This window comes from Nymphaea colorata, chromosome 8 (assembly GCF_008831285.2).
Source record: "Nymphaea colorata isolate Beijing-Zhang1983 chromosome 8, ASM883128v2, whole genome shotgun sequence".
NCBI lineage: Eukaryota > Viridiplantae > Streptophyta > Magnoliopsida > Nymphaeales > Nymphaeaceae > Nymphaea > Nymphaea colorata.
Window position 1 is genome coordinate 16,969,067 of NC_045145.1, and position 112,284 is coordinate 17,081,350.

The 112,284-nt window shown below is 39.9% G+C and overlaps 15 protein-coding genes and 1 pseudogene across 22 annotated transcripts; 9 read left to right on the forward strand and 7 right to left on the reverse strand.

Annotated features, from left to right (window-relative positions):
* The first annotated feature begins 7,873 nt into the window (after window positions 1-7,873).
* On the forward strand, window positions 7,874-9,614 carry LOC116259162 (uncharacterized). Its single transcript, XM_031636832.2, has one exon. The coding sequence runs from the start codon at window positions 8,597-8,599 to the stop codon at window positions 9,461-9,463; it is 867 nt and encodes a 288-aa protein (XP_031492692.1). The 5' UTR covers window positions 7,874-8,596; the 3' UTR covers window positions 9,464-9,614.
* A 3,044-nt stretch (window positions 9,615-12,658) lies between these two features.
* LOC116259725 (fructose-bisphosphate aldolase, cytoplasmic isozyme 1) lies at window positions 12,659-15,239 on the reverse strand. The gene is made up of 2 exons (XM_031637635.2): window positions 15,132-15,239; window positions 12,659-13,860 (listed from the first exon to the last, which is right to left on the reverse strand). The coding sequence occupies exons 1-2, from the start codon at window positions 15,157-15,159 to the stop codon at window positions 12,815-12,817; spliced, it is 1,074 nt and encodes a 357-aa protein (XP_031493495.1). The 5' UTR covers window positions 15,160-15,239; the 3' UTR covers window positions 12,659-12,814.
* A 2,816-nt stretch (window positions 15,240-18,055) lies between these two features.
* LOC116258449 (sufE-like protein 1, chloroplastic/mitochondrial) lies at window positions 18,056-19,605 on the forward strand. The gene has a single exon (XM_031635610.2). It carries the CDS (start codon window positions 18,343-18,345, stop codon window positions 19,372-19,374), a length of 1,032 nt encoding a protein of 343 aa, XP_031491470.1. The 5' UTR covers window positions 18,056-18,342; the 3' UTR covers window positions 19,375-19,605.
* An 884-nt stretch (window positions 19,606-20,489) lies between these two features.
* Window positions 20,490-24,479, reverse strand: LOC116259293 (uncharacterized membrane protein At3g27390). Its single transcript, XM_031637032.2, has 10 exons — window positions 24,279-24,479; window positions 23,951-24,059; window positions 23,667-23,856; window positions 23,125-23,261; window positions 22,418-22,706; window positions 22,130-22,236; window positions 21,803-21,959; window positions 21,530-21,725; window positions 21,165-21,408; window positions 20,490-20,743 (listed from the first exon to the last, which is right to left on the reverse strand). Exons 1-10 carry the CDS (start codon window positions 24,448-24,450, stop codon window positions 20,557-20,559), a joined length of 1,788 nt encoding a protein of 595 aa, XP_031492892.1. The 5' UTR covers window positions 24,451-24,479; the 3' UTR covers window positions 20,490-20,556.
* Window positions 24,480-25,596: 1,117 nt separating this feature from the next.
* LOC116258891 (protein-tyrosine-phosphatase MKP1) lies at window positions 25,597-30,481 on the reverse strand. The gene is made up of 3 exons (XM_031636335.2): window positions 30,324-30,481; window positions 27,405-29,979; window positions 25,597-26,309 (listed from the first exon to the last, which is right to left on the reverse strand). Exons 2-3 carry the CDS (start codon window positions 29,823-29,825, stop codon window positions 26,226-26,228), a joined length of 2,505 nt encoding a protein of 834 aa, XP_031492195.1. The 5' UTR covers window positions 29,826-29,979; window positions 30,324-30,481; the 3' UTR covers window positions 25,597-26,225.
* A 2,474-nt stretch (window positions 30,482-32,955) lies between these two features.
* Window positions 32,956-40,056, reverse strand: LOC116258719 (beta-hexosaminidase 1). The gene is made up of 15 exons (XM_031636052.2): window positions 39,580-40,056; window positions 38,956-39,039; window positions 38,563-38,598; window positions 38,281-38,392; window positions 38,111-38,181; window positions 37,718-37,848; window positions 37,028-37,044; window positions 36,485-36,533; window positions 36,277-36,377; window positions 34,962-35,021; window positions 34,536-34,569; window positions 33,967-34,065; window positions 33,766-33,825; window positions 33,409-33,659; window positions 32,956-33,268 (listed from the first exon to the last, which is right to left on the reverse strand). Exons 1-15 carry the CDS (start codon window positions 39,964-39,966, stop codon window positions 33,099-33,101), a joined length of 1,662 nt encoding a protein of 553 aa, XP_031491912.1. The 5' UTR covers window positions 39,967-40,056; the 3' UTR covers window positions 32,956-33,098.
* A 2,185-nt stretch (window positions 40,057-42,241) lies between these two features.
* LOC116258720 (metal tolerance protein 11-like) lies at window positions 42,242-46,615 on the forward strand. Of its 5 annotated transcripts, XM_031636054.2 has the most exons (7): window positions 42,242-42,728; window positions 42,816-42,891; window positions 43,690-43,782; window positions 43,890-44,135; window positions 44,383-44,469; window positions 44,810-45,043; window positions 45,898-46,614. In XM_031636054.2, the coding sequence occupies exons 3-7, from the start codon at window positions 43,708-43,710 to the stop codon at window positions 46,246-46,248; spliced, it is 993 nt and encodes a 330-aa protein (XP_031491914.1). In that variant the 5' UTR covers window positions 42,242-42,728; window positions 42,816-42,891; window positions 43,690-43,707; the 3' UTR covers window positions 46,249-46,614. The 5 variants fall into 5 exon arrangements, with proteins under 5 accessions (XP_031491914.1, XP_031491913.1, XP_031491918.1 ...); XM_031636053.2 differs by having other exon boundaries at window positions 42,242-42,891; XM_031636058.2 differs by having other exon boundaries at window positions 42,242-42,891; window positions 44,383-44,463.
* Window positions 46,616-48,307: 1,692 nt separating this feature from the next.
* LOC116259257 (eukaryotic translation initiation factor 5A) lies at window positions 48,308-52,256 on the forward strand. The gene is made up of 5 exons (XM_031636981.2): window positions 48,308-48,522; window positions 50,222-50,344; window positions 50,464-50,520; window positions 50,606-50,680; window positions 51,826-52,256. The coding sequence occupies exons 1-5, from the start codon at window positions 48,400-48,402 to the stop codon at window positions 51,925-51,927; spliced, it is 480 nt and encodes a 159-aa protein (XP_031492841.1). The 5' UTR covers window positions 48,308-48,399; the 3' UTR covers window positions 51,928-52,256.
* A 3,463-nt stretch (window positions 52,257-55,719) lies between these two features.
* LOC116258558 (heavy metal-associated isoprenylated plant protein 41-like) lies at window positions 55,720-75,710 on the forward strand. The gene is made up of 5 exons (XM_050079355.1): window positions 55,720-55,860; window positions 55,987-56,035; window positions 56,836-56,985; window positions 74,969-75,167; window positions 75,428-75,710. The coding sequence occupies exons 3-5, from the start codon at window positions 56,862-56,864 to the stop codon at window positions 75,708-75,710; spliced, it is 606 nt and encodes a 201-aa protein (XP_049935312.1). The 5' UTR covers window positions 55,720-55,860; window positions 55,987-56,035; window positions 56,836-56,861.
* On the forward strand, window positions 61,781-66,689 carry LOC116258350 (heavy metal-associated isoprenylated plant protein 41-like; annotated as a pseudogene).
* Window positions 75,711-78,364: 2,654 nt separating the features above from the next.
* LOC126410336 (uncharacterized mitochondrial protein AtMg00810-like) lies at window positions 78,365-79,651 on the reverse strand. The gene has a single exon (XM_050079356.1). It carries the CDS (start codon window positions 79,649-79,651, stop codon window positions 78,365-78,367), a length of 1,287 nt encoding a protein of 428 aa, XP_049935313.1.
* Window positions 79,652-83,304: 3,653 nt separating this feature from the next.
* On the forward strand, window positions 83,305-85,381 carry LOC116259126 (uncharacterized protein At4g26485-like). The gene is made up of 3 exons (XM_031636771.2): window positions 83,305-83,709; window positions 84,361-84,559; window positions 84,655-85,381. Exons 1-3 carry the CDS (start codon window positions 83,430-83,432, stop codon window positions 85,019-85,021), a joined length of 846 nt encoding a protein of 281 aa, XP_031492631.1. The 5' UTR covers window positions 83,305-83,429; the 3' UTR covers window positions 85,022-85,381.
* Window positions 85,382-86,738: 1,357 nt separating this feature from the next.
* On the forward strand, window positions 86,739-89,900 carry LOC116258467 (uncharacterized protein At4g26485-like). Of its 2 annotated transcripts, none has more exons than XM_031635634.2 (5): window positions 86,739-86,849; window positions 86,955-87,172; window positions 88,021-88,203; window positions 88,415-88,619; window positions 89,391-89,900. In XM_031635634.2, exons 2-5 carry the CDS (start codon window positions 87,007-87,009, stop codon window positions 89,665-89,667), a joined length of 831 nt encoding a protein of 276 aa, XP_031491494.1. In that variant the 5' UTR covers window positions 86,739-86,849; window positions 86,955-87,006; the 3' UTR covers window positions 89,668-89,900. The 2 variants fall into 2 exon arrangements, with proteins under 2 accessions (XP_031491494.1, XP_031491495.1); XM_031635635.2 differs by having other exon boundaries at window positions 86,740-86,849; window positions 88,039-88,203.
* Window positions 89,901-94,342: 4,442 nt separating this feature from the next.
* LOC116258745 (E3 ubiquitin-protein ligase RGLG2-like) lies at window positions 94,343-104,418 on the forward strand. The gene is made up of 12 exons (XM_031636111.2): window positions 94,343-95,086; window positions 96,277-96,547; window positions 101,074-101,158; window positions 101,685-101,825; window positions 101,944-102,057; window positions 102,137-102,234; window positions 102,553-102,632; window positions 102,709-102,814; window positions 102,890-103,017; window positions 103,113-103,281; window positions 104,005-104,061; window positions 104,143-104,418. Exons 2-12 carry the CDS (start codon window positions 96,329-96,331, stop codon window positions 104,221-104,223), a joined length of 1,278 nt encoding a protein of 425 aa, XP_031491971.1. The 5' UTR covers window positions 94,343-95,086; window positions 96,277-96,328; the 3' UTR covers window positions 104,224-104,418.
* Window positions 96,555-101,064, reverse strand: LOC126410293 (uncharacterized). Of its 3 annotated transcripts, XR_007574062.1 has the most exons (4): window positions 100,450-101,064; window positions 98,488-100,363; window positions 98,182-98,386; window positions 96,556-98,095 (listed from the first exon to the last, which is right to left on the reverse strand). XR_007574062.1 is itself a non-coding variant. In XM_050079050.1 (3 exons), exons 1-3 carry the CDS (start codon window positions 99,122-99,124, stop codon window positions 97,822-97,824), a joined length of 1,116 nt encoding a protein of 371 aa, XP_049935007.1. In that variant the 5' UTR covers window positions 99,125-101,062; the 3' UTR covers window positions 96,557-97,821. The 3 variants fall into 3 exon arrangements, 1 of the variants encoding a protein (XP_049935007.1); XM_050079050.1 differs by having other exon boundaries at window positions 96,557-98,095; window positions 98,488-101,062; XR_007574061.1 differs by having other exon boundaries at window positions 96,555-98,386; window positions 98,488-101,064.
* A 2,080-nt stretch (window positions 104,419-106,498) lies between the features above and the next one.
* Window positions 106,499-109,931, reverse strand: LOC116258431 (glucan endo-1,3-beta-glucosidase 5). Its single transcript, XM_031635582.2, has 2 exons — window positions 108,971-109,931; window positions 106,499-107,781 (listed from the first exon to the last, which is right to left on the reverse strand). Exons 1-2 carry the CDS (start codon window positions 109,318-109,320, stop codon window positions 106,677-106,679), a joined length of 1,455 nt encoding a protein of 484 aa, XP_031491442.1. The 5' UTR covers window positions 109,321-109,931; the 3' UTR covers window positions 106,499-106,676.
* Between the last annotated feature and the right edge of the window lie 2,353 nt (window positions 109,932-112,284).

Below are 112,284 nucleotides of genomic sequence, written 5' to 3' on the forward strand. Positions count from 1 at the left end.
GCACCAGGCTGTCCCAAGCGAGATGCGGTATCTATTCACGTCTAATTACGATAATACCCTTATTCTCGAAGGACGTTGATCGGTTAGCTCGCGAAATATCGTTCTCAATGTTCTAAATTACAAAACTGCCCCCAACCGAGCCAACCGCAAATTACCTTCAAACGAGGATGTCTAATCCATCACTCGCGTCCAAAAACAGTGCGCAATATGCAAAATGCAACATCCCAAGCATTTTTCCATTTTTAATAAAGTTTTTATATGTAAATAAAGTAAATTTTGTGAATTGAAAGGCCACTTTTTTTTTTATATAAAAAAAGGCCACTTTTTTTTATGCGATCCGATACGAGCTTATGGGTACTTTGGTAATTGTTGATGGAAAGACAGTGGGCTAGGGCTGACGTGGCGCCGAGTCAGCAGTTGCTGGCGGAAAAGCGCCGGGAGGGAGGGCGTCCGACGTGGCAGATCAGGCCGACCGCATTAAAGCGATGATGACGTCGCCAATGGGAAAAGTGCACAAACGAAAAAGCGGATAGGCACGCCCTAACGTGCCTACGTGGAAGGACGCCATTGGGTGGAGTTTTTAATGAGGCGCACTTTTGGGTAAGACCAGGGCATAAAGGCGACCGAATCTCTATCTGAAAGTTGTCGAAGGCCAAATTACCTTATGAGGCCGCTCTTCTTTTCTCTAAGACGAAAATGTCCATTCCCTTTAATTGACCGGACGGTGCGAAATGGGTCGGACACATTGGAATTCCGGATCCAAACCCGACATTTCCATCGGAAAAGCGAGCGAATGTGCAGATAAATATCTAACCCAACCGCTTCCTTTTTTTCCTGTTCTTCCCAATTCTTTAATGCAAATCACAGGGACGTGCTTTGTTCTTTTCGTGGCGGGTCCAGTGGTGCCGATTTTATTTGTGCCGACCCGTCGAATTTTATAAGACTTAGCATCTTGTATGAATATACTTTTCATATAGCTCGCCAACAGCTACTGCCTAGTCCCAGTGGCCGGCGCCGGAATTTTAATTCTAGCCGTGGGAGACTAATGAAATTTCAATTAATTTTTAGGTTCTTCAAAAAAAAAAAAAAAAATCATAGACCATTCAAACATGTAATAAAGTGATGGAGAGGCACCAATATATATTGGTAGCGCGAGCTATAAACGACTTAGTATAATAATCAAAACTACCCAAAATTCACTTTATAATATCCATTTGGATCTTATTGGGAACTTACATTGAAAAGTGCATCATGAACCCCTACTAGAGACTCACAAATTTCAGAAGGACATACTCCAGCTATGAAAAGGCGCCAATGTCTGCCACTGGTTTTCTAGGATCCGACCTCCAATCGTTCTATTCCAGTTGCGCAATCCAGTAGAGCCTGTAGTGTGGGAAAAGAAAGGCCTTTTGTTTCTTTAGATAGTTGAGAACGACCTTTCGTGAGAAAGGTTACATAACAAGATATGCTTGGCTGTGGGAGGAGAGGGAAATCTCAAGTATGGATGGTCCTGTGCAGGAGGTACAAATACAGATTTTAACGCAAGCGGCAAAAGTGGTGCTGCTTTTTCATGTTTTGCATGAAAGGAAGTCGCACTTTCAAATAAAGAGACCTCAAGCTTTTAGTACTAAGATTCATTCTGATCTTTGTTTTTTTTCCGTATGGATGGCACATGTATCTAGGGACTTTTTCCAATATAAATTTACAAGGTCCTACTAAGAGGAACACACTGTGAAAAGCTGAAGAAGGTCAAGCATGTTATCCAATTTGTTGTCCTACTCGAGACGTCCGTCCTTGATGAAGGTGCAATCCTACAGAAGTTCACCATGGAACCCCCAGTTGCTGCACCAGAGAAGCCATTGAATGTTGATGGAACCATTTAAACAATCTCTATCAACACTGTCCAGGCTATTGGTAGAATTCAAGCATTTAGATCCCTTAGTGAACTAACAAATTTTGTTGCCGAAGCTGCAAGTTCAGGCACAAAAGACATGGACATCTGGTTTCCATTCAGAAAATGAAGTCCACCAATTAACTCATGAATGTGCTGATTCAAACTTCATCTTTGCTTCATCTCCTGCAGCTTTGGATTCCACGGCAGTAGAGATATGGACACGATTGTGCCTTCTGGGGCCCTGAAGCTTTTGTTTTACATGTAGCACCAAGCTCATGCCTTGAATCGTGGTGTGACAAGATAAAGGATTTGATGGTACATTCATTTTATGATAAAAATATGAGGGAGATGCCCAATGAGCGAAGGAAGAAGGAGCTCTAAACCCTGTGACCAAGAAAGATGGTTCTGATGAGGGAATGACAGTGAATGCAATTGAAGGAGAAGACCCATCCAAAAGAATTTATACCAACAGTGGAGACGCATCAAGGCATAGCGCTTTTGCTTTCTAGACGATGGTTTTCTCCTTCAATTACATACACCTTCACTCTCGTCAGAACTATCATTATTGGCCACGAGATCTAAAACTTCTTCCTTCTTTGCGCATTGGGCATCTCTCTCATAATTTTATCATGAGAAGAACGTACCAACACTCCAATGTTGCCTGAGATGAAGCAAACATGAAGTTTGAATCAACAGAACGAAGCTAAACATTGCTCTGAGAAGCAAGTGAGCATCTTCTTTCTCTTTCCAAGAAAGGGGGATAAACGTTGCCTTAACCAAAAGAGTTTAAAAGTCCGAATAGAATTAAATAAATTAAAAATTATCTGAATAATTGTTATCTTAATGAAGGCGAGGTGTAAATATGAAAGTGAAAAAAAAAAAAAAACAGACGAGAGCACATGTGAGTCCATAATTGAGTTCAGTTTCATATTTATACCACGCCTTCATTAAAGTAGCAACTATTCAGATAAATTTAAATTTATTTAACTCTTACCCATCACTTTTTAAACTTTCTTTTTTTCCAGCACAACGTTTATCCCCCTTTCTTAGAGAGATAAAGGGAGAGGAAGAAGGAGAAAGAAGAAGCTCACTTGCTTCTCATTACAGTAAGGTTTAGCCTCATTCTGTTGAGGTACAAAGTCGAAAGAAGGAGAAAACGGCCATGCAGCTTATTGATTTGAGTTCAAATGCACGCTGTTAAACATGATTTCAAAAATAATATAAGTTGGCATAATGATATTTGAGTAGTTGTAAGCATGAGATGTACCGTCCTCTTTGTTGAGACTTCACTCTTTATATTGTGGTTCTTTTGCAGGAACCGACGGTCGTAGCTACTTTCAAACCACTGTTGTTGTAATACCACTTCTACGCAGCAGCAATGTTCAACCACAAAGAAGGCCAGCAAACAAGAAAAGGGTGGAAGGGGAGAGAGAGAGAGAAAGAGAGCCGATAAAATGAGAAAGTACATCAAATTTTGAGGACAAAAAGTTCTCTAGATACAAAAATTAGGGACAAGAGGTTCCCTAGATACAGTAACAAACCGCAAGACAAAAGCAAAAGAGAAAATATACAAAACAACGTATAGAAAAAAACAAAATAAGAGAGGTGGAAAGAGAGTAGAAAGACAGAACGACAACATCACCTACCCGTAGAAAGAGGACGACGCCGCAGCTGAATGGCAAAATGAACATCCCCCTGCACAAGACGAGCTACAGACTCCGGCGAAGAGAAGGTGTCCCTGAAGACCCTGTTGTTGCGCTTCTTCCAAATGCGCCACCAAGCTCAAATGAGCCGCAACCTCCAAACACGACCCCATGAAACAGCCAAGTTGGGGGAATGACAAAAGAGGAAAAAAAGACGAATGGAAGGTGAGTTTGTAAGGCTACTAACAAGGGAAGCCCAGGCAAAAGGACACTAAAGAAGAAAGGAGAAAGAGAGAGAGAAAGAGAGAGAGAGAGAAGTGGTGGATGTAATAGCCAAAGAAGAAGCAAGAGAACAAGAAGTAACGGTGTTATGTTAATTGATCATCCCCATCTGCTTTCTACAAGTAACAATCTCCTTTCTTATGTAGCCGTAGGTATTTCCTTCACCAAATCAAAGGTAGGAAATACTTCTAATATTTTTTGCATCTTAGTTTGGAATAAAAATATGGCTATAGTGGTCAGCAGTAATTGTAGGCAATCCTGGTTTCCCTTTTCACAAGATTTGAGTTAATGAAATGAACTAACTGATTTTATCCTACATTTACACAGCGCAGCGCATTTTGCTTCTCTCGTCTCACCTCAGGGGTGAGTTGCAATTGGTTGTGTATATTTGTGTCGGTCAAAGCTTCTCAGCTTGATCCATAGATTTTTCCTTTCCATGTAACAAAATAAATTATTGTCGCGCTTTTAAAAAGGAAATGCAAGTATAGGGAAGAATGGAAAAAATCCTTGTTCCTGAGCTCTTCAGTTTATTTAAATTGAAGACATTTCAAAATACACCTTTTTATACGGCCTTAAATCTAAAATTTGAAGTTATCAAACGCGTTGCCTTTTGCCCATAATTGTAAAGATGAGCCTCAAATTTCTAGTTACATGTTCCGTCGTTCTACCTGTGACGGTGGATGAGCTTTACACCAAAGTTTCCTCCTCCCTTTTGCCTAATATTGCCAAAACAGCGACTCCAACATTGTGCTCTCAAGTCTAAGCAACTATCTTCTTGAAAGAAGAAAAAAGTCGGTATCGTTGTTTCCATGATCTCAGCCAAGATCGTAAAAGTAAACCTTTATTAGTGTTTTCAGGAAAACTCGATCCCATTTGAAGTAGGGTCAGAAAAGTGAGATTCATAACTTCAGATATATTTGAAACTTGATATGGTATAAAAGTGGTCTTCTTCCAAAATAAAATGCTCCGGTATGGCCAAACCACCAACTCGCCGAACCACCGGTTTATCGAAAGACATTTTAGAAAAAAAAAATTCTAAAAAATTGGAATGGCCAAATAAAAAAAAAAAAAACAGCAATGCCGGATTTACTTCTACATGCCGCTCCGTTAGAGTTGAATGAAATGGCCAAATATTTTTAGACTTAAAACATCCAAATCTATGAAAAAGCCATGCCTGATGCAGTTCTTGACTCAAACATCCGTCACACTATCCAAATGGAGTGACAGAGAAATACTAATCCATGTCCAACAACTTATTCCAAATTCAATTCGTATATCCATCTGGATCTTATTGTAAATCAACACTGGAAAGTGTATCATACATATACAGATTAGTATCCAGCCAAGTTGACCCACTTGAACCCCGGAGGCCATACCTCCTCTTAAGGAAAGGCGCCATGCCTGTCATTGGTTTTCTTGGATCCTATCTCCAATTGATTTGTAATGGCTGTTCCAGCTGCAGTTTGCACAATCTAGTAGAGCCTGCAGCGTGGGAAAAACAAAGAACTTAGAAAGGCCTTTCATGAGAAAGGCAACATAACTAGATATGCTGGGCGGTGGTGGTGGATGGTCATGTGTAGGAGATACAGATCTTTTCCTGTGGTAATGGAGGTGAACGTGTGCCTGCTTCGCCCTTTATGAGAAAATACAGATTTTACTGCAAAAGCGGGACTGCTTTTTCATGTTTTGCATGGAAGCAAGTCAGACTTTCAAATAAAGAAACCTCATGCTTTAGTTCTAAGATTCGTTCTGATCTTCCTTTTTTCCCGTATGGAGTAGTGGCACACATGTATCTAGGGGCTTTTTCCAATGTATATTCAGAAGGTCCTACTAAGATGGACACTCTCTATCAACACTGTCCGGGCTATTGATAGAATTCAAGCACTAGATCACTCGGTGGACATCAGGTTTCAGTTCAGAAAATGAAGTCCTGCAGTTAACTGATCATGAATGTGCTGATTCAAACTTCATTTTTTTGCTTCTTCTCCTGCAGCTTTCGATTGCACGACGGTAGAATCGTAGAGACATGGAAATGTTTGTGCCTTATAGGACTCAGAGGCTTTTCTTTTACTTGTAACACCAATCTCCTAACTTCATTCTCTCTCCATAACTATCATTCTTGGTCGCAAGGTCTAGAGCTCCTTCCTCCATTGCTTTTTGGGCATCTCAGCCATAATTTTATCATGACAGGAATGCACCAACAAATCCTTTACCTTCTCGCACTTCCTCATGGCATGACTGCATGAGGTTGGTGTTACATGTAAAATAAAAGCCGCAGGGCCCCTAAGAGGTAGAATCACATCCATATCTCTACGGTCATGGAATACAAATTTGCATGAGATGAAGCAAACATGAAGTTAATTTGAATCAACAGAACGAGGCTAAACTTTTCTCTTAGAAGCAAGTGTGCATCTTCTTTCTTCCTTCCATTCTTTCTCTCTCTAAGAAGGGGGGGTAAACGTTGCCTTAACCAAAAAAGTTTTAAGAGTGGGAATAGAATTACATAAATTAAAAATTATCTGGATAGTTGTTATTTTAGTGAAGGCGAGGCATAAATATGAAAATGAAGACAATGAGTTGACATGCAGAAACCGGACGAGCCCACATATAATCCCACAAAATGAGTTCACTTTCATATTTATGCCTCGCCTTCATTAAAGCAGCAACTGTTCAGAAAGCAGAAAAAGCTCACTTGCTTCTAATTCCAGTAAGGTTTAGCCTCATTCTATTGAGGCACAAAATCTTTATCATAGTCAACTTAGAAGAAAAAACTTCTCGAAGTGTTTTGATGAGCACACTGAAAGAAGGAGAAACGGCTATGTAGCTTACTGATCTGAGTTCTTAAAAATAATATAAGTTTCCATAACGATTGATGATATTTTGAGGAGTTCTAAGCATGAGGTGAACTGTCCTCTTTGTCGAGACGTTCACTTTTTATTTTGTGGTTCTTCTGCAGAACCAAGGTCGTTGCTACTCTGATACCACTGTTGTTGTAATACTTCCACGCAGCAGCAATGGGCGTCCATCTGCAACCCAAAAAAAGGCCGTAAACCAAGAAAAATGTGATAGAGGTCCGTAACTTGTATGAATTGCCAACCAATAAAATCAAATTTATTCAAAATTTGCAACTTTACTTTGGAATTTGGTGCTCGACGGTGGGTGCCATCCATGTGCCGATAAAGGTCCATATGTTGGTGGATTCTTTTTATTATAGTTGGTGATTCCCATTATAGATGATCATCGACAAAGTCGTCGGCTAGCGTGACCACAATGATCATTATGTATGCATTGAATATCTCATTCACCTTCTCGCCTGCTGTCCATCATTAATACGCAGTAACATGTAAAGAGGCATCATCACAATACGACTACCGCCGACTCACAATCAACAAAATGCGTCTCTGCAATTTCATTTTATTCAATGACTTTAGGTTGAACTGATCAACTTTTTGCATCTTTTTGACCTATACCCAATTAAGTTATTAACATATTCCTTGGTTCTGGGTGAGCAGAAAGTCGAATCTCTCATCCATTCTCTCATCTCACATTATATAGTGCCTGCTTTTGGTGCATCAAGACACTTATGTACAATGCTTTTTTAATAAGAACGGCAAGAAAGAGTTGTTTTTATTAGCAGTCTAACTTGCAGTATGTATGATTGTCTACCCAACCGTGCAAAAACATCAATAAGACGCTTGAACTTCATGGCTTAGGCAACCCTCTGTTACTCCTTCTGCCCTTTCTCCCTCTTCATAATTAGGGTCTCCTCATTGCAAAACATATTTAAATCAACTCTGCAGCATGGTCTGGGGGTTAGCTTAGTCTGCAATTTTTAGTATGTAATTTATAGCAATCCAATTGCTTGGTCACCAGGATATTGGGTAGCATTATTTTGCTTCTCTTGTTTCATCTCAGGGGTGGGTTGTAATCGGATGTGTATATTGTGTCGGTCAAGCTTCTCAGGGTTGGCCCCAGATTTTTTTTTTCCTATGTAACCAAATAAACTGCGATAGTTCTTTCGAAAAGGATATGCAAGTATGGAAACTTTCATCTAAGAAGCCTGTTTTGTGGTTCTGTGTGGGCAACTGCCCACACAAGCCCACACCCGAATCCGCCAATGAGCTGCCTTTCAAATTCTCTCTCTATGCTCACTGCTTTTTCTATTCAGTAGAAGAATTACAGAGATATTTAACTGGCCATTCATCAGTTAGGAGGTGAACACTTTCATGTTTTTATGAGTTGGACACCTTTATTTGTCCTTAAGCCAACCTCGCTTCCAGGAGGTTAGAGAACGATTTTCACCCTTTCTCCTATTACACCACCACCTGTCGGCGACGTCGTCCTTGCTGGTTCTGTTGTGGACAGCAAATAGATCCACCCACCCTTCTCTTCATTGACAGACCATCTCTCTCCCTCTCTCCCTCTTGCAGCCCAATCTTCATATTGGTTGCTATTGCTTTGGTCTTTCAAAGTCCCAAAATTTAGCAATTTATCATTTCTGAACAGAAGATTGGAAGTCCTCAAGAGGGTTGGAGGATCAATGTTTTTGGGCAGATAAAGCAATTGCTGAGGAAATCATTGTTGCTTATCTTAATTTCTGTTTGGAGATATCGACGCAGAACAGGCTTCTGATTGGTTTGAGTTCGTATGTCCTGTTCACTTACCACTCGAATAGCATCCATTTAGTGAAACGGACGAGATGGGTAGTTCCCTTTGATTGTCCTTCTACATTGGTTCTGAATCGAGATCAGACATCATTGCTTTCGAGGTCGCGGCAATGGCGGAGGAATCGGCCCCTGTTACTGAAAGTTCTTCAGTGAAGAAGTCGGTTGATGATCCATCGGGAGGACTAAAATCGAGCCAATTTTCCATAATGTCTGTCTACCAGGCCGCCATTGCCGGGGCCTGCCGCTACATCACAGTGACATGGAGCAAAAATATCATGGCACATACTCTCTGCTTCTTGGTGGATGGGTACGGTGATGGGAACCAGTATACCTGCAAGATCGACCTCAAGCCCTGGCATTTCTGGAACAGGAAGGGATTCAAGCAATTCGACGTCGCCGGGGACCAGATCGACGTGTTTTGGGACCTTCGAACTGCGAAATTCTCCGGCGGCCCGGAGCCACAGGGCGAATTCTATGTCGCCGTCGTCTGCCAGGATGAGGTGGTGCTGCTGCTGGGTGAATTGAAGAAGGAAGCTTACAGAAAGACTAGATCAAGGCCTTCACTGTTCGACGCAGTACTGTTGTCAAAGAAAGAGAATGTGTTCGGGAAGAAGTGCTTCGTGACACGAGCAAAGTTCGATGGTACAGGCAAAGAGCACGACATTGTCGTGGAGAACTCGATCTCTACGTCCAAAGAAGATCCAGAGATGTGGATCAGCATAGATGGGAATGTCGTCGTTCATGTGAAGGGTCTCTTTTGGAAATTCAGAGGGAATGACACAGTCTCTGTTGATAACATGTCATTGCAAGTCTTCTGGGACGTGCATGACTGGCTATTTGGCGGGGGCTCTGGCCATGCTCTGTTTATCTTCAAGCCTGGGCTGCCGGAAATTTCACAAAGTGATGAGGAAAGCTCATTTTCCGGTTGCTCGGTGACAGGATTTTCCTTAATTTTATATGCATGGAAATTGGAATAAATGGCTTTTCTACGCATATTGTTTATGCTTCATGAGTTGATAGTCGCTGCATTAATGTATGCAGACATTAATATACTTCGAGTAAAATGCATGTGTAGTTAGTATTTCTTTGGTCGATTAACTCTGCAGAAACTACCTGTTCATGGGACTATCATTTTGGCAAATTACATTAAACTGCAGACAATTCAAATGATTAAAAAACGAAACAGTGGATAACTATTAGATGAATTATTGGAAACTTTTTCTCCTACCGGCAGGTCGGTGCATTTTCTACTCAGCCGATGCGTTGATTAATTTGCTAAGAAAACAACAGCTATGTCTTGCTTCCTTCCCTGCTTCCAATCGTTATAAAATTGAGCATGTGCCATAGCCCTACCAATTCTAAATAGAAGCCACGTACATGCACAGCAAGCTGTTCTGTCGCCATTTACCCAATTGAGTGTCGGTCTCACCTAAATTATGGCTGATTATGTTGTCCTTCCTCATGGTCACTTTTAAGATCTGGTTTTTTTTTTTTTCTTTGGGTAAAATTGGCTGCGTTTATGCAGATTGAAGTGGGGATTCAAATGGGATGCACTATTTACTATACCCACTTTGTTATATATTTGAATATCTGGATTTTGAATTCACGATCTGATGAAAAATCCAATACCAATATACCATGTATGAATCCGAATTCACGATCTGAATATGTTCTCTAAATTCACAACCAAATCCAGATCCAACTTTTAAACTGAATCTGAGCCTCAGTGTAATATGTTAAGACCGACGTTTTAGATGCATGGATATTAAATATATGATATTTGTTTACAACTAGATCTGAATCTGAAATTTTCAAATCTGACATGAGTTTGAAATTGGATGTCAAAATTTTTCAATATCCAAATGGTTTTGAAGAAATTTGGTCGGATATCGTATTCCAATAGGAATATGTCAATAGGATATTTATTGACATCCCAAGATTGAAGTGATGGTGTATATGCGTATACGATAAGGTTGGATTATATTTACCACGTTGTTCTTGCTCTACAGTCCAAGATTCACGTATTCCATGCCTTAGAGGTGCTTCTATAAGTTCTTTACTCTTTAATAAGTCAGATCAGGCTACTTCCGCTTCCAATACTTCCTGCTAGCACAAATTCAATTGAAAACTCAATGTCACAAAATACATGGCCTTTTACATTAGGTTTGCATGCGAACCTGGTTAAGTCCCTCCAACTCTATCTTCGATTTGAGTTCATTTTCAATTTGGAAGGAAGCGTTCTTTTTCCGAATCTTCTTTGTTGTGAAAGTCAAACGTGATTGTGACCAAGGAAGTGTATATTTTTTACACTCTGAACTAGAATTAGACTCTTTGGGGAGAAACTTTCTTGTGTGAGGTTCCTTGTGCATACTCGTACTGATTTTCACAGAGTGAATTTGTTATGGTGATCTCATGGTTTTTTTTTTCGTCAAGAAAATCTTCCACTTAAATTGAAATGTTTTTTTTTTTTCCTTTGCTTAATTTCTTTTATGTTTTTCTACGTTCATTCCATTGTACCTTACGTGATTGTGGTAGCTGGATAAGATTTGATGCTGTGAGGGTGTCCTTATCTGCGCATATCAAGTGTTCGTTGAAATTCTCAAGTCACTTACATTGAGGATAAGAGGCAGACCTTTAAGAGCAAAATTCCGAAATTGCTATGACAACTAGAGTACTTTTTTAGTGGAAGGAACTATTAGAATCTTACAAAAGGGCAAAAGGAGTCCCTTGAGAGACCATTTTCATCTTTCCATCGTTGGACAGGACTGGGAGGAGCCAAAGTTATGATCTTCTAGACACGCAGTAAGCATTCATCTGAATCTCCTCATAAATACTTCAGGTTAGTATTGAATCTTGATCTGCAAACCAGCGATCTCAGTTTTGAAGATATCTAGACCAAATCAACCTACCATTGGACTTCGAAATAAGGCTGTTGCTAGAACCTGGTGATACTCTCTCTGGCATGGAGGTCGGACAATGTACAGGTGAATCTGTTGACATCAATCTTGACAGAGTTGATAATGACACTGGGGTTCGTCTGTGGACAATAAAATAAGTGTAAGACGTTCACTGCATTTAGTTTGCCCTCTTTTGTGTTAATGGGCATAAACTTGGGCATATGCTCAACTGTTCTCATCTTTGGATTTTTGTTCATCTGGTCCACTTTTGGCCTATGTTCTCTTTTTTAAATTATATAAAGCATGTTCCAGTGGCTACTTATGGATTCTTGTTCTTGGCCAACTATTGCGTGCCCTGCTCTCTGGCAGTATGCCCACTGCAGCAACTTGCGCTCATGGGTTGTTGGTTTCTTCCTTTTCAAGATCTTTTTAGTGGATGATATTATTCTCTCTTGCTCATAACGCCTTCAAGTTGAAGATATCAAGATTTTGATGCGGTTCACTAGGTAGCATCGGGCCAATAAAAAATAGCCACTTGGAAAGCAGAGTATTCATAGAATTTGATTTGGAAACGGTCTGTTCTTTATATTGCCTTCAGAAGAATGACACTACAGTAGTTTATGCTTAGTACATAAGTGGATGACCTGCTGATCATACCATTGGAGGAATTTACAGTTCAGATTCGAGTCCCTAGCAATGGTATCGATCGAAGAAATTTGTGGCTTAAAACTTAGATTTCGATACTAGAGTTAAAACCTCACCGAATTTCATCAAGCCTATATGGGTCTCTGTGCAACTGAAGAACCTCGGTCTCCGACTGCACAAATCAACTGCTGGTAGTACCTTTTTGTGTCCAATTGAATCCACTTTAGTTTTCTTCTCGAACGGTTCAGTCGACTTTCAGGAAGTCATGAAAACAGAAGTTACATGCCGTAACAGCAGCTGTAACCTGCACAACAGAGCGTAATTGGAACATCCATTTTCTCTCGCAGGAACCTTGACCACCTGTAAACAAACCTCAGCTGTTACAGGTGATCAAGCAGTGGCTCATTGTAAGGCCATCAGTTCCGTCTCTTGTATCCCTCTTAAGTCTTCAGCGTATTAATTGGTGAGTCAAGTACTCGTAAGCAAAAGAATAATGCATATTAACCAGATACTGTAAGCAGACTGGGTGTAGTTTGGGAGATTTTTTTTTTTTCTTTCCGGCATTGTCCCTTCTAAGGAAGTAAGCACGCACACAGAGAGAGAGAGAGAGAAGGTAGCAAGTAGCAACCGTAGCAGTCACTCACATCAGAGTTAGCAATATTATAAGGACGAAATGTCTGCTTAACAAGAAGAAAAAGCACTCCCAATTTCGAATGTAAGAAAACGTTTGTAACAAAGACATCATAGAGGCCAAGTGAGCAACCGAACAATCGACAAGGAGACGACTTAATATTTGTATCCCTTCACATGAAGGCTCTGTGATGCCAATTCACCGGCGTTTCCACCTTCATACGTGCCAAGTGTGGCCTCGGAGTTGGCCTTGCACCTGACCAAGAAAGCCTCCTGCGCAGCCTTGACATTCTCCTCCTTCCCCTTCCATGTCTTGAGGGTACTCTGCTGCAGGGCACGGCCGAAGGAGAAGGACAGAGTCCACGGCTTCAACACATCTAACTTGTTCATGGCATTCAGGTTCAGTGTTGCCTCCTCCTCACTCTGGCCTCCTGACAGAAACACGATGCCGGGAACAGCGGCGGGAACGGTACGACGGAGCGCCCTCACCGTCAACTCAGCGATCAACTCGGGTGCTACCTTGGGACTGTCTGATCCAGGAGTCACCATGTTGGGCTTGAGAAGGGTACCCTCAAGAAGAACATGGTGATCATTGAGGGCCTTGTACACAGCAGCTAGCACCTTCTCAGTTACCTCTGCACATTTGTCGATATCATGGCCGCCGTCAGTGAGAATCTCTGGCTCAACAATGGGGACAAGGCCATTCTCTTGGCAGATGATGGCGTAACGAGCCAAGCCCTGAGCATTCTGCTGGATGGAGAGCTCAGATGGTTCGGATGGTCCGATCTTAAGGACTGCACGCCACTTCGCGAACCGAGCACCCGCCTTGTAATACTGCTGGCACCGGGCTCCGAGGCCATCGAACCCCTGGGTGGTGGTCTCTCCATTGGTGCCGGCGAGGTCCACCGTGCCCTTGTCCACCTTGATGCCGGGGAGAACGCCGGCCTCAAGCAGCACATCAACGAAGGGCTTTCCGCAACAGGTCTTCTGATATAGTGTCTCCTCGAAGAGAATGACACCTGAGAGATACTGGAGAGCACCAGGGGCGGTGAAGAGGAGTTGGCGGAGGGCTTGGCGATTTGACTCGACATTCTCCACATTGATGCTGGCGAGACGCTTGCCTATGGTGCCAGTGCTCTCATCAGCGGCAAGAATTCCCTTGCCAGGGGTGGCGATGTACTTGGCATTCTTGATGAGTTCATCTGCACATTTAGAGCAGGAACAAGAAAGCAGTGAGCAGAGAAGATATCAAAAACTGTTTCATGAGTTCATCACCAACAAATGATGCAGCAAATGTAAAAATGGAAAGGATGTTGGTTAAGCTTAGAAAAAAATGAACTAAATCAAGAAACAGCTTAAACATTATGTAAGTTTTCCATGAAAACGCTACGAGATACATGAGAATCGTGAAGCTTCAACAGGAAAGTTCATATACATTCTTTGCTCAGAAAGCATCGTCAACTGGAACAATGCACTTAAAGCATGAATTACAATAAACGAAAAAACATTATCTTCACAAGTCGAAGAAAATGCTTAAGAATAAGGACAAAGCTCCTCAGTTAAAACACTTTCTAATACTCTGCAGAGACAAAATATGAAGGGAAAGATCAGGGCCTGCAGGTCCCGCAAATCAAAGCATAGATGGGTAAGAAATCATGCCAGGGGACGAGGAAAAACAACCATTTTTAAAGTTGTCAGACAATAAAATATAACAGATGAACAATGATACTGTGAACAGCAGTCAATCAGAGATTGTTTAGTCGCCTCCATAAACAATAGAAAGGAACGAGTTATCGTACGTTAAACCAGAGCAAATGCATCTCTCTCCCACAAGCAGCAAATGGGGCCAGTCTTCTCCACAAGAACATATATTAAGTTTATCCCGTAGACAATCAAACAAGAAAAAAAAAATACCATGCATATAAGAAGCGAGAAAAAAAAAACAAACAAACTGACTACTCAGACTAGAGAAATCTGAAGATATTTTGAACTCCCAAATTCAGACTAGGTCTTTTTCTTGGAAAAAAGAAATAAAAGAGAGAGAACATATTCAAAACACCGGACGACTTGTACTGAAATCTCAACTTCATGCCTTTAGAATATACATAACTCAGTCTAAACTAAATCCATTCACTGTAAAAAGAAAACTGGAGTTATTGCGGAAAAAGATGTATCCACAGTTCCGAGAAAAAGAAATACCATACTAGAGAAGAGGATGAACCCAGAAGTTGATACACACTCTCAAATGAAGCTTTAAAAGCAGAAAAGAAACGGGAAAAAAAGCAACATGACACGTTAAAAAATCAAAGAGAAATGGAGATTTCGCTCCATAAACACAGCATGCTTCAGACTCGTTGTGTGTATGCGCGTATGTGAGAAAGAGTAGAGAGTAACTCCCTCACAGCAGAGTAGAGAAGAGAAGTGTGACTCTGCAAACTATGAACAAAGAGTGACGAAGAAGAAGAGCGCTCACCAGTGTACTTGCCGATGAAGGCCGACATCTTGGAAGGAAGGAAGGAAGGGGTGCAGAGGAGAGGAGGAAGGAAGGGGACGGAGAGGGAGCACGAAGGCGGAGTTTGGATCGTCGGACCCGATTATATTGGTTGGGTAGAAGGGGACGGATAGGCATATTCCATTGGGATCTCCGGCTCTTGCGACCGCCCACGTGTCGATGTCGGAGCCCATGGAGCGTTATCCGTCGTCGGATAACCAACGTGGATTTTCCGCCCTTTGGATTTTGGTTGGCTCTCGGTTTTTCCGACCCACCCAATATCTTTCCCTTTTTCTAAACAACACCCCACTTTTCCAACTACTACCAGCCTGCCACCCAGGCCATCCCCGCGTATCTGGATCTCCTACCACAGTCTCAGATCAGATCCCCGGGTCCGCTCTCATATCCATGAACTCGAGGGAAAGTTTTCCATGAAGAAGTGGTGCCTTCGATACTTGAACCCGAGGTTTTAGAACTGTTTAGATTCCTAGACGCTATAATTCTTCATCTTTTTCTTTGTGTTAAGCAGACCTATTATCTTATTATTTTGGTTGGATAGTAAAAATGGTGAAAATTTTAGTTTTTAGTCGGATGATATGATGAAATATTCCTCGTGCTCACCACCTGAACATAAGCGAGTCTAATAAATCCATTAAAAGTTCAACCAAGACTTTCTAAACCAAACCATCTCGAGGAATTGTAGAATCTTGAGGAATTGTAGAATGAGGAGCAAAGTAAGCTTTCATGGATACTCCATTTTTATTAACAACTAGCAGGAATTCTAAAAATATTATTCACAGATCTTTGCTTAGTTGTGACGACGCCATCATGTTCACATAAAGTGCATCTCCTGGCATAAAGTGAGAAAAGCTTGCCTAATCCCCAGATCTCTAATTAAAAACAAAATGAACTCATCATACTTTTTGTTTGTTTCAAATAGATGGTTGAAGTGGTGGTTTAAAAAGAAAAAAAATTAGAAAATGAAAACGAAAGCCTGAGCTCAATGCCCTAAGAGTGATATAAATAAGATTGGTGGAAACTAATCTTTAAAAGCTGGAAATCCAGATGTTTGGGGAACGGGCTTTTCCATTGTTTTTTTAAAATATCCGATTCCTTGACTTAGTAGCTATTTTGATAATCTCTTATTAAGGTCAACTACCAGCTCCCTCATGTTTTGCTTATATCATGTTTGTTTAACAAGATGTACATAATATACAGCTTTGGCTTTCTCTGGAAAAAGCGGAAGCCATTTTTATGGTTTTAGAGAACAGCATGAGACGATACACCTCTGCAGATAGACCTCCATTGGAAGTCCTTTCATTCAGCCCTTGGTTGAACGCTGATACTACTGCTCCCAACCAAGTGGATTGATCTTCCACATGTATTGTCTTAAAACTTGTTGGGACTTGTGACAGATTGAGAGAGAACGTCTCACAGTTTTTTCTTTCTCTCCTTTTTTAAGCACAGAACAAGTTGCAGGAGCGACATTAATTTTCCGGCGTAATGTCGATTGGCTTTTTCGACATAATGTCGAGTGGCTTCGATTGGTTTGGTGGATCTTTTGAAAGGGTGTCGAACCTGGACAGCCGGGAGCAGAACAGTGCCTGCTACTGGGTCGGGGAGTTGGCGAGCCAGTCAGGAGCTTCAGCCTCGAAACTACTTGCTCTGCTGCTCCCTGTTTTGCAGGTCGGAAAAGAAAATATCTTTCGGTATCGCGTCACATCATCCTATGGGCGCATCTCTTTTTGATGAGGAGGTTTGGCCCCAGACTTCTAGAGCATCCCCAGTTTATCCGGGGTTTTCCGGATAAGTGCCAAATGAGGATTCCAAGCTCCATCAGCCTATAGTTTGATACGCACTTTTTTCTGAGGCCAGTAAGAAGGCGGCCGAGAAAGAGTGGGCCGGAGATTTGGGCAGCGCCGCTTGGTTCAATTTGTCCGGCACACGGAAGAATTCAGAAATATTGTCCTTCTGCTCAACCCTTTAATTTCATGTCCTCCAAGATTTCGATAGTCAGGTCTTTTAGCCGGCTGATATGCGGCACTTTCTTTTTCTTAATAGTCAATTTTCAGCTTCTTGTATACTCAATTTCCAGCTTTTTCTTGTATACTCAATTTCCAGCTTTTTCTTGTATACTCCTTAGGTATAAAAGTAGTTTTATGATGCACTTTTCAACTTGAGTATCAAGTGCACCAGCGTTTGCAATCTTACTTGCAATTCTTTTCATCTTTTAAAAGTTTTTAAACTCATTAGAGGATGAGGTCCCATTTTATATATATATATATATATATATATATATAAAGGACGCATCCATATTCATTACAAAATTTCAAGAAGGGCCTGATAGAAAAGGCATACAGTTTTTCTTTCCTAAAAAATGTCAATGAATGTTTTAACATTTTTAAAAAAACTAAGGGGCCCCTTTGGCTCTACCCTGACACTGAAAGCCGTTGAACATTTTTTTTGTGAAATCATTGGAGAATTGTAGAACCTTTTTATTTTATTTTCCTCATTGTGAATCAGAAAAAAGCTTCCCACAAGTTAAACCGACCATCTAAGCGTGTGGAGCTCCCACGGATTCGTGAGCCGCATCAGAGAGCCAGTTCCAGTTTTCAAGTCTAAATTTGATTGCTCCTTTGACTAAAAAACTTGATCTCTAGCCTGGATTTGATTATGACCCTTACACCGAACCAAGAGACCATAGCAGGGAAGCCGAAGTATGATACTAGACCGGTTCAATCCACTACACTAGAACACTTCCATCACTACTTCCCGGTCATGAATCCTATATCCAGATCTGATTGGACCAAGATTTAAATCCCACATCAACGAGTTCTGACACAAACACGATTCATCCACAAAAGTGAGCCCAGACTTGGCTTATCAGGTCACACTTGTTTGGGAACGGGGTGGACTGAAGTGGCAAGAAACCTGTTGCTGGCAACTAGGATCCGCAGCCGGTCTACACGGGTTTTCATCTCCCTTCTTGAAGAACAAAGGTGGCCCCGCCGGGAGGGATCATCCGTCCCTCGTTCCGTCCCACTCTGCCCCTTTCTTCTTCATCCAAATCCGCTCCCTCGAGCCCCTTGAATCTTGAAACCATCTATCTATATATGTGAAATACCCATCACCTCACGTATCCTGAATCAATCTCCACAAGGGAAAACGCCGCGAGGAAGAAGAAGCAGAAAGCATGTCGATTTGCTCTTCTTTCCGAGCATTCCACCCAAGCATCACCCGTAAACTCTACCTCAAAAAACCCATCAGATTCACCGCCAGATTCATCTCCATAACTCCATACTACTCCCCATCATCATCGAAGAAGAAGTCCCCAAAACCCATCTCCCCTTTGACTCCCGTCTGCGTCCAATCGGTGGAACAGCTGCCGCCCAAGCTCCAGAACATCATCCGTCTCTTCGACACGGTGAAAGACCCCCGGGCGAAGTACGAGCAATTGCTCTACTACGGCAAGCAGCTGAGCCCAATGGCCGAGGAGTACAAAACCCCGGAGAACAAGGTGCTGGGATGCGTCTCCCAGGTTTGGGTTAGGGCCTTCCTCGACGACGAGAAACGAAACGTCTTCTTCGAGGCTGATTCGGATTCCGGACTCACCAAGGGTCTGGCCGCACTTCTCGTGGAGGCGTTCTCCGGCCACCCACCGTCCGATATAGTCGGGGTGTCACCGGAATTCATCCAGATGCTCGGGCTGAAGCAGAGCCTCACCCCTTCGAGGAATAACGGATTCCTGAACATGCTGAAGCTGATGCAGAGGAAGGCCCTGGAGCTCTTCATGGACTCTCAGGGGATGTCCACTCGAGAAGGCGGCGCTAGTCCAGCGGAGAATCCGGGGATCGATGGAGGTTTGATGGCGGATGATGAAGGAGAAGAGATGAACTTGGAGTCGGATGAAGATGAGGATGATGGGGAAGCCTGCCCTCTCCTAGGTAGAGCAGATAGGATAAGAGAGAAGTTGATGAGAGGGCTTGATCCTGTTGATTTAGATATTGAGGATTACTCTCATGCTCATGCTGGCCACGTGGGGAGTCGAGTTTCGCGTGGTGGGGAGACCCATTTCAATCTAAAAATCGTGTCCAAGAAGTTCGAGGGGAAAAGCCTGATCAAGCGACACCGTCTTGTTTATGATCTTCTGCAGGACGAAATGGAGGCTGGGCTGCACGCGATCTCTATTGAGGCAAAGACCCCGTCTGAGGTTGATGGGAGATGAGGATTGCAGCTTTGTTTTTCTGCAACATTAGTAGGCAAAATTTTTAATCCTTTCGTCCTCCTGTTTCCGTTATTCTGCAGTTATTTTTATTCATTATGAAGAGTTGTATAGTAATTAACGGTTAACGGAGACGATACATGACAAGAATTTTCCTTGGAAATCATGAAACGATTGCATTTGTTAACTTAGAACAAGAACATATAAAGAATCAATATGTGGAACTTTTTTTCCTCTGTGCTTGTATCCTGTCTATTCTTCTAGGTCACATCGACTTGTTGCTGCTGATAAATCAGCATATTGTTCGACCGATCGGTCGATGACAAGATTCTCGCCTCTTGCATAATCCTGCTGTTTGGAACACATTCTCTTTGCTTCGGTGTCATATGAACACTATTACATCAGTTTATTGCCATAGTTGCTTTTAGTTATTAGTTTTCCCAAAAGTAGCGTTTTCCTCCATTGAATGGGCATAGTCTCTTTTCAATACTTGTTTTTGCATCCTTCTTTTGTTACCAGTAAAGCTATGAAGTGTGTTTCGCTGACATATTTGTAAAAACAGCTCAATTGATTCCCGAGACTAGGGTGGAGAGGTAGTTGCAGGTGTTTAAGCAATCTGAATTTTGTATTTTCGAGAATCCAAGTAAATCCCATCCTCTCCAAATATAGTGCACACTTCGATGAAGCAACCTATTTAACACATGCTTGCTTTGGATGTGAATATAGGTGAACTCGCGCAACCCAAACATTTTGTATAGAATGTTGAGGAATATCTGTATCACCTTTTCCCTCACATCTGGTCGATTCAGGTCAAGTTAAGGCCAATTGTGAGAGGCACTTCTTCCAAAAGTAATGGTAAGAAGCTGGTAATTTCTTCTGAAAAAGCAATCTCGAGTCCTGCAAGAACTGTAAAAACATCCTTTATGATTTATAGTTTACACAAAGCCAGAAGGATATAGTTATTATTTCACGAACTTTCGGTTAACGCACGGCACCACGTCTTCCATTAACGTACCTAACAAATGCGGACAACTCCAAGACGGTTTCTGCAAAATCAAAATCTTGAGTGGGAACTCACCAAGTATTTACGACGCAGAAAAGAGGTGTAGACCTTGGAGTGCGCTAAGTTTTCAAGATATTACACAAAATAAATAGTGTTGTTCATGTACAGGAAGGATAAACAATTTACACAATTGCATCAACTTCCTTCGTCCTGCTGCTGCTCTCAGGGTCGGCCCCTTCATTAAGGTCATGTTTGGATGAGGCCATCCCGGTCTTCTCCTTGGATTCAAGGTATAGTGTCCTAATTAAATCGTGAAAACGGCGCCTGAAGGTTGGCATTCTCGACAAAGAAGTTACAATCCCCTGTGTCCTGCAGAAAAAAACGTCACTTCAAGTGAGACTGCATCTGGAAATATCAACTTATAAGAAAAGCAAGCGTAGAAAGTTAAAACCATGCCTTCCAAGTTCCAGAAATATTGGAGGGCCAACTGACTGTATGTTTGTAGAGGAAATGCACAGAAACGGAAATGAAAGGTGTTACCAATGCTGACCCAGACAATTACTTTTGTGGAGAGACATTACAAACTAAAGTGTTTTTCTGCATTAACGCAGTAAGATCAGTGCAATGGAATGTTAATGTTCTTAAAGCACCCAATCACACAACATAGGTGCAATCCATTCCTTCTCACGGCAGAATTTTGTTAAAAAATGGGAGAATTCGGAATGTTCATAAGATGTTTCGTCTTCGGCAAAGAAAACGTTTAAAACCGACACCTGCTTGACCTGCTCACCTTCTCACTATTGCTTGCAGTTGAGCCTTCCTGATATTGTCATCAGAAGGAAAACACCCGTAACTCCAATCCTCGAGCTTCTCGCTGTCACAGGTCATGATCAACTTATTGAAGAAGTGCATCTCATTGTCATCAAGATGGAGCCCTTTAATCTGCTCCCTCATAATAAGTAGCGGCCTCAGAAACCAATCTTTCAAGAATCTATCCTTCGAAGAGTTAAATAGAGTTAGTTCCATGTCATCAGCTGCAACAATCGATTTCATTGTTTTAGTGTTTGTTATAAATGAACCTCTGTAACAATAAACTGGAAAAAAATGATAAGTCAATTCAAACTCTTCCGCCATTGAAAGGATGTCATATCGTACTGAGCAGCAAACCAGAGGTATCAGACTTGGCAGATCGAAGAAGGCACTGCAGAATGCAATAACCGGGAAGCCTAATTGTTACTTTCTTGCACCTTCCTCTGTGAAGACACTCCTCTATATCTTGCAGAGTGAGTAGACCATCCTGTATGAGCATTCTACCATTCGTCTCACAAGATTGAAAAAGCCAATCCCACAACTGAGAATTCAAAATTATGCAAATTTATTAAACAGCATTAATAGGTGCGAAGGGCTAATTTTTGTACTTGTAGTCACCTGAACAACGGTAACCTCAACATCCTTAAATCTTCTTGACCTTACTGAAGCCAGCTTTTCTCCAAATGAACCACTGTGTTCACGCCCATGCTTATCTAAAGATATACCTCTCTCGAGTTGTCCAGAATGAGGTACTGTATGTTTCCTGTATTTGGGCCTGGCTGCCACAAGCATCACACAAGCAGCATTAAACGCACATAGTTGACCTGGTCATACAAGGAAATCACGTTCTCTCTTTCTATTTGCCATACGATGCCAAGTGCCATTGGCATCTTCAACTAACGACCGATAACAGAATTGTAGAAATTATGGTGCAACCAAAGCTACCTGGGTAGGCAAGATCCATCCTGCAAGTAGAGCAAATCATTGGTGTATTCATCGAACAATGCAACTGCTGAGACAACGTACGCCAGCCCCATTCGTAGAGAATTCTCCTAAAACCAATTAATTTAGTAGCGTGAACAAGATGAATGCACTTGAAGTGGATGACAACATTTATATGAAAAAGGGATGCCCTGAGACGGCAACATAACTATATCTAATCAAATAAAGCTGGAGTATAAAACAAGGTAGGTGACAGAATTTTCAAAGTATAATGCATGAAAAAGTACATACCTGATGAACAACTATTCCTCCATAAAGTCCTATCAGAAAGCCAGCAAGGATAGCTCCAACGAATGCAAACAAGACCGCAATGGGCCACAGTACGATGGCAAGAGCAGCAAATGGTACACACACAGATTCTAGAAAAGGTCCTTCTCTGCCGATCAGGTCTTGTAATAGCCGCTGCCAACCTCTCAGCAGCATGAAGGGGCTCTTCACCAGTGCTACAAGTGTTATCATTGGCACATCTATGGCCACAGCAAGCATGCTTACCAGAAATATACCTGGTACCATTGACAACCTTGGAAGAAGAATGAAAAGAATTTCAGTTGTCAATAGATGGAAGATATGTCCAGCCTCATGCCCCTTTTAAGAATGATAGTTATCTCAAAATAATGGCCATTTTCGAAATGCTCTGTTGCGCATGGTACTAAGCAACTAGGTATTCAGGAACAGTCGTAGAATCATGTGCTGCAAATGGTATTAAACTTATAAGTGGTTAGGACATAGTAATGCATACAAAATTATCTGGATTTTGAGATGTCATTTTTAAGAGAGAAAACCTAGAAAATATCCTCCACACTAAACATAAACAAAGATCTGCATTAGATATAAAGCAAATTTGAAGTACTCTAGAAAACTGAATGTTTAAAGCGGCAAGTAAATACTCGAAGAACAATGACATTACTGGCGGGAAACAGAAAAGCAAAGGATCATACTTAACATCAAGACGCCAATCATCGTCTCCTATATCTTTTATCATGTCATCCATAAGAGAAAAATAGGAGTGAAAGCACAAATCTGTGAAATCCCGAACAAATGTGCAGCTTCTCTTAATCGCACTCCAACTACCATCCTGATAACAAGTACGAACGTGTTAGTCTTACAGATTAAACAGCATAAACTTAAAATATTGTAGATAGAAAGAAACAGTAAGCACACTAGCATAATCATAGCACTGATAACAGACTGCTGCTAATGATGAAACCATGAACTTAAAAATGTTTTTCTGGCTTCGAAACTTCTATAAGCCATTGGAATAGCTCATATATTTGGTACATTCAGTCCAACTAAGGTCAATAAAAATGTCAGGTGAAACAATTATATTCGAAACGTTATCATGGTTTTGCAACTTCCGTCAAGTGGTAGTGTATAGAATTCAAAGTTTCCACGTTAGTAGCTCCACAGCAGATTGCAGCACAAGTGTTTCTCTTGAGTTTGAGCCATAAACAAAAGAAAATTATCTCTGTATTGTCCGCACCACCAAACAATGATAAAGCCGGTCTTCTTTTGCACCGACAGCCTGCAAAGTTGCAGCCAATGGAGCAAAAAGCCCATAGCTAATCCCAACAAGAAGACTTCCAACTATAGAGAGAATCAACCACAGAACCAAAGGCACAGGTAGGAGAAGCAACACCAAAATCTTCAACAGCAGACCGAGCCTCTTGGTTCTGCAACAATATACCAAGAATGGGTGAAGTAACAAGCAAAAGAAATTTCTAATACCACCCGCCGAATCAAGGGGGCGAGAAACAACCAGTATACCTCACCACAGCGTAGGTGGTCCAGAAAGCATGTGCAGGCCAAAGGCCTAGAACAACGGCAGAGTTTCCAGCAAAGATGATACCAGCCACGATGTTTCCAAAAAGAGCGGCTGAAAGTTTAATTTTTTACACCGCCATTAGTCATTGGAAGCTATTGGCCTAATCAATTCAAGCAACCCACCACCAAGAAGATACAATATCGCCGAAAATCCATTCGAAATGAACTAAAACATGTATCACATCAGAGAAACAATCCGCACTTAAACCAAAAAAAAAAATTCTCGATCGAAAAAAGCGGAAGCAAGCGGAGAAAAATCCAAGTTCGTCACCTTTCACCAATCCGAGAACCAAAAGCAAGAAGAAGAAGGGCAAGAAGCGAATTAATCCCCAGATAGATGAGCGGAACCCCACTGGAACTTCCATCCTTCCCGAGCAGAAGAGAGAGAAGAAGGCGTGGCCTTCAAATGAAGGTGTTGAGAGCCAGGTGTCGTCCTTGTTCATAACAGACTGACCGAACGCTGAATGAGGCGGCGGCTTGAATCAAGAAACGGCGGGAACTGGAACGGAGAGTCTTCGCGAAAGGCGGGGCGGGTCAGATCCGGATTAATGAACAAAAGTGCCTGGTTCGGGTGTAGGCCTTACTAAGTTCAACCCAATCGGGTTATCAATTGGAGCCGGGCCTCTATTTGATATTCTGGAACTGAACCCAATACCACCAGCTTAAAATCCAAAACTTTGTTCGCATTGTGACTAATTAGATCGGTATTGGATTCAAATGTGCAGTTACTGAACAAGATACTTACACTGTTTCTCGCACCAACAATTAGGATAATAGAACAACCAGAATACTATTTTCTATGATCCGCCAGCTGATTGCCATGGAAGTTAATGAGTTCATGTTGATTGACAGCATGGTTAAAGGATTAAAGCTCCCAAATAAATTCGCCTTAACACCATGTGAACACGAATCGCAGTAACTAATCCAAATTAACATTTCACTCAGCATAAGAAATTATAACACAAGTGTCACCTAAATCATGAAGTTGATTTGCTATTTTTCAGAATCCTTGCTTTTTGATTAGTTACTCGAACGCAAAATCAAATTCCACCAACTATATCTTTACTAAGATAAAAAGGTAAAATCTCTAGTCTACTCAAATTCATTGGTAACAATAAGCATAAAGCTCTTTTCCTTAGCCAAAAAGAATTAAATTGAGGCAAAGAAAATAATTGAAATTGATAGAAAATTATAATTGTACCATTGATTATCATCCACAAAAAGCTACTTCGGTTGCAAATAGAGATCCAGCATTTTTGCCCATCTGCTAAGATCTACCGCTTCTTTCCCTATATGATAATCAATAAGCCAATCATAAAATTACACCAAATCTGGCAGTCTTCTCTGCCTCAATTTTATTTATTTTTTGTTAAAGAAATATTTTAAAATCTCATGACCTATAGCAAATTTCATCTTATAAGTACATCCACATTTTAAAAGCAAACATAATAGCTGCTAAACTCCTGACATCTATGCTACTCGAATCCCGGCTACCTAACAATCACTGGCCAAAACAGATGGGATAAGATATGGTCATGGTCTATCCTCGAACCGTTGTATGATATGCGTATCAATGAGCAGGAAGGATCTTTATGAAGAGCTACGATTAACTTTTTTTTTTTATTTAATGTACAAAACTGGAGAACCCAACATTATACAGCAATGCGCGGAGAACTCCAGCTCAACCCCATGAGGCCGTCAATGAATTAAAGCAGCTGCAATGGTGGGCTTGGAGAAAGGATTGCATGAACCAGCTTGACGGACCAAATCGTGCAAATCCAGCTTCAGTAGGTCGCTTCCGACTATGAGACAATCAGATTTCTGGAATCACCAAGGTGAAACTCCATGCCCTCGGAAGATCAACTTTGCCTAAGAGAGAAAAAGGACAAACACAGAGACGAGCCTCGCTGTCAAACTCCTGGGATAGCAGTTCGTACTTTCCACCAGCTGCAACAGTAGTCATCCGCAAATTTGAGCAGTTGGGAGGTTTCCTGCATCAAGAAACTGCATTCTGGCGCATGAACAGCGAAACCTGTCACCTTTCATCATCTTCGAGCCGCTAGAATAAGCAATGAAAGCTGAAGATCAAAAATCCCTTGAAAGAATCAAGGATGATGCCAAATACCGCCGACTTTATTAGGAAAGTTGGCCAATATCACATATTGGGGCAACCTACTGTGTGTGATGCTAAGACGAAGAACATAGTGAATATTTGCACTTAGTTGGTCCTCTGAATCTCCTTGTCCACCAAGGAATTCAACCAATGACAAAAACCTTCAGGCCGGTCTTCCTCCTTGACCACCTGCCCAAAATCACATGCAGAAAGCTGTCAAAAGAACGATACCTTTTATATGATGTCACATGAAAAACAACAAACAGATTAACTCCGGTTGGTAGATAACCGTCGCAGACAAAAAAAAAATTATACAAGACAAAGAACCTACATCGGGCGGACACCCCACTAGCATATCCACTAATTCTCACCTACCTACGGTATTTAGCACAATTTCGGTTCTCATAGACCACAAGAAATCACATTTCACGCAATGTGGCCGGGAATTTTTTGTTTTGAAGGCGTGCAGCTACTTGGCTCCATCATAAGGGAGCCGAGGGCATATCATCACGCGATATCAGCAGAAGCTTTCAGTACTCTAACATTTTGTGCACTTAAAAAGTAAAATATTCAGAAAAAATATTCATAATAATGCAAAAAAAATTGATACCATTGGGCAGTCTATCATCGCATTTCAAGAATTCCTCTGCAGAACTTCACTTCGCTCTACCGACAAACTTTGTCATATTTCTGCTTAGTGTGTGATGAATAAGCAAATAATTAGGCTCCAGCTCCAACTTTTTGTATGCCATGTTACTTTACTTAGAAGAAATAAGATCTGTTTGGCTTATTCTCTATCAGCCACGAACATAAAGTGAACTGAAATCCATTGACCTGAACTATGTCGCTATCTACATTAAGTTCTTGAGCCTACAGAACCAATGCATGCATTTGGAATTCAATTGCACCAACAATCCAATTATTAGAGATTTCCCTTAAAAGGATTACTGATGAGACGGATAAAATTCAATTGCACCAGACACCCATATAGTAAAGCTTTCCCTTAATAAGGATTACCAACGGGACAGATAACAGATTGCACACGAAGTCATTCAAGCAAATGGAAAAAACAGTATGCCATACAGTTGTATTTCCAGACACTTGGTCCCCATGTTCCTCTTTTATTAACAACAGATGAGACATGAGAGGGGACAAGCGATGACATTCACGAAGAGCAACAAAATTGCAGGTTGCCAAATACAAAAATAATAATAATAATCATGATGATGATGATGATATGACGGATCAGTATTATAGAGAAAGAGGGCAGAAAGATGTGTATACCTGCACAAGGAGATCAGTCGGCAACCCCATTTTTGTCAAGAACTCCGTACCAACTTGATTCCAATCAATCATCTCAGGTTCCTGTTTTCTACTGCCACCATTTAACCACTTACAATCTATCTCCCACTGACTGCCTACCCACAAGTTCAGGGCCTTGACTTTCTGCCTATCTAAAGAAACCGAGATTGGTATTAGGATCATTAGTACTCCTTTGTAATTAGCCGCATCCAAACCAAGTGGATTAATCTGCTTTAAATTTGGCCACTGGTACACAATAGGATGCACCAGACCTGGAGCTTGAGGAAACGCAATGTCTAATGCGACAATATCAGAGGATTCTTTATCAGAACAGTCACTTCTGGTCACAGAACCAGTCTTCGGACATAACGCAGCTGATGCTACTTCCCCTAAACTTACGTGCCTTTGATATTTTACACTTGTTTCTCTGTCTTCGTTTGAATCGTACTGTTTGGAATCTGAAGGTTGCTCCCCATTATGCTTATCCATTTCCATCATGCCAATTGACGCACTTGTACAGGCAGAAGAACAAGCATTACCCAGCACCGTGAATTCCTTCCTGAACATCGGTAATGTAAGTGAACGCGACATATTTCCTCTACGCTGTGCAAGAGAAGGGAAAGATCCTTTGGAAGGTGAACTTGATACTGTGTTGGGCCAAATCAACGATGCAGGGGATGCAACCGACGAATTGGCTGAGATTGAAGGTGAGAAGGGAGACTCAGAACTATTCAGATTTTCATTTACACTTGAAGCAAGAGAAACAGAGAAAAGATTAAGAGGTGGTGGCTTCAATGCTGAAGTTGACAACGACGACGACGATGATGATGACGACGTCGATGATAACTTTTCGGACCACGGAAATCTACTTGTATCTATTGATGTACCAACATTGCTCAGTGAGACCGTAACAGATGGCATCACTCTAGAACATGAAACCCACTCTTTTACATCACCAGAGACAAACTTCCGCCTGAGTATGCTCCAACCATTTTCTCTGGCTGGAAGATGAGTTTCAAGTCCTATGCCAGATGACAATGAAAATGGAGGCACAACGCCTCCTGTAAGAGCTCTTTGAAAAATCTCAAAATCTAAGTTGTATGAATCAACTTTCTTCAAACCTACTGAAACGTCAGTCGCCATTTCTATATGGTGCTTCCTAACCTCCATCACGGTGCCAGAGTTTTCACCACAAAGAACACTTTTTGAGAAGGCATCCCAAAATTCAGTAGGTTCATCACCTTCTTCAATTGCGATGACAGGACCCTGTGCCCGCTCATAACGAACAACCTGAAATGCAGCTGCTTTGGCATCTCTCGCCATGACCGCCTCACATTTTCTTCCGATCCAGACATAAATTGCAGAAGGTATGTTCACAATAAAAGCACCTCTAGAATCTAAAGCAGTCACAGAAGGTTCGCTCAACAACTTTGGGACGAGATGTAAAGGGTCATATGGTGAATGTGGTGCCATCCTATACATTCTCACCATTGAACTTGGGCTTAGAGGAACAGCGTGAACTCTCTTCTGGCACTGCAGCAATTGGCAAGCAAAGCCCATATTAGGGTTCGTGATTCCTCTAGCAGCCTTCACATACTGAAATGCATCATCGAAACTCTGACCCTCCCTCCACATAAGGTAAGCAATTACCAACGACGTAGAACGTGAAACTCCTTGACAACAATGAACAAGAACTCGCCCACCTTGCTCCCTCACATCTTCAAAGTAGTCAAAGACATCATAGAGTATACTTGTGATATCTTCAGATGGGCTGTCATGCAACCAGAGTGTCTTATATACAAGGTCACTCTTGAAATACTCGGGGCAAACGAATCCAACACAATTGAGGACATGGGTGATACCATGTTGCCTTAGAATTTCCCGATTCTTCGCCACCGCATCCCCGCCAAGGTAGATATGATCTGCAACCTTCGAGCATTCTTTGTCAAAGTAAGCAATTCTCTCCTTCCTGATATGTGATCCAGATGAGACCAAATTTTCCTCAAAGGAACCCAAATCAAGCGTCAATCCTTCACTGGGCTTACCAAATTCTTTCCTAGCGCCTGGAGTGGGAGGCTGAAGCCAATCCCCTGTATCATCTGAACCTGCTTTAGGCCAATCGTCCAAGTTACGCCGATTGATTGCTAGCGGCTGAAGAGGCGGCAAACACGAACGAGCCTTCAAATTCTGCTGCGATCGAGGGGTAAGGGGTGCAGGGAATCCCCGAAAAGGGTTAATCGACCTCTCCGGATCGAAAGCATTAGTGATCGGATTTCCATTGTTGCAGGGGAGTGGAGGCGTCGACCGCTCCGACCAAGAGGCCGACCGCCAGAATGGCTTCTGGCCACCGGAAACCTGACACTGTCTCCGTGAACCGCTCGAATCGGTCCCATCTCCCACCATTTCAATCACTGGTAACACCAATCAAGCTATAAAGAGAAAGACAAATTCCAAATGCTAACGGCAATTCCACTTTTCACGAACAATCCACCGTGCCCGAAACCCTTGTCGCCACTCAAGCAGCGCACCAACTCATCCATCAAAAACAACCAAATCCCTAGAAAAGCAAAAGAATAAGAACGGATTAAAGGGCATCCGTGAACAAACCAACGTCAAAGACTCAAAATCCACGAACAGAAACAGTCGTTCGCGCAATTAAAGACAATATAAACTAGCGAAAACCACAAAAAATACATGCCCACCACCAAAACCGACGAGAAAATCACTAAGAAACAACCAAAATCCATTTTTTTCAAAAACAGCATCGAGCTGCTACAGCCAAAACAGAGAAACAGCAACGGAGTACAGACCGAAAAGCGACGTCATAACAAGAAAAAAAACCAACTAAAAACGTGGAAAAGCGAAAATTTCACGCAAGAATCTGAGAATCGAAAGGCTGACCAGGCGATCTGACGACGATAATGCAAAGAGAGTGTGCGTGTGAGAGGGAGAGAGAGGGACGAACTCTAGAGAAGTTCAAAACCCTAGAAGTACTGAAATGAAAGGCCCTTCGATTCACCGTGGGCAAGTGAAGTGGTTGGGCGCTGCAATCGGCACCACGGGTTCAGTTCAAACTTCAGCAGCATACCCTCCGTTCCTGATCCGAACCACTTCATAGATTTGGTACCTATGTAAAGTATCCGATCCAGACAGATGATCGGATCTAATGGGGCGCTCACCACACTTTTATCAGAATAGAATGTGAGCGTTACCGAAATAGAAACTGGACATGTCAAATTTAACAAATATGGATCTTCCACATAAATCGAATCAGATCAGGAAAGCAAAAAATACATTCAGTTCCTGCATATAAATGTCCATAAATTGAAGTTAACAAGACCAACCAACCCAAGTAATTTCAACGGGTTCATTATTAAGGGCTCAGTGCACTGCCAGATCCAGATCTCCACCATGAGACCCGAAAATGTCAACCGAATCCTTCTTCAAAAAACAACCCACATCGAACCCATTTGCATTTTAAGATCATTCTATAATACCACAGAACTTGGCTTTAATATTACTTGGACCCAAACAAATCCAATGTCACTACTCTTGACTTTGGCATTGATTCTCGAGTGGACCAAAACTTTTGGTTCTTCTTTATTAACCGGACGCAAGATCCAAGGTGCGGAACTCAGACCCTTTTGGATCTATCACATAACTTGAAACGTGGATCTAAAATCCACTGTTTGTTTAAACTGTGGATCTCATACCAAATCACTTCAACTGCAATTTAAACGTCTTTATGTGAACCACTGTGCATCAAGTGAGCAGATGTGTTAAACAGAAACAAAATAAATAAATACAGTACTTATATTATATTATCATATCCAAAACGTGGCCTTCACATGCTCCCTTATTATCATACGCTTTCTATAAAAGAAATCAGAAAGAGTTTTCTTTTTTTAAGACGAACATTGATCCCCTAAAAAGCCACATCACTTTCGTAAGTTTTAAAAATGAAGTGTCGATGAAGGAAAAGTTCGATTCAGAGACGCATGGTTTGACCGACGAATGGAAGATTGTTTTTCTTGACTCGATTCAGGAAACTATCCATCAATCGCTTTCTTAATTACTGGTTTTTGAAACATCTCCAACGAACGAGCAGATTTGAATGCTCTTCGTTGAGAAATCAAAGTTGGAGGGTTTCAAATTTCAAATTTTCAGAAGCCGATTGGGGATTAGATCCCCGAGCAGATCTTTGAATATTCTTCTTTGAAAACGAAGGCCAGTTGGGGAACTCACTTGGGGGATCGGAATCTGGATTTGATTTGAAAGGAAGAAGGACTCCAAGTTGGTCAACAAGATTGAGCTGCTCGAGGATCTGTAGACCTGAAAAAGCGGAGAATAGGCTTTCAAAGTGAAGAAGGTGCTGTTAATAAATAAGAAAGGCAGCATTTAATTATGCTTACGGTAAGACCCTTTTAGTTTTAGTTGGGGATTTTTGTACACACAAAAATGTAGATGTGCACGTGAACCCAACTAAGATCCTACCAACTAGAACACCACCTTCAATGTAAAAGTAGCATACTTTTCATGGTTCTAAAATTTTGATTTGAATGTAGATGACGAAAAATTTGCGACTTTTCCTGCTGAGGGATAGGCCCTCTCTCCCTTTTATTAGCAAAAAATGGGATATTTTTATTCGAATATGACTTTTATGTTCATAATATTACTCTCATCCAAATACAACTTATAAATTCAAATATAGAAATTTGAACAACGGGATGAGATTTTTTTGTTGTGTTTTCTGAAAGCTCATTAGTTTGTGGGCAGTTTATTGGGACAGTATCCTACGCCCATCCTCATAGATGACTTCATTGATGATATTTCCATTATAAGATGAATTCACCTTGTTTGCAAGTTCAAAGTAGCTCATAATAGTCATGCACTTGAGTCGGTTCAGGAAGAATGCTTGCACGCCATTTTATTGGATTATTCTTTTCTTAAAGGTATTTGTTCTAGTTTCTAATTGCCAAATTCAACTTCAAAGACCAATTTGACTAGGCAAGATAAGTTTGTGAATTGCAAAAAAAAAAAACCTAAGGATTTGTCGATTGCTTGCAAGCAAGTGATGAAACTAGTAAAAAATATATATAATGATTAAAAAGAATAGGGCAGGCCATTTCTTCCCAAAATTCTTTAAATAATTTTTTTTTTTTTTTTTTAAACGAGCTAAGTTCAGCTAGCTCCAGCTTTACTCAATAAAAGAAACGAATTTCGCTTATAACTTGAAAAACTTCTCCAGCCTAAATGAAACGAGCTCGCCTGGTTCAAGCGTGCCTCATCAGAAAATTTCGAACTATTCTCATTTGATAAATTAGTCCGAGATTGAGTCAAGCTTAGACGAGCAAATCTCGAGTTGCTCGGCTCATTGTGCACCTCCACTTAGGGCCTTCATTCTTCCCAAACTTTTTGCCTTTACAACATAAAGTGGGTGAGCACTAGAAAATACGTGAATGATATAGGACAAGGTGATGTGAAATGGAATGCGACATGAAGCAGTAAACATCCAAAGACAACGCAGGAGACAGGTTTAGAAAGCTTTCTGCTTATTGCACCAATTCAGATTGTAATTTACACGCCATTAAAACACTAAATAAACAATAATGATGGCAAAGAGCCACGTGGCACAATATGGATGCACGATACATAAGAAAAAATAAGATCCTAAGATTATTGCTCATAGCAAGAACCTGGACCGGTAGGCGGCATCCTGCCATGGTCATTTGTGACTGGAGCTGCTGCAACTCCCCGCTGGTTGAGCAAGCATCTGAAGTACTCTAGCCTTGGCAACACAGTTGCATTATCAGCAGAAGTAGATTCCCGGGTGCTCCATAACCGCTCTGTTGAAAAGTTCAAAAGTCATCAAATCCTAGTGCATCATAGATGAGAGAAAATAGGGATCGGACATACTTTATGTACACACACTCTCTCTCTCTGTCTCTCTCTCACAGACACACACACACACACAAAAACACCTCACCTGCAGCAGCTGCAGCGCGAGGCCATATTGTTTGCTGAATATCTGAGGCATCCACTGTTTCACCCCACATACAAATTTCCCCTCCAAGAACAAGCTTTTGCTGGGAAGCATGTTTTATTCCTTCAAGAGGTTCATTGTAGTAAAACTTCTCCCAAGGAACGTCCAGATGATCCAGATACCAAACCCCTTGATTGCTTACAATGCACTTGAAACCTTTGGCCACTGCTAAGGGGCAAACCCCTGGGCCCAACCTATCATACACATCAGCCAGAAACAGAAGATTCAGAACATAGCAGGAATAAGCTGAAACTGAAATCTAAAATGAGTTGAAACGCATTATGGTGGAAGAAAACGCACCAATTGTGCACCACAGTATTCGGACTTAGTTTTTCTTTAAATGTGTTAAAAGTTTCCTCCCTACGAAAGAAAGAAATTGCAAAACCACATTATTTGAGCTGTCAGATTACATATCCAGACATAAATCAGCAGTTAGGCTTTAGAGCAATGACCAGGTACTGGCAGAATTGTGAAACAAAAAAAATATCTATACAAACATACCAATTTACAGGATTCCAACCATGGGAAGTTGCTATCTTCTGAGCCTTCAACACAAAATACTGATATGCATCTTTTCCAGTCATATTATGCTCTTCAAGCCTGCACATAGCCCAAAGAAGGACACGCAAGAAGCATGATGATTCAACATTGCACCACTGGCAGATAAATCTGACAGACAGACACACACACACACACACACATAACCAGCCAACTTGACATTCTGGATTGGCTTGACTATAGGGATAAAGAAAACACAACATGAAAGACAAATAACCACAAGACAACCAGTGGACATAATAGAAACAAATCATGTGGCATATACACAGATGGACCATATTGATGGTTACAAAAGAATGCTTAAGCATCAGGATTCTTAAGCCTTAGCAATTTAAACTAGTCAATCTGTCATTTTATATCTTGATTTTTTATTGCGAAAGGCAAACTTAGGCAACCTAAAGCCCTTCATGGTTCGCCATGGCACCATTTTAACTGCTACATGTAACGTTTCTACATAAACCTCAGATAAGGCATAGTTTCTTTCAGGGCACTGAAAAGTAAATGTAGCATACCATTGGTTCACATGAGCTGTCGACTTCCAACAATCTGCCAAAAATGGTCAGGAATGAGAACCGGCTCACTAAAAAGAGGACAATGATATCAAGAAACCAATGCAGTCCCATCATATTAAAAAATTAACAAAATCATAAACAGAATTTGCACTGAGGACACAGCATGGTGCTTCTTGAAACTATGACCAACATGAATGCCAGCCGTAAAAGCAAATTGAACTACCAAACCGTGACCGTATCACCCAACCCAACGACTTATGCACTTCCCTAGATATTTTATATCTGCAGGGAAAGCAATGGATGACAGAACTAATGCACATGTTTAATTCATAGGCAACAACTATTCTTTTGAAAAATGAAAACTTACAGTTAGCACCATAGGAGGTGCATGGAAAGGAAAGCAGTTCCACCAATTTGTACATATACCTGTATTGACCTCATCACCACCCAAATGAAATAGCTCAAATGGAAAAATTTTCCTCATATCTGAAGAAAAAAAAAAAACAACTTTCTCAGGGGCAACATCTTAAGGCCAAAACATAACCACAAAAAAGGCAAGATGATGAAAAGATTAATACATGATACATGGATATGATGTAGCAATATTAAGTACATTCTCTACTGCTTAGCTTTTCTTACTGAAAGCAGCCACCAATGAGCTCAAACTTCAAATATCAAAAGAAAAGGCTGCCACAAAAATTATGTAGGAAATGTAATGTTCAGTTACTAGATCAATGCTGGTTGTAAGTTGTAACATAGAAGTAAACCTAGTGGATAAGTAATCCTATATCAATTAGAATACAGGAGAGTTTCATAAGCAGTTTCAACCATTTTTGAAGTTCATTGCTATAAGTCGAGAGAATTGGACATGGACTAATAAAAGTGTCCTGGTAACTTGTGACTTTAAAATTCTGATTGAGTGAATTTGAGACTAACATAAAAATATGATATTTTTCAGTGTCATATGTAAGACATCTATAGAGAGAAAAAAAAAAAAGAAAAATGGAGAGGGAACGCCTCAAATATGCCAGAAGAGAGTGATAAAAGAACCTGCTTGAATACAAATGTAACACATACCAAGAATAATTTAAAGTCAGAAAAACTCTAAAATCTAAATTAACTGCAGCTTGTCCACACTTGAGAAGCACATCAAGCTTCAAAAGCCAGACAAAGTGCATCTATATTTCACTTACATCTGCTTCCATGTGCATTAGCTTGGCCATCTAAATACTGTGAAGTGTGAATACTCACAATATGTACGAAAAACAAACACAAACAGATTACATGCTCCGAGGATGCTTTTCCAGAATGTAATCAAAGTGTTGAGAGTAACCCTTCAATAATTCAGAAAATAAATAGAAAATGAGAGCACTCATACAGTACAGTAAGTAGCTATGGATAATTTTCTGCATTTCATGCATCGCTACTTTCATCTGAATAGCATGTGATACATTATTGATAGGGATTGCATAAGATGGATCAGCCCAACAATCCTGAACATTTCTAGAGAAGGACTTGCTAAATATCTTACAGATTAAGCAACTGTTTCATTGGCCACAGATCCACCAGCTTGGTAACAACCGTGATCTCATGAAGGAAGCAAGGAGACATGAGAATGTAAGGAGAGCTTTATCCAATTAAGTGAGACATGCATGTGTTTGCTTAATCTATAGCAGGACATTTTTTGCAGCTCAGAAAATGCACGTAGGGAGAAATAATTGACTAGTAAGCGATCTTTTACCTGACAATATTCCAGAAATAACATCAAATGTGAAATTTTTGCTGACATCAAGTGGCTCCTTGCAAGTTTTTGAAGGCCAAAGTTTTGGATAACCAACTCCCCTTCAAAACAATAGCACTTAGTACCTTAGATATGAGAGAGAGAGAGAGAGAGAAAGAGAGAAAGTGACATATATATATATATAAAGAGAGAGAGAAAGAGATTGTACCATGATTCTGCATGGCCAGGTACATCTACTTCTGCCATGACATTGATACCTGCAAAATAATATGTGAAGAAATCATAGAATATTATGGTCAACAAATGCCTCAAAACCTATAACAAAAATATAATGGAGAATGATGATACTCAGTGATGCACATCAGGCTGAGTATTTACATAAGGTGGCCTCTTCTTGGGCTGGCAGAGAAGCATGAAGCCCATCCAAAAGCTTCGGCTAACACATGCCAAATGATAAAATGGGCCAGATTGAGTTAGGAATCCTATATCATTGGGGCCTGCCCAGCCCAACTCCTCCAAAACTGAGGTTTAAAAGCCTGACCAACAAATACAAACGTAGCACAAAATTTGCTCGGACTTTGACCAACTCCAACTGACAAGAGCCGTAAGGCATGGTTGAGCCTATCAGGCTGAGTGTGTAACAAGCAACATCATTGAACTACTAAATATATTCAGCATGATATATATTGTGGATAAAGTAAACAGCTGGAATCAAATAGATGAACCGCCAATATTTACAAACTGATCTTACCTCTGCTTCTAGCAAACCTTTGATATCCAGTAGTACATGGAAGAAGAAAACACACATAATTAGATGTCCGTGAATGATCAAATGCAAAACAGAAGGTAAAAGCAGTTCTATTATTAACAATATGGAAAGGCATACAGAAGAACATATCAGTAGATCTCATTTAGCAAATATAGGGAATCCCCATGTCATGATATTTTCACATTTAGATCTACAAAAGCTAAATCATGATGCTTTTCCAGATTTGATTCCATTAGCAACATCTTACAGAGTCTACAAGATCAAGAACTTGTGCTAAGTCAGGGGTGTGTGCACAAAGGTCAAAAGATAATGACATTTCGAGTTTTTGGTCTAAATCCTACAAAATATCAGCATGTAGTATGTGGTTTTCCTTTTCACAAATTCCTATTGGATCATTCAATGACTTGAGCTGCACTGTAGTGACATGCACAAAAAGTCAATGGAAAACCAGTACCACAATGAACAACCACCAGACCATGTTGCTAAAAGTGGAGAACACGTTAGCTTATTAAAAACAAGAAAGCCATTAATATCATAACTAAGTTTTAAGAAAAAACAACAAAAATGTAACAGGGATTATGTACCAAAAAGAAAGGTTCATTTGGTATTGAAAAACCATATTTAAAATTCCATTCCAAGCAGCAATAATCAGTTTACAGATTGGAGACCTACTCCACAATTTCAGATGCATCATCAGTCGTATAGCGCTCCCACTTTGTGTATGCTCCATTCCATAATTTAGGAAATGAAGGGACCTCCAAAGGAAATGACTGTTCATCTATGATATGCCAATGGAGAATATTCTGGCAAAAATTTTCGAAAACAAATTGATCACACAAAGGTATTAAAAGAAAAACATGATAAATACAGTAACACACCTACAAGAATAACATACTATGCTAATTAAAAAATAAAGAAGGGGACGAGCAATGCGGAATAAAAGTATGAAAGTTGAAAAAAAAAAAAAAAAGCTTCTAAGATCAGAAGACATCACACATATCCAAGCCAATGGTAAAGGGAATAATGGGTGGATAATTGTCCTCGGAGGCAGAATTTATAACTTACAAGTTTAGCATATGACATAGACTCGATTACCCCTTTGATTACTGTCATTGGCAAAAAGTGCCGTGATGTATCTGCATATGTAACCCAAAAAACTCGAGTTAAAAAAACATTCTTTCAGGATTTTATTTTCTGTAAATAAAAGACAAATACAAGAGGAGCGTGTATCTCACCAAGAAGAAGTCCACGATATGGAAACCTAGGCTCATCCTGAATATGCCATGGTGCTTTGTATATTTCCACATCTTTCGTCAAGAAATTAAAAGTACACAATTGACTAAAGGTCTGCAAATCAGAATTCATATAGTCAGTTACCTGATACAGTGACAATAAGCCAGCATCACAAGAGAGAAAGCGAATATCATAATGCCAGGTGCGTGCACGTGCGGTTGTTCATTCCGCACATATTCATACCCATGAACATTAACAGAACAATTACAGTGTTTAGTTCATACCTCTAGCCCGCGTAAAGCCCCATAGACAGTATTTGCCTGAAACGAAATAAATAATCAAACGTTGGTATCGCAAAACGGCAAACTGGTGTAGTTTTATTGAACATAAAATGGTCAACTCATGTTCATTAATGAGAATAAGAAAACCTGATGTCTGATAAAGAACATCTAGAAGCTTTGGGCAAATCTACGTCATGCTTGGTTGGGAAAAAAATTTGATATACATGATACATCTATAGACTTTGTCTTCCTCAGTAGCACATCACATCCATAGTCCATAGAATCAGACAGCGCCCAAAATACTCAGTCCTCCCATTTTGTCAAACATGTATTCCATATAACAATGTGCATTAATTTGATGAACAAAAAATGCAAATATGTCAGTGAGGACCCTACCTCAAGAGTAGCTCCTTGCAGAATGGATTGTCCATCTCCTTTCGACACGTAAAGTGCATAGCTCTCGTCAGTGCCAAGTTTTAGCTGAAAACAAGTTCAACGACGCAGACCCTTATGCTTAACATAATGAATGTGGTGATTGCAGGTTGAGGAACACAAATTTAAGAACAGATAAGGTTTTGAAGTATTTCATGGAAGAACTTGTTATGCCCTAGTCTTCTAATTCAATGAAAGTTTCAAATAGGTAAGAAAATGCCAACGAAAATTCCTCTCGAAAAAATGATCCTTAATCCAAGCGAAGTTTCAAATAGATAAGAAAATACATAACGAAAATTCCTCTCGAAAGCTTGACTTTTAATACAAATTCGTTCTATTCATTGTAACTCCTACAATTCGGGAAAGAGTCAACGTAGTTCGACCTAAATTTTTAAAAGGTAGCTACAAAAAATTCAAACTTGCGTGTTGTATCCACTTGTGAAGAACGAAAGCAAATATGGAAACAAAAATTGAAATTTCCACAAAATCCAAAAAAAAAAAATTGCTCTAAATTAAACAGCTTTCCACTCAGACGCGGCCAAAAATCCACAATGCACCTCAGCCCCGGAACTAAAACCAGTCCCTTACGTTCTGATCTCCGGAATTCACGACTACCGTCAGCTTCGAGACGTCGTAACGGAACTTCCTCGCCGATCTCGGGCCCGAGTACTTTCCGTGGTGCTTGAACACGTAAGACTTGTACCTGCGGAACGCGGACTCGATCAAGGACGAGTTCCCGCCCCCTCCGCTAGCTTCGAGGGAGAGGCCCGGGTCAACGGTGAGCGTCTCGTTACCGTACAGGAATTCCTTGGGGATCGGCCACAGGAAGACGCCTGACTTATCGGCGTGACCCGATGAGCTTCCACCGCCAGAATGAGCGGCTGCCTTAAAGGTCGGGATCCTCCCGTCCGTAAGGGCGAGCGTGAGGAAGGCGGTGACCAAAAACATCTGGAGAAAGGCCACGAGAAATGCCATCGGCAATCTTCCGATGAATCACCCGACCGGAAACTTTGGAGGAGTGGACGGGAGACTTGCCGGGCTCTGTAATACGCTCTCTGCCCAAAGCTCCTCTCAATTACCCCTACTATATCGAATATTTACGTTACGCCCATGATTTGATACCTTTCTCGAGGCGAGCGGTTGTCGTTTTTCTCACTAATTATGCGTGGATAAACGCCACGTCTCATGTGGGTTCAGTCAGGGGCATGCGCGGGTAATTTATCGGTTCACGGGGACCTTTTTTGGCTTCTCCCGTCAATGGGTCGGATAGTTGGACTAATTAAGGTCACTTACAGTCCAAGTAAGAGATAAATGCGGCTTTGTATTTTAGTTACCGCGGTAAGATTCCATCTACATTTCGTCGGCAGTTGGTTTTCTTGAATAGTTAGGTTCTGTTCGGACTATTAAAAGATAACAAGAAACTTTTATTACGCCGTTATATGATTTTCAAAATTTGTGAAGTGGGCCAATTTAAAATTAAAATAATAAATTGCCAATTTTAATTTTTCAAAAACTAAAAGGGACCCATCCCTAGTGCGGTTTATATAAGTTTTTTATCAAAAAAAATAGCACATATAGTGTCGTTATGGCATTTAATTTTTTCAAGTGTCATTGTGGATGCAATTTTACTTGAGTGTATTTAAAAACAAATCATTCTTTGAGCTTGAAGGGCAGCCAACTACATTTAAAACCATGCTAACTAAAGATAGGCAACGGACCGAGTACCCAATATATACTTGGTCTATAATGGGATGAGCTTAAGCTGGTTATTTGACATTTGGGTCGATCCAATAAAAACAGATAGAGCTAGCTCGAGTTGGGTATTGGAGACTCGGCTCGACCAACCTTTATGGGTCTTGTAGTTGCGCAACTTTAATGTTAGGAGAAGTTCATCCCTTGTGCCATTTCCGTGAAAGCTGCTCAAATCAGGTTTAGTTTTCAAACTTCTTAGAAAGATTTGTCCTTTTTTCTTTTCTAACTTCATTTTCTTCCGGGATCCAATCATAGGTGAAGACAAATGAGAAAGATTTGTCCTTTTCTAACAAATCAAATGTTTTTCACTAAGATCTCAAATAGTTGTCCAGAATTCAAGAATCGCTTCTCTTTCAGAGAAATAAGATCAAACAACTTTCAACTATGGATACATAAAAAAAAACTCCAGATATCTTTATCTTTGAACTACGTCTCAATTGCAGCAACTATTGTTATGTGGATAAAAAAATATTTTAAGAATATAACTGTTTTGTTGTTCTTGGATCTTTGATAGATGAGGTATAATGGTAGTCAGATCAGTCCAAATTTCCATGTTTCCTTTAAGATTAATTTTTCTTTTGAGCTTTCTCTAATTATTGCGTCGTATCCTTCTTCTTCCTTTAATTTCCTTTCTTTTATCTTACTGTCCCAGCTTTCTTTCTGATAAACTTTTGGGAAATTCCGGACCGATGCTCTAAATTTTACTCGTAATCCATCATGTTTTGTATCTTTCCTAATAAAGACCCATATTCTTCATCGAAAATGTCAAATAAGGACCTGAGGTACTTTTCTAATGAGAAAAACATTAGATAAAACTATGAGAACGTAATTTATTGCATGAGGATAATGCCGAAACAAAAGTTGTAGCTACGGTTTTCCAGTTATTAGGTTCACAGAGTTTCAGTTTACGCCTTTGTTTGACCGCTAATAATAATATGTTGGTTGTTTGATGATCTTATTATTTTTCAGATCTTTCTCTCGTCTATAAATAGATGAAATATCATTGCTTCACTATAATCAAACTGCAATCAAACAATCTGGATTTAAGGAATGAGCTTAAGCTTTCGCCTTTAATTAATTTATTCTTTTCATTCGAGTTTCTACCAAGAAGTGAAATAATCGTAATATATCAGTTGAGTAATAACCACAAGAGCTTCATCGACAGAAGATTGGATTTAAGATCTTTAAAGAAAGAAGAACAAGAGTGTTCAATAACTATGATTTTTGTTGGCAAATATGGTATGGTAGCATCTGCCTATCTCATATTGTCTATGAAAAAACTTTTACATTTTTTTCCCCTTAACTGGAAGACGATGGTAAATAACCAAAATTTAACAATTGCACGAAAATTGACATAATTCCACCCTTTGTATGTTACGCCATAAGACGGAAATCGCCTTCCGCGCTTGTTGAGAAAACTAAGAAGATGAGAAGACCCTTTTTGGTATTAGGAATAAGAATTTGGATGTCCAATGAAGTCTCTCCTCTCTCTCTCTCTCTCTCTGTCTTGGTATGGCCGGAGAACGACGACATGGTCGGGAACCGGCCGGAACGTTCCGAAATATCGGAAATTTGGTATGATCCTTACGCCACGTTCCCCGACGGTTGAGGCTCCCAAAGAGACGCCACGCAAGGCCTCCACGATTGCCTTGGGGAGATTGGAATGGCTTTTTCTTTTTCTCTTCCTGGAATTTTACCTTTCTTTTTTTCTCATTTTTTCCGAATAGCCTTTTCATTTCGAGTGATTCGACTGCTTTCCTTGACAACCATTCTTTTTCTCTTTTTGCTTCTTTGCTCTTGTTACCTCCCCTTCTTTCTACATTTTTTATAAAGTACCCCTTTGATTACCTTTGCCTTCTTTAGTTGCCTTCTTAATTTGAGAATAAACCGTCTACTTTATAGGAGATGTGTATATGAAGACATCTGCAAGTATGGCTCGTAGACCAGCATGTGTGGTTCTGCAGATGCCAGATGGCATTGTAAATGTAAACCAATTTCTTGGTGGTTGTGTATTTGGAGTCCAATTTTGTCTCTGTGTTTCTATTCAGCTTATTCTGCTAATTGCTGATCAGTTCGTCCATCGAGTGGTTTATGGATTCTTATAGTGATCACCATTACATGGCTGCTGAAGGCTTGCCTTTTTAATCGGTAAGACTCGTAAGGATCTCCTCTTTTCGTCATTGTTATGCTTGCAGTTCTGTAGCCTCGGCCGCTCTACTTGCGGTCACTACATTTGTCCTCAAGCTTTAAGCTATCATATTCTTGGTTGTTCGGGTTACGTTGTTTCTGTTATTATTATCGTCTTTTGGTACTGCTCTTGTTTGTTTGGCTTCTTGATCGTGGACTTAAGTTGGCTCAAAGTCTATGTAAATCAAAGTTTGATGGTTAGAACCGATGCTTGTTTTCTGAAGATCAAAGAGAAAACACAGTTTTTAACCGCTTACCAGAAAAGAAAAACGCGACTACAGCAAAATTCTGCGGCAAGATGGTAAAGGTTAATCTTCGCTTACTTCTATTGAACTATTACAACAGAAAAATTTGGCCTCATCAGTTTATATAATTGTTAGAACTGTCTGCCAGACCCAACTTCTTGAAGGGTCTATTAGTTTACTGGCTGGAGTTGCAGCAATCTAGAAAATCTATTCCCAGAGAATAAGAACTGTCAAACAAAGAACATGTATCTCTGGCCTGTAAACTGTTTCCATGTTTGTCTTAATGTGATCCACTACATGATTTCACATGGCATAGCTAATGGCCTAACCTATCATAGCAAAGGTTTGTGCAAGAAAGTGATGATTCTGCAAACTGATTCATATTTAAATTTGTTATTAGACTCTGTTTCTTCTAGCATCTTTGAGGGGAAGAAAATGTATAAAAGCTGTTGAAACGAATACTTAAATCTTCCTGCACTCCATTCACATACTTGTTTCCTGTTTTTCGCTTCAGGTACCCCCATTCTAATGCATGACTGAAATGTTGGAGAGCTTTACGGAAATGGATCCTTTGGCAGAGAACGGTTTGCTTTCGGGAATGTCGAAGGTGTTATTCTTTCTGTCTTGTGCTTCCCAAAAATTTCGGACTTCTTCCAGTAATTGCTGCAATTCACCTTGACAATTTACATTGCTTTTTGTCGATTGTGATCTCAGGAAGTACTCGAAAGGAACGCTAAAAGTGAGACAACTGCCATCAGGATATCAAATATTGCAAATATGGTCCTTCTAGCTGCAAAAGTTTATGCATCAGTAAAAAGCGGATCGCTAGTCATAATAGCCTCTACTTTAGATTCTCTGCTAGATCTTTTGTCAGGTTTCATTCTGTGGTATACTGCGTTTTCGATGCAAAAACCAAATCCTTATCAATATCCTATTGGAAAGACGAGGATGCAGCCAGTGGTCAGTATTTTCTTAGCCATTAATGTAATAGACATTATATGAGCATGATTTATAATGAATTAATGACCAAACTTAAGATCCTCTGTTTGAGAAATCTTTCATCTGAGCTTCATCTTTTCTGTTTCAAAAGTTTATTCACTAATGAATTTATATCCTTTTTCAGAATTGTATTTACTGGTTTTTGAATAATTTGCAGAATAGGTCTTCTTCTTGATACTGAATTTAATACTTCTTGAATTATTTGCAGGGTATCTTAGTCTTCGCTTCAGTGATGGCAACTTTGAGTTTGCAAATAATTTTGGAGTCAGTTCGTTCCCTCCTATCACATGTAAATGTAACCTCTTACTCTCTCTTGGAAGTCGTACTTTCCGGTTTCCTTCTGATCTGATCCATTGTCAGAACTAGTTGGATTTTCGTGTATAATTTTGTTTTCCTTAGCTAATTCCATTACATATATGATACAATGGATTCAAATGGCTTAGGAAGAACTTTTACGTGCACAGGCACACGTATGTGCATATGCCTACCCCTGAATTCTTTACGTTTCACGTAATTTGAATTGAAGTTCTTTCTGTTGGTCATCTTTCTTATATGCAGAAACTCTATATCCATGATCATGTTTCGTATATGCAGAAATTTTGCATTCAGCGTTGGCTCATAATTATTGATTGCAGGAGAAAGTGTTTGCGATGACTAAGGAGCAGGAAGAATGGATAATTGGCATCATGATCTCCGTGACCATAGTGAGGTTTTTTCTCGTTGTGTACTGCCGTTCGTTCCATAATGAGATCATTAAGGCTTATGCAAAGGATCATTTGTTTGATGTCGTCTCGAGTATGGTTGGTCTCGTTGCTGCCCTTCTGGCTAATTCCATAAACCACTGGATTGATCCGGTCGGTGCTATTCTGGTAGGTGCGAAACTTATGATATATAACTTCTTCAAGCTTATATATATATTATGGTTTGAGAAAAAAATTATACTCTGTTTATTGTTATTATCTTGATATCTGATGTTATAACATAAAATTGATACTTTTGATCTTTGGTAATTATAACAACCCAGCTAGCCTGTCTTCTACTTTCAATTGTTTGCAAGTTTGGTGACAATCTTGGAAGTGTATCCTGCAAGCTCTTTCCTATATACGGATGCGACCATTGTGTGAAAACTAATTCCTCCATATTAAGCATCCTGTGGATTCCTTCCAGCCACAAGCAATCGTATAGTCGCCGCCACTAACCTGCAGATTTAAAGAATCAACAGCTTCCTTTTTTGCTGCATGGACCCCTCTTCCGAATATCGCTTTAAGCCTGCCACCACCATCATTAATCCTCTGGTTCACATGCAGGAGAATTTCTTTCTGTTGCATCCGCCATCGCTGTTGCCCCTATTTCTTTTTTCTGCATGCGCCTTCCTCTGGTTAATCCTACCTTATTGTTTCGAATTTATTCCACATTTTTGTACTAGATTATGGGCTTTATTTTCACGGCTCTGTTGAGGTAAGTTCTTCTGGTTGTCCAATAAGCGCCTCACTACATGACCAAACAGAACTCCGTGGATGACGGCCTCCCCATAATTCAAACGCCTCTATAAATTGTGCATTACTTTACTGTCCTAAATGTTCAAGTACTATGGGAATTGTCATCACCACTGGGTCTAAAAACTATTGGCTGATTATTTCTCCAGTTACTTTACCAGCTTCATAAATCTTTAACCAAACTTTCGACTTTTAGTTTTTCTTTCTGTAAACTCTTCTATATGCAGCTAGCGCTGTACACGATCCGGACATGGTCCGTCACTGTGTTCGAGAACGTCAACTCCTTGGTGGGCCGTTCAGCTGAACCAGAGTATCTGCAGAAGCTCACTTACCTGTGCTGGAATCATCACAAAGCCATCAAGCACATCGACACCGTCCGCGCCTACACATTCGGCTCCAGCTACTTTGTGGAGGTGGACATAGTTCTGCCTGCGGACATGCTTCTGCGGGAGGCCCATGACATAGGCGAGGAGCTGCAGGAGAAGCTTGAGCAGCTCCCTGACATCGAGAGAGCCTTTGTGCACCTCGACTACGAGTACACACACAAGCCTGAACATGCTAAAGCCCTTAACGTGTGAGCGAAGAGCACGCCCAGCTAGTGACTGTGGGCAAGGCAAGAGCGTGTTTCGGTGTTTGTTTAGTTAACTTCAGCAACTCAATCATGGTGTATCTTGAATGTGTTGCATACATTGAAGGCTTCAAGTCTTTAATAAAATGGCGTCTCCAGGTTTCGAATGTGAAATCAGTTGATGTCCAGGATGGTGGAACGTGTTTTGTGAATAGCCCACGATCATGTGGCTTCTGTAAGTCGTCTTTAGTGTGTTAAAGAGGCTGTAGCATTCAGTGTGGCTCTAAGCTTTGAGTCCGTAAACTCTAAACAGGATGATGTACTAACAGACAACAACTCATGAAATGGATTTGAACTTTGTGAGGTTTAAGAGAAGTTTCTGAAGGTATTGAGGTGAAGATTCTGAACCGAATTGAACATGATGATACCACTTTGCAAACTTCTGATGGTGTTGTTGTCATTATCCATGGTAGTGCAGGCTCACATCGGGTTTACGTTCAGAGACTGAGTAGTTCAATTGGTCCCAACCAAAATTACACTCTATCATTCTCACCATTCACTCTTTTATATGAAATGTAATAGGGAGAGTTTATTTTTCACGAAAGAAAAGTGAATAGCAGTTACTTTAGATCATCATTTTGGTGGGTATCATTCTGTTTTGTGGTTGTGTAAAGAAAAAACAGAGAAGAAGAAGAGGAAGAGAGACAAAATATGTGAGAGGTTACATATGGGGAGAGCTTCTCAAATCTTAATACCATTTTGTTGGTGTATGCAGGAGATTCGCTCATTGAAAAAGGAGCACTTGCAGTGAGAGCAAACCTGTTCTCTCGATTCACCCTTTCTTTGCATTCTGGTGAAGAGTCAAACTTATTGAAAGAAATAATTTTACCTTCTTTCAAGTGCAGAAGGTGAATATCTACTATTTATCCACCTTATCTGATTGCTTCTCAAAGCTTCATCGTGAAGCGACTCAGGTTGAGGACACAGGAAGACAAATGGGTCCGAGTCAGGATGGGCTTTAAGGTAAATCTAGATCCAAATCAAATTCATTTAAGCCACTCGTTCACACCAACCAGATCTGACAGACACTGCTGCAGCAGGCACCAAACTCGAGGCATTTGCGTCATAAACAAATGAAATATCGTGACAAAAAGCTGAGATATCTGTTGTAAAGAAGGAATCTTGTTCTCTAACTTAGAAAACCAACCACCAGTAGTGATATAATTTTGGGCGGCTAGGATTTGTCCGGTTGCTTAGTATCCGATTCCGATTCCTGGCCTGATTTGAGCAGAGTAAAGGCTCCACAAAACTTATCGGAAGAGCCATCTTTCTTAATAATGGAGAATTCATTGTGCAGATGAAGATCAGATACTTGTACCTATAAATCATTCACTAATCACTTAGCTTGCATTTGCTTCCCCTTGTATCGTCACTGGTGTCAAACGAAACTCAAGAGATCTTAAATAATCTTGGATAAATTTATTTTGAATTCATCATTTGCATTGTGAGGCTCCTAAAGCCAAGAACTTTTTTAGACAAGGAAAAACTTTTATCAAGCAAATTCCCCATGTTTCGTTCCCTGGCTACTCACATTGGGATTCAAGAGATCTTTAACAAATATCTAGATATGCTTCATGTCTTGGCTTGAGAGTGTGGTAGTATGGCATACATTGAAGTCAATTCACGACGTGATTTTAAGTCATTTGATGCCAAACACAACATGATCTCACAATGGTATACCGGATGAAGCGATTTTTATAAGAAAGAGAAAGGCAGTGTCACAAAATCATTCAATCATTATAAATCTTTATGATATTGTTTTTGTGCACCTTTCTAGTAAGATTTTATGGTAAAAAGACGATGAACATGGCTCAAAAGGCCCCAGTCAGTACGGGTCGGGTCCTCTGAATCCATCCGGATCCATATTAACTGAGCCAAATGTGAAAAGGCCATCCCACCCAATTGACTGCCCTAGTTTCCCCATCCTCTAATCTGAACCGTCCACCGAGCTCTAATCGTATGACGGTAACGCTTTCAGGGGTTCTGAGTTAAGACCAAAAGGCTCTTAGCTTCTTCTTCGACTTCGTCTCTAAGCCACCGTCTTCTTCCTCGTCTTAGGGAGAGAGTGAGAGAGAGAGAGAGAGAGAGAAAGAGAGTCATCATGTCGGACGAGGAGCACCACTTCGAGTCGAAGGGCGACGCCGGGGCGTCGAAGACGTACCCTCAGCAGGCTGGTACGATTCGCAAGAACGGATACATCGTCATCAAGAATCGCCCTTGCAAGGTCTTCTTTTTCATTTCTCTCTTATTGTTTTACCATTCTGAGCCACTTGATACATCTCCATATCCTTTCGATTTGATGGGTTCTCTCTTTATGCTTAAATTTCCTCATCTTCCCCCAATTTCAGTTCGGACAGTAGATCGCCCATGATTGTGAAATGGGGGACTAGAAAAGCGACTTTTTTTAGTATATTTATTGTTGTTTTCCCTGGTTTTCTTTTGTTCGCGGTTCCTGTAGTTTGAAGAACAGATTCTTTTGCTCTCTATTTTAGTATTTTTCTTTTTTTCACTATATATGAGTTTGTTTTAACATTTTTTTTTGTTTTAAGATTTTGCTGATGCTTATACGCATCGGACGTCGTTGTTAGGCATAGTGATGATGCTTTACATGCACAAAGAAATTGTTAAGCTGTTCCATACATGTATTTTATAAATGGTTTGTTTAGGATGAAATTGGTTTTCGCACCTGAGTTTAAAATGTGTCAGAAGGGACTTGTTCGTTCCGAAGGGACCTGGATAACTAAACCTCTAGAATGTATTCCAAATTTGCAACCCAAGGAATCGTTGTTTGGTCTTGAAAAGCACGATCAAACGAGGTCAGATGGAAAGAGTGTTCGTGTTGGCCCATCAATGGGGTTGAACTTCTCGTGAACCTCTTAACCGTGTAGTAGTGTTCTAAAGTTTACGTTGCTTTGACCTGTTTCTGTAATCTCCATCTTGAAAGGATCCTGGCTTTCCTCGTTTTATGGAGGCCTTGGTCCCTTCAAACACAGTACCTACGTCCGTGAATTTCCCGAATTTTTTATGTCATGTCGACGTTATGAGACGATCTTTATTGGTCGGGGGTTCATGGGTGGTGATTATTGCGAGGCGTTAGCTATCTGTGAATTTTTTATTTTCATTTGTTTTCAGTGGTTCGTTTTCTATTGGCGAATCCAGTGGTAAAACCGGCGAACATTTTTTTTTTTACTTTTCCTTTCGTGATTGATGTATTGGCAATTCTGGCTGCTAACAGTCTCCGTGGTTCATTGCTGTGTCGCTTTGATTGAATGTTGAGAAGGAAATATAACTTGTACTGATGTGGTGCCAATTTTCTGTGTGCTGTGGGTTTCTACGCCGCATTAGGTTTTGGATGTGATGATAATTTGCATATTCCTTCTGCTGTAGTGTCGCTCGAAGGATCCTTCTACCCTGTAGTTTTCTTATTATCCTTGTATATGTGTTGTCCGTCAAATTTAATTTTATAATTTTCTAACGCACTGGGAATATTCATGGTTTTTACTGGTGGTTTACGTCAGATTACGAACGGGCTTTACGTGCCGAGTTTAACGCTCAAATCTTCTGGCTCGTTCTTCTTTAAGTTCAATTCACATTCTTCTGTTACTTGTCTTGGGCATGATACAGCTGGGAGCAAAAGCTTTTGAACTTCTCATTGCTGTCTGCTTTTCTTTGACTATTTCTGGGCAAGTGTGACCATCATGTGTTTTCGGTTAATCTACATCTGAGATTGATAAATGGATTGCATTCCTGTATCCTGCAAACTTGCATATTAAGGCAATTTAGCTCGACAATTCACGTGCTATTCACTCGGTCACATTATGTTTTGGTTGTTTGGTATCTTTCCATGTTGTTCAATTGTTTTTTTATATTGTTACTTGGGAATGTCCATTTCGTTGCTAGTTTACTTGATGACTTTTGAGCAGGTTGTGGAAGTTTCAACATCCAAAACTGGCAAGCACGGCCATGCCAAATGCCACTTTGTAGGGATCGATATTTTCAATGGGAAAAAGCTTGAAGATATTGTCCCATCTTCCCACAACTGTGATGTAATGTTGTTTTCCTTCTATTATCGTTTTATTTTCCTTTTCACTTTTGCTTGCTTGTTTCCTATGTTTTAGCTTGTGACTTTGTTTTGGGCATTGGAATTGCATTAATTTTTTCACAGGTCCCTCATGTTAATCGTACTGATTATCAGTTGATTGACATCTCTGAAGATGGTTTTGTGAGTTATTCTTCTCCTCGTGATTATTCTGATTGATGCTCCATATGTTTATCTATGATGTGTGACAAGATGTTGCATCTATCAGGTGAGTCTTTTGACCGAGAATGGAGGCACCAAAGATGATCTTCGACTTCCAACTGATGAGAATCTGCTTTCTCAGGTGTGATTCAGTGTCATTTATGAATTCTTGTTGCTCACTGTTTTGATCCATTTCTAAGCCTTTGTATCTGCAGTCAATTTTGGTTTTCTGTTTTCAAATGGTCATTCCAGCAAGTTATTAGCGATGGTTGTTCCAAGAGTTTCCTGAATGGCTAAAAATAGTTCTACATAACATGTTTTCATGGCTAAATCTGGGGAAGTTTTTGCTTCTTTATTATTATTGTTTTAGTTCCAAAGAAACTTGGGAACTATTTCTGCGATGATGTTAGGCAGTAGGCAGCTTTCTTTGGGAGTGGCAATTTCACTGTAGCTTAGTAAAATAAAAATTATCTAAGAATATTTGCTTCTTGAAAAAGAAAAATATTTTCAAGACATTGAAAATCTTGATGTCATGCACAAGTGATGTTGAAAGTTTTGAGCATCTGGGTTGGGTGGATTGCAAGGCACTAAGTGAATATTACATTTAAGTACCTTTTTCCCTTTAACATGAACATAAGTGGGCATTAGATAGGCTGGTCTGTAATCAGTTGCAGTCATGCAAAGCCTTCGGAATGGGATGTAAGTTACCAGGGCAATGTTGCACTGATTAGAGAATGTTATGACAAATGGAAGTAACACGTGGACTGTTGAAGATGCTATTATGTCATCGTGGACCATCAGGCATTGGATATTTTATGCATGTCATCATTTAACAAAGCTGTCTTTTCTTGAATTTTAAGTCTATTATTAGTTTCTTTAAATTTAATTTGTAAGATCTGGTTTACACATGGCCGCAGCCGAGAAGTCGCGTGGCAACTTTGGGCATCCAGTTGGATGGCCCAGATTTTTTTTAATAAAAAATTGAGAAAGGGGTCCGCCGGTTGCCGCCTTCCCTTTGAGGATGGTTTATAATTTCATGTATTTCTCTGGTTGCAAGTGCTTGAGGGGGGAGCTGCTGTCAGAAGAATTAAAAGCTTTTTCAGCAATTCACTTTAATGTCCAAAGATTTATAATTTCTTTCTACAATTTCATGCTCCTTCTGGACAACTTGGACATAATGGTATTTTTAGTAAGAAAGATAACGAACGCATTTTGCATGTTAAATTACTATATCAAATCCTATTTGGTTCAACTTGCTTCTTACCACCATCTTGTGCATTTCTACAGATCAAGGATGGGTTTGGTGAGGGGAAGGATCTGGTGGTCACTGTCATGTCTGCTATGGGGGAGGAACAGATTTGTGCTCTCAAGGACATTGGTCCTAAGTAGGTGATCTGCTATCATCTGTCTTTAAAAAAATTTTCGCAAGGATTCTTTAGAGCTTTATATAATGGCAAGTATGAGACTGAGAAGAAATGAGTCAGTTATCGAATTGGGGTAAGTCGCAGGATGATGTGCTGTAGAATGGCAAGAACAGTTGACCATCCCTCGTTAGAGGGTCACGGTACTTCGCCACATGGTCATTCATGTGCTTTACCAGAAAAATTCCGAATCTCTTCTTCCATTTTAATGAAAAAGACTGCTTGAAACTATCTAATTCATGTGGTATAATACTTTTCTTTCTAAAGGAACTACTCTTTTTGTCGGTTCTTATTTTATGTGGTGTGTTTTTCCTGATCTTAGACACGCTTATAAAATGGTAACAACTGCATCTGTGAGATTCTGCATGTAGGCAGGCGTGAGCTGGCTCCTATTTTTTGATGCTTCTCTCGGATTATTGGTATGGGAACCTGCTCCTGTTTCATTGTTGGCTCTAGGCTTGTCAAAATCTATCTGGGGTAACTGGAATCTTAACCTGTAAAACGAAGTCGTCCGGTGTTAAGCCCTTGGTCTTCAGAAATGTAAAGCGTAAGCCCATTTATTAGTTAGAATGAGAGCCGTGCAAAAGCATACAGGACAAAGACACAAAAATGAGCGAAAACTTGTTTTGAGTTCACGGTCGGGATATGTATTTTGACAGAACGAAAAGCGGGTAATAACTTTCCGACTTTTAATTTACGCGTTACAGCGGATGAAACCTTCTTTGAGCACTCCTACCTTCGTAAGGTTTCTTTGCATCCGTACTCCCAAGCTCTGTCAGCAATGGCTAGAGAACCTTCGTCTCCATGCTCGTCTTACTTGAGCGCTTACACCAGCAGATCTATTTCCTGAAAGATTCTAATTTAGTGACTCCTTTCCTGGTGTTTATGAGGAGGAGCTCGCTTGAATGGCTCCTGGCGGTCACTTCACCTCTCGGTTCTTCCTTCTACCAGATTGGAAACGCCTGGACGAGTTCTTCCCACGGTTGCCGACCTCAATGATCAGATGAGAAGCCAAGTTTCACATAAGACGCGCAAGAGATTGTTGTCCTACCCATTAAACTTTTGTGCTTAGTCTTCTATATGCTTGATGCTCATAGAAGGAGGTCGGCAATCAGTTTCGTAATTTCTTTCTGTCACCTGCGATTAAAGGTCAACTTTCACTTGCTGAAATAAGGCCTATTATGAAACATACTCCATAGGCATCTATGATACTGTGAAGAGAGGGAGCCCATGGACTAGGTGTTCATTTCACATGAGATCTGATGGATGGAATCTTAAAAATGCAAAAAAGAAAGAAGAAATCTATGGGCATTTGCATTTGTAGTATGCTAAGTTACCCTTCGTCTGAGCAATGAGAAATAAATAAAGGGTACCTAGCATGCCATGAATTCAAATATTCATGATTCTTGGATTTCTCTTTTGCTGCTTTTGGATGGAGAAATCTACTGGCCTCTTACAGCACACCACTTGATGCATAGTCGGGCTGTGTATTTAGTCATGCCCGCCTGTCGGAGATCCAACCTGATACAAATACGAGTTGGGCCTCAATGCTTCTCCAGTTGAACTTGGCTTGGCTTAGGAGCATGACCGAACTCTGTGAAGCTGACCCGAACATGAATGCAATGCTTGTGCTCATGAGGTATTATGTTTTAGAAATCTGACCGACAAGCTAAAAGCAGATGATCCGGTGATTTGATGGAATGTTGAGGTCTTCTCTTGGATCTGCCCATGCATTAGTTGCTCTACATCATTATTCCAATCATTTCTCTCTCGCTGTCATAAAAACTTGGTCATGTAATCTTAATAAATAATTGGATCATAATGTAGCAAATGTGGACCTTGAGAAAAACACTGGACTGGCAAAGGGGAAAGAGGACTGTACGTTTCCTTTTCCTTCACGCTTTACCTTTTGCTTTTTGCTCATTTGGTCCCATCGGGTCCAAAATGATGGAAGAAGAATACCTATTATTCTTATCTTTTTGTTTCTACTAGTACGAACTTACATGTAAAAGTAGACATGTATATATCTATGTATATATGGATGCCCAGCTCAACGATTTTATTGCTTGTGCTGTAGCGTAAAACTTAATGGCTAGGAGGACCTATGCTTGCTTAAGCTTATTCAAAAAGTTGACGTCTAAAGGAATTGAACCAATGATTGGTCTTTTGCCAATTATTCGTCCAACTAGCTATGCTATACCTCTTGGCGTGACTCGACTGGTGGTTTCTCGGATCGTACATCACCTTGCTTTAGAAGAACAGGCAAGGCCTGGGCCTAGTACGTCCATGGAAGACTAAACTAGATCCCAGTGGTTTCCTCGAACGTTCATGGCAGCTGAAGCTGCTTCTTAGGACGACCTAGTCAATCACATATCCACAATTTTTCTGCAAAAGCTTGGACTTATGTCGCCACTCTGCTTAATTTTTCTTCTTGTCTTTTTCTTCAAAATTTTAATCAATATATGAGTTTTTCATAACTTTATGTACAAAACCGCTTGAGCTTAAATTTTTTTACATAATACTGGATTTAGATATTTACATATTTAAAGGTTAATGCGTGTTTGTATGTGTGAGACCTAAACAACTGTGGAGGAAGTCATCTCTAACTAATAATTGACGTTAAATCATTCAATAACTACTGTTTGCTCTTCTAATAAGATGACTCTTACTGCCCTTATGAAGAGGAAAAAGAAGGTATGAAATAGCATACAAATAATTTTTGAGCAATATAAGCATAAGTTGGTTATGTAGCCCGTGCAAACTCGGCGTTGCGATCAAAATAGCAAGAGAACGAATCCATCTGAAAAGTACAAATTAAAGTTAAAATTTGATTTAGCAATGAATGTATGCATATATAAGAACAAGTAACCGTTCATAAGTTTGTATATTCTGAAATATGAAGGTAAAGTTGGGGTTAATGTATTGCTCTTCAGTTGGCTGTTTTTGCGTTCATTGCTACTTCATCAATCTTGTTGGTCAGGGTACCCATTGCATTTGCTTCTCTCCCAATGGTTAATTGCTGAAGTAGCAAAAATGTTGTCATTTTATAACTAAAAAAAATTTTGACAGTTGATTACTAAACTTTTTTACAACATTTTAGTTACATGTGATTGCTCAAATATCGACCACCCCAATTCTTGGAAATCCAATTATACATATCAATGCCGATATCAAAACTATATATCGAGAAGAATCATAACAAATGACATATAGATCTAGTTTTGTCATAATAATAAATAGGGGAAGTTTTCAAAACATATAACCGTACTCCTCTGCATTGTGCCAAAGCTTTGAAGTCTTTTCAAATTCCCTCCAGACAGTCGTTTGGGTTAAGCAAATGAGAATCTTCTGCTACACTTGTTTAAAGCGACACTTTTAATAAACCAGATAAGGAATGGCACGTCTATGTTCTTCAAATTCCTTAATTTTCCAATAAAAAATTTCTCTCTCTCATATTGCAAACTCTGGTTTACCTTCTTTTGATGAGCCGCAAACTAAAAAGGCAACCTTTAGAATAGAACCCAGATGCAGATCCAATACGAACATACCCGATCTAATTTTATTTGAATCAATTCTTAATTTGATTTGGAGAAGAATGACGAAGTAACATTAGTGAAGTAAATTTCCAAAAGAAGTCAATTTTTCACAGGCTTTGCTTTAAAGTTGACTGCGGTTAAAAGGAAAACGTCAAAAGAGTGACTGTGGTTCTCCTAAATTAGTGCAAAAGTGTAGGGGTCCGAAACAAAAGCTCCAAAACGCTGGTGCTTACGCATGATGGTGGTTCCTGCTGACTTTTCGCATTCTGTCGCTCGCTCTTCCCTCTTCCTCTTTTCTTTAGTGTGTGCTTTCTCTCCTCTCTCTCTCTCTTTCTGCAGCAGTATAGAACAGAATGAATATCAAGGTATGGTTTATTTCCTTCTAATTCCAATCTGTTTATTTTTTCTGTAGATGGTGTTCCTTGTTCTTTTAGTTACGATGTCGTTTTCTAAATTTATCACTAAACGGAAGGGGGGATAACTCTTCCTAGATCATCCGCCGGAAGTCCAGCAGCAGTACAGAACAGAAATAAGATCAGGGTATGCGCTATTTCCTTTTAATTCCAATCTATTTATTTGCTTTTAAGATAGTGTTCCTGGTTCTTTGAGTTATGCTGCCGTTTTTTATATTTATCACTAAATGGAAGGGGCGGCAACTCTTCCTAGATCATCGGCCGAAAGTCCAATAAAAGCTGACGAATGTAGTGCCGGAGAGTTCTTTCTTTCTTTTTTTGAAATAAACAATGTTAATTAGTCACTGAGTTTTTTTGCTCTTTTCTCTTGCGAAAAACGTGAACGACGATATTTAAACTATCCAAGGGGAGATTTGTTCTTTACCATTTCCAGCTTTTTTTCTCTCTTTCCTCTTCATTTTTGCTAGAAGAATGTGGTTCTTGTGTTAATCACAGATGGCATTCGTTTGATTTATTTCTTAAAGAAGTCAAAGGCAAATGAGAGAAAACCGAGTTCTTTATTTTCTTTTCAAAATTTTATTTTAAGTGCTGAAAGGGCCAAGTGATCTGGAACTTTTACGGGATTCCGTTTCAGATTGTAATTTTTCAAATATTAAGGTGCGCAGATCTGCTGGAATCTCTGCAGCTTTCTTGGTTCTTACTTTAAATTTAGTGTGCAATTTTATAATTGCAACCGATATTTCAGAGGAACCTCATAATTATGGAACACAATCAATATAAATAGATGGGCGTCTTGCATCTCATGCTAGTCGGATCAATTTCAGTTTTAAAGGTTATAGTCCAAATCTATGTCCAAATTTGAACCTTATTACTTTGAATCCAATGAGTGTATATATATACATATGGAAATAATGTCTTCATGCTTAGGAGTTGGTATCTCTTTCTTTTCGGCGATGAATTTCAAGAATGAGCATGAGATCCTTCTGGTGGGAGAAGGGGACTTCTCTTTCTCGCACAGCGTGGCTAAAAAGCTTGGTTCTGCAAGGAAAATGACCGCTACATCGCTAGATAGTAGAGGTACCTTCTCTCTCTTACTCTCTCTCGTTTTACCTTCTAGAAGGAACATGAAAAATTACCTACAGTCAACGGAGTATTTTGCTCAACAAACAGTAAGAATTGAGAACTCATAATGTACAAGATCTCTTCCCCTTCAATCTTCTACAAGCTAGGGAAACTCCAACGTTTCCTGTGGTTTCCTAAAGTGTGAGTTCATGAGCTTGATCAATGTAGATGGTCTTAATTTCTCTGTGGTTTCCTAAAGGGTTAGAGTTCATGAACTTGATCAAAGTAAATGGTCTTAATTTCTCTTCGCGCCTAGTGCCGTGTGATGCTCGAAACTGCATCTGAGATTAATTCCACAGAGGCTTAATTCTGTAAACTTAATTATTCTCAGAGGAGTTGAAGAAAATGTATGGGGATGCACAGCAAAATCTAGAGCAGTTGGCGAGAATGGGGTGCCTCTTGCTGCATGGAATGGACGCGACGACCATGAGCTCCCGCGACGAACTGAGGGACAAGAGGTTTGACAGGATCGTCTTCAACAATCCTCGGGTCAGGACAGTAGGGCTGGACCATGACAAAAAGCAAATCAAGTGAGTGAGAACCGTCATCACCGCATGCACCAAATCAACTTGATCTGTGGTGTCAATGATAAGGATCTTGTGTTTTAATTGACGCTTTAGCTTTTAGAAGAATCAATGAAAACTTTTTGCTGGCTATCAAGAAACTCAATAGTTTGTGAGGCCATCTAAATGCACGCAAAGATCACGCCTCCACAAAGTGTGCAACTGAACCGATTAATAAAACATGTGGGAGCTAAAGAGGTCTTATTATTCGTCGTTGGAAATTTATTTGATTATGTGCAGGGAAAACAGAAAGCTAATGAAGGAGTTCTTTGAGAATGCGAGCGGGCTGCTCCGGCAGGGTGGGGAGGTGTACGTATCGGTGAAGACATGCGCTCCTTACAATGAGTGGAAGGTGGTGAGGCAGGCGGCGAAGACGGGTCTCTTCTTAGCAGACAAATATGAGTTCAAAATATCGGAGTTCCCTGGCTACACCAACAGGAAGGGAAGAGGAAAATCCTGCAACAAGACCTTCCCCCTCGATAGTTGCTGTACTTTCGTCTTCAGGCACCTCCCTTATCTCTGAAAAACTAGACAGCGTTCTCTCTCTCCCCCTTCCTTCTCTCCAACGGACTTTTAAGAGATGATTTGATTTCCTTAGATGTTACAGGGGGAAGGCCATGAAGTTAAAAAACATGGATGCCCTGTTCTGTTGTAATGGTATACAGGAATGACTCTGTATACCATGTCAATCAAAGAACGTACGCTTACCCAACAAAGTGCTAAATTAGAAAAGGATTGTTCTTTACGTTTGGCTTTTATCAGAGTTTGCCATGGTGGTCATACATCTTCCTGCAATAGCAGGCAACTCAAACTAAGCAGCTAATTGAAGCAGGAAAAATGCCATACGAGATGCAATGATCTGTTACATATGACTATTGCCATTTTAACCATATATTAATTTCATTCTTGCTGCGAACTTGGACCTGATCTGCTTGAGTTGGAAATACGCAGATTTTGGCGTCAAATAAAATTGCGTAAGAAGATAGTACACTGAGTTTTTCTTGAATACTTTCAGATTCTGTTTGTCCTACCGGGTCCTCATGAGTGTGTTGTTCAGATTTAAAGTTGATCATATCCAAAACAACCAGTGACATCCTAGATTGCCGTTGCGTGAACTAGTTATTTCGAATGAAACGATGTCCATCGTTCATTAATTATCTCAGCATCACAGAAACGGTTACCAGAATCCAGGGAGGTTTTCCTTTTATGGGTTGTTCAGATGAACAATGTGGAAGTGTATATATATATATATATATATATATGAGCTAAAATCCTTTGGCTATCCGGATGTTCCGACACAGCCTTATGCAACGCCGGACCATCTTGATGTCCGAAGAAATCTAAACCCTTTATGCGCACCACATACAATTATTTTTTAAATTCAGAAAAATGAGAAAATAGAGTGTTACATGCCAAGATGGTTCGTCCTTTTGGAGTTTGAGTTCATGCGTTTTACGATACCAAATCGCCCATTCCTGCCCGCTCTTCATGTTTCTTGTCAAAGGTTTATGATACTGTTGTAACGTTGGTTTCTTTCGTCTGTTACGTTCACACAAGGAAACTTGTGTTGCTCTCCACGGTGAACGAGGGAATATCTGTTCAGTCTTCCTTTCCATCTGATTTGTCCATCATAAGATGAAAATAAAGTTGATTCAAAGTCGTTGTGTCCTTATACGTTTCTCATGACATTGAAATCGATTTTATTGCGTCAAATGTTGTTCTTGCTTGCTGAAGAAATTATTAATTTTAATTTGGCACTGATTAAAAAGCTCCAACGCCAAGACCGACTTCAAAATATGCTTAAAACGAACTGTGTGCAACAGTAACTCGATCGTCAGAAAAATTGGTAGTCAATTTTGGTGACTTTTTGTTTAAAAGTATCAAACACATAGATTGATAGTGGAGAAGGCTGATTATGCTACAAAACATCTTTCTAGTTAGGGCAAGCAGTTGACCCAACAAATCCATGGATTCCTGTCATCTTCATGACTGGCCGCTGTTGTTGAAGCTTTCACTCGTTTTGTCAACAGCTATCTCTGCCCAACACTAGTATAAACTATAAAGATTACTCTGGCAGAGAACCATATTCATCGTCATGTTGGTCTTTCGGTTTGTCCAAACATATCAGCAACTATTTTTCCTACTTCAGGCATCGTCTCGATCGGCTGAACCAGCAACCTGACTAAAGAAAATTCTTGTTTTACGACCTCCCTCCCTTTCATTCACTTGCTTACCACCATTACTAGTAGCGGAGATTCTGCTTGGTTCCAGCCGGCTGGGAATGGCCGACAGTTGTGCCAAGATGCTTTCTCGCCAAAAAAAAAAAGCTGCTTTACTGCCACCTCCTTTTTTTTTTATAGTAAGGAGAGAGTCGCCATGGGGACCAACTTTTCTAAAACTACGTGTAGAGAAGAATCATAAAAATGATGCACATATAAACCGAGTTTTAAAAACATATATATCATGACTAGTGGTATCGAACTTTTTTTTTTCCCTTTTAAAAATTTGACGTACCACGAAAAGACTAACGCATTAGTTGGTAGCTAGGACGTACAATACCTTTAGAGATTCTCTCTCTCTTTATATATAATGGCGTCGCCTTGTGGCACAAGTTACATCAGCCTATTTAAATGGTAGGGGCAAGTCTCCATGACAAGGTTCGTACCTGCAAACAACGGTAGAGGCGACTAGAAAAGTGGGCTCGCTCCACTTCTGGTCACTGCTCTCAATTATCTTCTGTAGGCCTTCAGCTAGCTCTTCCTTAGCCGCCCGACGTTGTCCAAAGACTCCAAACGGCGCATGTTGCTTGAAGTGCTTCGTTTTTCCTCGTTTCGTTCCTTTTTTACAAGTGAAGGCATTTTCTTAAAATAATAGTTCCACGGTCGTCCGGCCAATAGCCGGAATGGTCTGGACTTGACCTCCCTGGCCTTTCTTTTCGTTTTCCTTAATGGCTGGCCATGCACCCCAAATGGCAGATTTAGCCGGCACTATTTTCCGGCTGGTAAGCCGCCGGAAAATAGTTGTTAGTACGTATTTTTTAGTTTAAACTCATCACTCATTCCTTTCAGTTAGGGTTCACGCGGTTTAAAAAGTTTTATGAATAAAAAGAAAGGGAGATACTCAGCTTTGATTGAGGCGCCTCAAGACGGCTGCTGCACATTGACATTAAATCATCATCTATTCTGTGCATCCCGTTTCTAATTTGTTATACACTTTTTGTATGATTATTAATTTGTTTTTTAAACTTATTTATACTCCTTCATATGTAGTTCTATGTTTTCTATATAGTCTCCTGGAAAACTACACAGCCAGCTTTCTAGTGTGTTCCAAATCTTTTTGCATTCTTCTACTGCTACCTCACAAAAGCTACTGGCATCCTTGCAGAATTGTTCTGGATCTACTTCTGAAGCTGGGTATTTATATGGTCCTACAATATTATCTTTTCCTTTTAAAGGTACAAGAGCTAAAGAGGTCTTAATTATGTGTCGTTGAAAATTTATGTGCATGAAAAACAAAACGTAATCAAGGAGTTCTTCGAGAATGCGAGCGAACTACTGCGCCAAAGGTGGGGAGGTCTGCGTTATCGGTGAAGACAGGCACTGAACTCCTCACAATGAATGAGTGGAAGGTGATAAGGCAGGCAGCGAAGGCAGGTGGTCTTTTCTTAACAGATAAATGTGAGTTCAATATATCAGAGTTCCCTGTCTACACCAATAGCAACGGAAGAAGAAAATCCTGCAACAAGCCCTTCCGTCTGGCTCTCGCTAGTTGCTGCACCTTCGTCTTCAGGCACTTCCCCTGTCTCTGAAAAACTAGACAGCCTCCACCCCGCCAGTGGAGTTTTAAGAGGTGATTTGATTTCTTGGGTGTTACAGGGCAAAGGCCATGAAGTTAAAAAAACATGGATGCCCTGTTTGTGAAGGTTTACAGGAATTGCTCTGCATGCCAGGTCAATTAAAGAAGCTGAGTTTACTGCGCAAAGAGCTAAATAAAAAAAAAACTGCCATTTACCTTGGGCTTTTATCAGAATTTTTCGGTTATACATCCCTTCATGCAACAGTAAAAGGCAACTCAAAGCAGCTTTAGTAGGAAAAAGTGCCATACAGAGATGCAATGCTGTGTTATATATGATTGTTACCATTTTAACCACATTTTTTTATCGACGCGAACTTGGACCTGATCAGATTTTGCAAAATTCAGTTGGAAATACGCAGATTTAGCCGTCAATCTGATTCCGTAATAAGATTCTGCACTGAGTTCTTTCTTTCTTTCTACTTATTCTGTTTTTCCTACCGGGCGCGTATGAGCGTATTGTTCAGATTTAAAGTTGATCATATCCAAAACAACCACTCACATCCCCAGATTGCCGTTAGGTGAAATAGTTATCTCCAATGAAATGATGTCCACCGTTCATTAATAATCTCAGCAAGACAGGAACAGTTACCGGAATCCGATGAGGTTTTACTTTACGGGTTGTTAAGATGACGATGTGGAAGTAAAAGATACACGATATATATATGCTGGAGTGATTGAGATTTTGCAAAATATTGAATCTTTATATATATATATATATATATATATATATATATATATATATTAATGCGGAGATTCTCTGGCGATTCGGATGCTCCGCCCTATGCGAGGCCGGAGCATTTGGCCGAAGAAATCTAAGCCCATTATATACACACGCACGTACAATTATTTTTTAAATTCAGAAAAATGCAGACGAAATTAAAGCAGTCCCATTAAAAATTTCTGGATTGACAGTGGAATTTCTTTTGGAATACAGCCTCCAACCAGAGATCATATTGTGGAAGATCAGACGATTCAATGGAAAGGTGAAAATTTGTTTTTCTATTTATAATACCTTGAGAATATGCGCGTCCTCTACAATTTACTGTTCTGAAGCTTGGAAGAAGGGATGCTTGCTGCAGAAGGCAAGCATGCAGGGGTCTCTTAGTCATTTTACTAATATGTACGTTATGCCTTTTCTTCCAAGAGGTTGGCGTGGAGGGAAACGACGGCGACGCCAGCGCTCCTTCGCCCTCTTCTCTCCCGCTCTCTGTCTCCCTGAGGCGTGAAGAAGGCCAAAGAAAGGACGAAAACGTGGACATGGACTCACCAGAGAGAAGAGTCGGCCATTACTACGATACCCATCAGATTCTTGTTGTGGGTGATGGAGATTTTTCCTTCTCTCTTAGCCTCGCCGAGGGTTTTGGTGGCGCCACCAGCATGGTTTGCACTTCGCTTGACGATACGGGTATCTTGATATTTTCTTCTTTTGTCTTCTCCTGTTGCTTTGGTTTGTCCTTTCGCAGTTTGAGTTCATGCGCTGTACGATACCAAACCTTCCATTGATGCTTGCTTGTCACTTCTGTTAAAGTTTTTTTATACTGTTTTCTGAAAAAATGATAAAGTGATACTGTTTTTCCCTGGATTAACACTGCAGCAAATTTCTTCTTGCGGTTTCTCTTTGATATATAATTATAGTTTGCTTTCTTCCTCACTGTTCAAACAACTTCTGAGGAGAATTTGTTCGTTATGTCAGCAATATTCTGTCCCAAGGATCTCTGGTCAATCTTTTTCATTTTGTTCTCTCTTCGACTAGTGAACAATTGTTGTTTCCTTAATGGCAAAAGTGTACTTATTGATATGCTGGCTTTTTCTTTATTTAGTGATTATATATATACTTCCCTTATTTAGTAGGGAAAGTATACTCTGTTCTTTCAAATGCTTACTTCAATAGAGTTGAAAGTTCTAATATTGTTTTTCGTTTCTCTTAAAAAAAATCTTTGCAGGGTTCGTATACCTATATAGTGAAGGATCAACCACTTATATTCTTGACTTATATTATCTAGGAAATACTTTGAAGGTTAGAAACATAAGGTCAGTCGGCAATTTTGTTGTAACTCACCTTTTCATATGATCGATGAGCCTTTCGGCTGTTTGAGAACTTTAGTAGCACCGTAGCAGATGTTTGCGTCAACAGAGAAATTCAGTTTTAAATGGTTGTCATCATTTACCTCGATACATAGATTCGTAGATATTATTTTTATAATTAAAAAAATTGAACTGGGAGTGAGTTTGTGCATGTTCCACACTATTTTATACGAGATTAAGTAGTTTGGCGTTCTAATGGTCTCAAGAGTTCTGAAATTACAAGAAACTCTGATGTTCTGTTTGACCTTCTGAGTATGTGCTATAATAAGCCTTAAATCCTGCACCGTTTCCATTTTAAGCTGTTGTCTTTCTTAATTTCTAATCTTATTTACTATTCCATGACTTAGCTGTGGTAAATGTTGATGTGAAGTCCATATTTAGATGTACTAGCGTTTAGATTTTCTCAACTTTGTCGGAAATGGGCAGAATGGAGAAAGGTATCTACAACAAAAAAAATTCAGCAATAAAAATAACAAACTTAGCAGAAATCATTTCCTGCTTCACCATGAAGTTTGAAAAAGGAGCGTATATCCATCTCAATTAACACAAAATAAAAAATCTGGAAATCCTTAAAGAATGGGTTTGATCGTGCATAGGCTATTAAGTTTAATTTGCTAACAGCTGCCTCATTTGCATCTGTGAAATTTAGAAGCCAGGATAGTCAGCTTTGCTTTTAGCCAGGCATGGAATTATAATTTGAATTCACATCAATATGACGCGGGTTGCTGGTGACACAGGTTAAATGCATTTAAAGTGGTCTGTCATTTTCTGCTTGTCTATGATTCCATTTCCCTAAAATGGGTCACAAATGCAGATGAGCTGAAGTTGAAATACCGGAATGCTATGTCAAATATCAAGAAGCTTCTGGACTTAGGGTGCACAGTAAGGCATAAGGTTGATGCAACAAAGATGAGGTTGCACCCACACTTGAGGATGAGAAAGTTTGACAGAATCATATTCAACTTCCCACATGCAGGGTTCCATGGAAAAGAAGATGATAAAAGGTTAATCAGGCAAGTTATTTCTGTTTCTGTATTTCATGCATTGTTTAACGGTCTTTTTGTTTCTCCTGACAATCTTGAGTGGCTGCTTAAGTAAGTTCTAAGAGTTTTATTTGCTGTTGTTCATAGCAGCATCATATGGAACAAGCGTTGCTTATATTAAGAAGCACCATTATAATGTTGAAGACCTAAAACAGTACATCTCTTCATGAAAACTCAACATTCCAGATTCTAGTTAGATATCTAGCTAGATGACTTGGTAGCAGAATGGACCTGTCATTGTCCCTGTGGTTCGTATGGGGTTTGTCATACCACATCCTACCCAAAACTGGTTCTGAACACTAGAACTGAGAATGAATGCATGGAAGCCTTCCAATTCTAATTTCTAAGCCAGTTTCATCTGGGTTTCAGCCTTTGTCCTTTGTCCATCTGAATCCATGTCTAAGTTGGGTACAAATTCCAATCTTAATACATGTAACTCTTGGGCAATAAGCTAGTTGGATACAGATATTGCTTTAGCTTTTCATGTCTAGATCTGACCAACCTGAATCGTTTGTTGGGGTCTCATTGCAACTGTATCTTGCTGATATCTGAACTGAATGCGACCTAGTTACCTGTATCACATGGTTGTTTCAAGTAGGTTGATCCAACTCAATTCAAGTTCACACCAGGTGCACTGTGGGCGTGACTCTTAATTGATGGTTATTATAATACCTTATGAGTTATGAGCTAATTGAAGTGCATATATTTCTTTCATACTTATCTATGACAAAGAATTCATAGGCTTAGAGTTGCTATAGTTTAGGGTTGCCTCTTCTTTAAATGGACGTTGGGAGTTTCCTTCAAGACTGAAGCACCACCATAATTTTATTCTCAAAAATGTAAATTTCATTTTTTTTTTGTGTTTTTACAGACAGCATAGGAAACTGGTGAGAAGTTTCTTCTCAAATGCAATTTTCCTTCTTCGCCCCTATGGGAAGTTCATGTTTCTCATAAAACTAGTGAACCATTTAACCAATGGAATCTTGAGGATCTTGCTGTAAGGTCAGGTTTTCTGTTAGTTGACTGCGTCAAATTCGAGAAGAGTGATTATCCTGGTTATAATCACAAGCGGGGATCTGGTACCCGTTCTGATGAGCCTTTCCCGTTAGGAGAGTGCAGAACCTTCAAGTTTCAAATAAGGAGCTTCTTGAAGGTTGGGGCACCAACAAGTGCTAGACGACCAGAGACAGAGAGCGGCGTTGTACATGGTGTCTACCTTCCTGAATTGCTGCAGGCCAGATATGAGTTCCCAAGACCTGATTCTCTTTGCCACAAGTTCTGTCAGACCAATTACGAGTACCCAAGGAGTATTATTGACAGAAGTTCTTGTTTAGCTGTTGGTTCTCCGAGACTCCCGGGTTCTGAAAGCATCAACCACCATCCGCTTATTCCAGGCTCTTATTTAGCTATTGGTTCTCAGAGACTCTCGGTTTCTGAAAGCATGACCTGCCGTCAGCTGATCCCAAGCTCTTATTTGCATGTTGGTTCTCTGAGACTCCCAGAATCTGGAAGCATCAACCGCCATCAGCTTATTCCAAGCTCTTATCCATCTGTTGGCTTTTTTACACGCCCGGAATCTGAAAGCATCAGACACCGTCAGATAATTCGTGATCATGGTCAAGAACTTGCTGATCCTTTCAGGGACACGTATAATGGATGTGGGGAACAATCAGAATGGTTCAGAGAGGCTTTTCATCATTATTACAGTTACTATTCTGGATGCTTATCTGCAAAATCCCCCAAATCACTTTATGAGGCTGAAAGAGATCTCCAACTGCAACATAGATATCAAGAACTTTGTGGTAGAGATAGCAGGTCTGCTGAACTGCAACGGACCCTGCAAAATGGCCCTGTCAGTGGGTTCAGGTTTTGAGAACTGCAACAAGCTGGCATCTGCGCCAAGGTGAATGGTGCTTTTCCTTGGTTGATCGCGACAGTGTTTGCGTCTCGTATCTACAGTTGTAGGTCTATAATTTAGTAGTGCACAATCACATGGCGTCTTTTTCTTTTCCAAGGCATATTTAACAGTATATATACTCGCGTGTGTTTCCAAGCGGTATAAAAAGTTGAATCATGCAGGCAATATGTCAATTCATTGAATTGGCTTATTCTACTACTGGGCTTAGTTCCAACTTGGTTGTAAATAGTTAAAAAATGCTATATATTTTTTAAGAAGATAAACGGTAAAACTAGTTAAAATAATAATAATAATAATAAGAGTGGATAATGTGTAACGTGATAGTTACCGATATATCGGGTGATGGATGAATTAATTCACCCAAAGCAAACTGAGGCTTGTACCGATGTATCATCAGAACTTTGCTCCCTGTTACCATATGAGAAAGCTCCTCTAATAGCATCCCCATGTTCGAGTTGTCCAATACCTTATTAGAACAACCAAAGTACTTCTTGCATCTCAATTTGTCAATTATTCTGTCACATCTCAGTAGGCAACATTGGCGATATAGGTACGTGGGTAGGTTTGTGGGTATGACGATATAGGTATGTGGGTATCGGTTGGGTACGGTTGTATTTTAAAACATTTAAAATTATGTTTTCAAGCTTAATTTTTTCTTTAATTTCTTTATTCTTTTTTTTTATATATCTCAGATTTTATATTTTACACACATTTTTTTTATGATAAGCAATGCTTTGTTTGTGTTTTATTTGAGAGTTTTTTTATAAGATGATAAGCGTGAAGTATTAATGTTTCTTTTTTAATTATTTTTGAGAATATAAAATTTGTCCCACTAGTGTTTAACCCATATTGTCGTACCCTAACCCATACTATCCCTGCATTTGACACATGCATCCACGCAAAAGAGGATAAGTGGCTCTTGGAACCACCGTGTAGACTTTTTCTTGACTCGAATTGTGTTACCAAAAATTTGTGTAATGCTTCAAAAATTTGTGTAAAATATCCACATATTCCATGCAACATATATACCGTATATTGAATATATATAATAAACAGGCAACGCAATGGAACAATTTGAATGAAAAAATTGATAGCCCATTTTCTCATGAAAAAAATGGTTTGTCAATTTTCTTTGTTTGGACAATTTGAATGATTAAATCTTTTATCTGGAAATGAAAAGAATGGGTTAATAATAATGCACAATGACAGTTCTATTGAACAAAAAAAAAAAGTGGCAGAGATGTTGACAGCGTTGTAGTGATGACAGCATTATGTAAAAACTATTATTAGGAAAGAAGTAAAGATTAACTCTTCTTTTCTCAGGAAAAGAAAAGGTGGGACAGTATACATTCATGGATGAGCCAGTGGAGATTATTTTTATCATTATCTGCTGCCGCAAACTGAGATTATTTTTATCATTATCTGCTGCCGTAAACTATCATTTGATATTAAACCAGCACAATTTATTTGTTCGAGTGGTAATATCATTTGCATGGCCAGTAGAAGGAGAAAAATAATAAGAAAAACAGAAGAAAAAGAAGTATAACAAGCAAAAAAACGAAGCAACAGAGAGAGTTGAGACGCCTATAGCCAAATAATGCGGATGATTGAATCACCGATGCAAATAATTCAGAGTTTAGACAAAATTTTTTCTTTCTTATAACAAGGAAAAATGTGCATCCTAAGCATAAGCATAAAATTGGTTAACGCTTAAAAATAAGAAAAATAGGTGGGACGCCTACAGCCATTTCAACATTACATGAAATAACATAACAAATAACCAGCTCCGCCCACTTGCAACAAAACTTTTGCAACCTACAAAAGATTATCATAAGTGAGACTCAATGGCCCTATCAAATCGCAGTCAAAAGAACATAACAAATAACCTGATATCTGCATTTTCAGCAAAACTTTTGCAGGCTGAAGAAAATTACTATAATATATTGAAAAGATAATAAATAAAAGATACAAAATATGAATGTAATGGTTTGAAATAATGATCATGCCTTTTACCTAAGGCCCCATTCCAACAGCGTAAGAGAAATGAAAATTGAGCATCTTGCAGTATATGAAGCTTTCAATGGTTTTACACCTTACCTACATGATGAAATAGTGTCTTTCTTCATGTGTCTCGTTACCTGTGGTGAATCTTGCGTTAATGATACATGTACTCACGTGAAAACTGAATATGAATGAGCCAGAAAAGCTTCCTATGATCTGTGGTTGTTCTCTTGATGCGCCATCGTGCTTCTTGATATGAAGCTAATTCATTTAGGCTAGTTACAGAAACTTTTAAAAAAATCTTATTATTTCTGTTTGATGGATTGGGGTCCAATCTTACCATGAGGACTCCGCTCGTCTGGTTGTAGTGACTTGTAAAGAGTCGCTAGGGTGCAAGATGTTAATATGACAGGACTCTCCCTTACTTCATGGGGTGAAACCAGGATGACTTGGTTGCCGGTGGGGAAAGGCATGATCATTTCCATACCATACCTTAAACAGGAACTAGGACAATTCCTTGAGTAATAAATGGGCAGTACTTCTAGTGCTGGGAGATGGCTGAGCAGCTCTTGGTTCACTTTGCTTCAACTCAGAAGTATGAACTCGGACTCAGCTCGTCTTGTGTGTTTGCAAACAATATATGAACATTTTTTTGTGCTCACTGAACCGGCTTGATCTTACCTGCATGTTCGTAGGCTGATCTCCGCCTTAAGGATGAGCTTGAAACCAATTCCAATTTCGGACTTAATTGATCTTGCTACTACGCATGCAGTTCCGACCTTAATCCGACCCCCATTTACTTCCCCAACTGAAAGGAAGTTTTGGGACTACGTTCAATCCCAAAATGCTTCCTTGCACGCATATGTTGGTGAGAGGTGAAGCCCGTGAAGTGGACTCATTTATGCAAGTGAAAGAGAAGCACCAGAGCTCAAAAAGAGCCCATTTCGATTTTAGTGGAAGATTTGAAGGGTTGGAAACGGTGTTGTCAGAATAGCCAAAATTGATCCATTGCAATGCCCATATTATTCGGTGACCTATTTAAAAGTGCTACATTTCAGCTTTTAAATATTATTAAGTTTTTTTTTTAATTTCTAATTAGTTTTTAAATGTGAGTCAACTGACCGGCTGCTTTTGATTACACTGGTTGGGAAGTGCTTATGGTTTTAAATATAAAAAGTAATGCAAGGCTGAGTTTATTTATTGTCATTGGAAAAACACCAAATCCCGGTAAAAGGTAGGATCAGAACATCAAGACCCCGAGACAGGGGGAATGAGATACCATTGGGGTGTTCTTTGAATTTTGAATGGTGGGTTGTTAACCTTTAGCTCTCTCTAGGTGACAAGGTCTCTGGTATCCAAAGTGGTTTCTATGTTATTGAACCAAAGTTCTGTTTTGAGAAGAAGAAATTACCCACCTAAGCGAGAGAGAAAAATAACATTAACACAAATCCAACAAAGTGTTGAACCTAGAAAAGACATTACATTAGAGGCTCAAATCTTAATTCTTGTAAGAAGTTGAAGATAGTACCATTTGCTCACAAGTTATTAGAAATTAAGCATACATTATACAAAATCAATGATACCATGCCCTAAACTAAGACAACCTTATTTCTATAAATAATATCATTTTGGAGTTCAAGTGATACACCAGAACCTAAATAACCAAATTCTCCAAATGGTAGGTCATTTCATTTTGTTTCTCATTCTAACTGGTCCATAGGTTTGGCTCCGAATCACATATATGTTTGTGACTTCAATAGAAGACACAGACCAAGTAAGTGCATAAATATATTGGAACACTCGACAAACCAATAACATGTAAGTGGTAGTTTCTTAGACACAATAATATATTGGGCACCTACTCACAAGGTAAAAACTAGACCTTTTAAGGTTATTTTGAATCGGATGCAGTCCAATAGAATAAGCCAAGCAAGAGTTTCAGGCCAAGGACAATTGGCAATTGCATGTGAAGGTAAGGAGAGCACCGATAAGATAAGAAGGCAGAGAGGAGAGAGCATGCTTGATCATGTAAATATTGTCAATGATCGACAGCCAAGAGTGTCTTGATTGCTTGAAGTTGAAGGGGACTCAAGTATTCAATAGAAAGATCAACAATTTGGCATTGAAAAATAAAAGAGGCAGCAAACTTTGTGTATGGATCAACATTTTGCCATCATTAATGTCAAGTCCAGATGTCATAGAGAATAATAAGCAATGTTACCATCAACTGTTGAGGAGTTACTTCAGGATCCGCATACTGAATAATGTTAGATGAGGGCCTATCCACATTGATCGGGTTGACCAACCCACTTGTGACTACTTTTTTAATTAAGATTGTTAAACATTCCACTGCTATGTTGAGCAAGGTAGGGGATAAAGGGCAGCCATGATAAACTCTTCGTTGTGGTATGAAGGAGGGCCCTTGACGTCCATTGACAATGAGAGATACCTCTGATATGGTAAACAATTCTTTGATCCAAAAGATATATCGTCTACCAAAATTATATATACTTCTCCAACAGTTGTAGCAAATAAGACCAGGATATGCAGTCTAATCCCTTCTTTACGTGGACATTGAACAAGGAAAAAGGACGCTTTGACTTATTCATTGAGTGTATAGTCTGAGAGGGCATAATAAAAGCATAAATTGAGTGTATAGTCTGAGAGGGCATAATAAAAGCATAATGAATGTGCCATAATAAAAACACGTTGAATGTCTCTCCTCAGTATAAATGCAAATTGATCATGCAAAATTAATTGACAGAGAAGTGGTCTAGTTTTTTCATCAATTACCTTAGCAATAGTCCTTCTTAAAGCCTCTATTATGGAGATTAAACAATAGTTTGGTATATGGTTATCTGATCCATGCTTAGGAATAAGTAGTACTTGTGCATGTCTCAAAAAAGAGATGCATTTCAATGAAATTCTATAAAAATATTGCATGTGACTTTATTAAATATATCTCAGTACCATTTAAAGCAGTCAACAGAAAACCGTTTGGCCTTAGCACATTGAACTTGGACATGACACTGATAGCTAAACAAATTTCTATGGAAGCAAATGGAATTCACAAGGCTTGAGCTTGAGAAGAAGGTAGTGTATAAAAGTTGGAAAGACCAAGAATGCACATCTTTGAATCATGTCGTGCATACAATAGCATAAAAAAATTGGTTGCAGCTCCCATTAGCTCATGTCCTTGATAAGTTATTGTTGTAATGTGAAGAGAAGTAATTCTAGAAACACTACATCGTGTAGAGGCTGATGAAAGAAAGAATGGTTGCCGTCGCTGCTCAATGCCAACGAAGCAACAGACGATTTTTGCTTCTATCAAACCTCATCACAATATCTCCATTTTGCAATTAAGTTGGTAAGCTCATCTATTTTATTTCTAATATCTGATTGCTCACTTGAAGATGCTAGAAATGTAACATTGGACATATGCAACAGTTTATGCTCCCAAAACTTGATGTTATTAAATTTAGCCGCTTGGTATTCAAACAACCACAACATAATATTGATGTAAATTTGTGACTTTCCTACAAATATTAATGACAATTTTTTCATGCAAGAATGAACTGAAGGAAGGACCCTTTGCCAACTATTATCTTTGAAGTGGGGCATGGTGTTCCACCAACACCAACACTCATAACTGAAGTGTCTCACTTCGAAAACTAGACCCCCAAGAAAGGACGATGGCTCCATGGTTTGAAATAGAACAAACATGAGAAGACACTCAATGTTGAGGAGGAGCTCCAAAATATCTAAGCTGACGAAAACTCAATCAAGTATTCTCAAACAAGGCAGCAACCTTTTGTGAGCCCATGTGTATACCTCACTAGAATTTCTAGAGTGCGCAGAGGTCATGCTGTTGCACAAAGTGCTAGAACAAAAGAATATAAGAGTTTATGTTGACTGGTTGGCTTGCTGGCTAGTATGAATGAGGCAATTAAAGTTTCTTCAAGGACGTGGGGAAGTTTTGAGGATGCCAAGATGCACGATAGGTCAGCTCATAAAGTGTCCATTAGTTGATGTTGCTGACCCACATCACAAGAAGGAGAAAACCACACATATCAAGAGGATAAACAATATTGATGTTAAATTATTGAGCTTTCAACAGTCATCAATGGAGCACAACTAAGGACCTAATATCGAATACCACCACTAAGATGGCCCTACACCATAGAATTAGAATTCTTCATGCGACTCCAATAGTTGGGTTGAAAGGTAAAATTGCCTGCCCTTCAAATGGAATGCACAATAGACAAAGTAACACATTCCATTTTTGTTTTTTGAACTGCAACAAACTGTGTTTGAGCTGTCGACTATAATTTGCCAAAACCAATTTTTTTCTTTTTTTTATAGAAATTGAGTCCCAAAATATTTCAAATCAAACAATTTGCCGACTATAATTTGCCAAAAACAATTTTTTTTGTTTTTTTAATAAGAGTTGAATCCTGGAATATTTCAAATCAAACAATTCATTGAAATGTTAATTTGAGGTTGCCTAACAGTTTTCCTGAAGCCTTGTCCGCAGACTCCAAAAAAGCACTGGGATTCTGGAAAGGAAATAAGCAACAAAGACTTGAAGGCAAGGCAATTAATGGCATCCAAGAGAGGGCGACCGAGATTCCCTGTGCGGAAATCGGGAGATATAGAAATGTCCGCTGGATTCGATCGGGCACCAGAGTCTTCTGGAACAAATTCGGTTGAATCATGAGAACAAGGGTGGGATGATAACTGCACAACTGGCGATGGCGTCTTGAGAAAAGGTGTGGAAGAAGAGAAGATAATGAAAACGTGTCAGAAATCAGCAGCCAAAACTAAAACGTCTCAGATCAAACTGCACGCACGCCTGGGTTAGTGTTGTTCTCTCATTATTAGAAGACAGCGTGCAAATCCTCGTAGCGCGTGAAGGAGGTGCATTCACCGCCATGCTGAAAAGAACGTCGAAGAGAAAAACTAGGGGACTCACCATGAAAAAATTGAGGCGACGTGCATGACAGCACGACCATCGACCGACTGACTTGGAGTGAGGGGCTATAATTGCCCAGCGCACGCACCATCCCAAAGAAACCCGATCTTGATGCTTCGAGCATGAGGCAGCTGGGCGAACGATGGGACGAGACAATCGCGGTGCCGTCGCAAGCAACTAACTATGATGGGAGACAACCTACCTGTATTGCCGACGTATAATCATCGACCAAACAGACGGGGGACGGGCTGGAAGAGCAGCTGATGGGGACCCAAATGTCTCCAAAGGCCGGTTTCTTCTTCTTATTCTTCTGCTTTCATAACAGGGTGTTAAGAACGAAGAACATCGAATAGGACGAAGAGTGGATGCATGCCGACCACATTAAAGCAATTTAATCTCTTGTCAAAGTTCCGCACATGCCGAGCACCACCAATCTCCACCCAAGCGAGAGGAAACAGAGGATCCATCTGTGAAAAATCTTGATCAAATCAATCATTTTGGAAGCAAAAACTTTTAGATGAAGGCCTTCAAAATCTCCTCAGAAAAGCAAGTTCGCCTTCGGTGGGCATTACGAGCTTAAACGGTACTAGAAGTCTAGAAACCGAAATCCAGTAGAGATAATGAAGAAGCAGAGGAGGGGAGAGATCGGGACTCCCATATCGACATTATCTGAATTTCCCCATGTCAGATAACACGAAATTGGTCGCTAAGTTTTTCCCAACATTTTTCTTAAGATGGAAGTTGCCGTAGAAAAAACGCTTTCGGTTCACATGTACAACCCCATTAACCAAAAGATCACCTTTCCCACTGAAGCATGAAAGATCCAACAATCTCATTAAATCGACAATCTTGTTTCGAATTCGAAGGGATATTGAAAAGAAAAGCAGCATAGTATTTCCTTGGAAACAACTAAAAGCTAATAATAAACAAGATGCGGCGTATAGATAAGACGACTAGATGCCGCGTATATATCAGACGACTAATCTCCTTCACCCATACAACATTTCCCATGATGGTGAGCAGAATAGTCTCTTTCTTTTCGGCGATGAGTTTCAAGAGTGTGCATGAGATCCTTCTGGTGGGAGAAGGGGACTTCTCTTTCTCACTCAGCGTGGCTAAAAAGCTTGGTACTGCAAAGAAAATGACCGCTACATCGCTAGATAGTAGAGGTACCCTCTCTCTCTACCTCTCTTGCATTTTCCTTCTAGAAAGGACATGAAAAATTACCTGGCATTCGTGAGAATACAGTCAACGGAGTATTTTGTTCAACAAACAGTAAGAACTAAGAACTCATAATGTACCAAGGCCTCTTCCCCTTCAATCTTCTACAAGCTAGGTAGACTTCAACATTTCCTGTGGTTTCCTAATGGGTTAGAGTTCATGAACTTGATCAAAGTAGATGCTCTTAATTTCTCTTCTTGCCAAGTACCGTGTGTTGCTGGAAACTGCTTTTGAGATTAATTCCGCAGAGGCTTAATTCTGTAAACTTAATTATTCTCAGAGGAGTTGAAGAAAATGTATGGGGATGCACAGCAAAATCTAGAGCAGTTGGCGAGAATGGGGTGCCTCCTGCTGCATGGAATGGACGCGACCACCATGAGCGCCCGCGAGGAACTGAGGGACAGGAGGTTTGACAGGATCGTCTTCAACAATCCTCGGGTCAGGACAGTAGGGCTGGACCATGACAAAAAGCAAATCAAGTGAGTGAGAACCGTCATCACCGCATGCACCAAATCAACTTGATCTGTGGTGTCAATGATAAGGATCTTGTGTTTTAATTGACGCTTTAGCTTTTAGAAGAATCAATGAAAACTTTTTGCTGGCTATCAATAAACTCAATAGTTTGTGGGCCATGTAAATGCGAGCAAAAACCACGCCTCCACAAAATGTGCAACTGAACCGATTAAATAAAACATGTGAGAGCTAAGGAGGTCTTATCATTTTATTTGATTATGTGCAGGGAAAACAGCAAGCTAATGGAGGAGTTCTTTGAGAATGCGAGCGGGCTGCTGAGCCCGGGTGGGGAGGTCTACGTATCGATGAAGACATGCGCTCCTTACAATGAGTGGAAGGTGGTGAGGCAAGCGGCAAAGTCGGGTCTCTTCTTAGCAGACAAATGTGAGTTCAAGATATCGGAGTTCCCTGGCTACACCAACAGGAAAGGAAGAGGAAAATCCTGCAACAAGACCTTCCCCCTCGATAGTTGCTGCACCTTCGTCTTCAAGCACCTCCTTTATCTCTGAAAAGCTAGACATCCTTCTCTCTCTCCCCTCCTCCCTCCCTCTCTCCAACGGACTTTTAAGAGGTGATTTGATGTCCTTAGATGTTACAAGGCGAAGGCCATGAACTTAAAAAACATGGATGCACTGTTGTAATGGTTTACAGGAATGACTCTGTATACCATGTCAATCTTCAAAGAAGCCAAGTTTACTAAGCAAAGTGCTAAATTTAAAAAGCTGCCATTTATGTTTGGCTTTTATCAGAATTTTCCATGGCGGTCATACATCTTCATGCAATAGTAGCGGGCAACTCAAACTAAGCAGCTAATTGAAGCAGGAAAAATGCCATACGAGATGTAATGATCTGTTATATACGACTGTTACCATTTTAACCATATATTAATTTTATTCTTGAAGCGAACTTGGAGCTTATCTGATTTTGCAGAATTGAGTTAGAAATACGCAGATTTGGGCGTCAAATAAGATTGCGTAAGAAGGTCGTACACAGAGTTTTTCTTGAATACTTTCAGATTCTGTTTTTCCTACCGGGTCCGCATGAGTGTGGTGTTCAGATTTAAAGTTGATCATATTCAAAACAATCACTGACATCCTAGATTGCCGTTGCGTGAACTAGTTATTTCAAATGAAACGATATCCACCGTTCATTAATTATCTCAGCATCACAGAAACGGTTACCAGAATCCAAGGAGGTTTGCCTTTATGGGTTGTCAAGATGAACAATGTTGATATATATATATATATATATATATATATATATGGGAGCTAAAATCCTTTGGCTATGAGGATGTTCCGACACAGCCCTATGCAACGCCGGAACATCTAGATGGCCGAAAATCTAAACCCTTTACGCACACACATACATTTTTTTTTTTTTAAATTCAGAAAAAAGAGAAAATAGAGTGTTACATGCGAAGATGGTTCGTCCTTTTGGAGTTTGAGTTCATGCGTTTTACGGTACCAAATCGCCCATTCCTGCCCGCTCTTCATGCTTCTTGTCAAAGCTTTATGATACTGTTTTAACGTTGGTTTCTTTCCTCTCTGTTACGTTCACACAGGGAAACTTGTGCTGCATTTCTTCACTGTGAACGAGGGAATATCTGTTATTAGTTCAGTCTTCCATTCCATCTGATTTATCCATCGTAAGATGAAAGTAAAGATGATTTAAAGTCGTTGTGTCGTTATACGATTCTCACGAAGTTGAAATCCATTTTATTGCTTCAAGTGTTATTGTTGCTTTCTTCGAGACTTTTGGCTCTTCTAGTTTCATGGTAGTTACCGTTACATTTGTAAGAGAACAATGGCATGGTTGGTCTTTTCATTAAACGCAGGTTTTGCTAATATTTTTAGGCATTGGTTCCTTGCATATTAATTAGAACCTTATAATCCTGTGAAAGCTTCCCCTGGCATGCTTCTGAAAAAATGATCAATTAATATTGTTTTTCCTTGGATTAACACTGCAGCAGGTATCTTTTTGGAGTTTCTCTTTCATATATAATTATGGTTTGGCACTTATTAGAAAGCTCCGACGCCAAGACCAACTTCAAAAATATGCTTAAAACTAGCTGTGTGCAGCAAGAACTCGATCGTGAGAAAAATTGGTAGTCAATTTTGGTGACTTTTTGTTTAAATGCATCCAGCACATAAATTGGTAGTGGACAAGGCTGATTATGCTACAAAACATCTTTCAACCTAGGGCAAGCAGTGGACCCAACAAGTCAATGGATTCCTCTCATCTTCATGACTCGCCGCTGTTGTTGAATCTTTCTCTCGATTTATCAGCAGCTATTTCTGCCCAACACTAGTATAAAGATTACTCTGGCAGAGAACCATACTCATCGATCCATTGGTGGGTCGGCAGAGTGGAGAGCGACAGGAAGGGTGATGGGAGAGACAGGGAGCGAGTGGGGAGAAAAGGGAAAGAGCTTTTGTATTCATCATATTGGTCTTCTGGTTTGTCCAAACATATCAACAACTATTTTTCCTACTGCAGGCATCGTCTCGATCGGCTGAACCCCCAAGCTGGGGGAATGATGGAATGAGACAGGGCAGGTGCCGTCGCTTTGAAGAAGAACATCGAATAGGACGAAGAGAAGAGAGGATGCAATGCCGACCACAATGAAAGCAATTTAGAGTTTAAGGTGACGCACGCCGAGCACAACTAATCTCCACCCAAGCGAGAGGAAACAGAGGATCCATCTGTGAAAAATTTTGATCAAATCAATCATTTTGGAAGCAAAAGCTTTTAGATGAAGGCCTTCAAAATCTCCTCAGAAAAGCAAGTTCGCCCTCGGCGTGCATGACGAGCTTAAACGGTACTAGAAACCGAAGTCCAGTAGAGATAACAAAGAAGCAGGAAGGAAGTGTAAAGAAGAGACAGCAAGAAGAGAGCTCAAATATTGAGGGAACACTAAAAGAATTGTGTCTCGCATTCATTGAATTGAACCTCCAAAAAGAATATATACAACATGGTTACACAGGAGCAAAGGGAGAAATTAGTTACAAAACTGTTACAAGGATGCGGTGAAGGATATTTCAGCAACCACTTGAAAGAGAAGTCTCTACAGATATTTACAACGGAATTTAGAAAGGGGAATCATCAATTGTGCAGAATTGATGACTAGTACTTTTACAACTTCATAATTCATTAGTGCTGTCGATTATTGTTCCTTTTCTTTAGTAAGGGTAACTGTCTTTAACACCCCATCCTCAAACTGGGCATATGGATCACAAAGGCCAAGTTTGCCTTTCAAGAAGAGGAACTGATCCAAGCTAATGGATTTGGTGAACATGTCAGCAACTTGATACTGGGATGATACAAATCTGGTCTCGATCGTTCTGTGCCTCACTAGATCTCTCACTACATGGCAATCTAGTTCCACATGCTTGGTTCGTTCATGCTTCACTGGATTGGCAGCCATCTGCAAGGCTGACTTGCTGTCACTGAAAACCAGGACTGAGTCTAAGTGTTGCACTGTGAGATCTACTAGTATGTACTTCAGCCACAAGATTTCACAGCAAACATTAGCCATGGCACGATACTCTGCTTCGGCGGATGATCGTGACACAGTAGGCTGTTTTTTTGATTTCCATGAAATCAAACTACCACCGAAGAAGACGCAGTAACCTGAAACTGAGCGTCTAGTATCCCTGCAGGCTGCCCAGTCGGCATCACAATACGCTTTCAACTCATAGTTACAGTTTTGAGAAAACAATAAGCCTTGCCCAGGATTTTTCTTCAGATATCGTAACACCTTCATGGCTGAGTCTAGATGTGTTGTAGTTGGTTGCTGCATGTGTCTACTAAGGACATGGACAGAAAACATAATGTCTGGACGAGTTATTGTGAGGTAAATCAGCTTACCAACCAACCGGCGATAAGTGGTTGCATTCTTCAATGGCTGCCCATCAGTTGCTGACAGGTTGAGTCGATATTCTATTGGGGTTTCCATGGGCTTTGCGCCTAGCAGTCCGACTTCATCTAACAAGTCACATGTATACTTGCGCTGAGTGAGGAGAATGCCCTGTTTTGTACGAGTGAGTTCAAGACCTAAAAAATACTTCAAATCTCCTAGATCCTTCATCTTGAAGCAATTTCTCAAGTAATCTTTGAAGTTTTGAATACCCTCCAGGTTGTTGCCACAGATGATCAAGTCGTCCACATACGCCAGCATAGCTATGAACACATTTCCAGATGTGAGATCAGCTCTGGACTGGTTGAAACCATAGGACACAATTGCATCAGAAAGTTTCACAAACCAACAACGAGGTGACTGCTTCAGTCCATAGATGGACTTATTTAATTTGCAGACCATCTTGTTATCACATTCTTCATAGCCAGGTGGGAGTGCCATATAAATCTCTTCCTCCATACTTCCATTTAAGAACGCGTTGTAAACATTCATTTGATGAATGAACCAGTTCTTCTTGGCTGCGACTGCAATCATACATCGGACTGTGACGAGCTTTGCGACTGGTGCATAGGTTTCTTGTTAATCCAGTCCCTCAGTTTGTGCAAATCCCTTAGCCACTAGTCTGGCCTTAAACCTCTCAACTTCGCCACTGGCTTTATACTTGATGCGGTAAATCCATCTGCAGGGTATAGGCTTCACATTGGGCGGAGGAGCAACAAGCATCCAGGTTTTGTTTGCTTCCAACGCATCGATTTCTAACTGCATTGCCTTCCTCCAGTTTGGATCCTGCTCGGCTTCACTAAATGAAGTAGGCTCAGTGTGTTTTGAGATATTCAGCAAGAAGGCTTTATGAGGTTGGGAAAAGGAGTTGAAAGAGAGAGCTTGAGAAAGGGGATACCTGGTGACCTCTTTCATTCTCAACAGCGACGGGTCTGATGATCCTTGAGTGGCCATGTTACAGTAAAAGTCCTTCAACAGTACTGAGGGTTGGCTTTTGCGAGTTGATCTTCTCAAGTGAGGAGGAGGAACCTGTGGCATCGGTTCAATCGGTGGGTCAAGTTCAATAACAGTTGTTTGTTGTGTTACAGGGTTTGGCAGATTTGTGGCATCAATTCTTTCACTAACAGTTGGCTCATTGAGTTGGGAAGGTGTGCGCTCTGCTTCTTCATGAACAGGACTGTCAAGGGGAGTTAATGAAGGACTATTTTCTGAAACGTTATATTCATCAAACATGAAGGGCAACACAAACGGAGATGATTCATGACTCAGCAGTTTGAAGGGAAACAACTTTTCATTGAAGATTACATCACGGCTTGTGAATATTCTCTGGTTTTTAAGGCTGTAGAGTTTGTAGGCTTTTTGTCCAAAGGGATACCCCAGAAATACGCATCTTTCAACTCTTTGGTCAAATTTGTGTTTGGGTTTTAGGTTGGTAGCAAAGCAAAGACAACCGAAGACGCGTAGGTGAGCAAGAGACGGTTTTTTGCCAAACATCATTTCATATGGAGTTCTATTTTGTAGGCTTACTGAAGGCGTCCTGTTTATCAGGTAAGTGGCAGTGAGGACACATTCATCCCAAAACGTTATTGACAGTCCAGATTGAATTTTCAAGGCTCTCGCCACATTTAGTATGTGCCAATGCTTTCTCTCTACAACGACGTTTTGCTGAGGAGTGTAGGTGCAGGTGTGTTGATGGTCAATTCCATGCTCCAACAGAAGTTTTTTCATTTCGTCAGAGAAGAACTCTGCACCATTGTCGGTTCTCACCTTAATGACATTGTGATGGTATTGTCTTTCAGCTAGAGCAATGAAAATTTTCAAGTGCAGGTAAGTTTCGCTTTTGAACTTCATTAGGTAGATCCAAACAGACCTGGTGTAGTCGTTGACGATGGATAAGAAGTAATGGGCACCTGAGAATGAAGCTTTCGAATAAGGTCCCCAAATGTCGCAGTGAAGAAGTTCAAGAGGAGCAACAGAATGCACTTTACTGGATTCAAACGAGAGTCTAGATTGTTTAGACAACTTGCAGACATCACAAAAACTGTTTGATTGTTTGATGTTTATATCATATTCAGAAAACAAGATATTTTTGGTTGGTGAAGGATGTCCTAATCTAATATGCCACAGATCTGTCGGGTCATGGTTACAGTTCAGGATTGAGGCTGTTGGTTGTGTCGATGAGAACTTGTAGATGTAAAGGCCACCTCGCAGTTCAGCCAGACCAGTCGTTGTCTTGAAGGTCGGGTCCTGCAAGTAGCAACAAGTAGAAATGAAACAGAGATGGTAATCAGTTTGGTTCAACAACTTACTGACAAAAATAAGGTTGAAGTGAAAATCAGGTATGTAGTAGACATTTTTGAGAACTAGATCAGATGACAGAACTACTTGTCCAACGTGCGACGCTTGGACGATTCGATTATCAGGGAGTTTAATAGGGAAAGGAATTGAAAGACATGTAACTTCAAACATGTTGAACAAGGAAGATGACAAGTGGTGACTTGCACCACTATCGATAATCCATGCACAGGGAGATAAAGATGACAGACCTGCGAACGAGGTAAGTGGTGTTGATCGGTCCTTGAGTATTTGCTTCAACTGTAAAAACTCTTCAGCAGTGAAAGCAAGAGCAGGTTCCTTACCGGAGTCATTTGATTGGGCATTGGAAGTTGCAGCGATGAAGGCAGTTTTGCTTTGGTCACCACTGTTTGGCTTTGACACTTTATCTCCTTTGATCCTGCCTTCTCTAAAGTTTGGGGGGTATCCATTCAGTTTGAAGCAGCGCTCTCTGGAATGACCTGTAATATTGCAGTGGTTGCAAAAGTATGTTGGCTTCTTTCCACTTCGATTTCTGAAGTTGCGATTGTCATAACTAACAGAGAGGTTGATGTGATCGTTTGAGGGAGGTTGCATTCTTGCCTCCCTTTGCTTTTCTTCCTGAAGAATCAACGAGTAGACTTTGGTGACTGAGGGCAAGGGATCCAATAGCAGTATCTGACCTCTCACAGTATTGAAGGTGTCGTTCAGGCCCATCAGGAATTGGATGACCTGGACTTCATGTTGTTTCTCCAAAATTTCCTTTAGGACACCACATGAACAGGTAGGCAGAGCATCGTATGAGGAGAGCTCGTCCCAATAAGATTTCAGTTGGGTATAGTAGGCTGCAACAGAAAGCGTGTTTTGGGACAGACGACCAATGGCACATTTTATCTGATACTTCCTTGGTGTAGAGCTCTGGGTGAATCGTTCCTTCAGATCATTCCAGACTTCAGCAGCAGTGGTGGCATAAATGACGCTTTGCACAAGTTCCTTCGAGATTGAGTTTAGGATCCAAGAGAGGATCATATCGTTGCATCTCTTCCAAGCAAAAAATTCAGGGGATGAGGTATCAGGTTGAACCAACGTACCGTCAATGAAGGCAACTTTGTTCTTAGCAGACAGTGCCATCGTCATAGCTCTGCTCCAGGTTGAGTAGTTGTCACCGTTCAGCGCTTGTGACACCAGAATGGAGCCAGGGTTGTCTGAGTGATGGAGGAAATATGGATTTGCTAGATCAGCGGCAGATGCATCAAATGCTGAGTTGAGACCAGCAACAGCAGAAGGCTTGCCTTGCGTAAATGCCTGATGCCTATTTTGAGGAGAAGTTTCCATCGCTCTGATACCAAATGTAAAGAAGAGACAGCAAAAAGGCAACAGAACAGAAACAGAGCTCAAATATTCAGGGAACACTAAAAGAATTGTGTCTCGCATTCAATGAATTGAACCTCCAAAAAGAATATATACAACATGGTTACAGAGGAGCAAAGGGAGAAATTAGTTACAAAATTGTTACAAGGATGCGGTGAAAGATATTTCAGCAACCACTTGAAAGAGACAAAGGGGAATCATCAATTGTGCAGAATTGATGACTAGTACTTTTACAACTTCATAATTCATTAGTGCTGTAGATTATTGTTCCTTTTCTTTAGTAAGGGTAACTGTCTTTAACAGGGAGAGATGGTGAGAATTTCCCCACGAAGCAGATAACACAAACTTGGTCGCTAAGTTTTTCCCATCATTTTTCTTAAGATGGAAGTTGCCGTAGAAATGACGCTTTCGGTTCAAATGTACAACCCCATTAACCAAAAGATACCTTTCCCACAGAAGCAAGAAAGTTCCAACAATCTCATTAAATCCACAATCCCCTTTCGAATAAATGTTCCATTCGAAGGGTGAAAAGAAAAGCAGTACAGTATTTCCTTGGAAACAGCTAAAAAGTTAAGACGACTAGATGCCCTGACGGCCAGTCTTCTTCGTCCATACAAAATTTCCCACGATGGTGAGCAGAAAAGTCTGCAGAAAACTAGAATCAGCAGACGCTCTGCTCGAACGGATAGAATTTCTCGGCTGCGATGAGGTCTCCAGGATCTACTTTCCGGATGAAGATCCCTTGAATCGAGTGGTAACGAAGGGACTCAAGAAGGGATATATCGTGAACTACAGCGAGTGGGAGGAGATTCTGCTGGTGGGTGAGGGAGATTTCTCCTTTTCTCTGGGTTTGGCTAGAGCCCTCGGAGATGGAACAAACATGATCGCTACATCTTTGGATAGACCAGGTACCAACCTCAGTCTTCTTCTTTCTCTTCTCTCTATCCCACTCTGGCAGATGAACACCTCTGCTTGGCTTCCGCAATAGCACTGGAGCTTGGAAAACCTTTCACACTTAATAGAGTTGCAAATCTCCATAAAAATGCTCATATATTCTTTACATGCGAGCAAGCAATGTGCCAATTCGCCTGGTTCTGCTGCGAGAGTTGCGATACGCTAGCAGAGCACATTTTCGAAGGTTGGCACAAGCCAATTTTGTCATGATCAAGCCAACGTTCCATTTTATATGGGAAATGGTTGAACTACTGTAATTTGTTCTGGTAACCAGCAAAACGCAGTTATGTTTTTGAGGAAAATGTTCTTGAGAGGGAAGAAGGGAGAGAGAAAGATGACAGCAGGTAAATCTGCTTTCTATTTAAAACAGAATAACAATGAAATTCCTTAGTACAATGACCTTTTTATTTCAAACTCTTAAAAATGGACAGCTTTTAATTTGTTGTTTAATACTCTTGCTTGTTTTATAGTGAGAACTTTGGTAAATCACTCTATATAATTCTCATATTTACTCATTTCAGGTTAAACAGTCTTTACAGTACATGCACGTCTTCTAACTTTTGGAATAAATGTTATTGTGATGTATTTTCTCAACTGTTGCGCAGACAATCTCCACAGAAAGTACAGTAATGGTATAGAGAACGTAAGAGAACTAAGGGCACTAGGATGCAGAGTGCTGCATGGCATCGCTGTGAGATGGATGAGCAGGCATGCCTTCCTCCAATCCAAAAAATTTCATAAGATTGTCTTCAATTTTCCATACGCAAACCTTCGATTTCCGGATGAATGCGAGAAGCAGATCAGGCAAGCGGTTTCATAATTTCCTACTGTCTCTCTCTCATTCATATATATATATAGATATATATATTTCATTTCATGGCATGAAATATACGTGGCAGGCTACACCGGGACTTGATGAAAGGCTTCTTCTCCAATGCAAGAGCGCTGCTAGCTGAGGGTGGTGAAGTTCATGTTTCGCACAAGCTGACGTACCCATATGATGAATGGCATGTGGAAGAGATAGCAGAACATAATGGGTTACAATTGATTAAATGTGTTCCGTTTCGGATCAGTGACTACCCAGGTTACAGCAACAAGAGGGGATACGGAAATGATGGATTGTCTGATACATCTTTTCCTTTAGGAGCGAGCGGCACCTTCAAGTTCACAGCAGCTGATCAGAACTCTGTCCGTCCGCGACCTACGCCGACGTGCTTCCCTGTCATCTGCCGTCGCCGGAAAATATCGAAGAGAGAGGTTGTATGAGAATTGGTTGAATGTGCATTGTCTTGGATAGAGGAAATAGGATTCCAACAAGAAGAGGATCATACAGGAAAAAATGGATCGATTGGTGCAACTTTCTTATGATGAGTGAGTTAGATCTTCAAATTAGTCATAAGAAGTTGATCATCACCTTCAATTGGTAATCAGTTGCTGTCTTCGGTGCCGACACCAATGGCGGCATCAAATTGCTGCAATGGCCATACAGGGGAAGAAGTGACTCTAGTTGAGTTTCTGAATCAATTGGTTTCCTTGGCAAAAACTCTGGTTGTCATTTTCTGTAAAGGGCTTTAACATGTCCATATATGAATTGCAAATTTAAGTGGTGTGCCATCCATTTCGATTTTTTTGATGCCAGTGATTTTATCATGCACATCAATTACAAAGAGGTTTCGATTAATTCTAACAAAAATATATATCCGCATCCTACTTTCCATAGTGTGGTGCACGAATCTAATCAAATGCGCACTCTGTGTCAAAGATCACCACTTAAAGAATTAAATACCTACAGTTTAAAGAATTATATATATCGAGGATATAACAGTGATTCGCTTTAAGTTTGGAGCTTTTCAGGATTCCCATATTTTCCATTTGCTTTTATTTTTTTCCTTCTTTAACTTGTACTAGATTTAGCCTCAAGGATTGTAGCGCAGCCTGACAACAAGATGGCTCAGCCTCACATTGAAGAAGCAAGTCCTTCAATATCCTGAAGCCAGAAACTTGGACACCACAAGCCAATTAGTTTTTATTCTTTGAAGCAATTTTTTTGAATGATATGTTTCACATCGCAAATGTGTGGTATCATGCTCACATTTATCTATAAGATTTTAAAACTTTTCTTATATTACTTGTATGCAAATTTTCACTGCTTTTCGTTTCTTCAATCTTCATATGAACTCTAACTCGGAAGAAGTTTCACTGACGGGAATCCATTCCACGTTAGTTCCCCTGCACGGACATTCAGTCAAAAACATCAATAAAGATGAATGTTTACTGACGACTTTTCCACGCTTTTTTTTTTTTGTAAAGGATAAATTTCAAATTGGAACGTATGAATATGCATTATGGTTGAATATATTGCGGGTTCAAAATGCATTGCTTCGTCGGTAAGGCTTACTGAATCAGAACGTGAATCCAGTCGGATGTGATTTTTCCAGTTATGAATCGTACCCGATTATGAAATGCTATAAAAGCAAGACCCTGAGGTTGATGATAGGCCGGCCAGCCTTTTTCAATGTCTACGTCACAGAGTCCGCTTTTTTCTATTTGACATGCTTCTTACTTAGGAGCTAAGGAGTCTCCTGGTTTTGTGGTCCTCAAATATGAGACTTTCTGCTTTTGCAGAAGCAAATGAGTCGGATGTTGGCCTTTGCTCATTAAGCAAATTGGTATTAGCTTATTGATATGGATCTCGATTCAAATCTGAAAATGAAAAAGGAGGAAAAATCAATCATCGAATTAGTTTAAGAGAATAGTTCACAGTCGTATTTGAACATGTAAAGTCATGTCAATTTCATTGTATTGCAAAAAAATTAAGATAAATAGTATGAAAGACTTCATATTTAAGAAAGATATGGGTAGTTTCTGGATAAGATCAAACATTAGACTCGGATCGTATGTTCAGTGGGGGTTTCCACCGACTAGGTGCGAAGTCTTCAGGAACCTTTTTTTTTTTTTTTCACAAAAGAGGAAAAGAAAGTTTGGTGCCTATATTAATTACTACTAAAAGTCTGTCGATCATTTGAAAATTTGCTTGCCGCAATAGAGCGCCTCCTTCCTCTTGCGCGCCTGTTCGGTCCCGGTTTCAATCGACGTACAACTCTCTCTCTCACTCACTCACTCTCTGTTTTGAATGATCGCTCCGATATTCTTGGTTTGTTTGATTCTATGCTGAGAAGCCTGTTCTCTCTTTGATCAGGGGAGCAGAGGGGAGGAAGGGAGGGGTTTGGGTTCTCCGACGGCGGGAGGAGATGGGTCAGAAGGAGCGAAAGAGGAAAGCAGCCTTCCCGCATGCTGCGGTGGTGGGCTTCCCGTCGCAGAATTCCGGTCCCTTGGCCGCGGTACCGCCGGGTTTCCTGACTCCCGGTTTGCCGTCGGCGTTCTCTGCCCTTTCTCTGTCCAATCTTCCCGAGATATGTGAGCACTCGGTTTCTTTTTGTAAAGTTCTTGTGTTTTTGTTCATGCAAGTATTACACATCTCCGGCTTGGCTCCTTCTTCTTTCTCTCCTCTCTTTCCCTCTCCCTCCTTTTACTCGCCTCTGTTGGCATATTCTGTCTGTTCGGAGATTTTCCTTTTTCTTTCGAGTCTCATTTTGCCTCTTGTATATTCTACTTTGGGGTTTTTCTTTTTCTTTTTAGTATTAGTTAGCTTCTTTTAGCTGTTTAGATTTTCTTTTCCACCATTTATACGCCAAGAGGCCAGCTGATGGACTTGAATGTTATGCGATACAACATGGGTTCAAAGAGAAAACAAAGGCCCTGAAGTTAAAAGAAGAAAATCGTGTAGAAGATTTTAGGACTCAAAGATTAAGAATTTAAGATACCAATAATTACCTTGTTCACAAGTCTTTTTTTTCTTTTGTTCGGGTTACTGTCGCAGGAACTCAAGGCGAAGAATCTGTTTTGATTTAAAACCCATTTTGTGTTATACTCACTCAAAATAATCTGGTAAGCAGCTTCGGAGTTGTCTTGATCTTGTTCCTCTGCTTTTCCTTCTTCTCTTGGTTGGGGTTTGTTTTTTAGAGTGAGGTGATTCTAAAGTTGCATACATCCATGAAATGGGAATCATTTAACTAAAATCCTTTGATTTTGTTGTAATGCAGATGCGGTTTTCTTTGAATTTTGTATTCTGATGTCATGTTGCTGTATGCCTTTACTTCCACTTCTCCATCTTTTGGCCTTTTCGTTGTTTCAATAGGTTATTGTTGCTTGGTCATGTTTGTAGTCTAGGTGTTTTATAAATTCTAGTGCTAATTGAAGATCAGTCTTTCCGTCCATGACAGGTTATCCGAACTTAGGACTTCATACTGGGTATACACGTATTGGGCACTACTCTAGCTGCCACAGTATTCTCCTAGTTGGTGAAGGGGATTTCTCATTTTCTCTAAGCTTAGCAAAGGCTTTTGGTCATGCAAGTCATATGGTTGCTACTTCTCTTGATACTCCAGGTAATCTCTCTCTCTCTCTCTCTCTCTCTCGCTCTCTCTCAAGAAAGTAAGATCTTAAATGTAAAGTATGACATTGGGTTCCGTATAAATGACGTTGGTCATCCTAGAAATCTTCACTGCGATGTACTTTAGAACTAAAACAGCTAGTGTAGCGTGTAATGGCTATCCTTAAGTCTTAATATATTTTATGTAAATTCTTACTGCCTTGCAGAGACCCTAAACGATAAGTACCGATTTGCGATGGAGAATGTAAGGGAGCTGAGAGCATTGGGTTGCCGTGTGGGGCATGGGATTGATGTGAAAACTATGACCAGCAACGTCTTATTGTGCCTGTGTTATCTAAAGTTCGACAGGATTGTATTCAACTTTCCTCATGCAGGCTTTGAGTACCCTGAAGAAGACGTCAGGCAGATCAAGTGAGTTATGAACGCTTCATAGTGTGCTCTGTTTACTCTTGGGGCTTTAAGTATGTCACCTTCATAAATTATGATGTACGTCCTCGTAGTTTTCTAGTTTAAACAATGAGGTAGCCGCTCTTATAAAAATACAAGACTCACCCAAGTTGTCTCAACAAGGTTTCAGCTTACATGTGGAAATATGTTTTCATGAGAATGGGCATTTATTTTCATTTTTCACATGACACAGTCGATATTGTCAAGACTTGGAGAAAAAGTAATTCTCATGAATCTTTCTGTTTAAATTTTTGAAACTAAATTTTTATGAGAAATCCTTAACTGTGCACTGATCCTCAGCATAACTTCAAGTAAAGCAGACCTAGGATTTGGTGGCCGATCTGTTAAGGCTTGAAATGGGGTACATGAAAGTCATTTGACAAACTCTGTATGAAATGAAGGAAATGACACCAACCACGGTCCTCAAGAGCATATACAGATGAGAAAAAGCTAAATCAAAGATCAACCATTCGCTGAATTTATGTTTAAACTTGGCCTTTAACTTTGGTATGACTTAGTTAACGGCAGTAGGGGAGCTACATGGTGGCTAGTGTGGGCAGTTGCCCACATCAGCCTCACAAACTTTGCTTGTTTTTATGTTAATAATTTCATATATTTGGTTGTTTACATTAGAGGTGCCCCTTAACATTAAGGTTATTGAACTAGTGCCCCATCAGCCAAAATTTTGTCTCCACTAATGGTTAACCGGTGAAATGTGTCTATTGGTCATTGTAGGATGCACAGGAGATTGTTGAAGGGTTTCTTTCTGAATGCAAAGGAGATGCTGCTCGAAGATGGTGAAATTCATGTGACCCACAAGACCTCGTCTCCTTTTAAGGAGTGGAATCTGCAGCAGAAAGCAGAAAGAAGGGGACTGGTTTTAGTAGAACGTGCTCCCTTTAATATCTGCGATTATCCTGGCTACTTCAACAAGAGAGGTTACGGTGTGGTTAGTGACACCTCGTTTCCCATAGGACGCTGCTGCACCTTTAAGTTCAAGCTGAAAAAATGACACCCCAATCTGGGTTTTCTTCCTTTTGAACCTTAAATGTACAAGATGAATATAGGTGATATGCTTGTAAATTAATTTGAACCTAAAGCTTTGTATATGGGAACTTGGTCTCGCTGAAACTTATCTTTTTTGCTTCTGCATTCGTGTATGTTCTGATTGTATATGACGGGAAGTCAGAACCTGTCCATGTTTTTTTATTGCTGATACTAATGCAAAATTTTAGTTTACTGCTAGCGGGCGAGATTTCAATATTGGGCATTTGAGTGAGGTTCTAGGTCGAGAGCATAGCTTTACATAATTCAGAAAAAAAAAAAAATCTTTATTTATCGACTTTGTGGTTCTTTTCATTGTGACATATAATATATCATACCAACTTTCCTGTTTCCTTTTATATCGGCAGTCTAAGCTTTGGCTGACCCACTCAAGTAATCGCATAAAGCTTTTCCTTTTTATTTTGAAAGTTTCGGTGCTTCTTCACTTTGTTAGCAATCATTCGGTCCTTGTGTATATTTCAGGCAGCTGATTGTGAAGTATTTAAATATGAGCATGTTTTTGTCATTTCTGCAACAGGAAAGTGCTTGCCTCTGTAAAAGATTTGTATGTATTTGTTTAATTAGGTGAAGTTTTAAATTAAGAAAAGTGTGTTTGGGGTCCCAAAATTTTGCGCTTGCGCAAATTCCAGAAACAAACATAGTATTTTAATTTCTTCGAGGACCCATACTTTTAATTTATGATAAACAGTTGCCAGACAAGTGCATTGTGTGGATAAAGCTGGAGTTATGCTTTTCCTGTTTCAGGAAATGTAAAATGCAACGCATGTTGCATGAAGTGGGGGCTAAAAAGTTTACTCAGTAGAAAAAATTGTCATTTGCGACCAAGTAATGTTTCCTGAACTTCATGCTACCAAGTAATATCCTTGATAACGTAGTCTAAGACTCAAGATCAAGGTTTGAAGAATTGAATTCATTAGTGTATGTACGTTTATCTATTTTTTTTTTGTTTGTTTCTCATTAGCCCTCGGGTCGAATCCAGCCCTTAATGGGGACCCTGATTGGATCCTGTTTTTAAAAATGAATTGGTCCAATATTTATATATAAACACGAAAGATTTTTATTTATTCTCAGTTGGATATTGGAGTTGGATCCAAATTCAGTTATGAAACTAAACACTGTTTCTGAACCCGATTAGTAACCATATCCAAATTTCTTCACCAAAAAAAAGCTAAATGAATACGAAATGGGAATAGTAATCAGATATACCTGGTCCATTTAGACCTCCCCTCCCAGGTAAGTGAAAACCAAGAATTTACTATTGTTTGTCAAAGCTATCAATCCTAGTTATATATTTAAAATTTTATAAATATGCATAAGTGTAGTTTCCACGCCATGACTCACAGTGTCAAGCTTCTAGTTAGATTGATCCTGTTATGAGGTCAAGTGACACCGAATCTCTTTGTGATCTTATAATATTGAAACTCATAATCAAACAAAACTGTAACTTGGTATGAGTTGAACAGTCAGGTTCACAGATCTTTGGCAGTACAACATGAGGACCATATTTTGTTTCTATTATGAAAACATTCTACATAAAAGAACATTTTGCTAGTAAAATGAGAGTTTGTGTACATATAACGTGTGAAATTAAATCGTCTCATACCATCCCTTCACGGCGTGAACATAACTGAGTGGCAAGACAGCTCACTCTCAAGGGGTCCAAGGTTCGAATCCTATAATCGCTGTCACATTCTGGTCTATTATTCTTTTAGGCTACAAGTAGTGACAAGCATGACACCGAGCTGATGTAAGTTCATTTAGGCTCTGAAGCAAAAACAAAAAATTGGAAACAGGAGGGTATGCCCTTGTGGCTTTTGCATTGAAGGTGGTTTTCCCTAAGAAAATATTAAAAGAAAACAATAGAGATTACATCTATACGATATAGTTTCAATGTAAAAGGTTTTCAAAGCTATCTCTTAAACCATACCTGCAATTGTGACATGTCACCCAACCGATCCTTGTTCTTGTGAGGGTTGACGGACTAAAAATTGTGACTTTCAATTAGGTTCTCTCCTTCAAGATTAAGGATATAGTGAGGTTCTGCAGTCCCTCTTATCTATTTATTGATAAAAGAAGACTGTGCAAATGGACAAATTTAGAGTGTTACACTCTGAGAGGATCACCTAAGTTGGTAAATGAGCTGCATTTCGGGAAACCAATTGGAGTTATTCAAGTGCTTTATGAACCTCGTGTGGGTTTCTTCTGGTTTAACCACAGCCGGAATTACTTTTGACGACATTAAGTAGTTGACAAGTCTGTTTTAAGCAACAACTAATCTATTATGAATATCATCGACTCTAGTTTGGTCGGCACAACAGGTTGCAGCAGATATTGACATGCATATTACATATTCGTATATACTTAAGTTATTCTGACATTTTCTATTACTGACCTTGTATAATAATAATGACAAACAACCAAAGGAATATTAATAATAGTGTTCGGCAACAGGTGCATATAACTGACGTATGCTTCCTGAAATCACGTGAATGATTGTGATGCAATTGGCCGGATGAAATGACATATTTCCCATATGGCAGTCTGTTGCTGTCAAAATTATAGGTTTGAATTGTCCATTCAGATATAGATTTCTGGAAGTGCCACCGTTGCTTCCATGAAAGTTCAAGACCAGTTTCCCAAAGAAATTTCAAGGCGGCCGACAAGATCTTGACTTGATTAATAACGAGGATTGTGCAATTTTATTAAGTACAAAGTAGCAATTTCTTATGCAAGTCAAGTCAAGCCCTAGGTCCAGACTGATACTGTTAGTGCTAGCCCGGCAGTGGATTTTTTGTTATTAATTTATTATATTTGATTGTTTATATATATATATATATATATGTATGGTCACCAACTGGAATATATGGCCAAAAAATGCCTTTGATCATTTACGTATGGTCTTCTTCGTGACTTACTGGCTGGCATTGATTGGTCTCGGCTCATTTATGGATCTCCGCTACTTCTTCTTAGAACTGAGCGGTGAACTGAACACAAGCTAGTTCATCTGAAAGAGAAAGTGGTTTTTTTGTGATTGGGAAATGCATAGCTAACATTCAGCACAAATTTCGCGAACATGATCAGCATGCCATGAACATATACTTGACAGAACTTGATGTTATTTGATTATTGGATTCTGCTAACCGATTTGTTTTCATTGTTTAGTGGATTCTTGCAACGTTGTAAAAGTGGGATATAGAATCAAATTGATTTGCCAACTAAAGCGATTCGTTTCAAATCAGAATCAGCCTATTCATTCCGATTTCTGCAATGGCATTGAAAGATTGAGAATTCCAGTGACCGAAATCATCCTCCAAAAGACTAATTTGGAGCTCTCAAGCAAAAGGCAAAGATAGACATGTCAATTGCAATCACTGTTGACGACTAAAGTTAAAGATGAATTAGACATAAGAGAGAGAGAGAGAGAGAAAAGAAAGAAGAACGCATTTGCACAGCACATGCAGCGTCACTCTTATTACTGAAATATTTTACCTCAAAGTGAAGATATGAGAGAATCTGCAGTTGAGTTGGTACTTATTAAGAAGGTGGCCCACTCTGAAGTGAAGCCTCAAAGGCGTTACCCACGAAAGTCCCCTCTTGCTTTCATGCGTTCACACTTTATCCAAGTGGAACAATGAAAAACCAATGTTTTTCTTTTAGTTGGTTAAGAAGAAGGACATGATATATTTGTTGCATTATTATATGTGATGCCGTTTTTACAAAACTACTTACTTTACTCTAATGGGGAGGACACAAATGTTGTTTGAATGAATCGGCTTTCATTGGCCGATTCATTAATTGAATTCGTGGCAAACCGATTCGATTCAGTGTGAGTCTCTTTCAGTTTGACCGCCGTAAGCCTAAACTCACAGAAGCTGGTGTCTGGGGACATGAGATTTAGCTTCGGGAAAGTGTCGCTAATTTCCAGTCGCCACAAAGCCGTTAGCTTTTAATAAGTGATGTAGCCCTGGAGACAAGCTTTCATGATGCTTAACAAGCAACAATAGGAGCTTTCTGAGAAATTTACGAGAATAAAGTGAAGTGCTTGTCATGAACAGTGCCATGGCCAGGGCTTGACGCCAAACAGGTCACGTATCAATGTCGCTATTTATGCATGCGGCACGATGAGGAGGCAACATCTGTCAAAATTTAAGGGCGCGTTTGAATGACACGTATTTTTTTTTAATAAAGAATGAATTGGTAGTAGCATCGAAAACATAATGTTCTTCTTATCAAACAAACAAGTTCTAAGATAATATCAAACAGGTTAGTTCTAAGATAATTTAGAAACTCCCTAGAGAATGAAAGAAACTTTGGCAAATGTGAAGGGATGTAGAGTGTAGCACCCACCTTCGTTGGATTTATGGTAACGATTAAGTTGTAGAAGTTACATGGCGTAGCCGCTTTCTGACTTTTTCTTGTTTTTTTTTTTTTTTCCAGAGGAGTTGTTGAAATTAGTTGGCGAAAGAAAGAAAAAGGGAGTCTGATCCGAATCAAAACGGTTTACACCCAAAGCCACGGGTCTCGTTCTTACGCTCTGCTCCAGCTCGGAGCCGAGGACGTTGTCAGATTAATAAGGGATGGGGACATCCGAAACGACGACCCAACACCGGTGCCGTCGCGGAAAATCCGGGTGGATTCTCTCTCTCTCTCTCTCTCGTGTGCAAGTAAACAATCCTTACACATCTCTCGCTGTTAGTTTTCTTTCTACCAACTAACAGTGAGAATTGCTTCTTATAGTAGAGATTCTCACGAGAATCACCGAGCCCTTCATCGGCACCAATCAGATACACGATTAAATTTCCAATCAGATTAAAGTAAGATGCGCGATTAATCGGATTTATTCAGCAGCGTGAAGTTAGCTTGCTTCAATGTTCGGTGATAGTGGAAGGAGACTTGAGTTTCGGGTGCTGTGATGGTCAACAAGCCGTTGCTCATAACTGAGAAAACATACGCATCCGGATACCGTTTCCGCTCTGAGGATGCCGCCCATTGCTTATCTTTCCATTTGATTTTAGTCTTGTTGAAATGTCGTCGTCCATATCCGCCCTTAACCTCCCCCGCAGTGTAGATTATTTTTAATGTATCTTTCAGTACGAAATTCAGCAGCTTGGTGGAGAAGCTACCTCTTAATTGGCGTATAAAGCTACCTCTTAATTGGCGAATGGTGCATGCAGGTTGTATCTAGTTTTGTTGTGATTACCGGCGGGAGCGGGACGAGGTCTGAGGAGCGAGGAATAACCTTCGCCCCTTCTCTCTTTTTTCTTCCTTAAACCCTAGTTTCCCTCTCCGCTGCTCCTTTGGATTTTTAATCCGAGCAATTCGCCGATCTCCTCTTCCTGTCCGACTCCGGAGCCGTCTCCTTTTTTGTAAGTGTAACTTGTTGTTTTTCCGCTTTCCTTTTCATCGAAATTCAGTTCTCGATTATCGTCGTCGGGAAGAGGCTCCGCGGTTCTCAAGATTTTTTTTTTTTCCTTTTTTTGTTTTCCCGTTCCGATTCTGTCTCTGCTTGTTTCTTTTCCCTCGACTATGTTCTTGAGAATGATCATTGATGACGAACGGGTGTTTACTTTAGTTTACAGAACGATAGAACAGATTGATGATTACATGCTGAGTCGTAGTCGAATATTAGTGCGAGGTTTGGTTGTTATTTATGATTGTGTAAGAACCAATTCTCAGTCGATTATAGGTTAATGCGGTTAAAATGTCGATTTTGTGTTAAAATTTATGTTTAGTGATCAATTGCCTTGAATCTGTATGGAAGATATATGTCTTTAGATTATTATAAGTTACGCATTTATTTGGTGGTTCGGGATTCTGTTGTTATGGCGTGATGATTTGCATGTAATTTCAATTTGCTGTTTTTCTGTCTATATCCCCCGATGATGATGATAAATCAACCGAGTTTATTTTCATGAACGTCTCGGCCATGGTGACTTGGTCAAATTTTATGTCAAAGTTTAATTTTCTTGTACAATCCTTTTCAATCTCTCTCCCTCTCTCTCTCTCTCTCTCTCTATATATATATATATATATATATATATATATATATATATATATATATATGTATGTTTATATATATATATGTATGTATGTATGCATGGGGGCTGTGTGTATAATTTCGCCGGCAGGTGTCATGCTCTTTGCTTGAGATGAACTACAACTCATTTGGAGAATCTAAACGATGGTCTTTTGGTCATTATCAACTGCTTTTCTTGCAACACGAAGTCTTGCAGCATGACTAGTTTGTATTTTGTTACTCATTTCCTTTGTGGTCATTATCAACTGTTTTTGTTGCAATACTAAGTCTTGCAGCATCACCAGTGACTAGTCTAAAATTTTCTTCAATGACTATTTTACATTTTGTTGATGATGTCTAATGTTTTCTTCAAACTCTTTCCAGGAAGTAAGAGTGGTGCACTTGTTAACTTTTTTAAGGTTTTTGCATTTTAAAGTTGGTCAATCATGTAAACGTTCTCTATGCATAGTTGTGGGCTATTTTTCATATTACAGAGTACAGCTTCTTATTTAGATCTTTCTCTTTTTCTTTTGGATCTAGTCAACTCAAACAGAAACAGAAATACGCTAGTGAAGTGTCCTAAGTCCAAGTCATGGGAGGCAAGCATTCAAAGAGGAAATCTCGTGACTATCCTCCCTCCTATAATTACAATTCTTATAATTATGGTCCTCCTCCTTCTTATCATCCTTCTTCATCCTGGAATGCTCCATCTCATGCTCCTCCATCAGAAACTTATATGCAACCTGAAATGAAGCATAAATTGCAGAGAAGGTATTCTCGAATAGCAGACAATTATAATTCTCTTGATCAGGTAAAGTGCATTTCCTTTTCCTTTTCACTGAATAGTGTTTCCCATATGCTGTATTTTTGTCATATTGAATGTTACCAATATTAATGTCATATAACAAAAGCTTGGCTTCTTAAAACCTAAGCCTTGTGCAATCTTTTGTTCTGGGTCATGGTACCACTTTTTTTAGAGACCAAAATCATGGTTTACTGAAATTTTGAAATTGCTTAACACAATACAGTTGATGAAGCACTAGGAATACACGTCTAACTGCACTTTTTGATGTGATCCTCAAACATCTAGATCCCTGATAGGATTGTAATATGAAAGGTTAACTGTAGTTAATCGTCGAACAGAATGGGATGCATATGCAACAATATTGCAACTTTGATTCCTCTGAAGTAGCTATTGCATGTGTATCTTTGTGAGTATGTATGCATTTGTGTTTTTCTTATTTTATTGTCCTATGCTTTGGGATCATTTTCATCTTTTCATGTCTTTCTTCTGCTCTGTCAATGTATAGACGTGTATAAGAGTCTTCTGGGTACTTGCTTGGAGTTTTCCCCTTGCTCTTATTTTTAGTTTGGAAGGGTCTTTGCAGGAAAACCAAGATTTTCATTGTCAAAATTCTATCAGTTTCTAGAAGGTTCTTGGCAACATGTTATCAGTGTCCAGATTACCACATTGTCTTTGTGGTTTTGGGTCCTGGTCATCCTTCAGAGATCTAGTCACGTTTTATAGCTTATGCTTCATGACGAGGTCATCACATTCATGAGATGGGCATGATCACAGTCATTCTGAAGAAGGAAGGCATCATGCTGTTCCTAAAGATGATGAGATAATACCAATGTTATCACTGTCGTATCGTATCGTGTATCGGTCGGGCCGACCTATACGCCGTATCGTAACGTATCGTAAATGTATCGTAACGTATCGTAAAATTAATTTTTTAATTTGTAAAAAATATTAAAAATTTATAAAAAATAGAAAAAAAATCAGAAAAATTCTAAAAAAATCCGAAAAAACTAGTAAAAATCAGAAAAATTCAATAAAAATGTATTTAAAGGAACATTCATCATTCATGTATATGAAGTATGACCTGTGAGCTATGCATATGAACAAGACATTCCGAAATAAGAAATCAAACATTCAAAAAACAAAATAACATACTAAACAACCTAAGAGTATTCAATTACATCACAATTCATAAGTTCAGAAGTCAAAACTCAGAACATATTGACATAGTTTTCAAAACTCAAAACAAAAAGCATCGTCAATCGTCATTTGCATCATCATCTTCATTCTTCATCATCATCTTCACTTCCTTCATTAACTTCTTCTTCTATCCCCTCTGTTGCAAATGGAATGTCACCAACATTCCATTGCTCCCCCCCAGCCTCTCCTTCTTCAACAATCTCTGCTGCTCCTTCAACATTCAAAAAATCAAGATCGTCCTCATCAAGTATTGCAGCTGGTTCTTCTTCAACCCAAGAATCTAATATATCAAAATGGTCAATGAAGATAGGATCATATTGATTGTGATGCTTCCTCGTAGATGTTGTTTCTAGTTGCCTAACAAGAGAAAAAATTAACAAATTGTTAGAGATTAAAATATATATTAGAATTTGATATTCTTGTATAACAAAACAAATGTTTACCTTTGTCTCAACTTCATATTATAACGAACATAAACAAGGTCATTCAACCTTTTATGTTCCAGCCTATTCCTCTTCTTACTATGGATGTGCTGAAATACACTCCAATTTCTTTCACATCCAGTTGCACTACATGTTTGACTGAGGATTCTAATTGCAAGCTTCCTTAATTCTGGGCAATCAGGCCCAAACCTTTCCCACCACAAATCTAATAACAGATGGAAAGTAAAAATTTTGTCAGAAATAAATATATGAGAAGGTAGAATAAGTGCTAAAGAACAAAAAGTATAAAGTTTCTTTTTCTAATACCTGGACGCATAGTTGTCCTGCATCGAACTGCTGTGTCTCTCGCCATGGTACCAGAAGCCGTATCATATTTGTTGATCGACATATGGATAGCGTCTTGTTCTTTACTATCACTTACTAATACATCAATGCAATCCAACATGCCATACTCGACCTCTCTGTCCTTCTTAAAAGTGGGAAGATATCTAATGGCAGGATTTAGGTAGTAGGCTGCTGCATGAAGTGGGCGATGAAGTTGTCCAGACCACCTTTCATCTATAATCTTCCATATAGGCATGTACAACTTCTTTTTTCCCTTCATATTATCTCTAATGGCCTCCTTGGCTCTATCCATAGACTCGTATAAATATCCAATAGAAGGTCTATCTTCACTATCAACTAATCTGAGGACTTTCACTAGAGGTACACAAATCTTCAATAAGTGCACACATGATTCCCAAAAGTCAACATCGAAGATGGTATCCACAACTGTCGTAGCCTTTCTTTTATAGGCATGTGGATATGCAGCCCAATCATCACTTGAAAACATCTGCCTGAGAGAAGATCTTTGCTTGACTATACCCTGCACAGTCAAAACATTTGTAGCAAACCGTGTTTGTGCAGGTCGAATCAATTCAGCCCCATTTGTGAATTTCTTCATCAAATTCAAGACATAAGCATGATTGTAAATAAACTTCGTGATTTCTTGGCATCTTCGTGATTTCTTGGCATCTGTGAACTGTCAACTTCATATCATCCCTTTCACCAAGATCCTGAAGCATAAGATTTACACAGTGAGCAGCACATGGACTCCAATAAAATGTCCCATATCGTGCTGCTAACATTTCACCTGCAGCTTTATAATTTGCTGCATTATCAGTGATAAATTGTACGACTTTTTCAGGCCCAACTTCTTCTATAACTTTATCAAAAATCCCAAACAACACATCAGCAGTCTTCGGAGTATCAGACAAATCAACAGATTTTAAGAACATAGTACCAAGAGGGCAATATACAAGGAAGTTTACCAATGTTCTGTTCTTGATGTCTGTCCACCCATCTGCCATTACATTGCATCCTGTAGCTTTCCAACTCAATTTTAGTTCATCACAATATGTCTTCACATCTCTAACTATATTGTTGAGAATTTTACCTCGCAATTTATGAAAAGAGGGCATTTTATACCCTCGCCCTACACTAGCAATCGCATCTGCTATAGGCTGATAATGATAAGAGTTTGTTGCATTGAAGGGAATGGATGCATCATAGAACCACCTTCCTATGGTTTCATCTGCTGCTTCAATAATATCCTTTGATTGCATGGCTATACGAATCTCAGGCTGAGCACCAGCAGCAGTATAATTGGGAAAAAAATTCTTGATCGAACCAGACATATTGCTCGACCTCATAGTAGGTACTCTACCACCACCAGTACGACCCTGACTTCTGCCACGTCCTCGTGAAACTGAACTTATACTTGCACCTCTTCTTTTTCTGGTTGCAGTTGCAGAAGAACCACCTCCATGCATGATGCCTTTCCCTTTAGTTGTTCCCAAACTGACACCAACATCTTCTTGTTCAAGTTGAACATATTCACCTTCACTTTCTTCTCCTTCATGTGGGTCCCCATATCCTTCCTCCGCATCTTCCATGTCCTTTTCAATCCTACTTGCTTTCACTGCATCAAGAAGCTGCTGACACTGGTGCTTTACATACGCTGGCAATGGGATCTCTTGGGAGCCATTGCAAGCAGCCACATCGCTGTGTGTACCAGCTATATGGTGTTTAAAGCGAGAAATCCCTCCTGATATGATTTGCTTACAATAATTGCACTTAACTCTTAATCTATCTTTGGGATTCACCTTTGTACACCACTGCCATGCAGGATCCGACATTATATCTTCACAAAACAAGTAAAAACATACAAATAAATGTAGGAAATAAGAGAAATGAACGATTCAACGGCAAAAATGAGTTATTTTTTACCTTCTTGGTGTTAAAAACCAAAAAACCCTCTTTCTCCAAGCTTCCCACCGTCCCAAGACTCCCCACAACGAGAAATGAAGCTTCTTCACCGGCAAATCTTGATGCAATGGAGAAAATCTCTCCCTCCCACGTCCCTCGCAGTGTTGAGAAACAAGAAGAGAGAGAGAGAGGAGCGTCGGTTTGAGAATAAGAAGCAAAAATGGGCCCGACGGCCCCTTTTTAAATTTTACTCCCGTATCGTGCGATACGCCCACCGTATCGCACGATACGTACGATACGCGTACGATACGTACACGTATCGTATTTAATAGGTGTAACGTATCGAAAACGTTGATACGGACGATACGTATCGTACGATACGCGTCCGTATCGTACGATACGGATAACATTGGATAATACTGTTCCTCCATGCAAAACAAGTACACAGAAATCGTTCCATATGTTCATGTTGCCTAGCAGCTTTCCACTTAACTCTGTAACAATGAGCTTGGATGACATTTAAAGCCATTTAGTAACTTGGGCTGTCTAACTGTAGTATTTGAGCTGATTATACAAGTTCCTAGTAATGTCCACATTGGAGTAATCTTTTTCTAATTCTACTTTCAATCTTTTTATGTGAATTAGGTGACCGAAGCTCTAGCTCAAGCTGGCCTTGAATCCTCAAATCTGATTGTGGGTATTGATTTTACAAAAAGCAATGAGTGGACAGGTTTGCTAAGCATCCTTCACAAGAATATCATGCTTTCTCCATCACTGTTCTTATTTGGATTTTTCATAAATTCATCTTTGTGCTTTTATCCTCAAATATTGAGAAACAGGGTTTTGTCTTGTTTGTTTCTTTGCTGTGCTGATAAGAATCTTATGAACGTTTTATAGCTTTGTCTAGGAGGGGAATTTAGTACTTCATTACAGAGTTTTACGTATGTCTGCCTGGCAACTTAGTTTCATGAACCTCATGTTTCATTTTATCCATGGTACTTCCAGTATCATGCATTCTCAGTCTTTAGCAGCATATAAAATGTGCAGATCTTTGATGTTAATGGACATGTTCATGTAAATTCTCTGCCACATTTATATGGCTGAAGACAGAATTCTATGTGGAAAGGATATAGAGCATGAATTGACCAGGAGTACCCTTGTGATCCCAGAAAAGTACAGCAATAGATTAGTTTCCCTTTGAATCATGGACTCTTATACTTTAGATTCAAAGTATATTTATCTATTATTGCTTTTAGGGGCAAGGTCCTTCAACCGCCGGTGCTTACATCACATTGGAGAGTCTCCAAACCCATATGAGCAGGCAATCTCCATAATTGGCCGAACATTATCTGCCTTTGATGAAGACAATTTGATTCCATGTTATGGATTTGGAGATGGTGAGTAGACAGGAGTGTAGCCCACTTTCTTTATACAAAAGCAATTACATGCTTGTTAGTTTCAACATCTTTTTCTTAGTTTTATGACTGAGAGCCTGTTTCCTTCCCAACCTTTCAGCATCAACCCATGATCAGGAGGTATTTAGCTTTTATCCTGATGAACGTCCCTGCAATGGATTTGAAGAAGCATTGAGTCGATATAAGGAAATTGTTCCACTTCTTAGGCTTGCTGGTCCGTGTTTTTAACTTTTTTCTTTGTAGTTCAACGTTGGTATTTCAAGTTCATGCTTGATGTTCATGATGCATGACAGGTCCAACCTCCTTCGCTCCTATAATAGAGTCAGCCATAAGCATTGTTGAACAAAGTGGTGGGCAGTATCATGTTCTTTTGATCATTGCTGATGGACAGGTAACCGTACCATCCATCAAACATTCATTTAAAGGCACTGTAACCATTTGTCCTCTAGTTTCCTTTCCTTGGCACATGTAACAAGAAGTTAAAGCATTTAAAATTGTTTATTACATCAGATGTTAGAAATGTTAGATGGTACAGGTAACCTTACCGCTCATGTTGAATTTGAATGTGAGAAACTTCTTAAAAGTTGGTTAATTTCCTTCTTGGCCTTTATCTATTGAACTCTACCCTTTCTTTTCTTCCATTCATTCTTTACTTATTATTTGAAGAATAACTTTGTGCACTTCTGCTTTTGACTCTAAATTGGCTAAGGTAACAAGAAGTGTTGATACAGAAAGTGGCCATTTAAGTCCACAAGAACAAGATACTGTGAACGCCATAGTAAAAGCTAGGTATTACCTTTCATGCAACCAGAGTATTCATCAAACTGATATTGCTATTTGCTGATATATGCTTCTGGGATTGTAGTGAATATGCCCTGTCCATTGTATTAGTTGGCGTTGGTGATGGACCTTGGGACATGATGCACCAATTTGATGACAACATCCCAGCACGGGCTTTTGACAATTTCCAGGTAATTGGAAACAAAATATTCTGGCCTTGAATCTGGGTTTTCTCAATGTTTATAGGTGGCTTTTTGTTCCTGCAGTTTGTGAATTTCACAGAAATAATGTCCAAGAATATTCCCATGTCCAAAAAAGAGACGGAATTTGCTCTCGCAGCTCTGATGGAAATACCATCACAGTATAAAGCAACATTAGACCTGCATATCTTGGGGTATCTATAGAAGCCTATACTTTTCGTTCTTTTGTTTCTAGTAGTGTTCATGCAGAGTTTGGCTAAGTAACGTTAATTGCTTGTGGCCTTGAAAGCCGTCGGAGAGGAAAGGGCTCTGGCAGGGTCGCTCTTCCACCTCCTTCTGGGAATTATGCTCCATCTTACTCAAGTTCAAAGTACTCTAGAACAAACAGCTTTGAGCAAGCTGGTGCCTCTCACGAGAGTTTTTCTGCTCCCCCAGATAATTCTTCCAGCAATAGCCAGGTACTGGACTTATGTTTATCTTCCTAAATTTTTCTTGTTTGTCTCTGCTTTTATAGCTAGAAGGAACCCAAAGAGACCAGCTAGTGAAATGGCGGCCTCTTCTCTTATGAGTCTGATCAGATTCTTCCTTAAAGAAATAGGTTCATCAATACCAAGCAAAACTTGGATGTTATTAACAAATATTATGGAAAAAAATTCAGAGTTACCAATTCTCAGGCATCTCTGGTAAAACTGATTTATACTGCATAGGCTCTGGAATGTGGTCTTTATGCGTGGTTTCAACTTCTATATGAAATCAGCATCATCAAGTTACACAGTGTTGTGTTTTGCTTGGAATATCGTTGGGCGAGAAAAATATCCCATACTTCTGGTTTTGAAAAGAAAGTGGTTTCAATAATTGATCAGATTCAGGACATGTAATAGATTGAAACCGACTGGAACTGTCTGCTACATTTTGAAACCATATGAGCTAGGTAATGAGCTTCGAGTAGTCAAATTCTTGCGAGTAATCTTACATGGACTTGTTTATCCAAACAATCATAATCGTTTCATTAAGGGCAACATAAAATTCTAATCTGGAGTTAATTTTTATTCGTCACACGCTATTGTAAAGTTGCTGACATGATATTCGAGAAGCATCTGCAGCATTTTTATTTCATCTACTGTGATTAATTGATTTTTAAAAAAATTGTTTTCTATGCTGATGCTGTTTTTGGTCAATAGACATGCCCTATATGTATTTGGACCAACAAGAACCTTGCATTTGGTTGCGGACATCAGGTGATTACTGAACACATCTTGCTTTTTTGTTTCACTGCGTGTCCTATCTTGGGTTTGTTACTAAAACCGGTTATTTCTTAGACATGCTTCGAATGTGGGAAAGACCTTGAGTTATGCCCGATTTGCCGGAGCACTATCAGCACAAGAATCAGGCTCTATTGAAGGCCTCGACACAATTAAATGGCGTGTAAAGAGACGGGTTATCTGATGATTATATTACCATTCCGTGTAAATAGGGATGCTTCTGCCCTGGGTAATATTTCGTTGCAGGACTCTGTTTACTCTTGGCTGATTTTGGGATCTTTTAATTCATGTGCTATTGGTAGTGTGCAAAATAAAAGTATTGCTAATCTCTCTTGTCGCGTGCCATTTCTCTGGCCCTTCTCTCTCTCTCTCTCCCTCTCTTGGTAACGAATACTTATTTTTATCGTCTCTCTCTCACCAAGGCACAAACATGACCCGACCATCGGGGAATCTGGACCTCAAAGTAGAGCAGCTCGCGAAAAATATTATCAGATGGGATCTCGGGCATGACAGACAAGCATGACAACTACGAGTTTCTGTGGCACTAGAAAACAATGTGTTAAATCACTTATTAGGGACTCCATCATGTCTTCTTAGTCATCACCAGTTTGGAAAAGGGAGCAGTCCTTTCTCATGGGAAGCGTGGAGCTTAGTTGCAGCAAAACTTGACGCAACCAACAAAAGCACGTTGACAGCAGCGGCATCCTTGTAAATACATCAATTGAATAACAAAATTAATCAAGTTAGATTTACCTATGTAGCCAATTAAATTCGGTATTTAGAAACTTCTAGTTGGAGAGAGAGAGAGAGAGTTACTGATTGGAGGACGATTCGCCATTGACTCTTTAATGGAATGGCTCATGACGAACATGAGGACCAGGAGAAGCAGCCAGAGAGTTAAAGCAATGGCGTTCTTCTTCAACATCTTCACTCTTCTTTTAATGGAAATGATGAAAGGAGTGGTCTCCCAGCTGCTAATGACAAGCCTTTTTATATACAGGGAGGACTTGGGGAAAGCTCTCAAGGCAAAATCAACCCATCCATTGACCTCACACTGACGAGAAGGCGAGTGGGGAAGGCTTACCATGGGCTAACCTTTTAGTTTTTCCTTTTCTAGGTTCCAGAGAGATGATGTGGACAAGGTCGCGTTTTGCATCCTCATGTTCATCTCCTAGACAATCAAGATTCCGTGCCTTATCTGCTCTCTGTTTCATAAACGATGGGCGCTCTGCCGGAACATCGATTATCACAGGAGGCAGGCATAAGTATCTTCACCTGGTCTTCTGTATGAAGGTGGGAGACCAATTGGCTCCAATGGCTGAAACTGTTCATGAACACTCCGCACTCGCCCTCCACATTGTGAAAACAGATGGCTACGCGAGCCTTGATGATCCTTTACGAGTACAGATGGGTTGGCTACATCAAATTCATGATATGATATCGAGCAGCAACGCTGGCGTCGATCGATGATATAATCTCGCCGTTTAAAAGAAGGGGAAAAGAAAAAGCACCACCCTTCTTGGTGTCTTTGTCACCGCCTCACCAATAAAGACGTTTGTCTCTATAAAGAGAGTTCCAATTTGGATAGCAGCTTAATCCGAGACGGCTTGCGTTTAAGGAGATCTAGGCTTCAGAAAGGCGGGCTGCTGTAGCATGATAGAGGTACTTTAACAAGATCACATGGGCTCCCTGTCGCCCCAAATAAGACGAGAATAATTCAGATCTGGAGTAGAATATCCTAAGTAGGGCAAAACAGTCTGTGACTATGATCCTGCTGAAGAATGATATGGGATGTTTGCCAACCTCGTCTGCATAATGTGCAATCTAGTAATATATTTCTTTTTTGGTTTTTTCCTAAAGCTTTGCAGGCGTAATCTGTAAGGTTGGTTATAGTAAGAACTAATTTCAGGACTGCAGAATTTGAAATATTTATGCTTATTTGGATGGGACATATATCGAGATTTGTACCAATAGCTGACAATGTATCAATATTTGAAGATAAAAAATATTTTTTTATTTCAGAAAAAATAAATGAGGAGTTGACATATTGGTTTTAATCTGCGAGCTTCTACCGCAGGGAGTCAAGTCAAAATAACTTAAGTTCTAAGGAACAAACTAGATAACCAGTGGGATCTAGCAGTGTGTAACACCTTTCTGGTAAGCAGCTTTATCCACACCAGAGGGGGACGTGCTGGCCGAGGAATTAAAATAAGAAAAGAAACAAGAAAGATAACCCGTTCCAACCGAAAGACGAAATGTTTTATCCACGTCTTCCGGAAGTGAACAGGGCATCAAAGCAAACACGTTAAAAAACGATTTCCTGCAGAAAGCGGCTTCTGATATACGAGATATTTTTAACGTAATGTATACAACTCAAAAATGCTTTGGCATGAACCAACATGCAACGCAGTCCTTTCAAAATCAAGCACAAATGAAGTAACTTCATTTTATAGGAATTGGTTACTGACTCTTTGGTCCATCAAAAATCCTAGAATATACTGATCTCCTAATGCAAGGGTAATAATGGGCACGACAACAATACAGAAGCACCCAGTTGTATCCATTCTCCAACATTACAAGAAAACTACAAATTATAAGAAAAACAAGATGGTTACAACAACAAAACCCAAGAAAGTGGTCATCCAAGTCCTATGGGGGAAGGAAATTCCACAACCAGAACTATCGCTGACGCCAACCAGAAATCGACAGTCCCCAATTGAAGGATCAAGAAATGTGATCATACCATAGCCACCAAAGCTGCAGCTTTCAGGGTCCTGTTTCCTCAACTGATAGTAACTGTTGAAGGCGTAGGAGGCGTTGCCAGCATCGCCGATAGAGTTGCAGGAACCTCCATAGAAGAGAGTCGTGCAGTCAGCCAAACTGCATGCTAATTGCATGTGGTTAGAGACGCTGTCCAAGCCCCTGGATGGGTCTGCGATGCACCACCTTGAAGGTAAGTACTGGACATCTTTTGCACCTCGCAGAAGCCCTTTACCTGATCCGAGATTGAGCGGATACTTGGCCTGACCATCAAAAGAAAAGATTCCCCAATGCCTTTCAAAGTTGCCAGGCATAATAGACTTCTGTTCTTCATCAAGAAGACTAAACAGATAAATGTCCATGGGAGGAGCACCTGGTCTCAAAGGGGTCCCTTTGTTACTCAGAACATGATTGATAAGACCTTGGTTGAAGGCTCTAGCAGCACTAAGGTTCGCACTGAGAGCCCCATCAGTGGGCCATCCAACCTCGCCTACAACGATCGGCATCTGACCATAACCAATCTTGTCAAGAGCTGCAACCAAGGTATCAAAATTTCCATCGAACGCATTGTAGTACATATTTTGACCGTCTACAAGGGGATGATTGGTGCCTTCAAAAAATGCATACTCCTGTGGGAAGTCCGAGCTGTCATAGAGGCTCAAGAAAGGATAGATGTTGACCACAAAAGGAGAGCCGACTGAGCTTAGAAAAGAGACAAGCTGAGTCATAATTTGAGTTAAGTCAGGTCGGAATGATCCCTGCGATGGCAGTGAAGACTGATATGCATCTGAATTGCAGGGCACCACTGGTTTTACAAATCCTGCGAGGTTTGCTTTGACCAGAGATTGTTGTATATTTTGTAGAGCAGGTAGAACAAGGGACTGATATTGGTTCCCATAACTTGACAGGAAGGGTTCGTTGCCAACTGCAACGTACCTGTATTTATCATATAGTCAGATGCTTGTACGTAAACATAGGAAGGAATCCACCAAAATGTGTCAACCGTCAACCATAAAAAAAGATAGTAGATGTGAATTTTCAAGTAAATAACTGAACATATGGCATCTTAATTAAAAGAGAACATGCACCATATTCTTTCCAGTGAACATAGCCCTCTGGCATGAGTCTTCCAGGTGCCTGCTAGTGGAACTTGGAATGAATATAACTTTAGGGACTTCCATGAGGAGGTCATTCTGAGAGAACCTTCTTCAAGCTGCTATTCAGCTTTGAAGAAAATCCTGAGTCGGGGAAGTTCGATTGGAAAACTCTATCCAAACAGAATTTAATCCAAGGGCAACCAAATTGGTCGAACCCATGATATTTTTCCCTGATGCCATGACTATTTTCCTTTCAACATTCTTCTCTTTCTTTTTACTTAAAAAACTACAAAGGCACACCTACAGACTCATGAAGACCTGGAAAACAGTTGAACTTCCTCAATAGCCTCTCCAGTAGCTTAAGACAACTTTGTACGGCAAGAAGCATCAGAAATTTTGGTTCTCAATCAGCTGAATGGTTTCGAAAGGACAGCAGTATATGCTATTTAACAGTATCTTTCAAATCAGTACATTGACCTCCCAAATGATTACATACTATGCTTTTAAGTAACAAATAGCAAAGAAGAGGAAGTGCTGGATTTGACAGAGCTAGAGGTTGTTCATGTTAAACAGTATATTGCTAGATCAAGCGTTGAAAACAATTAAAGGTTGACTGGTTTGCTTGAATCCAGGCATCGACTATTCTAAACATGTAATTGGCCTCTTGATAGAGTTAACTAAAGTCAACCAACTTCATTTTCATAGCATGGCAAATCAATCAGTAAATAGGTTTTAACTAATAGAAAAACTGCCGATTAGTGGAGTGTTGTGAAGGGATCTCCTTCTCTTGGCCTAGAACCTGGGGCCCTGGCTCATCACCAATCCATTAGTTAGTCCGATATTTCTTCTCAATGTATCAAGTTCTTCAAACAAACAGAGGACCCAAATAATGTTGGAACATAAATTCTTCAAATAAGCATTGCAAATAAGAAGTCGGAAAGCTACACTTTCCGCATCAAAAGCCTCGAACAGACCAAAGGAAAATTAGAAGCTTGGACACATAAAGAAGAAGAAACGGAAGGCGGAACCTGATATCAACGCCGCCCTTCACCACATATCTCGACAAGTTTTGATGAACCCACAAATCAGCAGCAGCCGAAGAAGAACTCAATGCCCCCAACAACTCATTCGGGATGCCTACCATCACCTCGATCCCGCTGCCCATTAACGCCTCAAGGACTCTTCCGTCGGCTTCGAACAGCTTCACCTTGCCGACCCCATTATCCTTCAGCAGTTTCACAACAATGGAAGGGGGCATCTTGTGGGAAGACATGAGCCCCCAATTGACACCAATCGCACATTGAGCCACCACTAAGCAGTTGCTCACCAACAACAAGAGAAGGAACAGAGTTTGGTGTCCCTCTACTTTCTCTGCCATTCTTCCCTACCCTACCAGTTCTGTTTTACCTACACCCGTCAGTAGTAGCTAAAAACCATCTCTCTCTCTCTCTCTCTCTCTCTCTCTCTCTCTCTCTCAACCTAAGTGATAGCAATCACTATCAAAGTGGCTGTGATGGAGATATAAGCTAGGACTGTAGGGTTTTATGCAAGAAGAATGATTTGGAAAAGAGAAGCCACACAGACCACCACCTCTCTTTCCCTCACCTGGCCTCCACAGTAGCGATGACCATCAGACTAACTGGAGCAGCTAAGATGGAAGCTGAATGAGACTAAGTGGTATGATCTCTTGGAAGGGATTCAGAGAAAGACATTCTCAGTGAAATCCTTCCCCTTTTCTCCTGCAACACAAAATGGAGATCGGTGGGGAAGGGGGATGTGGAAAGGCCGCTTTGAGAAAAGCGAGGGGAACTTTGTTCCAAAAAGAAAAAGAAGAGTGAGAGCCGACACTCTCCTCTCGAGCTCCGGAGTGCAAGCAGAATATGTTAATCAAATTAAAGGGAAACCGCCCATCAGAAAGAAAAAGGGAAGCATTGTGAAGGAAAAGCCCGTGCAACTAATTTGTGTGAAGATTTCGGCGAGCCGTCGCTACCTGACTGCCATTTCAACCGTTGCTTGTTTATTTACTTATTCGCTTCGATTTGAAAGAAAGAATATTTATTCATTCCGAAAGCGACTCTGTGCCCGTCGTCGGTGAAGATGCCAATCTTGTAAAAACGGTATCGGTGCCGTATCAATATTATCGGCCGATATACTTCTTACTTATCGCCTATCGGGGCGTATCGCTTTATTTTTAATTTTTTACGAAATTGACAATTAGTTTTAAAATTTAAATTTTATTTAAACATTTTTAAAGTAAGAACCTGCATAACCTTCGCCGATATATTCTGATAAGAGTAACGATAGAAACAAGTGCCAAAAGATGTCATGTCACTTCATTAAAGTTCTTTGGAGTAGAAGTTCCCAAATTGCGATATGAGTCAGAGAGTGGGTGTTTAATTGGTACCAGATGAGATTTTCGAGGGCCCGATCCAAGTCAGGCCAGCCCATAAAAGTGCCGAGGCAGCCCGATACTTATATATATATATTTGTTATTATATTGGTTATGTTTTTTATTATCAATGTATGTTTATATATTTTAAATGTTTACTTACTTTGAGTTTGAGCCAAGACAGGCCAAACCGATGACCAGCCAAGGTGAATTTTGGTTTGCATGATCAAAATTAGAAAAGCATGGTCATCTTTTTGCAATCTTGGTAAAAATCTTTTGTTGAAATTCTGCTTACATTGTCGTTCGCAGGGGTTTATGGATCATTTGTTAAAAATAACCAAAAAGAAAAAAAACATCCGAATACATATATCGATTATTTTGTAGCAGATTTTGGTTAACTACCATTGATCACAAACTATATATAGATTGGTTAGGTTCGTTTCATATGAAGTTATAGAGTTGGGTGTTGCTTAACAGAACTGGCTACACTTTATAGCTGCTCAAGAACATAAAGTTCCTTAATGGGCAGCACAATAATTCTGGTTTAATTTGCTTTTTTCGCGATCTTTTGGGTCTTTTGATGAACTTTTTTTGTAATCACCTTAAAAAGAATAAGTTGGGGTATTCCGCTTTCCATCTAGATTCCGAAGCAAACCCTAAATCTTTAGAGCATGAGGGAAGGAGAGGGCGCGCTTCAAACTCTCATTGAATCACCATCTTAAAAGAACCAACTAGAAAACCAACTAGATTTTTATGTTTGTTGTTGGAACCTTAGGTGAACATTATCGTATAGATGCATATTATCCCAAGAACCTTCATGGTAACAACTCTAATGAATTCTTCTTGAATTCACACGCGCAGTGATTTATCTCCACCTTAAGTGAATTCAATTGTAGTCAAATTCTTAATAGAAGTTGCAAATTAAATTTGAGTTTGGTATCAGGGTTCGCATTCAGATCCAAAGCCACTTTCCGGACCCTATTGAGCAATGAATTTGTGGTCCTTAAAGTTCAAATGAACGCCGCTTTAATTTGCATGTGAAAAAAAGCGGCGGGGGCCTTTCATGGCTCACAAGAAAAGAAAAAAACCAATATTGATTTGAAAAAATCATTCGGTCGTCTCTGCCGTATTCATTTCTTGGAATTCGATATTGATGACAGGCGACTAAATGTCGGCGGAGACTTTTTTTCGCAAACACTTTATTCAGCTCTTTCTCTGCCAATTGATGAAAACAACATTTTCCTATCAAAATGATAAAATTCGACCGAAGATCAGTCAATGAAACAAACGCGACCTTTTGGATGTCAGCATTTCATTGAGTTTCTGACGCAAGACTCCGGCGGTCTGTTTGGCCAGATGGATTGAATTAAAGAGAAAAGGTTAAATATCACTAACCAGACTCGGAGGAGGTAGATATTGAAATTAAATGAAAGTTAAAAGTCAGAAGTGATCGACATGGGCATTTGATTTTTTTTTTTTCAGGGATTGGATGTGTTTGATTAATTTTCCGGCAGAAAATTCATCTTGAAAAATTGCCGATTGAAATGGAAGGCAACATTAAGGAAACAAATATTGTCATAAGCAATTCAAAAAGATATATCAAATAGCACAAATATTTAGGAACTAATTCATGAACATGCAAGATGAGCGTATAACTACTCTGTACGTAGAAACGACGACCTTCATTTAGTCAACGCTGCTAATTACTGTTGGTGAACTTGGAAGATCTTTAAGGACTTATAAAAAGGGTTTCCATTTAAATTTTATGTCGTTTTCTAACTGAAAGGAGGTAAGACTGAAGTAGTTAGAGAGAAAATTAAGATGGACCAAACTGGGGCCCAAATTAGATGTAGGAGTGATCCAAGTTGTTATATTTGGTATCAGAGCAAGTTCAATACTTGAACATGAGATCTCATACAATGTCTTAAAAAGAGTGGACTGTAACACCTCATT

Bases quoted from the DNA above. Each gene is read 5' to 3' on its own strand.
- LOC116258745 (XM_031636111.2), top strand. From the start codon at position 96,329: ATGGGAGGCAAGCATTCAAAGAGGAAATCTCGTGACTATCCTCCCTCC. The intron at 101,159-101,684 runs GTTTGCTAAGCA...TATTGCTTTTAG, and splicing joins AAAAAGCAATGAGTGGACAG to GGGCAAGGTCCTTCAACCGC. The intron at 102,058-102,136 runs GTCCGTGTTTTT...GATGCATGACAG, and splicing joins TCCACTTCTTAGGCTTGCTG to GTCCAACCTCCTTCGCTCCT.
- LOC116258558 (XM_050079355.1), top strand. From the start codon at position 56,862: ATGAATTTCAAGAATGAGCATGAGATCCTTCTGGTGGGAGAAGGGGAC. The intron at 56,986-74,968 runs GTACCTTCTCTC...AATTATTCTCAG, and splicing joins TACATCGCTAGATAGTAGAG to AGGAGTTGAAGAAAATGTAT. The intron at 75,168-75,427 runs GTGAGTGAGAAC...GATTATGTGCAG, and splicing joins CATGACAAAAAGCAAATCAA to GGAAAACAGCAAGCTAATGG.
- LOC116258891 (XM_031636335.2), bottom strand. From the start codon at position 29,825: ATGGTGGGAGATGGGACCGATTCGAGCGGTTCACGGAGACAGTGTCAG. The intron at 26,310-27,404 runs GTATACACATCT...GATTTTGGGCAG, and splicing joins CGACTGATCTCCTTGTGCAG to GTGGTCAAGGAGGAAGACCG.
- LOC116258719 (XM_031636052.2), bottom strand. From the start codon at position 39,966: ATGGCATTTCTCGTGGCCTTTCTCCAGATGTTTTTGGTCACCGCCTTC. The intron at 39,040-39,579 runs GTAAGGGACTGG...ACTTGTTTTCAG, and splicing joins TGAATTCCGGAGATCAGAAC to CTAAAACTTGGCACTGACGA. The intron at 36,378-36,484 runs GTACAATCTCTT...ATTGTTTTGAAG, and splicing joins CCTGGCCATGCAGAATCATG to GGGAGTTGGTTATCCAAAAC.
- LOC116259725 (XM_031637635.2), bottom strand. From the start codon at position 15,159: ATGTCGGCCTTCATCGGCAAGTACACTG. The intron at 13,861-15,131 runs GTGAGCGCTCTT...CTAAATGTGCAG, and splicing joins CTTCATCGGCAAGTACACTG to ATGAACTCATCAAGAATGCC.
- LOC116258720 (XM_031636053.2), top strand. From the start codon at position 43,708: ATGACTGAAATGTTGGAGAGCTTTACGGAAATGGATCCTTTGGCAGAG. The intron at 44,470-44,809 runs GTAACCTCTTAC...TATTGATTGCAG, and splicing joins CCCTCCTATCACATGTAAAT to GAGAAAGTGTTTGCGATGAC. The intron at 45,044-45,897 runs GTAGGTGCGAAA...TTCTATATGCAG, and splicing joins ATCCGGTCGGTGCTATTCTG to CTAGCGCTGTACACGATCCG.
- LOC116259162 (XM_031636832.2), top strand. From the start codon at position 8,597: ATGGCGGAGGAATCGGCCCCTGTTACTGAAAGTTCTTCAGTGAAGAAG.
- LOC126410293 (XM_050079050.1), bottom strand. From the start codon at position 99,124: ATGAAGAAATTCACAAATGGGGCTGAATTGATTCGACCTGCACAAACA. The intron at 98,387-98,487 runs GTATTAGAAAAA...ATCTGTTATTAG, and splicing joins CAGGACAACTATGCGTCCAG to ATTTGTGGTGGGAAAGGTTT. The intron at 98,096-98,181 runs GTAAACATTTGT...TTCTCTTGTTAG, and splicing joins AATATGAAGTTGAGACAAAG to GCAACTAGAAACAACATCTA.
- LOC116258431 (XM_031635582.2), bottom strand. From the start codon at position 109,320: ATGGCAGAGAAAGTAGAGGGACACCAAACTCTGTTCCTTCTCTTGTTG. The intron at 107,782-108,970 runs GTTCCGCCTTCC...TGATAAATACAG, and splicing joins AAGGGCGGCGTTGATATCAG to GTACGTTGCAGTTGGCAACG.
- LOC116259126 (XM_031636771.2), top strand. From the start codon at position 83,430: ATGGTGAGCAGAAAAGTCTGCAGAAAACTAGAATCAGCAGACGCTCTG. The intron at 83,710-84,360 runs GTACCAACCTCA...ACTGTTGCGCAG, and splicing joins TACATCTTTGGATAGACCAG to ACAATCTCCACAGAAAGTAC. The intron at 84,560-84,654 runs GCAAGCGGTTTC...TATACGTGGCAG, and splicing joins GAATGCGAGAAGCAGATCAG to GCTACACCGGGACTTGATGA.
- LOC126410336 (XM_050079356.1), bottom strand. From the start codon at position 79,651: ATGATTGCAGTCGCAGCCAAGAAGAACTGGTTCATTCATCAAATGAAT.
- LOC116259257 (XM_031636981.2), top strand. From the start codon at position 48,400: ATGTCGGACGAGGAGCACCACTTCGAGTCGAAGGGCGACGCCGGGGCG. The intron at 48,523-50,221 runs GTCTTCTTTTTC...ACTTTTGAGCAG, and splicing joins TCAAGAATCGCCCTTGCAAG to GTTGTGGAAGTTTCAACATC. The intron at 50,345-50,463 runs GTAATGTTGTTT...ATTTTTTCACAG, and splicing joins CATCTTCCCACAACTGTGAT to GTCCCTCATGTTAATCGTAC.
- LOC116258467 (XM_031635634.2), top strand. From the start codon at position 87,007: ATGGGTCAGAAGGAGCGAAAGAGGAAAGCAGCCTTCCCGCATGCTGCG. The intron at 87,173-88,020 runs GTGAGCACTCGG...ATTGAAGATCAG, and splicing joins GTCCAATCTTCCCGAGATAT to TCTTTCCGTCCATGACAGGT. The intron at 88,620-89,390 runs GTGAGTTATGAA...TGGTCATTGTAG, and splicing joins GAAGACGTCAGGCAGATCAA to GATGCACAGGAGATTGTTGA.
- LOC116258449 (XM_031635610.2), top strand. From the start codon at position 18,343: ATGTCGATTTGCTCTTCTTTCCGAGCATTCCACCCAAGCATCACCCGT.
- LOC116259293 (XM_031637032.2), bottom strand. From the start codon at position 24,450: ATGAACAAGGACGACACCTGGCTCTCAACACCTTCATTTGAAGGCCAC. The intron at 21,409-21,529 runs GTACGATATGAC...CGATTGTTGCAG, and splicing joins TACCTCTGGTTTGCTGCTCA to CTGATGACATGGAACTAACT. The intron at 20,744-21,164 runs GTGAGCAGGTCA...TTTTTTCTGCAG, and splicing joins CTGCAAGCAATAGTGAGAAG to GACACAGGGGATTGTAACTT.